Source organism: Apium graveolens, chromosome 2, assembly GCF_009905375.1.
Source record: "Apium graveolens cultivar Ventura chromosome 2, ASM990537v1, whole genome shotgun sequence".
NCBI classification, from domain to species: Eukaryota; Viridiplantae; Streptophyta; class Magnoliopsida; order Apiales; family Apiaceae; genus Apium; species Apium graveolens.
In genome coordinates, this window is record NC_133648.1 from 56,988,515 (window position 1) to 57,132,693 (window position 144,179).

The 144,179-nt window shown below is 35.5% G+C and overlaps 6 protein-coding genes and 1 long non-coding RNA gene across 8 annotated transcripts; 6 read left to right on the forward strand and 1 right to left on the reverse strand.

Moving 5' to 3' along the window:
- The first annotated feature begins 19,881 nt into the window (after nt 1–19,881).
- LOC141689866 (uncharacterized) lies at nt 19,882–21,773 on the forward strand. Its single transcript, XM_074494364.1, has 6 exons — nt 19,882–20,227; nt 20,393–20,571; nt 21,075–21,359; nt 21,447–21,458; nt 21,503–21,540; nt 21,620–21,773. Exons 1-6 carry the CDS (start codon nt 19,882–19,884, stop codon nt 21,771–21,773), a joined length of 1,014 nt encoding a protein of 337 aa, XP_074350465.1.
- Nucleotides 21,774–27,021: 5,248 nt separating this feature from the next.
- LOC141705947 (uncharacterized) lies at nt 27,022–28,687 on the forward strand. The gene is made up of 6 exons (XM_074508805.1): nt 27,022–27,145; nt 27,376–27,441; nt 27,951–28,049; nt 28,163–28,270; nt 28,372–28,473; nt 28,588–28,687. Exons 1-6 carry the CDS (start codon nt 27,086–27,088, stop codon nt 28,642–28,644), a joined length of 492 nt encoding a protein of 163 aa, XP_074364906.1. The 5' UTR covers nt 27,022–27,085; the 3' UTR covers nt 28,645–28,687.
- Nucleotides 28,688–32,290: 3,603 nt separating this feature from the next.
- LOC141689871 (uncharacterized) lies at nt 32,291–37,432 on the forward strand. Its single transcript, XM_074494375.1, has 8 exons — nt 32,291–32,537; nt 32,703–33,047; nt 33,379–33,668; nt 33,756–33,767; nt 34,984–35,055; nt 36,946–37,056; nt 37,165–37,246; nt 37,317–37,432. The coding sequence occupies exons 1-8, from the start codon at nt 32,291–32,293 to the stop codon at nt 37,430–37,432; spliced, it is 1,275 nt and encodes a 424-aa protein (XP_074350476.1).
- Nucleotides 37,433–39,353: 1,921 nt separating this feature from the next.
- Nucleotides 39,354–53,430, forward strand: LOC141705949 (uncharacterized). 2 transcript variants are annotated; one of them, XM_074508807.1, is made up of 7 exons: nt 39,354–39,452; nt 39,684–39,749; nt 40,256–40,294; nt 52,650–52,720; nt 52,834–52,941; nt 53,043–53,144; nt 53,259–53,427. In XM_074508807.1, the coding sequence occupies exons 1-7, from the start codon at nt 39,393–39,395 to the stop codon at nt 53,299–53,301; spliced, it is 489 nt and encodes a 162-aa protein (XP_074364908.1). In that variant the 5' UTR covers nt 39,354–39,392; the 3' UTR covers nt 53,302–53,427. The 2 variants fall into 2 exon arrangements, with proteins under 2 accessions (XP_074364908.1, XP_074364907.1); XM_074508806.1 differs by lacking the exons at nt 39,354–39,452; nt 39,684–39,749; nt 40,256–40,294 and adding exons at nt 51,743–51,866; nt 52,043–52,108 and having other exon boundaries at nt 52,622–52,720; nt 53,259–53,430.
- Nucleotides 40,387–41,112, forward strand: LOC141705948 (uncharacterized). Its single transcript, XR_012568543.1, has 3 exons — nt 40,387–40,574; nt 40,676–40,777; nt 40,892–41,112. It is a non-coding gene; the product is annotated as an uncharacterized LOC141705948 (long non-coding RNA).
- Nucleotides 53,431–55,722: 2,292 nt separating the features above from the next.
- LOC141705950 (uncharacterized) lies at nt 55,723–58,941 on the forward strand. The gene is made up of 8 exons (XM_074508808.1): nt 55,723–56,096; nt 56,196–56,327; nt 56,986–57,093; nt 57,406–57,516; nt 57,608–57,853; nt 58,042–58,149; nt 58,382–58,492; nt 58,612–58,941. Exons 1-8 carry the CDS (start codon nt 55,926–55,928, stop codon nt 58,732–58,734), a joined length of 1,110 nt encoding a protein of 369 aa, XP_074364909.1. The 5' UTR covers nt 55,723–55,925; the 3' UTR covers nt 58,735–58,941.
- A 2,072-nt stretch (nt 58,942–61,013) lies between these two features.
- Nucleotides 61,014–63,099, reverse strand: LOC141689887 (uncharacterized). The gene is made up of 2 exons (XM_074494391.1): nt 62,854–63,099; nt 61,014–61,811 (listed from the first exon to the last, which is right to left on the reverse strand). Exons 1-2 carry the CDS (start codon nt 63,097–63,099, stop codon nt 61,014–61,016), a joined length of 1,044 nt encoding a protein of 347 aa, XP_074350492.1.
- Between the last annotated feature and the right edge of the window lie 81,080 nt (nt 63,100–144,179).

Below are 144,179 nucleotides of genomic sequence, written 5' to 3' on the forward strand. Positions count from 1 at the left end.
GGAGCAAACACTGATTTTGGCAGTCCTCTCACAAGATCTTTCTTGATCAGTTCATTTATCTTGTTGAAGTTTAAATGAGAGAGTTTCTTGTGCCAATTCCAGCTTTCTTCAATTGAGGCTCTACTCACTAAACAGATTGCAGAACCATCAGAACTTGTTGAAAGCTTAGCTTCATAAATGTTACCACGCCTGAATCCTTTCAGAACAACTTTTCCTTTAGATTTACTAACTATTTCACAATGTTCTGCAAAGAAATCAACATGATAACCTCTGTCACAGATTTGACTTATACTCAGTAAGTTGTGTTTAAGTCCTGAGACCAGAGCTACATTTTTAATGATGACATTCCCAAGATTGATATTGCCATATCCCAAAGTTTTTCCAATGTTGCCATCTCCATAAGAAATACTTGGGCCAGCTTTCTCCACAAAGTCTGATAGCAGGGCCTTATTTCCAGTCATATGTCCTGAACATCCACTGTCCAGAACTAAAATATTTTCCTGTTGCCCTGCAATCAAAAGACCAATAATTATTAGTTTTAAGGACCCAGACTTGCTTGGATCCTTTGGCCTTTTTAGGTTTGTTAACATTTGCAGCGGATTTAGCATCAGATTTTATGTTAACAGTTTTCTTATCAGAACTTATACTACCAGACTTTGAATCAGAACTTACACTAGAAGGAACAACAGAAACTTTCTTTAAAGAAGGTTTTATTTGATAATAATCATAGTACAAACTATGATATTCCTTACAAGTATAAATGGAATGCCATAAACTACCACAATGAAAACAAGGATTTTGTGGTTTGTATCTAACAGACTGACTCTTAACTCCTGATTTTGAAGATAAGGAGTTAATATTCTTTATCTTCCTGCAAAAAGAAGCCAGATGGTTAGAACTTCCACAGTTATGACATGCTTTCCTAGGAGCATCAGGAACAGATTTATAGTTATTGCTTTTATTCACACCTTCCTTTCCATTCCTGTTTTTCCTAGGTGATTTTACCTTGTTTGCATTCTTAACATCTTTCAGCTTATGCTTAAGCTGCTTCTTTGTCATTAAGCCTATGTTAACTTCAGCTGTCTTTTCCTGTTTTAGTTTGTCAGAAGCTAATTCCTTTTTAACTTCTGATTTCTTATTTTCAGATTTTTCAGTTACAAACTTAACAGGTTTTAACTTCGGCTTTTGCTTATCAACAGGCTTAATTTCTACAGTTCCTTTTTCATTTTTATTTTCTCCATAACCTAAGCCCTCTTTCCAGTTTCCACTGCTTAGCAAATTTTGAGTTGTTTTGCCAGAGTTAGTCCAAGTCCTAATAATCTCTCTCTCCTTTTCTAACTCAGTTTTTAGAGATTCATTCATTTTTAGCACTTCATCCCTAACATAAAAAGCATCATCTCTAGTCTTCTGAGTTTGATGGAACATGACTAACTCTTTTTCTAAGAAATCATTTCTTTTCCTAAAAGCAAGATTTTCAGAAGTTAATCTTTCACATGTTAAAGTTTGATCTCTATAACTAACAAACATGGTTTTAAGATATCTTCTCAACTCATTAATATCATCAGTATGAAAAGCATAAGTAGTCTGAGGTACCTTTGTTTCAGCAGCTTCAGAACTGCTTTCAGAACTTGATTTATCAGCATTTACCATCAATGCATAGTTCTCCTCACTTTCAGAGTCTGAGGTGTCTGTCCAGCTTTTCTGCTTTGTGACAAGAGCTTTGCCTTTGTCACTCTTGGTCTTCTTGCAATCAGGAGATATGTGGCCTTTCTCACCATAATTATAACATTTAATATTGGCGTAATCTCCTCTGTCAGACTTTCCTCCTCTTCCTTCAGATCTTCTGAAATTCTTCTTATCAGAACTTATGCCTTTCCTGGAAAACTTCTTTCCCTTCCTGAACTTCCTGTATGCAATCTTTGTGATTCCTTTCACCATAAGAGCACACAGCTTCATCATCTCCTCATCAGCATCAGTCTCAGGCAAGCTTTCAGAATCTGAGTCATCATCACTCTCAGAACTTGATGACTCAGTATCAGACTTTATGAAAAGAGCTTTACCCTTATCTTTCTTTGAGGAAGGTGCTTTGGGGGATTCCTCTTCAGCCTTGAGAGCAACTGTCCTTGACTTTCCTCCTTTCCTCTTGCTTCTTTGTTCCATCTCAAGTTCATGAGTCTTGAGCATTCCATAGATTTCATCAAGAGTTGTTTCATCAAGATTGTAGTTGTCTCTTATTGTTGTTGCCTTCAAATCCCAGCATTCAGGAAGAGCTAACAGGAATTTTAGGTTGGTATCTTCAAGATCATACTCTTTATCAACCAATGACAAATCATTCAAAAGTTTGACAAATCTATCATATAAATCATTCAATGACTCATTAGATTTTGAGTCAAAATGTTCATACTCTTGAGTGAGTATTGTCTTCCTGTTCTTCTTAACTGTTTCAGTTCCTTGACACCTTGTCTCCAGTGCATCCCATATCTCCTTGGCAGTCTTGCAGTTGATTACCCTGTTTGACATTACGTTATCAATGGCACTATGCAGTAAGTGTCGTACCTTGGCATCCTTAGCAATAGATGCTATATCTTCAGCAGTGTAATCACTCTTTTCCTTTGGTACAGTCTGTGCTGCTTCACCTGCAACTACAACAGCGAGCTTGGTAGGTTTGTGAGGCCCTTCCTTGATTCTATCAAGGTATTCTGGATCTGTTGCTTCCAGAAACATGGTCATCCTTACCTTCCATATGGGATATTCAGATGGTCTCAATATGGGAACTCTGATAGTCTCATATCGACTCTGAATTGATGTCTTTGATGATTCCTCAGTTTTGGTAGGCTTAGTTGGAGTTTCTGTGTCAGACATGATTATGTTTGGATCTTTAACTGTATGTGTGTTAACAGAAGGCTCTGATACCACTTGTTAGGTCACACTTTCACTGTAGAGGGGGTGAATACAGTGTTTATTACAATCAAATCAAACTTCAAGTACTTATGTAACAGAAAACAAACTTTATTGAAACAATAAACTCTGTTACAATCTTGAACTGTTATCTCTCAGTGATGAACAAAATATCACGAGAGCTGCTAGGGTTACAGTAAATAATATTCTTGATAATGATAACACTTATAGTTTAAACCCTATGTCTGTGTTTATATATTACACAGTTACAAGATAATCGCTAATTGATATGGAATATAATTCTGCTTCCTAATATATATCAATCAGATATCTTTTCTTCCAAGTATTCCATTCTTTACGGAATTCCTTCTTCATGCATATCTCTTCTTATGTTTATCTCGATCTTCTTAACTTTAATCAGCTACTGTCCTTATCTGATCGTCCTTCAGCACTTAAGTTCTGATATCTATCTCCTGATGCTTATCTCCTGATAACATAAGTACTGATATCCCTTAAGTACTGACGTCCAGTATAAGTACTGATCAGTTAAGTACTGATTTGTCCTGTTCAAATAAGATCTGAAATCTAAACATAAAACATATTAGCCATGACATTATCAAATATATCTAACACTATATGATTGATCAAACTTTGGGAAATAGAAACAGCTGAAAAAGGAGTAATAAAGTTGTGGTAGTATTCGGAATGGAAACACATTCGTGATACTAAGGTTGACGTGGTTATTAAAAGGTTATAGAACGCTAACGAGCAAAAGTATAACTAGTATAATATTAGGAACGGAAGATAGTAGCGACTATGAACTGGGAAAAAGGATGGGTAGTGAGAAGCAAAAGCTCTAATGCTAAAAGCTATAATGAGAGTCTGTGCAATAGACTTGAAAGAAATTGGAATGATCACTTAACACGGGTTGAGTTTTCTTACGACAATTGATCATATGTCAGTATTGAGGTATCGCCTTATGAGATCCTTGAGGGAAGACAATATCGATCTCCCTTATGTTAGGATGAAGTTGTAGAGCGCAAGATGCTCGGACCCGCAGTAGTCCAAAGGACCAAGGATATGATAGATCTAATCAGAGGACGGCTGGTAGTAGCCCAAGATGGACATGATAAGTATGTTGATTTGACACGAAAGGAAAAAGAGTATGAAATAGGGGACCTAGTGTTGTTATAGGTATTTCCTTGGAAAGGAAGGATGAGGTTCGGAAAGAAATGAAAGCTAAGTCCACGAATTGTTGGACCCTTGGATATATTAAGACATATTGGGAGGATATCATAGGAGCTAGCCCTAACCCCGAACATGTAGCAGGTCGTAACGTGTCTCACGTATCAGTGTTAAGGAAGTGTAATTCAGATACCAGATAAATAGGGGCATATGAGCGCATAGATATGCAACCCGACATAACCTATATGGAGCAACCAGGAAGGGTTGTAGAGTGAAAAGGGAACAAGTGCTTAGGAGAAGGGTTATCAAACTATTCAGAGTTTGATGGAAGAACCACAATGTGGGAAAATTTATTTTAGAGTTAGAAAGTGTAATGCTAAGAAAATATCCCAATTCATTTTCTATCTGATTCCGGGACGGAATCCTTTTAAGGAGGGGAGACTGTAATAACCCCAATTTTTGGGAAATTTTGAAACCCTTATGAATAGTGTTTTTGCTGAATGAGAAAACTTTTCATGCCACACTATATAGGGGTTCTGATATGGATATTCTGAGATTTTATTAGTACTTTATATGGGATATAAGTGTATGTAAAGATCGTCAGAATCCAAATCCGAACACTTTGATTTTTCCCGGAAATCCAATAGATACGGAAAGAATTGAGTATAAGGTAACAGGATAAAAGGATTTAAATTAAAGGATTATAATAGAGGATCATAAAAAGGAATATAATATATTGAGAAAGGTTAAGGGAACCTAAGTAATAAGATCCCGGGTATGATTCCTCAAACGATAAACGAAAACGAAAGTTAAGCGAACAGTATAACAGATCAGTGGTCATTAGGCAAACAATTAGGAAGTTAATCAAAGGGATTAGAGAGGATGATGTCACCCAACCAATGAGAAGAGGACAAGGAGGGGATGATGACATCATGAGGATGACACAAGCATGACAAGGGAAGGAAGGAGACGTGGTGGCTTTTTAACCACACAAAGTCAAGGGCAACTAGGTAATTTACTAAAACAAACACAAAAATCAAACCAACCAAGCCAAGCAAATCATTTTTCATCAAAATCAAAAAGAAACCAAGGCATTGTTCTTCATGCTCTCGGCCAAAACAGAACCAGCACACTAAAACTGCTGTATCTCCTTCATTTCTCACTCAAATATTGTGTTCTATAGCTCATTGGAAAGGTATTGAGATGACCTACAACTCTTGTTCACAAGTCTCGTCCAAATAATCATGGTAAGACCCTCATTTTTACAGTTCTTTAAATCGGACTTTTAGAAACTTCAAAGCCTAACTTTGTGTTCTTGATTTCTTTGGAAAGATCAAGCTTGTAGGAGGCTCCCTAAGGCTTCCTAGCAACTTAACACCTCCCAAGGAAGGTATAAACTTCAAACCCTAGCCTTTACTTTATTTGTTAGTAAGTTTAATGGTTGGTTTTGTGAAATGAGAAGCATGGATTGTGATTATTAGTAGTTTGGTTTGATTTGGAAGTGTTTTGGTAATTGAAGCTTGATTATAGTTCATAGGTCTTGATTGTGGTTGTTTGAGTTGAAAACCTTGGAGATTATGGACTGATGTGGTATGGTTTCGGTGAAGTTTTGTTGTATTGATGGTTATGAGTTGGTTGGTGGTTAATTGGAGTAGTTTAAACATTGGTAATCGCGTAAACATAGTCGTCGTAATGTCCGATTTACTTTAGACTGCTTTTGTTTATAACATTTGGACCCGAGAACTCCCTGATAGATTATGACCATTGCCATATTTAGATAGTTCATGTTACGAGCTTCGTTTTGATATGTAGTTCGTTTGATTCCAATGTACGGTTTAGGAGAAACGACCGTTTCAAGTAACGGCGTTTCGCGAACGAATCATTTTCCTTCGCCTTACTTTGAAACATAGGTTAAAGACCAAAAAGGGTTAATTAATGTATGAAACAATTATGGTAAGAGTGTTAGGCAGTTGGTAAGACACTCGCGAAGGAATCGCTTTAAAACTCATAATGGTTAATTTATTAAAAATGGTGGAGCCGAGGGTACTCGAGTGACTTAAGAGAATCAATAAGCGTAAAACAAGCGTTAGAGTCTAAGTTAGTTAAAGTATAGATTTACAAGTGACTTTGGTTTAATTCCAACTTACTTATTGTTTATAGGTTACCAGACTCGTCCCGAGCCTTTTATCACCCCAAGTCGCTCAGGCAAGTTTTCTACCCGTTATAACTGTTGTTGTGATGAATATATGTATTTGCATTATCTTGCGATAGATGCATGTTGGTTAATTAGCAAATGATGCAATATATTGAAGCATGCTTCTATGGTATATATATATGCATGCCTGTTTCGCATTCTTTCCATATATATCTGTTGATTCAGTTGATAATACCTATGCTAGAGGATAGCAGTAATTTGCATATACCCTTAGTACAGGGACCCAAAGGTGAAAATATTTTCTAAAACCGGGAGTCGAGGATCCCGAGTAGATTTTGTATATATGGATATAAATATATATATATATATATACTTATATATATATGGTCATAGTTTTCAAAACTATTAATCGAATAAGGTTTATTCGATAACTTTAACTTTATTTTATTATTAAATATTATTTCGAATATTATTCGAAGGCGTATGACTCCTTTATATTAAATGAATATTATTTTGAATATTCATTCGAGGACTTATGACTCCTTTTATTTTATTAATGAATATTATTTTGAATATTCATTCGGGGACTTATGACTCCTTTTATTTATTTATCTGAATATTATTTGAATATTCATTCGAGGGCTTATGACTCTTTTATATTATTTATTGAATATTATTTTGAATATTCATTCGGGGACTTATGACTCCTTTTATTTATTTATCTGAATATTATTTGAATATTCATTCGAGGGCTTATGACCCTTTTATTTATTTATCTGAATATTATTTGAATATTCATTCGAGGGCTTATGACTCTTTTATATTATTTATTGAATATTATTTGAATATTCATTCGAGGGCTTATGACTCAGTTTATATTATTTAATGAATGTTATTTGAATATTCATTTGAGGATCTATGACTCCGATTATTTGCTGAGGTATATTCTTTATTTTATTAAAGAATAAGGTGTCAATAATCAAACTTATTTTCGATTATTCAAATAAAGATAGTACTTTCATATAAGTATATCTTTGGTTATTTAATACTCGTTTCAAGTATAAGTTTTAATACTTCTACTTCAATTATTTTTATAAAAATTATTCTTTATGGGAATATTATTTAAATAATAATATTCAGTCATTTTCTAAATATTCTGGGGACTGATTTACTTCATTAAATCAGCTTTACTCCAAACACTCTATAAAGTGTTTTCGAGTCTTCAAAATGATTTTTAAAAGTTAGAGCGGATCCCAAAACTCATTTTTATATTTAAGATCTTCCTTTTTAAGGGGATTTAAATACTCGCTCAAAATCTGAGGGATCCGGCTCTATGGTGTATTTTATATTCGCAACAAGGTTGCAGTTTTGGTAAATGAATTGATTACTTACCCAATGTTCGGGAAGTAAGTCCATCTATTGAGTCGGCATAAGCAACATGGGCTCAGTGGGCGTCCATGATAGTGTAAGTGGCTCGGTGGGAGTCCATCAAATGCATAAGTGGCTGAGTGGCAGTCCAGCATAAGGTCCTATTGCGACCAGGGTGATGACCAGTGGGGAATTCATCCATCTACTAGTAGAAAAGGTTACTTATGGGTATCTTTGCCTGATCAGCAAGATATCTGGTTTATGCCAAATTCTTTTCCTTTCCAAATTTATTGGATATTGCAATTCTGTTCATACTTTACATGACAGAGGTTTTCAGGAAATGTATAAAGAAGATGTATATGTGGATATATATATATATATATATCAGAACTAAATGAAGTATATCATAACTTCATTTCCTTTAATAATATTTCAAAGATTTAATCTATTCAAATCTTGTCTGGTAGTCTCATCTATGTGATGAACTGTTGAAAGCTCATTATACTTTGAACAGTGGTAGTTCAAGTAGCTTTATAAATGATATAAGTATAGTGAAGTATTTGGTAACTTCATCCCTTGTTTTTACTTATATCTAGTAAGTAATTATCTTACACTTGATAAAAGATTTTAGTAAGTATCCATTTAGATACTTATATTATTGTTATCACTATATATTATCTTGCGAGCTGTAAGGCTCACTCTTGCTTTATTTCTTCATCACACAACAACAGTTAGGAAAAATGGCCAGACTCCAGCAGACCCAGCGCAAGCGCGTGGGAAGCGTCCCGCGTCTTCCCGATGATGTTGTAGCTGCTATAGCTGCAGAGGTAGATCTATTGTAGATCAGACCATCTACTTTTGAGAATCAATTATGTATAATTATAACTTGTGGCAGATAATGGCAATTAACTGTAAATTTATCAAGTAATCGTTTTGGGTTGTAATAACTTTTAAATTGTGGACTCAAAGACTTGTACTTATTTCAATTTCATCTCTGAGACTATAACGGGTTGTGGTGTGTGTTAGTGTGGGGTCACAGCATAAGGTTATTATTATTAATTAAGTGAAGTGATATTGTGGAAAGAAAGACCGTGACAACCCGGATCCCCGACCCCGGATCTGGGGGTGTTACAAGGGGTGAGAAGGAGAGTCGGGATAGAGGATTTTGGAAGAAATTGTGGAGCTTAAACCTACCAGGAAATATAGTAAATTTTCTATGGAGAGTCTTTCAAAATGTGTTGCCTATAGTTAGTGAGTTGATTAAAAAGGGTGTGCAGGTTCAACAGATGTATTCGTGGTGTCATCTGCAGGTTGAAGATACGATACATATGATGTTGTCTTGTTGTTTTGCTCGTGACTTATAGAGTATGGTGGGATTGAAGGAGGTGGTGAGAGTCGAGGAGGGTATGAAGGGGTTGCAGGTGCTCAAACATGCATTTCAATATTATAACAGGGAATAATATATTATGTTGGGTGTCATTAGTTAGAGCTTGTGGGTTAGACGGAATGAATGGGTATGGAATAAAAAGAACATGTCAGTTTTTGGTGTTCGGTCTATGGCTTTGAACCTGATGCGGGAATGGAAAAACGTTAATGAAGGTGGGGTTGGAGGTATGAAGCTGAAGCAACCATCATCGAAGAAATGGGGTCGACCACTGAGGGTTGGATAAAATCAATGTAGATGTTGCAAGTCAGGGTAATAAGGAGAATATAGGAGTGGCTTGTGTAGCTCGTGATGACAGTGGAAGATTCTTGGGTGCTAGAAGTTCTAATTGTCGGGGGTACACACAGGTTTGAGAGGCAGAAGCAGGGGGACTTCGTGATGCATTAGTATGGATGCAAAAAAATGGAGAACTATAAACTGCAAATTTGAATTGGACGTGAAACTGGTGGTGGAGGCCGTCTATAATAACAAGGGAAGATCGAACTTTCATAGTATAATAGATGATTGTGTGAGTTTACTTCAACAGTTTGAGAATGTGTTAGTTGTGTATGAACATCAATCTGCGAATTATGTAGCTCATATGTTAGCTCGAGTTGCATTTTCTATGAGAGGTCATATGGAATGGCTTCATATTATTCCAGAGTTAATTCGTTGTAATCTGATTTCGGAAGAATATTAATATATATAAGTACGATTATTTCAAAAAAAATACTTTTTATCTATATGTTTACAATCATGAAACATTAGATTCTTTTCCAAACAGACTTATTATCGACATGTATGGTTGTTGCTTCTCTCTAAGGAAAATGAATTATCTTCAATAGTCTCATCAACCCCGGTGCATGACAAGCAATAAATATAGCAAATATGTACTCAGTTTCACAGGTTGAGAGGGTTACTTTTTGATGTTTCCAAAAAAGTGTCTTCCATGAAAAATATGAACCCACCGGTACTTTTACGATCATCAATATCTCCTTCCCAATCACTATCTCTATAACCATAAATTTTAAATCTTGTAGACGGAAAATAGGCAAGACCGTAGTTAAGGGTACCTTTGTTGCAGGGGAGAATCCTTTTTGGCACTTTTATATGTGTCACAATAGGTTCTTCCATATACCTACTAATGAGGCTAATACCATAACACGTAAATTTCTCACACTTTCAAGAAGGATTCTATAAATTAACGGATTAAATTTCATAGTTGCATAAAACTTTGTTAGTTTAGTTCCACAAACAACTGGTGTACTTATGGGCTTGCAATTTTCAACCTAAGACTTTTAAAAAATTTCTCTACAGAACCTTTTTGAGAAAAAAAAATATGATTTTCACTTTGCTTCAACCAAAATATTAGAACATAAGACTAACATCAGTCATCTCAAACTCCAGTGGCATTGCCTCCTTGAATTCTTCCATCAATGGTGCATTATTTCTCACGAATATTAAATCATCAACATATATATACAAACAAATATATCTTGAGGTTGTTCTATATAAAATTCTTCTTCTAAAATATATAATTAAGCTTATTTGACATCCACTTGAAAAATATTCTAATTATCCAGAGCTGCCACGAAAAATATTAAGCGAATGGTTTCTAAACGTGCAACAAGGACAAATATACCTCTTTATAGTCACAAAAGATTTTCAGTTTGCAGAATATATTTTTAACTTGCAGAACATGCATGTTTTTCTTGTCAAACATAAATAATTTTTGACATATCTGATAAAAGAGTTATATTTATAAAACATAATTCACAAAAATAATAAGTTCTTTAATGTTTTAAATGCTAAAATATATAATCTCCAAGATCTCAAAAAAATAGTGGTTTTTCATGGAATTTAACTCTCTTTATATTGATATTAATTTATAATATCAAATAGAGGTACTGACATTCATATAATTAAGAAATAGTGAAGAAAAAGTATAAGTGAATGATACTGAAGAAATAGTTGGAAGAGAGAAAATAAGTAAATGGAAGTAGGTAGGATGGGAAAGATCCAAAATAAGCAAATGGGTAATTAATAAAGGGCGAAGGGAGATAGATAGTAAGTGAAATGGGGAAATAGAGGTAGAAAATACATAAATGACCTCAATTATAATTAATATTAACTATGGTTAAATTTAACTCGGGGGCATAGTTAGTCATTTGAATATTCAAGGGTTACTTTGAAATTATAGATTGATATGTGTAGAAACACCTATTTTCATGAGTAATAATTTTGTCCAATTGATTCATCAAATATCCTAGTGAAATTTTAACAACTTTTCAACATCAATGGCTTCTAATATTTCAACTGATGCTGCCTGTGCTGGAAGTACTTTGGTTCCATCTAAGGTACTCAATCTAACTATATAGTGTAGTAGCAATTTATCTTTCAATTTTTCTCATTTTTAAGCTGTTCAATCTTCTTAAATTCCTGATCTGTTGAGTGGCCATGCTTTTGGTTTTGTCTCAGCATTTATTTGTGTTCTTTCATTTTCAATATTACTAGATTGCTCAATTAATTAGTTTTTCTGATTATTATTTGTGACAATTAATACTTTGACATCAATTTTCCAAAATATACCATCTGGTTCTAGCAGCAGGAGAGAGATGATTAATGCTCCCACCATCAATTCAGTGCAGGTATGTAAGACTAGATCTATCTGAAATTTAGGCACTGAGTGTAGGTAATACTATGATCTGACTGACTCTGATGTCTTCCACTCCAAATCACAAATTAATAGTTAAATCTTAAATTTTTATTTTAATAAAGACATGAATCATAAGATCTTAAGACAACTTGTAAACATAATAAATCTAATAATTCTACAAATATATAATTTAATCAAAATTGATAATTAGATGGGTAAATTTTTATTTAGATAAAAGATTGAAACATAAGATCTTAAAGGCAACTTGTAAATATAATATTTTTTTGTAATCTAAAATTTATTTTGCTTCATCAAAAAAATTACTATGAAACTAATGTGTGCTAATTAATTATGTTTTTTAATGTGTTGACCTCAAATTTATGGATATAATTGTTACTTATAAATTTATTTTAAAATAAAACAATGTATGATATAGTTCTCCTTTTGGACAAAGTTGTTATATTTTACATATTTTTTGAGATATATATATATCGCAGAGACAACCAAAGGTGCTGCCACAACTAGAGGTGGCCAACCGTGCGGGTCGTACGGTCCGGGCCGGGTTGGAAGCGGGTTGGAACCGGAAAAATTGAACACTTAACCGACACTGGGAGGCGAGCGAATCGGGCCGGGCTGTGTTGAGATGACAGACGGTAACCCGGATTCGGCTCGTTTCGCGGGCGGTTCGCGGGCTGATGGGTTGAACACGCGGGCTGGCGAGTTGAGCAGCCTGTCCTATTCCATGTGTTGTGTTTGTCAATTTGTGGATAGAATTGTCACATCTGTCAAGAACTAGTTATTTTATTGTTTTTATGCATCATAGCTATATTCATTTGAAAAAACTACCAAGTTCTTTGTAAATCAATTAATTTTATTATTTTAAATTTTTGGTTAAAAAGAGGACGGTACCTCTTATAAATTTTATTAATTTAAAAAAATTACAAATGATGTGAGAGGACTCCTCTCTAAAAAAACGGAACAAACCGCATCAAATATTAAAAAATTACAAATCAAATAATATTAAAACTTTTAAAAAAATTACATTAAATATTTGTTCTAAAGTTGTTCGCTAGTTGAGGTTCCCGATTCGGATGAAGTATCCATTGTCATCCATGGCTCGCCGTCATCGTCGGAGTCTTCTTTTCTTCCTTGTTGTCTTTTATCGGCTTGATCCCAATCTTTTTTGCAAACTAAAATCTTTACAACGTCTGGAGCAAGACTGGATCGCTTCTCATCTAACACTCTTCTGCCTGCACTAAAAGCGGACTCGGACGCAATTGTAGAAGTCGGTACAACTAAAATGTCCTTTGCAATTTTTGCTAAAACCGGAAATTGTAACTCATGATTCTTCCACCATGTTAGTATATCAAAATCATCATTTAACTCATAACTATATGAAAAAAATTCGCGAACCATACTAGTGGCAGAAGAAGGTACGGTAGATGACTCGGAAATTCTACATTTTTGTTTTTTGGTTAGTATAGATGAAATGGTACTACTAAACCTACTAGAAGTATTACTGCTCTTCGGTGGTATAGTACTTTGAGTTTTTGGAGCATACATATCTATAAGACGAAACAACAAATTTAAACAATTAGTTACATATAAAACATGATTATATGAAACTCCTAACACTGCATAATAATGTTCTAACATATTTTCTAAACCTTCCTTCCTAACACCGGGATCAAGAAGACATGCAATACCATAAATATACGGAAATTCGGTAAAGTATTCGATCCATTTAATTTTCATATCTTTAATAATATCACTAAAATTATCATTTTCTTCGTATTCCTTTAAAGTAGTAACAATGCTAACACATTCAATGATACAATGGTGTAGGACAATCGATACCCCATTTTTTCGGCCTTAGTCCATTTTCTTTACACAATTTCTTGTACCTAGACCTATGTTTACCCGCCAAACGTAGATACTTAATTACCTTCCTAATAGGTTCTAATAAATTAGTTATTTGTTGAATTCCTACTTGAGCCGTTAAGTTAACTATGTGAGCACAACATCTAATGTGTAAAAATACTCCATCTAAAATTAAAGGAATTTCGGTCCTAATATAATTAATACATTTGTTGTTATTAGCAGTATTATCTAAGGAAATTGTGAATACCTTGTTAAACAAATTAAATTCCTTAATTGTATCTAAAATTCTAGACATAATATTATAGCCGGTGTGTGATTCGTCCATAACATCAAATGCAATAATTCGTTTTTGTAACATGTAATCGACACCAATCCAATGAACGGTAACACATATATAAGGCTCACCTTGACTCGAACTCCAACAATCACTAGTTAACGAAACCATACCATCAAATTCTCGAAAAAATTCAATTAATTGTACTCTAGCGCAATGATATTGTGTTATTATGTGCTGTTTTAGTGTGTTTCTAGGAATTTTTCTAAATGCCGGATTTATCGTAGTTTTCATCATATATTCTAAATTATCACTCTCACCGTGAGAAAATGGTAACTCGTCTAGTGTAACAAAAGTAGCAAAATTTTCTATCATTTTATCTCTACTATAGGAAAAAGGCATACCTCCACCTCCCGTTGATGTCATAAAACCACCGAGTTGCGATTGTTGTGGACCTCTTCGTGCTTCTCCGCTTTCGTGACTCGCCTTCGTAATAGAGTGAATATTCTCCAAATGTCGGTTTAGTGTTCCCGTGCCGGTACCTCGAGCGTAACTAAATGGTTGATGTGGTCTACCATTTTGTACATACTTTAAATCTATTCGGATTATCCGGCACAGCTTCTTTCGAAAAATATGTCCACACGTGCAATGATTGTCTCGAACTCGTAGCACCTACAGAAATTTACAAAACGAATAAAATTAGTTAACGAATTTACAATCATCAATTAATATTTAAAGTCAAATTATAAATCGAATAAAATTTGTAAACTGAAATTTACAAAAATGAATTTACAAAAATCGAATAAAAACAATCAACAATATATATAAACAATATACTATAATAAACTATACCGAATAAACCTAGAACAATACACAATTTAAACTATCCCCTTCTTCCCTTCTTCCCTACTTCCATTTCTCGAAAACAGTGAGTCAATCAATTTACAATTTATAATTTACAAACCCAGAACAGAAACCCTATTATTAATATACCTTCAAAAACCAAAAACACACAAAAATAAACAGGAAAATGAAATACCTTCTTCGGTATTAAACGTGGATCCGGGTCGAGGTGGTAGCATCGAAGTCGCCGGAGTTGAACCTTGAGAAGAAATGTTCCCTCTACCTTGTTCCATTTTTCTGAGTTAGTTGATTTGTGAATTGAATTGCTGTTAACCCGCCCAACTCGCAACTTGCCGTGAATCTGTCATAAAAGCCTGTTTTGTTGATTGTTGTGCTAGTGTGCTGTGTATTCTAAATTCTGTTGGAGAAGAAATAATGAAATAATGATTCAGGAAAATAAAAGGATTTAAATTGTTGTTGAAGCTCTGAAGTCGGAGAAGAAATGAAGAAATAAAGATTGGATTGAGACTTGAGATGAGAGAGACAGAGATTGAGATGGTGAATTTTGATTGTTGTTGTATGTACATATTTATAAGCTGAGATTTTAGGACCGTTGAGGACTGGAGTGCAGAGTGTAACGTTGGCGGAGGAGGTTACCGTTGGCGTTGCAGACTGTTGAGGCTTGCAGTTGCGGACTGCAACACTGCAGAGAACAGATGGAAACGGCGCGTGACGCACACCCGTGCGGGCTGTGCGGGCTGCATAGTTTGTGCGGCTCGTGTGGGCTTCGCCTGTGCGGGCTCGTGCGGGTTAGTGCCGGTCCCGGTTTTTAAAATTAAATTCGTATTCGGTTCGCTTCTTTTGGCGGGTTGTGCGGGTTTGAACCGGCCCGAATCGGGCCGAATATTTTACGGTTTCTGTACGAGCCGGTCCCGAATGTGCGGTTCAAACCCGCACGTTTGGCCACCTCTAGCCACAACCAACCACCTTATCTGAGCATTATTGGTTTGACTATGAGCTCCCTGGAGATTATGTTCCGTTTATGGATGACCAGGTACTTACAAGCTTATAAGTTATGAGCATCATCTAGTTTTGAATGAACGCTGCTATTAATTTACTGCATTGGTTTACTGATATTAATAATGACAATTTTGTACTAATTTACAGGTTACCAAGCTTGCCTCTCTGGGTCATGAGCACTGGCTTCCATTTGCTGAAAGACTCACAGGATGGAGAAAACAAGTGCGCACTCGTGTCAGTGGCGTTTGCGATCATGTAATTTTTTCACAAACTTTTGACCATTGTTGATCTGAAATCTTTAATTATTAACATTATCTTCTCATATGTGATGTTATATTTTCTTTTTATATACACAGTTCTATTACCATGGTGATAAAAGGTTCAGAACCTTTAAAGATGTCAAAAGGTACATCTATCTGGGCTATCCTCCTGTTGAGAACAACGGAGACAAACCGCTGGTAAGTATTATCAGTGCATACTTGTCAAACACTCTCTTATTACTGTACAACTAGACAGTACACATGTCTAGGTAATTTCATCTATTTACATTTACATGAACTAATTATTTTCAGGAAATGTTGGCCCTGCGGCAACCGGATCCGGAGGAGCGGTTAATAGCTATGGCTTGAGCTATCCAGGACTTGTCTGTGTGGTACCTTGTTCAAAATATTTTAAACATTTTTCTGTTAGTTACTATAAACTAGTGCAGCTGAATAAGTACTTTCCCTGGATGCTGTAACATATTATGGTTGCTTGAATTAATGGTTGTTTGTTAGAATAATTCATAATATATAAAACTGTGATTGAGGATTTACAATTGTTGGTATTAATGTTGGTTTTTTTATAACCTAGGTTTTTCTGATAATGAGTATAAGATTGTATGATGCCCTGAGGATAATAACTGTGCAATCCATTTCCGAATATTAGTTGCCTTTACGATATGAGTTTATTCTATATTTGGGTTTATAGAATAATATTAAAAAGAGTTTAATATTAGATCAAATTGTTCCAACTAATTTTTTGAGAATATGGAAGTTTTTATACCTTAACAGCTTTTCTAAATAAAATATTAAAACTTTATTCAACTCAACAAGTATAACCACATTTTTTAACACTAGACCATGATTGTAATTTTAAGATATCAAGCTTGAAAATTAAATTTTTGATTATTCTTTTGGAGGAAATCTGGTTAAGATTAGGGGTAAATTTTTTATGGGATTGGATTATGATTACAAGTTTTTAAAAATAAGGACGACCATGCAATATAAATCAAGAGGTTCTTTCCCTTTTTTCTATTAAATACAATGATCAAAACCTTATTTAACTCCTTCAAATAACAAGATAAAATGTTTTCCTTCATATAAAAAAGATACATTGTTTTAAAATGGACGAAGAGAAGACACAATAGATATACAAGAAGTACCACATAATATGCACCCTACCATGTGCGCACTCGAAGGTAGCGGCTACCGGTTCTCTACCATAAAAAAATAAATAAATAATTCAAAAAATTTGATTAAGAAAAAAAGATAACAAATGTGGTGCCATGAAATAAACAACTAACTCGTAACACCTATCCACTACCACTACAACCCACTCTAGTTGTATCATTAGAGCCTAGTTATATCGGTAAATGAACCGGAATAAAATTGTTTGTGAATCGAACTCGGCTCGTCCGAGATAAAATTTACATATATTATAAATAAAAAAATATTATGAATCACTTAAATATTTGTATGAATGAAAAAATATTATAAATCACTTATATCACTTAAATTTTCCTACTTGTCTGGCAGCCTTGATAGCCCTATGCAAGAGTGCCCCAGTAGGATATCAGTGCGGGGGCATGTCATCCAAGGTTGGAGTGCCGCAGTTAAAACCCCTCTCAACATAGGCTTTCCAACAACGCTTAAGTAGGGATGGCAATCGGGTCGGATTGGGTATTGCAGAATCCATATCCAAACCCGAAAATATTATCCATACCCAAACCCGACCCGAACCCGAAAATACCCGAACCCGATCCATCGGATTTCGGATCAGATTCGGGTATACCCGAAATCCGAAGTTTTTTGAATTGGATATTCATATCCGAACCCGAAACCCAAACCCGAAACCCGAACCCGAAATCTGAAAATTTGTATAATTATTAATATTGCTAGTGCTTGGGATCGAATACGCGACTTGTAGAGAAAGAGTTTTAATGTGTCATCTTCAACCACTCCACCACATCATTAATTGTGTTATTATATGTTTTATAGGTAATATTTAAAAAATCAACTACATTGATACCCAGTTTTAGATTTATTACTAAAATATATTTTGTTAACCTTATAAACCTTATCACACATTTAAATAATTGAATAATTATATTTCATTAAACTTTATAATTAGTTAATTTTTAACATAAATATAAAAATATATGTTCTAAAAATTATATAATAATATGTATAAGGTAAATTATAGAATATATATATATTATACAATATTATAATGTATAATATATAAAATTCTAATATTTTTTATAATTTATATTTATTTATTTATTTATTTAATAACTCAGATTTTTTTCGGATTTCGGGTTCGGATCGGGTTCGGATAGCATTTCGGATTTCAGATCGGGTTTTGGATCGGTATACCTAATATCCAAATCCAAATCCAAAATTTTTTTGGTTTAAAAATGAAATCGATATCCAAATCTAAATCCAAAAAATCGGGTTCGGTATATCCAAAATTTCAGGTTTCGGATCGGATATCCGTCAGATCGGATTATTTTTCCATCATTACGCTTAAGGCACATTAAGTCGACTTGTCAGGTAAATATTTATGCACACAACTAGCATTACAAGTAACACACACATCATTCTCTTCTCCGCAGCCATCATAAAATGATTTTATTGTTAAGTGAAATGGATCTTTTGCATTTAATTCCGTGAAAAATTCCATGCCAAAAAGATTCCATTTAATTTTCTCAAAACCTATATATTGAACAACCTTTTTATCCTTGTTATCACATTCTTCCTCATGATTATCATTATCTTTTACTTTATCATCTTTCAAACAAGTTAACATGTATCTACAAATGAAAGTTATATATGTCCTCGATTACTAACTTATTATAGCAGGAAACAAATTAATAAGGAAATAAATGGCAAAAAAGAGAAGAAAAGAGCGGACTAACCAATCTAAACTTTGAAAATCGAAAAATTTGAAACATAACATTACATCAAATAAAGAAGAACAGTTACATGAAATTGTAAATCATACCATTGGAGGTAATGCTTGTTGAGGAGTTTATATATCAAACATGATTATAATACAACTCTGGTCGCGATCTTTAAGTTTTGATAAGGAGGAGTTTAAGCTCTAAGTATCAACAGAAATTTAAGCTAGATATATTTCAAACTTTGAGCAATTGCATGATTTTAAAAATTATTAGAAGTTCCACACGAAAAAATGACTGCAATTTCAAAATCTAGTAATATATATTACTAAGTACCGTATAATCCGTGTGATGCACGAGCTTTTATTAATATATTTTTTTTCATTTTTTTCCATTACTTCGATGTTACTTATCCTTTAAATATTATTCGTTTTTATTTTTTATACTCCTTCCCCCCTCTTTTCATCCTTTATTACTATGATTTTTTATCCAAAAATTGTGTCTATCAAAGTAAATTATTAGTTTGTAATTTATATCATTAAAACATATTCAAATTTAAAGGTTTTTTTGTTTTTTTATTTTTTGATAATTTAAAGGTTTTTTAAGTTGATATAAGAATTTTAAATAATTACGTTAGTTAATCTAATTGTGTATCTATATAATTTAATCTTAAAAAAATTGAAAATCCTATCTTATTTTAACGAAGGATGTGTACTCAAACATATTAATTTACTTAATTGCTCTTGACAAATTATTTGTTGTATTTAATTTTTTGGAAGGTTGTAATAACTATTTTGGAAGGTGTTAAAGAACCTATCAAGCGAAATCATATTTTGCTGAAAATACTATAGTATTAACTTATAACTCGTGCGATGCGATAGGTGGTGTTTGGAAGTTAACTTTCTGGCATCAAATTAAGAAGATTTTAGGGTCTGTTATATCTGACAGGAAAAGTGCATTTATCGAAGGCAGATTATTAACAAACAATGCGTTGATAGCACTCGAAATTAATCATTATATGCAACGTAAGAGACAAGGGCGGACTGGAGTTGCAAGACTTAAATTGGATATTTCGAAGGCATATGATAGGCTAGAATGGAGCTTTGTGCGAAATATGATGGCGAAGTTTGGGTTTATTGGTGTATGGATTAATAGGATCATGCAGTTTATTAGTTCAGTGTCGTATAGTTTCTTGCATAATGGTGAAGAATCTAGCTGTGTTTTTCCTGAAAGAGGACTTCGTCTAGGAGACCCAATTTTGCCATATATTTACATTATGTGTGTGGAAGGGCTTAGTGCTATAATCAGGAGGGATGAGGAAGCAGAGCTGATACATGGGTGTCAAATTGCGAGAGGAGCACCGAGTATATCACACTTATTATTTGCATATGATTGTTACTTATTTTTTAAGGCAACCAAGACTGAAGCACGCAATTTGAAAGGAATTTTACAATGATATGCTTAGATATCTAGACAGGTGATTAACTATAATAAGTCAAGCATTATTTTTTCCTCGAACACATGTCCAGAGGATCGTCAGGAGGTACAGGAACAACTTCAGGTGCGCGAGAATGAGAACCCAAGAAATTATTTGGGTTTACCTATGAGAGTTGGTCAAAATAAAAAAGCAGTGTTCGGGTTCCTGGTAGAGCGGGTTAGTTCTAAGTTACAAGCATGGGGAATGGGGAATATTTCTAAAGCTGGTAAGGTAACACTGCTTAAATCAACAGCACAAACTATACCAACATTTTGGATGAATCTGCTACTAATTTCCTCGGATGTATGTGATAGAATTGAAAAGAAGATGAATTCGTACTGGTGGGGGGTCGATGGGAACATGGTGAAATTTGATGGATTAGCTGGGAACGGTTATGGTAAGTGAAGGAATTGGGTGGGTTAGTATTTCAGAAATTGAAGGAGTTTAATGTGGTAATGTTAGCCAAGAAAGGTTGGAGATTAATAAATAACTCCAATCCACTAGTGGCTGCAATCATAAAGGCAAGGTACTTCGCGAATACCGATTTTTTAAATGCAGAATTGGGATCGAATCCTAGTTTTATGTGGAGGAGTATCATTGAATCACAAGAGATAATAAAATGAGGGTGTAGGAGAAAAATAGGAGATGGTCGAGATACTAATATGTGGATGAGTCTGTGGTTACCATGTATAGAGAATGGTTTTCTTACGAGTAATGCTTATGTTAGTCTTTAGGATGCAACTGTCAATGGACTGATGATGGAGGGGCAAAAGAAATGGGATATAGAGGTGCTGCATGATATTTGTAATGAATGTGATAGGAACTTGATACATCAAATTCATGTCCCTAGTAGAAATATTATGGATTTTTGGTACTGGTTGCTAGATGATAAGGGGGAACTCTCGGTTAAGAGTTGCTATAGACAGCTGAGGGGTGAGAGGGAGAGTCATGATAGAGGATTTTGGAATATATTGTGGAGCTTAAACCGACCAGGAAAGATAGTAAACTTTCTATGGAGGGTCTGTTGAAATGTGTTGCCTACAGCTATTGAGTTGATTAAAAAAGGTGTGTAGATTCAACAGATGTGTTTGTGGTGTCATTTGCAGGTTGAAGATACGGTACATACGTTGTTCTCTTGTTATTTTGCTCGTGACTTGTGTAGTACGGTAGGATTGAAGGAGGTGGTGAGAGTCGAGGAGGGTATGAAGGGGTTTTAGGTGCTCAGACATGTATTTCAATATAGTAACAGGGAACAATGTATTATGTTGGGTGTCATTAGTTGGAGCTTGTGGGTTAGACGGAATGAATGGGTGTGGAATAAAAAGAACATGTCAGTTTTTGGTGTTCGGTATATGGCTTTGAACCTGATGTGGGAGTGGAGAAATGTTAATGAAGGTGGGGTTGGAGGTATGAAGCTGAGCAACCATCGATGAAGAAATGGGGTCGACCACTTGAGGGTTGGATAAAAATCAATGTAGATGATATAGGTCAGGGTAATACAGAGAATATAGGAGTGGCTTGTGTAGCTCGTGATGACATTGGAAGATTCTTGGGTGCTAAAATTTCTAATTGTCGGGGGTACACACAGATTAGAGAGGCAGAAGCAGTGGGACTTCGTGATGCATTAGTATGGATAGAAAAATGGAGAACTATGAACTGCATTTTTGAATTGAACACGAAACTGGTGGTGGAGGCCGTCTATAATAACAAGGAAAGATCGAACTTTCATAGTATTATAGATGATTGTGTAAGTTTACTTCAATATTTTGAGAATGTGTTAGTTGTGCATGATTTCATACCGCCCAAAATAAGGAGATGGGTGATTAATGAAGGGCGAAGAGAGATAATAAGTGAAATGGAAAAATAAAGGTAAAAAGACATAAATAACCTTCATTATAATTAATATTAACTATGGTTAGATTTAACTCAGTGACATAGTTGGTCATTTGAATATTCATGTGTTATTTTGAAAGTGTAGAAACACATATATTCATTAGCAATAAGTTTCTCCAATTGATTCATCAAATATCCTAGTGAAATTTCAACAAAATGTCAACATGAATGGCTTCTAACATTTCAATTCATAATTCAACTGATGTTGCATGTGCTAAGAGTACTTTAATTTCATCTAAGGTACTCAATCTATCTATATAGTATAGTAGTAATTTATCTTTCAATTTTTCTCATTTCTAAGTTGTTCAATCTTCTCAAATTCCTGATCTGTTGAGTGGCCATGCTTTTGGTTTTGTCTCAGCATTTATATTAATAGATAGCTCAATTTGTTTTGTTTTTTTATTATTATTTGTGACAATTAATACTTTGACGTCAATTTTCCAGAATATACCATCTGGTTCCAGCAGCAGGAGCAGGAGAGAGATGATTAATGTTCCAATCATCAATTCAGTGCAGGTATGTAAGACTAGATATGTCTGAAATTAAGGCACCGAGTGCACAGGTATGTAAAACTAGATCTATCTGAAATTTAGGCATTGAGTGCAGGTAATACTATGATCTGACACACGTGTATATTTTCCTTATGTTCTGTCCACTCCAAATCATAAATTAATAGTTAAATTCTAAATTTTTATTTTGATAAAGACATACTAATAAGATCTTAAGACAACTGGTAAACATGATAAATCTAATAATTCTACAAATATATAATTTAATAAAAATTTATAATTAGATCGGTAGATTTTTATTTAGATAAAAGATCGAAATATAAGATCTTAAGGCAACTTGTAAATATAATAATTTTTAGTAAATCTAAAATTTATTTTGCTTCGCCATAAAATTACTATGAAACTAATTTGTGCTAATTAATTTTGCTTTTTAATGTGTTGACCTCAAATTTATGGATTTAATTGTTACTTATAAATTTATTTTAAAATAAAACAATGTATGGTATAGTTCTCCTTTTGGACAAAGTTGTTATATTTTACATATTTCTTGAAATATATATATATATATATATATATATATTTACATTATGTGTATGGAGGGGTTTAGTGCTATAATCATGAGGAATGAGGAAGCAGGGCTGATACATGGGTGTCGAATTGCGAGAGGAGCACCGAGTATATCACACTTATAATTTTCAGATGATTGGTACTTATTTTTTAAGGCAACCAAGGCTGAAGTACGCAATTTAAAAAGGATTTTACAACGATATGCTCATATATCTGGACAGGTGATTAACTATAATAAGTCAAGCATTACTTTTTCCTCGAACACATATTCGGGGGATCGTCAAGAGGTACAGGAACAACTTCAGGTGCGCGAGAATGAGAACCCAGGTAATTATTTGGGTTTACCTATGAGAGTTGGTCAAAATAAAAAGATAGTGTTTGAGTTCCAAGTAGAACGGGTTAGTTATAAGTTACAAGCATGGGGAATGGGGAATATTTCTAAAGCTGGTAAGGTAACACTGCTTAAATCAGCAGCACAAACTACACCAATATTTTGGATGAATCTGTTACTAATTTCCTCATATGTATTTGATAGAATTAAAAAGAAGATGAATTCGTACTGGTGGGGGGGTCAATGGGAATATGATGGAATTCGATGGATGAGCTGGGACCGGTTATGTGAATTGAAGGAAGTGGGCGGGTTAGGATTTCGGAAATTGAAGGAGTTTAATGTGGTAATGTTAGCCAAGCAAGGTTGGAGATTAATAAATAACTCCAATCCACTGGTGGCTGCAATCATGAAGGCAGGGTACTTCGTGAATACTGATTTTTTAAATGCAGAATTGGGATCGAATCCTAGTTTTATGTGGAGGAGTATCATGGAATCACATGAGATAATAAAATGAGGGTGTAGGCCAAAAATAAGAGATGGTCGAGATACTAATATGTGGACGAGTCTGTGGTTACCATTTATAGAGAATGGTTTTCTTACGAGTAATGTTTATGTTGGTCTTCAGGATGCAACTGTCAGTTGACTTATGATGGAGGGGCAAAAGAAATGGGATATGGAGGTGTTGAATGATATTTATAATGAACATGATAGGAACTTGATACATCAGATTCATGTCCCTAGTAGAAATATTATGAATTCTTGGTACTGGTTGCTAAATGATAAAGGGGAATTCTCGGTTACGAGTTGCTATAGACAGCTGAGGGGTGAGAAGGAGAGTCAGGATAGAGGATTTTGGAAGAAATTGTAGAGCTTAAACCTACCAAGAAATATAGTAATTTTTCTGTAGAGAGTCTTTCAAAATGTGTTGCCTATAGCTAGTGAGTTGATTAAAAAGGGTGTGCAGGTTCAACAGATGTATTCGTGGTGTCATCTGCAGGTTGAAGATACGATACATATGATGTTCTCTTGTTGTTTTGCTCGTGACTTGTGGAGTATGGTGGGATTGAAGGAGGTGGTGAGAGTCGAGGAGGGTATGAAGGGGTTGCAGGTGCTCAAACATGTATTTCAATATTATAACAGGGAACAATATATTATGTTGGGTGTCATTAGTTAGAGCTTGTGGGTTAGACGGAATGAATGGGTATGGAATAAAAAGAACATGTCAGTTTTTGGTGTTCGGTCTATGGCTTTGAACCTGATGCGGGAATGGAAAAACATTAATGAAGGTGGGGTTGGAGGTATGAAGCTGAAGCAACCATCAACGAAAAAATGGGGTCGACCACTGAGGGTTGGATAAAATCAATGTAGATGTTGCAAGTCAGGGTAATACGGAGAATATAGGAGTGGCTTGTGTAGCTCGTGATGACAGTGGAAGATTCTTGGGTGCTAGAAGTTCTAATTGTCGGGGGTACACACAGGTTTGAGAGGCAGAAGCAGGGGGACTTCGTGATGCATTAGTATGGATGCAAAAAAATGGAGAACTATGAACTGCATATTTGAATTGGACGCGAAACTGGTGGTGGAGGCCGTCTATAATAACAAGGGAAGATCAAACTATCATAGTATTATAGATGATTGTGTGAGTTTACTTCAACAGTTTGAGAATGTGTTAGTTGTGTATGAACATCAATCTGCGAATTATGTAGCTCATATGTTAGCTCGAGTTGCATTTTCTATGAGAGGTCATATGGAATGGTTTCATACTGTTCCAGAGTTGATTCATTGTAATCTGATTTCGGAAGAATATTTATATATATAAGTACGATTATTTCAAAAAAAATACTTTTTATCTATATGTTTACAATCATGAAATATTAGATTCGTTTCCAAACAGACTTATTATCAACATGTATGGTTGTTGCTTCTCTCTAAGGAAAATGAATTATCTTTAATAGTCTCGTCAACCCCGGTGCATGACAAGCAATAAATATAGCAAATATGTACTCAGTTTCACAGGTTAAGAGGGTTACTTTTTGATGTTTCCAAAAAAGTGTCTTCCATGAAAAATTTGAACCCACCGGTACTTTTACGATCATCAATATCTCCTTCCCAATCACTATCTCTATAACCATAAATTTTAAATCTTGTAGACGGAAAATAGGCAAGACCGTAGTTAAGGGTACCTTTGTTGTAGGGGAGAATCCTTTTTGGCACTTTTATATGTGTCACAATAGGTTCTTCCATATACCTACTAACGAGGCTAATACCATAACACGTAAATTTCTCACACTTTCAAGAAGGATTCTATAAATTGACGGATTAAATTTCATAGTTGCATAAAACTTTGTTAGTTTAGTTCCACAAACAACTGGTGTACTTATGGGCTTGCAATTTTTAACCTAAGACTTTTAAAAATTTTCTCTATAGAACCTTTTTGAGAAACAAAAATATGATTTTCACTTTGATTCAACCAAAATATTAGAACATAAGACTAACATCAGTCATCATTGCCTCCTTGAATTCTTCCATCAATGGTGCATTATTTCTCGCGAATATTAAATCATCAACATATATATACAAACAAATATATCTTGAGGTTGTTCTATATAAAATTCTTCTTCTAAAATATATAATTAGGCTTATTTGACATCCACTTGAAAAATATTCTAATTATCCAGAGCTGCCACGAAAAATATTAAGCGAATGGTTTCTAAACGTGCAACAAGGACAAATATACCTCTTTATAGTCACAAAAGATTTTCAGTTTGCAGAACATATTTTTAACTTGCAGAACATGCATGTTTTTCTTGTCAAACATAAATAATTTTTGACATATCTGATAAAAGAGTTATATTTATAAAACATAATTTGCAAAAATAATAAGTTCTTTAATGTTTTAAATGTTAAAATATATAATTTCCAAGATCTCCAAAAAAATAGTGGTTTTTCATGGAATTTAACTCTCTTTATATTGATATTAATTTATAATATCAAATAAAAAATGAGAAATGCGAAAGGTTAAAACTTGGGGGAAGATGATAAAAAAATAGAGGTATTGGCATTCATATAATTAAGAAATAGTGAAGAAAAAGTATAAGTGAATGATACTGAAGAAATAGTTGGAAGAGAGAAAATAAGTAAATGGAAGTAGGTAGGATGGGAAAGATCCAAAATAAGCAAATGGGTAATTAATAAAGGGCGAACGGAGATAGATAGTAAGTGAAATGGGGAAATAGAGGTAGAAAAGACATAAATGACCTCAATTATAATTAATATTAACTATGGTTAAATTTAACTCAGGGGCATAGTTGGTCATTTGAATATTCAAGGGTTACTTTGAAATTATAGATTGATATGTGTAGAATCACCTATTTTCATGAGTAATAATTTTGTCCAATTGATTCATCAAACATCCTAGTGAAATTTCAACAACTTTTCAACATCAATGGCTTCTAATATTTCAATTGATGCTGCCTGTGCTCGAAGTACTTTGGTTCCATCTAAGGTACTCAATCTAACTATATAGTGTAGTACTAATTTATCTTTCAATTTTTCTCATTTCTAAGCTGTTCAATCTTCTTAAATTCCTGATCTATTGAGTGGCCATGCTTTTGGTTTTGTCTCAGCATTTATTTGTGTTCTTTCTTTTTCAATATTACTAGATTGCTCAATTAATTAAATTAGTTTTTCTGATTATTATTTGTGACAATTAATACTTTGACATCAAATTTCCAGAATATACCATCTGGTTCTAGCAGCAGGAGAGAGATGATTAATGCTCCAACCATCAATTCAGTGCAGGTATATAAGACTAGATCTGTCTGAAATTTAGGCACTGAGTGTAGGTAATACTATGATCTGACTGACTGTGATGTCTTCCACTCCAAATCACAAATTAATAGTTAAATCTTAAATTTTTATTTTGATAAAGACATGAATCATAAGATTTTAAGACAACTTGTAAACATAATAAATCTAATAATTCTACAAATATATAATTTAATCAAAATTGATAATTAGATGGGTAAATTTTTATTTAGATAAAAGATCGAAACATAAGATCTTAAAGGCAACTTGTAAATATAATAATTTTTTGTAATCTAAAATTTATTTTGCTTCATCAAAAAAATTACTATGAAACTAATTTGTGCTAATTAATTATGTTTTTTAATGTGTTGACCTCAAATTTATGGATATAATTGTTACTTATAAATTTATTTTAAAATAAAATAATGTATGGTATAATTCTCCTTTTGGACAAAGTTGTTATATTTTACATATTTCTTGAGATATATATATATATATGGCAGAGACAACCAAAGGTGCCGCCACAACCAACCACCTTATCTGAGCATTATTGGTTTGACTATGAGCTCCCTGGAGATTATGTTCCGTTTATGGATGACCAGGTACTTACAAGCTTATAAGTTATGAGCATCATCTAGTTTTGAATGAACGCTGCTATTAATTTACTGCATTGGTTTACTGATATTAATAATGACAATTTTGTACTAATTTACAGGTTACCAAGCTTGCCTCTCTGGGTCATGAGCACTGGCTTCCATTTGCTGAAAGACTCACAGGATGGAGAAAACAAGTGCGCACTCGTGTCAGTGGCGTTCGCGATCATGTAATTTTTTCGCAAACTTTTGACCATTGTTGATCTGAAATCTTTAATTGTTAACATTATCTTCTCATATGTGATGTTATATTTTCTTTTTATATACACAGTTCTATTACCATGGTGATAAAAGGTTCAGAACCTTTAAAGATGTCAAAAGGTACATCTATCTGGGCTATCCTCCTGTTGAGAACAACGGAGACAAACCGCTGGTAAGTATTATCATTGCATACTTGTCAAACACTCTCTTATTACTGTACAACTAGACAGTACACATGTCTAGGTAATTTCATCTATTTACATTTACATGAACTAATTGTTTTCAGGAAATGTTGGCCCTGCGGCAACCGGATCCGGAGGAGCGGTTAATAGCTATGGCTTGAGCTAGCCATGACTTGTCTGTGTGGTACCTGGTTCAAAATCTTTAAACATTTTTCTGTTAGTTGCTATAAACTGGTGCAGCTGAATAAGTACTTTCCCTGGATGGTGTAACATATTATGGTTGCTTGAATTAATGGTTGTTTGTTAGAATAATTCATAATATATAAAACTGTGATTGAGGATTTACAATTGTTGGTATTAATGTTGGTTTTTTTATAACCTAGGTTTTTCTGATAATGAGTATAAGATTGTATGATGCCCTGAGGATAATAACTGTGCAATCCATTTCCGAATATTAGTTGCCTTTACGATATGAGTTTATTCTATATTTGGGTTTATAGAATAATATATTAAAAAGAGTTTAATATTAGATCAAATTGTTCCAACTAATTTTTTGAGAATATGGAAGTTTTTATACCTTAACAGCTTTTCTAAATAAAATATTAAAACTTTATTCAACTCAACAAGTATAACCACATTTTTTAACACTAGACCATGATTGTAATTTTAAGATATCAAGCTTGAAAATTAAATTTTTGATTATTCTTTTGGAGGAAATCTGGTTAAGATTAGGGGTAAATTTTTTATGGGATTGGATTATGATTACAAGTTTTTAAAAATAAGGACGACCATGCAATATAAATCAAGAGGTTCTTTCCCTTTTTTCTATTAAATACAATGATCAAAACCTTATTTAACTCCTTCAAATAACAAGATAAAATGTTTTCCTTCATATAAAAAAGATACATTGTTTTAAAATGGACGAAGAGAAGACACAATAGATATACAAGAAGTACCACATAATATGCACCCTACCATGTGCGCACTCGAAGGTAGCGGCTACCGGTTCTCTACCATAAAAAAATAAATAAATAATTCAAAAAATTTGATTAAGAAAAAAGATAACAAATGTGGTGCCATGAAATAAACAACTAACTCGTAACACCTATCCACTACCACTACAACCCACTCTAGTTGTATCATTAGAGCCTAGTTATATCGGTAAATGAACCGGAATAAAATTGTTTGTGAATCGAACTCGGCTCGTCCGAGATAAAATTTACATATATTATAAATAAAAAAATATTATGAATCACTTAAATATTTGTATGAATGAAAAAATATTATGAATCACTTATATCACTTAAATTTTCCTACTTGTCTGGCAGCCTTGATAGCCCTATGCAAGAGTGCCCCAGTAGGATATCAGTGCGGGGGCATGTCATCCAAGATTGGAGTGCCGCAGTTAAAACCCCTCTCAACATAGGCTTTCCAACAACGCTTAAGTAGGGATGGCAATCGGGTCGGATTGGGTATTGCAGAATCCATATCCAAACCCGAAAATATTATCCATACCCAAACCCGACCCGAACCCGAAAATACCCGAACCCGATCCATCGGATTTCGGATCAGATTCAGGTATACCCGAAATCCGAAGTTTTTTGAATTGGATATTCATATCCGAACCCGAAACCCAAACCCGAAACCCGAACCCGAAATCTGAAAATTTGTATAATTATTAATATTGCTAGTGCTTGGGATCGAATACGCGACTTGTAGAGAAAGAGTTTTAATGTGTCATCTTCAACCACTCCACCACATCATTAATTGTGTTATTATATGTTTTATAGGTAATATTTAAAAAATCAACTACATTGAAACCCAGTTTTAGATTTATTACTAAAATATATTTTGTTAACCTTATAAACCTTATCACACATTTAAATAATTGAATAATTATATTTCATTAAACTTTATAATTAGTTAATTTTTAACATAAATATAAAAATATATGTTCTAAAAATTATATAATAATATGTATAAGGTAAATTATAGAATATATATATATTATACAATATTATAATGTATAATATATAAAATTCTAATATTTTTTATAATTTATATTTATTAATTTATTTATTTAATAACTCAGATTTTTTTCGGATTTCGGGTTCGGATCGGGTTCGGATAGCATTTCGGATTTCAGATCGGGTTTTGGATCGGTATACCTAATATCCAAATCCAAATCCAAAATTTTTTTGGTTTAAAAATGAAATCGATATCCAAATCTAAATCCAAAAAATCGGGTTCGGTATATCCAAAATTTCAGGTTTCGGATCGGATATCCGTCAGATCGGATTATTTTGCCATCACTACGCTTAAGGCACATTAAGTCGACTTGTCAGGTAAATATTTATGCACACAACTAGCATTACAAGTAACACACACATCATTCTCTTCTCCGCAGCCATCATAAAATGATTTTATTGTTAAGTGAAATGGATCTTTTGCATTTAATTCCGTGAAAAATTCCATGCCAAAAAGATTCCATTTAATTTTCTCAAAACCTATATATTGAACAACCTTTTTATCCTTGTTATCACATTCTTCCTCGTGATTATCATTATCTTTTACTTTATCATCTTTCAAACAAGTTAACATGTATCTACAAATGAAAGTTATATATGTCCTCGATTACTAACTTATTATAGCAGGAAACAAATTAATAAGGAAATAAATGGCAAAAAAGAGAAGAAAAGAGCGGACTAACCAATCTAAACTTTGAAAATCGAAAAATTTGAAACATAACATTACATCAAATAAAGAAGAACAGTTACATGAAATTGTAAATCATACCATTGGAGGTAATGCTTGTTGAGGAGTTTATATATCAAACATGATTATAATACAACTCTGGTCGCGATCTTTAAGTTTTGATAAGGAGGAGTTTAAGCTCTAAGTATCAACAGAAATTTAACCTAGATATATTTCAAACTTTGAGCAATTGCATGATTTTAAAAATTATTAGAAGTTCCACACGAAAAAATGACTGCAATTTCAAAATCTAGTAATATATATTACTAAGTACCGTATAATCCGTGTGATGCACGAGCTTTTATTAATATATTTTTTTTCATTTTTTTCCATTACTTCGATGTTACTTATCCTTTAAATATTATTCGTTTTTATTTTTTATACTCCTTCCCCCCTCTTTCATCCTTATTACTATGATTTTTTATCCAAAAATTGTGTCTATCAAAGTAAATTATTAGTTTGTAATTTATATCATTAAAACATATTCAAATTTAAAGGTTTTTTTTGTTTTTTTATTTTTTGATAATTTTAAAGGTTTTTTAAGTTGATATAAGAATTTTAAATAATTACGTTAGTTAATCTAATTGTGTATCTATATAATTTAATCTTAAAAAAATTGAAAATCCTATCTTATTTTAACGAAGGATGTGTACTCAAACATATTAATTTACTTAATTGCTCTTGACAAATTATTTGTTGTATTTAATTTTTTGGAAGGTTGTAATAACTATTTGGAAGGTGTTAAAGAACCTATCAAGCGAAATCATATTTTGCTGAAAATACTATAGTATTAACTTATAACTCGTGCGATGCGATTAGGTGGTGTTTGGAAGTTAACTGTCTGGCATCAAATTAAGAAGATTTTAGGGTCTGTTATATCTGACAGGAAAAGTGCATTTATCGAAGGCAGATTATTAACAAACAATGCGTTGATAGCACTCGAAATTAATCATTATATGCAACGTAAGAGACAAGGGCGGACTGGAGTTGCAAGACTTAAATTGGATATTTCGAAGGCATATGATAGGCTAGAATGGAGCTTGTGCGAATATGATGGCGAAGTTTGGGTTTATTGGTGTATGGATTGATAGGATCATGCAGTTTATTAGTTCAGTGTCGTATAGTTTCTTGCATAATGGTGAAGAATCTAGCTGTGTTTTTCCTGAAAGAGGACTTCGTCTAGGAGACCCAATTTTGCCATATATTTACATTATGTGTGTGGAAGGGCTTAGTGCTATAATCAGGAGGGATGAGGAAGCAGAGCTGATACATGGGTGTCAAATTACGAGAGGAGCACCGAGTATATCACACTTATTATTTGCATATGATTGTTACTTATTTTTTAAGGCAACCAAGACTGAAGCACGCAATTTGAAAGGAATTTTACAATGATATGCTTAGATATCTAGACAGGTGATTAACTATAATAAGTCAAGCATTATTTTTTCCTCGAACACATGTCCAGAGGATCGTCAGGAGGTACAGGAACAACTTCAGGTCCGCGAGAATGAGAACCCAAGAAATTATTTGGGTTTACCTATGAGAGTTGGTCAAAATAAAAAAGCAGTGTTCGGGTTCCTGGTAGAGCGGGTTAGTTCTAAGTTACAAGCATGGGGAATGGGGAATATTTCTAAAGCTGGTAAGGTAACACTGCTTAAATCAACAGCACAAACTATACCAACATTTTGGATGAATCTGCTACTAATTTCCTCGGATGTATGTGATAGAATTGAAAAGAAGATGAATTCGTACTGGTGGGGGGGTCGATGGGAACATGTGAAATTCGATGGATTAGCTGGGAACGGTTATGGTAAGTGAAGGAATTGGGTGGGTTAGTATTTCAGAAATTGAAGGAGTTTAATGTGGTAATGTTAGCCAAGAAAGGTTGGAGATTAATAAATAACTCCAATCCACTAGTGGCTGCAATCATAAAGGCAAGGTACTTCGCGAATACCGATTTTTTAAATGCAGAATTGGGATCGAAATCCTAGTTTTATGTGGAGGAGTATCATTGAATCACAAGAGATAATAAAATGAGGGTGTAGGAAGAAAATAGGAGATGGTCGAGATACTAATATGTGGATGAGTCTGTGGTTACCATGTATAGAGAATGGTTTTCTTACGAGTAATGCTTATGTTAGTCTTTAGGTGCAACTGTCAATGGACTGATGATGGAGGGGCAAAAGAAATGGATATAGAGGTGCTGCATGATATTTGTAATGAATGTGATAGGAACTTGATACATCAAATTCATGTCCCTAGTAGAAATATTATGGATTTTTGGTACTGGTTGCTAGATGATAAGGGGGAACTCTCGGTTAAGAGTTGCTATAGACAGCTGAGGGGTGAGAGGGAGAGTCATGATAGAGGATTTTGGAATATATTGTGGAGCTTAAACCGACCAGGAAAGATAGTAAACTTTCTATGGAGGGTCTGTTGAAATGTGTTGCCTACAGCTATTGAGTTGATTAAAAAAGGTGTGTAGATTCAACAGATGTGTTTGTGGTGTTATTTGCAGGTTGAAGATACGGTACATACGTTGTTCTCCTTGTTATTTTGCTCGTGACTTGGTGTAGTACGGTAGGATTGAAGGAGGTGGTGAGGTCGAGGAGGGTATGAAGGGGTTTAGGTGCTCAGACATGTTTGCCATATAGTAACAGGGAACAATGTATTATGTTGGGTGTCATTAGTTGGAGCTTGTGGGTTAGACGGAATGAATGGGTGTGAATAAAAGAACTGTCAGTTTTTGGTGTTCGGTATATGGCTTTGAACCTGATGTGGGAGTGGAGAAATGTTAATGAAGGTGGGGTTGGAGGTATGAAGCTGAGAAACCATCGATGAAGAAATGGGGTCGACCACTTGAGGGTTGGATAAAAATCAATGTAGATGATATAGGTCAGGGTAATACAGAGAATTTAAGGAGTGGCTTGTGTAGCTCGTGATGACATTGGAAGATCTTGGGTGCTAAAATTCTAATTGTCGGGGGTACACACAGATTAGAGAGGCAGAAGCAGTGGAGACTTCGTGATGCATTATGTATGGGATAGAAAATGGAGACTATGAACTGCATTTTGAATTGAACACGAAACTGTGTGTGGAGGCCGTCTATAATAACAAGGAAAGATCGAACTTTCATAGTATTATAGATGATTGTGTACGTTTACTTCAATATTTTGAGAATGTGTTAGTTGTGCATGATTTCATACCGCCCAAAATAAGGAGATGGGTGATTATGAAGGCGGAAGAGAGATAATACAGTGAAATGCAGAAAAATAAAGGTAAAAAGACATAAATAACCTCATTATAATTAATATTAACTATGGTTAGATTTAACTCAGTGACATAGTTGGTCATTTGAATATTCATGTGTTATTTTGAAAGTGTAGAAACACATATATTCATTAGTAATAAGTTTTCATCCAATTGATTCTCAAATATCCTAGTGAATTTCAACAAAATGTCAACATTCAATTGGCTTCTAACATTTCAATTCATAATTCAACTGATGCTGCATGTGCTAAGAGTACTTTAATTTCATCTAAGGTACTCAATCTATCTATATAGTATGTAGTAATTTATCTTTCAATTTTCTCATTTCTAAGTTGTTCAATCTTCTCAAATTCCTGATCTGTTGAGTGGCCATGCTTTTGGTTTTGTCTCAGCATTTATATTAATAGATAGCTCAATTTGTTTTGTTTTTTTATTATTATTTTGTGACAATTAATACTTTGACGTCAATTTTCCAGAATATACCATCTGGTTCCAGCAGCAGGAGCAGGAGAGAGATGATTAATGTTCCAATCATCAATTCAGTGCAGGTATGTAGACTAGAATATGTCTGAAATTAAGGCACCGAGTGCACAGGTATGTAAAACTAGATCTATCTGAAATTTAGGCACTGAGTGCAGGTAATACTATGATCTGACACACGTGTATATTTTCCTTATGTTCTGTCCACTCCAAATCATAAATTAATAGTTAAATTCTAAATTTTTATTTTGATAAAGACATACTAATAAGATCTTAAGACAACTGGTTAAACATAATAAATCTAATAATTCTACAAATATATAATTTAATAAAAATTTATAATTAGATCGGTAGATTTTTATTTAGATAAAAAGATCGAAATATAAGATCTTAAGGCAACTTGTAAATATACTAATTTTTTAGTAAATCTAAAATTTATTTTGCTTGCGCCAGAAAATTACTATGAAACTAATTTGTGCTAATTAATTGTTGCTTTTTAATGTTGGTGACCTCAAATTTATGGATTTAATTGTTACTTATAAATTTATTTTAAAATAAAACAATGTATGGTATAGTTCTCCTTTTGGACAAAGTTGTTATATTTTACATATTTCTTGAAATATATATTATATAGTATATATTTACATTATGTGTATGGAGGGGTGTTAGTGCTATAATCATGAGGAATGAGGAAGCAGGGCTGATACATGGGTGTCGAATTGCGAGAGGAGCACCGAGTATATCACACTTATAATTTTCAGATGATTGGTGACTTATTTTTTAAGGCAACCAAGGCTGAAGTACGCAATTTAAAAAGGATTTTACAAACGATATGCTCATATATCTGGACAGGTGATTAACTATAATAAGTCAAGCATTACTTTTTCCTCGAACACATATTCGGGGATCGTCAAGAGGTACAGGAACAACTTCAGGTGCGCGAGAATGAGAACCCAGGTAATTATTTGGGTTTACCTATGAGAGTTGGTCAAAATAAAAAGATAGTGTTTGAGTTCCAAGTAGAACGGGTTAGTTATAAGTTACAAGCATGGGAATGGGGAATATTTCTAAAGCTGGTAAGGTAACACTGCTTAAATCAGCAGCACAAACTACACCAATATTTTGGATGAATCTGTTACTAATTTCCTCATATGTATTTGATAGAATTAAAAAGAAGATGAATTCGTACTGGTGGGGGGGGTCAATGGGAATATGATGGAATTCGATGGATGAGCTGGGACCGGTTATGTGAATTGAAGGAAGTGGGCGGGTTAGGATTTCGAAATTGAAGGAGTTTAATGTGGTAATGTTAGCCAAGCAAGGTTGGAGATTAATAAATAACTCCAATCCACTGGTGGCTGCAATCATGAAGGCAGGGTACTTCGTGAATACTGATTTTTTAAATGCAGAATTGGGATCGAATCCTAGTTTTATGTGGAGGAGTATCATGGAATCACATGAGATAATAAAATGAGGGTGTAGGCCAAAAATAAGAGATGGTCGAGATACTAATATGTGGACGAGTCTGTGGTTACCATTTATAGAGAATGGTTTTCTTACGAGTAATGTTTATGTTGGTCTTCAGGATGCAAACTGTCAGTTGACTTATGATGGAGGGGCAAAAGAAATGGGATATGGAGGTGTTGAATGATATTTATAATGAACATGATAGGAACTTGATACATCAGATTCATGTCCCTAGTAGAAATATTATGAATTCTTGGTACTGGTTGCTAAATGATAAAGGGGAATTCTCGGTTACGAGTTGCTATAGACAGCTGAGGGGTGAGAAGGAGAGTCAGGATAGAGGATTTTGGAAGAAATTGTAGAGCTTAAACCTACCAAGAAATATAGTAATTTTTCTGTGGAGAGTCTTTCAAAATGTGTTGCCTATAGCTAGTGAGTTGATTAAAAAGGGTGTGCAGGTTCAACAGATGTATTCGTGGTGTCATCTGCAGGTTGAAGATACGATACATATGATGTTCTCTTGTTGTTTTGCTCGTGACTTGTGGAGTATGGTGGGATTGAAGGAGGTGGTGAGAGTCGAGGAGGGTATGAAGGGGTTGCAGGTGCTCAAACATGTATTTCAATATTATAACAGGGAACAATATATTATGTTGGGTGTCATTAGTTAGAGCTTGTGGGTTAGACGGAATGAATGGGTATGGAATAAAAAGAACATGTCAGTTTTTGGTGTTCGGTCTATGGCTTTGAACCTGATGCGGGAATGGAAAAACATTAATGAAGGTGGGGTTGGAGGTATGAAGCTGAAGCAACCATCAACGAAAAAATGGGGTCGACCACTGAGGGTTGGATAAAATCAATGTAGATGTTGCAAGTCAGGGTAATACGGAGAATATAGGAGTGGCTTGTGTAGCTCGTGATGACAGTGGAAGATTCTTGGGTGCTAGAAGTTCTAATTGTCGGGGGTACACACAGGTTTGAGAGGCAGAAGCAGGGGACTTCGTGATGCATTAGTATGGATGCAAAAAAATGGAGAACTATGAACTGCATATTTGAATTGGACGCGAAACTGGTGGTGGAGGCCGTCTATAATAACAAGGGAAGATCAAACTATCATAGTATTATAGATGATTGTGTGAGTTTACTTCAACAGTTTGAGAATGTGTTAGTTGTGTATGAACATCAATCTGCGAATTATGTAGCTCATATGTTAGCTCGAGTTGCATTTTCTATGAGAGGTCATATGGAATGGTTTCATACTGTTCCAGAGTTGATTCATTGTAATCTGATTTCGGAAGAATATTTATATATATAAGTACGATTATTTCAAAAAAAATACTTTTTATCTATATGTTTACAATCATGAAATATTAGATTCGTTTCCAAACAGACTTATTATCAACATGTATGGTTGTTGCTTCTCTCTAAGGAAAATGAATTATCTTTAATAGTTCTCGTCAACCCCGGTGCATGACAAGCAATAAATATAGCAAATATGTACTCAGTTTCACAGGTTAAGAGGGTTACTTTTTGATGTTTCCAAAAAGTGTCTTCCATGAAAATTGAACCCACCGGTACTTTTACGATCATCAATATCTCCTTCCCAATCACTATCTCTATAACCATAAATTTTAAATCTTGTAGACGGAAAATAGGCAAGACCGTAGTTAAGGGTACCTTTGTTGTAGGGGAGAATCCTTTTTGGCACTTTTATATGTGTCACAATAGGTTCTTCCATATACCTACTAACGAGGCTAATACCATAACACGTAAATTTCTCACACTTTCAAGAAGGATTCTATAAATTGACGGAATTAAATTTCATAGTTGCATAAAACTTTGTTAGTTTAGTTCCACAAACAACTGGTGTACTTATGGGCTTGCAATTTTTAACCTAAGACTTTTAAAAATTTTCTCTATAGAACCTTTTTGAGAAACAAAAATATGATTTTCACTTTGATTCAACCAAAATATTAGAACATAAGACTAACATCAGTCATCATTGCCTCCTTGAATTCTTCCATCAATGGTGCATTATTTCTCGCGAATATTAAATCATCAACATATATATACAAACAAATATATCTTGAGGTTGTTCTATATAAAATTCTTCTTCTAAAATATATAATTAGGCTTATTTGACATCCACTTGAAAAATATTCTAATTATCCAGAGCTGCCACGAAAAATATTAAGCGAATGGTTTCTAAACGTGCAACAAGGACAAATATACCTCTTTATAGTCACAAAAGATTTTCAGTTTGGCAGAACATATTTTTAACTTGCAGAACATGCATGTTTTTCTTGTCAAACATAAATAATTTTTGACATATCTGATAAAAGAGTTATATTTATAAAACATAATTTGCAAAAATAATAAGTTCTTTAATGTTTTAAATGTTAAAATATATAATTTCCAAGATCTCCAAAAAAATAGTGGTTTTTCATGGAATTTAACTCTCTTTATATTGATATTAATTTATAATATCAAATAAAAAATGAGAAATGCGAAAGGTTTAAAACTTGGGGGAAGATGATAAAAAAATAGAGGTATTGGCATTCATATAATTAAGAAATAGTGAAGAAAAAGTATAAGTGAATGATACTGAAGAAATAGTTGGAAGAGAGAAAATAAGTAAATGGAAGTAGGTAGGATGGGAAAGATCCAAAATAAGCAAATGGGTAATTAATAAAGGGCGAACGGAGATAGATAGTAAGTGAAATGGGGAAATAGAGGTAGAAAAGACATAAATGACCTCAATTATAATTAATATTAACTATGGTTAAATTTAACTCAGGGGCATAGTTGGTCATTTGAATATTCAAGGGTTACTTTGAAATTATAGATTGATATGTGTAGAATCACCTATTTTCATGAGTAATAATTTTGTCCAATTGATTCACAAACATCCTAGTGAAATTTCAACAACTTTTCAACATCAATGGCTTCTAATATTTCAATTGATGCTGCCTGTGCTCGAAGTACTTTGGTTCCATCTAAGGTACTCAATCTAACTATATAGTGTAGTACTAATTTATCTTTCAATTTTTCTCATTTCTAAGCTGTTCAATCTTCTTAAATTCCTGATCTATTGAGTGGCCATGCTTTTGGTTTTGTCTCAGCATTTATTTGTGTTCTTTCTTTTTCAATATTACTAGATTGCTCAATTAATTAAATTAGTTTTTTCTGATTATTATTTGTGACAATTAATACTTTGACATCAAATTTCCAGAATATACCATCTGGTTCTAGCAGCAGGAGAGAGATGATTAATGCTCCAACCATCAATTCAGTGCAGGTATATAAGACTAGATCTGTCTGAAATTTAGGCACTGAGTGTAGGTAATACTATGATCTGACTGACTGTGATGTCTTCCACTCCAAATCACAAATTAATAGTTAAATCTTAAATTTTATTTTGATAAAGACATGAATCATAAGATTTTAAGACAACTTGTAAACATAATAAATCTAATAATTCTACAAATATATAATTTAATCAAAATTGATAATTAGATGGGTAAATTTTTATTTAGATAAAAGATCGAAACATAAGATCTTAAAGGCAACTTGTAAATATAATAATTTTTGTAATCTAAAATTTATTTTGCTTCATCAAAAAATTACTATGAAACTAATTTGTGCTAATTAATTATGTTTTTTAATGTGTTGACCTCAAATTTATGGATATAATTGTTACTTATAAATTTATTTTAAAATAAAATAATGTATGGTATAATTCTCCTTTTGGACAAAGTTGTTATATTTTACATATTTCTTGAGATATATATATATATATGGCAGAGACAACCAAAGGTGCCGCCACAACCAACCACCTTATCTGAGCATTATTGGTTTGACTATGAGCTCCCTGGAGATTATGTTCCGTTATGGATGACCAGGTACTTACAAGCTTATAAGTTATGAGCATCATCTAGTTTTGAATGAACGCTGCTATTAATTTACTGCATTGGTTTACTGATATTAATAATGACAATTTTGTACTAATTTACAGGTTACCAAGCTTGCCTCTCTGGGTCATGAGCACTGGCTTCCATTTGCTGAAAGACTCACAGGATGGAGAAAACAAGTGCGCACTCGTGTCAGTGGCGTTCGCGATCATGTAATTTTTTCGCAAACTTTTGACCATTGTTGATCTGAAATCTTTAATTGTTAACATTATCTTCTCATATGTGATGTTATATTTTCTTTTTATATACACAGTTCTATTACCATGGTGATAAAAGGTTCAGAACCTTTAAAGATGTCAAAAGGTACATCTATCTGGGCTATCCTCCTGTTGAGAACAACGGAGACAAACCGCTGGTAAGTATTATCATTGCATACTTGTCAAACACTCTCTTATTACTGTACAACTAGACAGTACACATGTCTAGGTAATTTCATCTATTTACATTTACATGAACTAATTGTTTTCAGGAAATGTTGGCCCTGCGGCAACCGGATCCGGAGGAGCGGTTAATAGCTATGGCTTGAGCTAGCCATGACTTGTCTGTGTGGTACCTGGTTCAAAATCTTTTAAACATTTTTCTGTTAGTTGCTATAAACTGGTGCAGCTGAATAAGTACTTTCCCTGGATGGTGTAACATATTATGGTTGCTTGAATTAATGGTTGTTTGTTAGAATAATTCATAATATATAAAACTGTGATTGAGGATTTACAATTGTTGGTATTAATGTTGGTTTTTTTATAACCTAGGTTTTTCTGATAATGAGTATAAGATTGTATGATGCCCTGAGGATAATAACTGTGCAATCCATTTCCGAATATTAGTTGCCTTTACGATATGAGTTTATTCTATATTTGGGTTTATAGAATAATATTAAAAAGAGTTTAATATTAGATCAAATTGTTCCAACTAATTTTTTGAGAATATGGAAGTTTTTATACCTTACCAACTTTTCTAAATAAAATATTAAAACTTTATTCAACTCAACAAGCTGTATAACCACATTTTTTAACACTAGACCATGATTGTAATTTTAAGATATCAAGCTTGAAAATTAAATTTTTTGATTATTCTTTTGGAGGAAATATGGTTAAGATTAGGGGTAATTTTTTTATGGGATTGGATTATGATTACAATTTTTTAAAAATAAGGACGACCATGCAATATTAATCAAGATGTTCTTTCCCTTTTTTCTATTAAATACAATGATCAAAACCTTATTTAACTCCTTCAAATAACAAGATACAATGTTTTCCTTCATATAAAAAAGATACATTGTTTTAAAATGGACGAAGAGAAGACACAATAGATATACAAGAAGTACCACATAATATGCACCCTACCCTGAGCGCACTCAAAGGTAGCGGCTACCGGTTCTCTACCATAAAAAAATAAATAAATAATTCAAAAAATTTGATTAAAAAAAAAAGATAACAAATGTGGTGCCATGAAATAAACAACTAACTCGTAACACCTATCCACTACCACTACAACCCACTCTAGTTGTATCATTAGAGCCTAGTTATATCGGTAAATGAACTGAAATAAATTGTTTGTTAATCGAACTCGGCTCGTCCGAGATAAAATTTATATATATTATAAATAAAAAAATATTATGAATCACTTAAATATTTGTATGAATGAAAAAATATTATGAATAACTTATATCACTTAAATTTTCCTACTAGTCTGGCAGCCTTGATAGCCCTATGCAAGAGTGCCCCAGTAGGATATCAGTGCGGGGGCATGTCGTCCATGGTTAGAGTGTCGCAGTTAAAACCCCTCTCAACACAGGCTTTCCAACAACGCTTAAGTAGGGATGGCAATCGGGTCGGATCGGGTATTGCAAAATCCATATCCAAACCCGAAAATATTATCCATACCCAAACCCGACCTGAACCCGAAAATACCCGAAAATGAATACCCGAACCCGATCCATCGGATTTTGGATCAGATTCGGGTATACCCGAAATCCGAAGTTTTTTGAATTGGATATTCATATCCGAACCCGAAATTCGAACCCGAAACCCGAACGCGAAAACCGAACCCGAAATCTGAAAATTTGTATAATTATTAATATTGCTAGTGCTTGGGATCGAACTACGCGACTTGTAGAGAATGAGTTTTAATGTGTCATCTTCAACCACTCCACCACATCATTAATTGTGTTATTATATGTTTTATAGGTAATATTTAAAAAATCAACTACATTGATACCCAGTTTTAGATTTATTACTAAAATATATTTGGTTAACCTTATAAACCTTATCACACATTTAAATGATTGAATAATTATATTTCATTAAACTTATAATTAGTTAATTTTTAACATAAATATAAAAATATATGTTCTAAAAATTATATAATAATATGTATAAGGTAAATTATAGAATATATATATTATACAATATTATAATGTATAATATATAAAATTCTAATATTTTTTATAATATATATATTTATTTATTTATTTATTTAATAACTCGGATTTTTTTCGGATTTCGGGTTCGGATCGGGTTCGGATAGCATTTCGGATTTCAGATCGGGTTTTGGATCGGTATACCTAATATCCAAATCCAAATCCAAATTTTTTGGGTTTAAAAATGAAATTCATATCCAAATCTAAATCCAAAAAATCGGGTTCGGTATATCCAAAATTTCAGGTTTCGGATCGGATATCGGTCACATCGGATTATTTTGCCATCACTACGCTTAAGGCACATTAAGTCGACTTTACCAATTAATTAGAGGACTACTACATGGGCTGAAACATTCCCTGCAACAAGTATTCCATGGCTTGTCCTCTGCAACTGTCTGGTAAATATTTATGCACACAACTAGCATTATGAGTAACACACACATCATTCTCTTCTCCGCAGCCATCATAAAACGATTTTATTGTTAAGTGAAATGGATATTTTGCATTTAATTCTGTGAAAAATTCCATGCCAAAAAGATTCCATTTAATTTTCTCAAAACCTATATATTGAACAACCTTTTTATCCTTGTTATCACATTCTTCCTCATGATTATCATTATCTTTTACTTTATCATCTTTCAAACAAGTTAACATGTATCTACAAATGAAAGTTATATATGTCCTCGATTACTAACTTATTATAGCAGGAAACAAATTAATAAGGAAATAAATGGCAAAAAAGAGAAGAAAAGAGCGGACTAACCAATCTAAACTTTGAAAATCAAAAAATTTGAAACATAACATTACATCAAATAAAGAAGAACAGTTACATGAAATTGTAAATCATACCATTGGAGGTAATGCTTGTTGAGGAGTTTATATATCAAACTTGATTATAATACAACTCTGGTCGCGATCTTTAAGTTTTGATAAGGAGGAGTTTAAGCTCTAAGTATCAACGGAAATTTAACCTAGATATATTTCAAACTTTGAGCAATTGCATGATTTTAAAAATTATTAAAAGTTCCACACGAAAAAATGACTGTAATTTCAAAATCTAGTAATATATATTACTAAGTACCGTATAATCCGTGTGATGCACGAGCTTTTATTAATATTTTTTTTTTCATTTTTTTCCATTACTTCGATGTTATTTATCCTTTAAATATTATTCGTTTTTATTTTTTATACTCCTTCCCCCCTCTTTTCATCCTTTATTACTATGATTTTTTATCCAAAAATTGTGTATATCAAAGTAAATTATTAGTTTGTAATTTATATTATTAAAACATATTCAAATTTAAAGGTTTTTTTGTTTTTTTATTTTTTAATAATTTAAAGGTTTTTTAAGTTGATATAAGAATTTTAAATAATTACGTTAGTTAATCTAATTGTGTATCTATATAATTTAATCTTAAAAAAATTGAAAATCCTATCTTATTTTAACGAAGGATGTGTACTCAAACATATTAATTTACTTAATTGCTCTTGACAAATTATTTGTTGTATTTAATTTTTTGGAAGGTTGTAATAACTATTTTGGAAGGTGTTAAAGAACCTATCAAGCGAAATCATATTTTGCTGAAAATACTATAGTATTAACTTATAAATCGTGCGATGCGATAGGTGGTGTTTGGAAGTCAACTTTCTGGCATCAAATTAAGAAGATTTTAAGGTCTGTTATATCTGACAGGAAAAGTGCATTTATCGAAGGCAGATTATTAACAAATAATGCGTTGATAGCACTCGAAATTAATCATTATATGCAACGTAAGAGACAAGGGCGGACTGGAGTTGCAGGACTTAAATTGGATATTTCGAAGGCATATGATAGGCTAGAATGGAGCTTTGTGCGGAATATGATGGCGAAGTTTGGGTTTATTGGTGTATGGATTGATAGGATCATGCAGTTTATTAGTTCAGTGTCGTATAGTTTCTTGCATAATGGTGAAGAATCTGGCTGTGTTTTTCTTGAAAGAGGACTTCGTCTAGGAGACCCAATTTCGCCATATATTTACATTATGTGTGTGGAAGGGCTTAGTGCTATAATCAGGAGGGATGAGGAAGCAGAGCTGATACATGGGTGTCAAATTGCGAGAGGAGCACCGAGTATATCACACTTATTATTTGCATATGATTGTTACTTATTTTTTAAGGCAACCAAGACTGAAGCACGCAATTTGAAAGGAATTTTACAATGATATGCTTAGATATCTAGACAGGTGATTAACTATAATAAGTCAAGCATTACTTTTTCCTCGAACACATGTCCAGAGGATCGTCAGGAGGTACAGGAACAACTTCGGGTGCGCGAGAATGAGAACCCAGGAAATTATTTGGGTTTACCTATGAGAGTTGGTCAAAATAAAAAAGCAGTGTTCGGGTTCCTGGTAGAGCGGGTTAGTTCTAAGTTACAAGCATGGGGAATGGGGAATATTTCTAAAGCTGGTAAGGTAACACTGCTTAAATCAACAGCACAAACTATACCAATATTTTGGATGAATCTGCTACTAATTTCCTCGGATGTATGTGATAGAATTGAAAAGAAGATGAATTCGTACTGGTGGGGGGTCGACGGGAACATGGTGAAATTCGATGGATTAGCTGGGAACGGTTATGGTAAGTGAAGGAAGTGGGTGGGTTAGTATTTCATAAATTGAAGGAGTTTAATGTGGTAATGTTAGCCAAGAAAGGTTGTAGATTAATAAATAACTCCAATCCACTAGTGGCTGCAATCATAAAGGCAAGGTACTTCGCGAATACTGATTTTTTAAATGCAGAATTGGGATCGAATCCTAGTTTTATGTGGAGGAGTATCATTGAATCACAAGAGATAATAAAATGAGGGTGTAGGAGAAAAATAGGAGATGGTCGAGATACTAATATATGGATGAGTCTGTGGTTACCATGTATAGAGAATGGTTTTCTTATGAGTAATGCTTATGTTAGTCTTCAGGATGCAACTTTCAATGGACTGATGATGGAGGGGCAAAAGAAATGGGATATAGAGGTGCTGCATGATATTTGTAATGAATGTGATAGGAACTTGATACATCAGATTCATGTCCCTAGTAGAAATATTATGGATTTTTGGTACTGGTTGCTAGATGATAAGGGGGAACTCTCGGTTAAGAGTTGCTATAGACAGCTGAGGGGTGAGAGGGAGAGTCATGATAGAGGATTTTGGAATAAATTGTGGAGCTTAAACCGACCAGGAAATATAGTAAACTTTCTATGGAGGGTCTGTTGAAATGTGTTGCCTACAGCTATTGAGTTGATTAAAAAAGGTGTGTAGGTTTAACAGATGTGTTCGTGGTGTCATTTGCAGGTTGAAGATACGGTACATACGTTGTTCTCTTGTTATTTTGCTCGTGACTTGTGTAGTACGGTAGGATTGAAGGAGGTGGTGAGAGTCGAGGAGGGTATGAAGGGGTTGTAGGTGCTCAGACATGTATTTCAATATAGTAACAGGGAACAATGTATTATGTTGGGTGTCATTAGTTGGAGCTTGTGGGTTAGACGGAATGAATGGGTATGGAATAAAAAGAACATGTCAGTTTTTGGTGTTCGGTATATGGCATTGAACCTGATGTGGGAGTGGAGAAATGTTAATGAAGGTGGGGTTGGAGGTATGAAGCTGAAGCAACCATCGATGAAGAAATGGGGTCGACCACTTGAGGGTTGGATAAAAATCAATGTAGATGATATAGGTCAGGGTAATACAGAGAATATAGGAGTGGTTTGTGTAGCTCGTGATGACATTGGAAGATTCTTGGGTGCTAAAATTTCTAATTGTCGGGGGTACACACAGATTAGAGAGGCAGAAGCAGTGGGACTTCGTGATGCATTAGTATGGATAGAAAAATGGAGAACTACGAACTGCATTTTTGAATTGAACGCGAAACTGGTGGTGGAGGCCGTCTATAATAACAAGGAAAGATCGAACTTTCATAGTATTATAGATGATTGTGTAAGTTTACTTCAATATTTTGAGAATGTGTTAGTTGTGCATGATTTCATACCGCCCAAAATAAGGAGATGGGTGATTAATGAAGGGCGAAGAGAGATAATAAGTGAAATGGAAAAATAAAGGTAAAAAGACATAAATGACCTTCATTATAATTAATATTAACTATGGTTAGATTTAACTCAGTGGCATAGTTGGTCATTTGAATATTCATGTGTTATTTTGAAAGTGTAGAAACACATATATTCATTAGTAATAAGTTTCTCCAATTGATTCATCAAATATCCTAGTGAAATTTCAACAAAATGTCAACATCAATGGCTTCTAACATTTCAATTCATAATTCAACTGATGCTGCCTGTGCTAAGAGTACTTTGATTTCATCTAAGGTACTCAATCTATCTATATAGTATAGTAGTAATTTATCTTTCAATTTTTCTCAATTCTAAGTTGTTCAATCTTCTCAAATTCCTGATCTGTTGAGTGGCCATGCTTTTGGTTTTGTCTCAGCATTTATATTAATAGATAGCTCAATTAGTTTTGTTTTTTTATTATTATTTGTGACAATTAATACTTTGACATCAATTTTCCAGAATATACCATCTGGTTCCAGCAGCAGGAGCAGGAGAGAGATGATTAATGCTCCAACCATCAATTCAGTGCAGGTATGTAAGACTAGATATGTCTGAAATTAAGGCACCGAGTGCACAGGTATGTAAAACTAGATCTATCTGAAATTTAGGCATTGAGTGCAGGTAATACTATGATCTGACACACGTGTATATTTTCCTTATGTTCTGTCCACTCCAAATCACAAATTAATAGTTAAATTCTAAATTTTTATTTTGATAAAGACATACTAATAAGATCTTAAGATAACTGGTAAACATAATAAATCTAATAATTCTACAAATATATAATTTAACAAAAATTTATAATTAGATCGGTAGATTTTTATTTAGATAAAAGATCGAAATATAAGATCTTAAGGCAACTTGTAAATATAATATTTTTTAGTAAATCTAAAATTTATTTTGCTTCGCCATAAAATTACTATGAAACTAATTTGTGCTAATTAATTATGCTTTTTAATGTGTTGACCTCAAATTTATGGATTTAATTGTTACTTATAAATTTATTTTAAAATAAAACAATGTATGGTATAGTTCTCCTTTTGGACAAAGTTGTTATATTTTACATATTTCTTGAAATATATATATATATATATATATATATATTTATATTATGTGTATGGAGGGGTTTAGTGCTATAATCATGAGGAATGAGGAAGCAGGGCTGATACATGGGTGTCGAATTGCGAGAGGAGCACCGAGTATATCACACTTATAATTTTCAGATGATTGGTACTTATTTTTTAAGGCAACCAAGGCTGAAGTACGCAATTTAAAAAGGATTTTACAACGATATGCTCATATATCTGGACAGGTGATTAACTATAATAAGTCAAGCATTACTTTTTCCTCGAACACATATTCGGGGGATCGTCAAGAGGTACAGGAACAACTTCAGGTGCGCGAGAATGAGAACCCATGGAATTATTTGGGTTTACCTATGAGAGTTGGTCAAAATAAAAAGGTAGTATTTGAGTTCCAAGTAGAACGGGTTAGTTATAAGTTACAAGCATAGGGAATGGGGAATATTTCTAAAGCTGGTAAGGTAACACTGCTTAAATCAGCAGCACAATCTACACCAACATTTTGGATGAATCTGTTACTAATTTCCTCATATGTATTTGATAGAATTAAAAAGAAGATGAATTCGTACTGGTGGGGGGGTCAATGGGAATATGGTGGAATTCGATGGATGAGCTGGGACCGGTTATGTGAATTGAAGGAAGTGGGCGGGTTAGGATTTCGGAAATTGAAGGAGTTTAATGTGGTAATGTTAGCCAAGCAAGGTTGGAGATTAATAAATAACTCCAATCCACTGGTGGTTGCAATCATGAAGGCAGGGTACTTCGTGAATACTGATTTTTTAAATGCAGAATTGGGATCGAATCCTAGTTTTATGTGGAGGAGTATCATGGAATCACATGAGATAATAAAATGAGGGTGTAGGCCAAAAATAAGAGATGGTTGAGATACTAATATGTGGACGAGTCTGTGATTACCATTTATAAAGAATGGTTTTCTTACGAGTAATGTTTATGTTGGTCTTCAGGATGCAACTGTCAGTTGACTGATGATGGAGGGGCAAAAGAAATGGGATATGGAGGTGTTGAATGATATTTGTAATGAACGTGATAAGAACTTGATACATCAGATTCATGTCCCTAGTAGAAATATTATGAATTCTTGGTACTGGTTGCTAAATGATAAAGGGGAATTCTCGGTTACGAGTTGCTATAGACAGCTGAGGGGTGAGAAGGAGAGTCGGGATAGAGGATTTTGGAAGAAATTGTGGAGCTTAAACCTACCAGGAAATATAGTAAATTTTCTATGGATAGTCTTTCAAAATGTGTTGCCTATAGTTAGTGAGTTGATTAAAAAGGGTGTGCAGATTCAACAGATGTATTCGTGGTGTCATCTGCAGGTTGAAGATACGATACATATGATGTTGTCTTGTTGTTTTGCTCGTGACTTGTAGAGTATGGTGGGATTGAAGGAGGTGGTGAGAGTCGAGGAGGGTATGAAGGGGTTGCAGGTGCTCAAACATGCATTTCAATATTATAACAGGGAACAATATATTATGTTGGGTGTCATTAGTTAGAGCTTGTGGGTTAGACGGAATGAATGGGTATGGAATAAAAAGAACATATCAGTTTTTGGTGTTCGGTCTATGGCTTTGAACCTGATGCGGGAATGGAAAAACGTTAATGAAGGTGGGGTTGGAGGTATGAAGCTGAAGCAACCATCATCGAAGAAATGGGGTCGACCACTGAGGGTTGGATAAAATCAATGTAGATGTTGCAAGTCAGGGTAATAAGGAGAATATAGGAGTGGCTTGTGTAGCTCGTGATGACAGTGGAAGATTCTTGGGTGCTAGAAGTTCTAATTGTCGGGGGTACACACAGGTTTGAGAGGCAGAAGCAGGGGGACTTCGTGATGCATTAGTATGGATGCAAAAAAATGGAGAACTATAAACTGCAAATTTGAATTGGACGTGAAACTGGTGGAGGAGGCCGTCTATAATAAGGGAAGATCGAACTTTCATAGTATTATAGATGATTGTGTGAGTTTACTTCAACAGTTTGAGAATGTGTTAGTTGTGTATGAACATCAATCTGCGAATTATGTAGCTCATATATTAGCTCGAGTTGCATTTTCTATGAGAGGTCATATGGAATGGTTTCATACTGTTCCAGAGTTCATTCATTGTAATCTGATTTCGGAAGAATATTTATATATATAAGTACGATTATTTCAAAAAAAATACTTTTTATCTATATATTTACAATCATGAAATATTAGATTCGTTTCCAAACAGACTTATTATCGACATATATGGTTGTTGCTTCTCTCTAAGGAAAATGAATTATCTTTAATAGTCTCGTCAACCCCGGTGCATGACAAGCAATAAATATAGCAAATATGTACTCAGTTTCACAGGTTAAGAGGGTTACTTTTTGATGTTTCCAAAAAAGTGTCTTCCATGAAAAATTTGAACCCACCGGTACTTTTACGATCATCAATATCTCCTTCCCAATCACTATCTCTATAACCATAAATTTGAAATCTTGTAGACGGAAAATAGGCAAGACCGTAGTTAAGGGTACCTTTGTTGTAGGGGAGAATCCTTTTTGGCACTTTTATATGTGTCACAATAGGTTCTTCCATATACCTACTAACGAGGCTAATACCATAACACGTAAATTTCTCACACTTTCAAGAAGGATTCTATAAATTGACGGATTAAATTTCATAGTTGCATAAAACTTTGTTAGTTTAGTTCCACAAACAACTGGTGTACTTATGGGCTTGCAATTTTTAACCTGAGACTTTTAAAAAAATTCTCTATAGAACCTTTTTGAGAAACAAAAATATGATTTTCACTTTGATTCAACCAAAATATTAGAACATAAGACTAACATCAGTCATCATTGCCTCCTTGAATTCTTCCATCAATGGTGCATTATTTCTCGCGAATATTAAATCATCAACATATATATACAAACAAATATATCTTGAGGTTGTTCTATATAAAATTCTTCTTCTAAAATATATAATTAGGCTTATTTGACATCCACTTGAAAAATATTCTAATTATCCAGAGCTGCCACGAAAAATATTAAGCGAATGGTTTCTACACGTGCAACAAGGACAAATATACCTCTTTATAGTCACAAAAGATTTTCAGTTTGCAGAACATATTTTTAACTTGCAGAACATGCATGTTTTTCTTGTCAAACATAAATAATTTTCGACATATCTGATAAAAGAGTTATATTTATAAAATATAATTCGCAAAAATAATAAGTTCTTTAATATTTTAAATGTTAAAATATATAATCTCCAAGATCTCCAAAAAAATAGTGGTTTTTCATGGAATTTAACTCTCTTTATATTGATATTAATTTATAATATCAAATAAAAAATGAGAAATGCCAAAGGTTAAAACTTGGGGGAAGATGATAAAAAAATAGAGGTACTGGCATTCATATAATTAAGAAATAGTGAAGAAAAAGTATAAGTGAATGATACTGAAGAAATAGTTGGAAGAGAGAAAATAAGTAAATGGAAGTAGGTAGGATGGGAAAGATCCAAAATAAGCAAATGGGTAATTAATAAAGGGCGAAGGGAGATAGATAGTGAGTGAAATGGGGAAATAGAGGTAGAAAAGACATAAATGACCTCAATTATAATTAATATTAACTATGATTAAATTTAACTCAGGGGCATAGTTGGTCATTTGAATATTCAAGGGTTACTTTGAAATTATAGATTGATATGTGTAGAAACACCTATTTTCATGAGTAATAATTTTGTCCAATTGATTCATCAAATATCCTAGTGAAATTTCAACAACTTTTCAACATCAATGGCTTCTAATATTTCAATTGATGCTGCCTGTGCTGGAAGTACTTTGGTTCCATCTAAGGTACTCAATCTAACTATATAGTGTAGTACTAATTTATCTTTCAATTTTTCTCATTTCTAAGCTGTTCAATCTTCTTAAATTCCTGATCTATTGAGTGGCCATTACTAGATTGCTCAATTAATTAGTTTTTCTGATTATTATTTGTGACAATTAATACTTTGACATCAAATTTCCAGAATATACCATCTGGTTCTAGCAGCAGGAGAGACATGATTAATGCTCCAACCATCAATTCAGTGCAGGTATATAAGATTAGATCTGTCTGAAATTTAGGCACTGAATGTAGGTAATACTATGATCTGACTGACTGTGATGTCTTCCACTCCAAATCACAAATTAATAGTTAAATCTTAAATTTTTATTTTGATAAAGACATGAATCATAAGATTTTAAGACAACTTGTAAACATAATAAATCTAATAATTCTACAAATATATAATTTAATCAAAATTGATAATTAGATGGGTAAATTTTTATTTAGATAAAAGATCGAAACATAAGATCTTAAAGGCAACTTGTAAATATAATAATTTTTTGTAATCTAAAATTTATTTTGCTTCATCAAAAAAATTACTATGAAACTAATTTGTGCTAATTAATTATGTTTTTTAATGTGTTGACCTCAAATTTATGGATATAATTGTTACTTATAAATTTATTTTAAAATAAAATAATGTATGGTATAGTTCTCCTTTTGGACAAAGTTGTTATATTTTACATATTTCTTGAGATATATATATATATATATATCGCAGATACAACCAAAGGTGCCGCCACAACCAACCACCTTATCTGAGCATTATTGGTTTGACTATGAGCTCCCTGGAGATTATGTTCCGTTTATGGATGACCAGGTACTTACAAGCTTATAAGTTATGAGCATCATCTAGTTTTGAATGAACGCTGCTATTAATTTACTGCATAGGTTTACTGATATTAACAATGACAATTTTGTACTAATTTACAGGTTACCAAGCTTGCCTCTCTGGGTCATGAGCACTGGCTTCCATTTGCTGAAAGACTCACAGGATGGAGAAAACAAGTGCGCACTCGTGTCAGTGGCGTTCGCGATCATGTAATTTTTTCGCAAACTTTTGACCATTGTTGATCTGAAATCTTTAATTATTAACATTATCTTCTCATATGTGATGTTATATTTTCTTTTTATATACACAGTTCTATTACCATGGTGATAAAAGGTTCAGAACCTTTAAAGATGTCAAAAGGTACATCTATCTGGGCTATCCTCCTGTTGAGAACAATGGAGACAAACCGCTGGTAAGTATTATCATTGCATACTTGTCAAACACTCTCTTATTACTGTACAACTAGACAGTACACATGTCTAGGTAATTTCATCTATTTACATTTACATGAACTAATTGTTTTCAGGAAATGTTGGCCCTGCGGCAACCGGATCCGGAGGAGCGGTTAATAGCTATGGCTTGAGCTAGCCATGACTTGTCTGTGTGGTACCTGGTTCAAAATCTTTTAAACATTTTTCTGTTAGTTGCTATAAACTGGTGCAGCTGAATAAGTACTTTCCCTAGATGGTGTAACATATTATGGTTGCTTGAATTAATGGTTGTTTGTTAGAATAATTCATAATATATAAAACTGTGATTGAGGATTTACAGTTGATGGTATTAATGTTGGTTTTTTTGATAATAAGTATATATAAGATTAGGGCTTTCCTCTACCACAAGTGCCACCGTCTCTGTTTCCAGTCCTCTCACCCCCAATTATTTAATTTAAATATTTGGTGTTGGTGTGGTATTGTTATTGGTTGCATTTGTTGTTGTCAATTGTAATTTGTTGTTGTCAATCGTATCTTGAGGAAAAGTGTTAATTTGATTAGCTAGCAGCTGAAATTTCTTTTTTGCTCTTGTATGGAGAAGTTTGGTTCTGAACAATATTATAATACCCACTTTTTTACATTGTTATTTCTTTGAAGCAACTCTTGGCTCTGGATGCCAAGTACACAGTTAATTTCATGCAAGTAAAATATAGTGTCAATTTTTGCATGTCTTAATTGGATATTTTTAAATTAGAACTCTTTCTTGGTCTAAAATTAAAGTTTCTGAAAAAATCAACCTCTACAAGCATAAAATCACCCTTGCTTGTTTTTTGTGAGAGTGGATATATATATACTCTCCTAGTTAGTACTTCATGATCACCTTATTACATACAAAGGTTAAATATGAAGTATTGTGTAAATTATCACTTGTTATTTATCATAAATACAATTATGAAGTATATCTATGTATAAATTATAGTAAGTTGCTTGCACCAAATCCTAACAAATAATCATAAATAAAATAGTATTAGTTCTGCATGCACTATGAACTTCCTCAAAGTCTTATTGTTCTACCTTACATTTAACAAATATTACTTTGTCAAAAAAAAACAAATATTACTTACATGCAAAGTTATTTTCCCCTCACTATCTGTCATGTTTCATTACCTGATTATTCATTATCAGATGATAGGCTCTATTAATCTGATTGATTCTATATTAACAGTTTTTATGGTATTGTTGTTAACTTGTGCACCTTGTGATGTTTACCTGATGAGATGATTTTAATATGAACATGATTAATACCAAAAAAACTACAAATGAATGTCATCTGAGACAAACTGCAGAAAAATGTTTCATATAAATGCAAAATTTGTTGCAAAAAATTGCAAAATGTTGCTGAAGAAAAATGTACTGCAGGTGACTAAGGAGTTTAGTGCTGAACTCTGCAGAAAAATGAACAATTTTGCAGCAAAAAAAACACCAAAAACTAAAGCAGAAAAATGGAAAAACAATGTAAAATTTAGTGCAAAAATATGCAGAAATAACTGTATCTATAGTTGTTTTCAGCTTTTCTGGAAATGTTACGGTGTTTAAACCACCATAAAAAACATCATGCACAATGTATTAGAAATTATATTATAAAACTTTGGCAGCAAAATCTTTTTTACCCAAGTAGAACTAACTAAACGCTAAGTTTGAATGTTTGTTATAAACTGGTGAGGTTTAACTTCAAGAATTTATACCGAGCATGTCAAAATTACTAGCCAAGATTTAACCTCAAGAAGCCAAAAATTGTAAGAAATTTTAATAAAACTTATACTAGATGGTTTAATTTTTAATTTTTGTTTAGCTGAGTAACATTGTATTTTTTGTATGACCTCAATAGAATAATATTATTATAGGAATTTGAATAATTTTATTTTGAAAATTAATACTAGTACAATTAAAAATTGGCATGGGGTCGTTCAAAGGTTTTTGCAGAACATTTAGCAACACTTGCTATTTGTAAAAAGAATAATAGGGGCTATTGTTCATTCACCTTAGGTGCTTTTTCAAGAAGGCCGCATTAAATGAAAATGGAAACATGTCAATAGTTTTTTATTTCTATTTTCACCATTATATTTCAGATTTTTTATTTATTATATTTTTACATAAATAAATTTCCATTAGTCCATTTATATCTTCATATTTTATAAAAAAAAGTATTGTGTGTGTCATGATTAAATTATTCTACCTTTTTATGATGATGATAATTTATCGGTAAATATGAATTTATTTTGGATTTTATTTATATTTTATGTTTATAAAAGTAGTACTACTCTTTTAAAATTATCTTTATTTATGATATTATTGAATGTATTTTATCAAGTTTGTAAATTTATTTTAGATTATATTTACATATATATTTTTATGATTATTCCTTTGACGACCATCCATTGTCAAGATTGTCCATTCTGGGTAAATTAATAAAAAAATAAAAAAAATTAACTGTCATGAAATTTCTAGAATTAATTAATTATGGGATTTATACTTAGGACTAGAATTCGAACAGAAACAGGATACATGAATAAACTATTCTTATAATTGTTGTGCATGCATTTAACTCTTTACAGCATCCTCTAGTCATCCGCTTTAGCACGCACTCCCAAGCATATCATCACTTTGTGCTGCGTGTGTAAATTAAGATGAATATGAACCAATATAGCTAGATCCTAAAATTTAGTGCAGGTCTGATCAGTACTAAAACAAGAACCCACACAATGTATTCTTCCTCTTCTAGTGAAAGCACTCCCTCGAGGGGCGACAGGCCATGTGTGCCAGGAAAGCTGGTAGAAATTCCTGTGTTATATGAGAGATCGTATGATCATCAGCTCGAAAATCTTTTCGACGTGCCCGTGCTTTATCAATTTGACAGTGATTCTGAATTTGAGGTAAGTTATCGGATAGTTTTTGAAAATATATGAAAGTGCTCTCGAAGATCGATGTTCTTAATGGTTGGACTTTTGTAACCTTTTGTGTTGTTGCTGCAGCCTGGGGCTGTATCAGAAGTAGATTTGGAATCCGACGAAAGGCATCGACAACAGAAAAGCGAGAGAGTGGAACTATCAGAATCATTCAACTTTGTGCTTCCAAAAGATTTTGTTCCTCTTGTTGATGATGAGGTAAATTTCGTATGGTTTCTGAATCTAAAATAGTTTAATGGCGTGTGGTTAGTTTTATCACTTAAACTGACCGATTCTTTATAAAACCGAGCATTTAGTAGGGTCGGTTTATGACCTGTTTTCCTGTAGTGGTTAATTCTCTTGCCGGATTACAATTTAAAACTTGGTAAGAAATTTGGTATTTTTCTTTGTGGAAATAAGGGTTGCAGTAAAAAGTTCATGAGAGAGGCCATTGTTAATCACTACCCTATTTCTCGCATAAGCATGATAAACTGTCGGTAGAGCCGGTCCTAAGATTCGAGGGGCCCTAATATACATATATCGTGAAAATTCATATATATTTACTTAAAAAAATTGGAAATTTTTGGGCTCTTATGTGTCGGGTTCCCTAGGCGCAAGTTTTACTCGCCTATAGCCAGGGACACCCCTGATTGTCGGTTCAAGAATCAAATTCTGAGCCCTGATTTTGATTATTAATTTAAACATTCACCGGTCTTATTTATCTATATGCACTCAAAATTGATCTTTCCTAATGCTTGTCTGCATGAAATCACTCAAACTGCTCAACCAACTGCAAATATTTTTACTAAATCAAGCGTTTTGAAGTGAGTTGTAATTAGCTCATTTCATTAAAATGACTGTCACTATATATGTGCAGAATATACAGATACTATCAGTTGAAGATAGGACAAGGCTTCCCATGGCTCAAAGACTTAAAGGCTGGGTACGGGAAATACGCCGTCGCTCTAGTGGAAGGCTTGATATCGTAAGTTCATCTCCACCATCTACAGTTAAACCTCTTTAAAGTAATATGATTGGGACCAAGAAAAAATATTAATTTAGCGAGTTTATTACTTTATCGGCAGTAAAAATAAACTGTGTTCATTATGTTGGAACTGGAAAAAAATATTATTTTAAGGAGATTATTACTTTATCGATTATTACTAAAGAGTAAGTGTGTTTGTAAACTTGATATAGAACAAGTAATCGTGGAAAGAAATGTCACTGAAAGAATGTATGTGCGTATTAAGATGATACATTGAATTTGTACATAACTTGCGTACATGGGAACTTGCAGTTCTATTATCACGAAAAATCTGGAGACAAGCAATACAGATCATTTAGAGATGTAAAACGCTTTATCTACTTAGGCTTCTTTCCATCAGCTGAAAACAAGAACAAATATTTGGTGAGCTTTTTCTTTTTGATGCAAATGAGCACCGACATTATAAATTTTTGATTCACTAGAATTATTTAGATGTGTTTTGATAAATTTGCAGGAGCAGTGGGTTTTGGATCAACCTAATCCACGGGAAGAGGGAGCCCCTTCCGGTGTAGCTGCTCCAACCAATAATTTGCAACTGCAAACTTCCTTTTCAGCGGTTCCAGACACTAATTTGGAAGTGCAAGAGGAAGGCAAGCATCAGGAAAAGCGTCCACGACTAAAAACGGAGATAGTAGAACTTTCTGAACCATTCAACTTCCTGCTTCCAACAGATTATGTTTCTCTAGTGGATGATGATGAGGTATTCAGTTAGAAAGTATATTTTAGGTCTAAGAAAGTGAATATTATTCGAGACTGGATTAGGTATTCATATATAAAATTAATTTCTTTAATTAAAGAAGACAAACTCAAATATATGGATATCATAATTTGACCTGATTCAGTTTGAGCAGCAGATCTAACTGTCAATGTTAACACACACACCCACAGGAGATTCAGAAATTATCGAATGGGGATGTGACGTGGCTTCCCTTGGCTCAAAGGCTTAAAGGCTGGGTACGTGAGACACGCTGCCGTGCCAGTGGGAGGCTTGATTTCGTAAGTTGATCTCTCCTGAACCTTAATATATATGTGAACCTTAATAGATCTCTGCCTCTAAATTTGCATGCTCCGGTTTAAAATTCAAAAATTTATAAACATTCCACGAGCTGGAATGCTAGAGGCATGAATATCACGATGCACGGATACTGACACTACAAGAAAAACGGACATTTTTTTCTTAAGGTATGCTGTATGCATTAGGGTTCTGACAATATTTGTTTGGGCACAGTTCTATTATCACAAGGGATCTGGAGAGAAGCAGTATCGGTCATTTAGGGATGTGAAACGCTACATCTACTTGGGTTTCTTTCCATCTGCTGAAAATGGGAATAAATATTTGGTACACAATCTTCATATATAGCTCAAATCAATATCTGTAGTTTATATTCAAGTAAAGTTTTAGGTGCTGGCCTTTATGTAAAAAGTATTTAATCGGTTCGGTTTTGATCGAATTTGCAGGATCAGTGGGTTTTTGATCAACCTAATCCAAGGGAAGAAGGAGCCCCTGCAGCTTCAGCTGCTTCAAACAGTACTAATACTCAAATACAAGAGGACTTGTGCCGTTTCAAAGAAGAAACATGATTACTTATCATTGCAGAACTAGATTTACTATATATATGTGAGTGAAAGCTAATGAACTCTATATATTAGTGTTTGCATTGGGATATATCATTGCAGTACTAGGTTCCTTTACTATTGTGAGTGAAAGCTAATGGAACTCTATCCATTAATTAGTGTTTGCATTGTGATATATTAAACGTCGTTTTTTTATAAATTTAGCTAATGATTTTTGGCCCAAGTAGTTCTATAAATTTCATGATTTGTTTCTATTAGAGTTCAGTTTCTTTTTTTTCTTTTTTCTTTTTTTGCTAATTAAAATATTTTTATACTAAAAGGAACGGAACTATATTGTTAAGAGAGTCATTTCTCAATCTGGAAACAATAAAAGCCGGCATTAAAATCATACTAACCTGAGACTGCACTAAGGCCCACTACTAGCAACCTAAAACAATAAGAACATAGCTCAACAAAAGTCCTGATAGTTTTACAGAAAGCAAGGTGAAGAAGCAAGATAAATGCAGAACAAAATAATTTCTTGAATAACTCTAATAATTTGTTTTGTATCGGCCCTTATTTATCACTACTCAAGGACATTAGCTGTCACTAACAGACCATCACATAAGCTGACAAATAACCACCTAATGCAGAAGGTTGACAAAAGATAGGATAATACTATACTACCCTTAACACTTCTTATAATTATGAAATGATTAAAATGATTTTTCTTGAGAGCTCCACTTTATTCTTCATTACTCCCCGTCAAGCTTGGTAGGAAGTCGAGACTGGACACCAAGTTTGGACAAGAGATAAAAGTGTTGTTTTGCGGAGAGACCTTTGGTCAAAACATCTGCTAGTTGAGAGTGTGTTGGAGTATGAGTAGTGGTGATAGTTCCTGAGTTGATTTTATCATGAATATAGTGACATTCAACTTCAATATGTTTCGTTCGTTCATGTAGAACCGGGTTGGCAGCAATAGCAATGGCTGATTTGTTATCACAGTGTAGCATTGCAGGAGGTAGATTGTGAAGTCCCAAATCTTTCAGCAAGGCTTGTAACCATGTAACTTCACAAGAGGTAAGTGCCATGGCACGATACTCTGCCTCTGCAGATGAACGAGCTATGACTGCCTGTTTTTTGGTTTTCCAGGAGATTGGACCAGAACCAAATAGTATAGAGAATCCAGTCGTTGATCGTTGAGTCATGGGACATGTTGCCCAATCACTGTCACTGTATGCATGCAGTTGGGCAGTTGACGTGGATGCCAATAAGATGCCCTGGGTAGATGTTCCAACTAGGTAATTGAGTAAATGCAGTGTTGCCTGCATATGAGCATCACTAGGTTGTTACATAAACTGGGTCAAAATATGAACTGTGAACACAATATCAGGCCGGGTAACGGTTAGATATATCAATTTTCCAAGAAGACGCTGATATGGGTGAGGATCTCGCAATGAATTACCTTTTTCTTTAGTGAGTCTGAGATGCACATCTTTGCGAATCTTCATTGGAGTTGCAGCTTGCATGTTAAATTCTTTAAGGATGTCAACTAGGTACTTGTGTTGAGAGACGAAAAACCCTGCATCATTTCTATCCACTTCAAGTCCTAAAAAATACCGAAGCTCACTAAGATCCTTCATGTGAAATTTGGCAGACAACATTCTTTTAAGATCATCAATTTCAGACCCTGAGTTCCCAGCTATCAGCAAGTCGTCTACATAGGCAAGAACTAAGGTAATGGAGCTATCATTAGTAAGCGTGAATAAGCTATAATCAGACTTTGATTGTACAAAGCCTAGACCAATAAGGGTAATAGACAGCTTTGAAAACCAATTCCTTGGCGCCTGCTTCAAACCGTAGAGGGATTTTTTGAGACTACACACAGTCAAAGGCGTAGTTTTGGTTGTAGAGTCTTTTTTCTCTTTATAAATTTTGCATCATACGTGTGTGTATCCTACTGGCATTTTCATGTACACAATCTCCTCTAATTCACCGTGCAAAAAAGCATTTGTAACGTCCATTTGTACCACCATCCAGTCATTAACAGCAGCTACAGCCAAGAGAGCCCTGATAGTAGTCATTTTAGCCATAGGAGCGAATGTGTTTTCATAATCCACCACATAAACTTGTTTATAACCTAAAATGACCAACCGTGCTTTAAATCTTTCGATGCTTCCATCTGACTTGAACTTCATTTTATACAACCATTTACACCCAATGGCCTTTTTATTAAAAGGCAAAGTGGTCACATCCCAAGTGTCATTTGCTTCAAGTGCTTCCAATTCTACATTAATGGCATTTATCTAATGTTGTTGTTCAATAGCTTGGTAGAATGTCTTAGGGTCTTCTGTTTTAACAATTGATGTAACAAAGCACTGAAATGTAGGCTGCACTTCTTGAGTGGCTACAGTTGCACACAAAGCTGTAGATGATGAGGACGGCTTGGTAATGTAAGCATCCATCCATACAGGTGGTTTAGTCTGTCTTAGAGATCTTCTCAACAGTATTGGTGCAGAACTTGTGTTTTGATCTTGGTCAGTTGGTTCATCTGATGGTTCTGTATTATTCACCAGGGACTGTGTTTCTTGAGAGCTCTTTTGATGTTCGTCATTCAGCAGTTGGGTGAACTCATCAAATTCAAATGTGGGGGTGTTTGGTAGAGTTTCTGAAGGAACAGGATTCAAGAATGTTGAGGGTATTGAATTGTGGAGAGGAAAAATGTGTTCATAGAATTTCACGTCTCTTGACACAAATGGAGTCATTGAGTTTAGTACGAGGAGCTTGAATCCCTTTTTTCCGGCAGGATATCCAACAAATATGCACATAACAGCTCTAGGTTGGAACTTATCAGAAACAACTCCTGGAGGTGATGCTATTGCCAGACACCCAAATGCTATTAGTCCATCATAATCAGGTGGCTCTTTGTATAAAACTTCATAAGGACTGACATGATTCAACATTGATGATGGAGTCCTGTTTATGATGTGTGCAGCTGTTAGAACACAATCTCCCCAGTAAGATGGGGGTAAATTTGATTGAAATTTTAGGGAACGAGCAACTTTCAACACATGTTTGTGTTTTCGTTCTACTCGTGCATTTTGCTGAGGCCGGTGCACATATGACGTTTGATGAATAATACCATTGTCAGCCAAAAATTATTTGCAGTTATAGTCACTAAATTCAGGGGCATTTCACTCCTGATGACTTTGATTGGGCTTTCAAACTGAGTTGCAACATGGTGATGAAAGGTTTGTATAGTTTGGTAGTAATCAGATTTGTATTGCAAGAGGTATAGCCAAGTTATTCAAGAATGATCATCGACTATTGTCAAAAAATATTTATATTTGAGTTTGGTACAAACTTTGTACGGCCCCCATGTGTCTATGTGTACTAAGTCGAAAGGTTTTGTGGCATGTGAAGAACTTAGAGAATAGGGCTGTTTTGTGAATTTCGATGAAGGGCATATCAAGCAGATTTTTGGTTGTTGTGGGATCAAAGGTTTGACACAGGCAACATATCTCAAGGTTGAATCAGAAGAATGTCCAAAACGATTATGCCAAGTAGTATACATGTCACTAGTAGCAGCAGAGGAACTAGTAGCAACAAGTGAACTAGGCTTAGAAGTGGGAGTATATATCTTATTATCATTAAAAGGTAGAATCACATCATTCAGGTAGTACAGACCTTTTCTAAGTTGTCCAACACACAATGTCTTTCTTGACGCAGAATTCACTACCATACATTTTTTTCCCCAAATAAAACATCACATTTATTGTCTTTGCTGAGCTTGGTAACGGATAAGAGGTTGTGTGTGAAGTGTGGTACAAACAAGACATTCAATAAAATTAATCCACAGCTGAGTTTAGCATCACCAATGTATGTTATGTGAGTAGTAGTACCAGTAGGAAGCTTAATAGTGAGATGGGATGGTGTAGGTTCAATGTTATGCAACAAATTTAATGAACATGACATGTGATCAGATGTTCCAGAATCTACAATCCACTCTTGTACTAAAGACTCAACAGCATTGCTAGTAATCATACCTGAGAATGGTGTGTCCATATCTTCTTCAGTGGTTTGAGTATTTATATTTCAAGGAATCATCTTCAAGAGTTGTTCAAATTGTTGATGTGTAATGACTACGTTAGGGGACTCCCGTTTGTCACTTCCAACACAGTTCACGCTGTTAGTGCATGGAGCATTTCCAGATCTGCCTTCACCTCTGTCATTCCATCTAGCAGCACTATTACCTCTATCTGCAGGTTTATTATACCATTTTGGGTAGCCTACAATGGTCCAACACTTATCAGCTGAGTGTCCCTTGCGTTTGCACATAGTGCACACCACATATTTTTCTGAATTCACACCTGCTAAGCCCTTGCTAAACATAGCTGAGATATCCTCTTCACCACTATTCTAAAGAGTATCTCGCTGAGATTCTTCTTGTTGTATTACTGAACATGCCATCTCCACACTTGGCAGTGGTGAGAACATTAATAGTTGGCTCCGCTGTGGGCCAAAATGTTCATCCAATCCATTAAGAAATTAAAATAGTCGATGTTAGGTCACACTTTCACTGTAGAGGAGGTGAATACAGTGTTTATTACAATCAAATCAAACTTCAAGAACTTATGTAACAGAAAACAAACTTTATTGAAACAATAAACTCTGTTACAATCTGGAACTGTTATCTCTCAGTGATGAACAAAATATCACGAGAGCTGCTAGGGTTACAGTAAATAATATTCTCGATAATGATAACACTTATAGTGTAAACCCTATGTCTGTGTTTATATACTACACAGTTACAAGATAATCGCTAATTGATATTGAATATAATTCTGCTTCCTAATATATATCAATCAGATATCTTCTATTCCAAGTATTCCATTCTTCACGGAATTCCTTCTTCATGCATATCTCTTCTTATGTTTATCTTGATCTTCTTAACTTTAATCAGCTACCGTCCTTATCTGATCATCCTTCAGTACTTAAGTTCTGATATCTATCTCCTGATGCTTATCTCCTGATAACATAAGTACCGATATCCCTTAAGTTCTGTCGTCCAGTATAATTACTGATCAACAGTTAAGTACTGATTTATCCTGTTCAAATAAGATCTGAAATCTAAACATAAAACATATTAGCCATGACATTATCAAATATATCTAACAATCTCCCCCAACTTGTAAATTAGCAAAATATACAAGTTTAACAGATATTTGATGATGTCAAAAATATTAAGTACAAATGCATGAGAAATAGACAAGATAACTACAACTTACAGTCCTTAAAGCTTTTACCAATTCAACTTCTGATAACAACTTTGGTCTGTATACACATCAGAATTTAAGTAGTTGTAGATCTTTGACTTGGCTTCATCATTTTCTGATCTCTCTGATGTCAGGAGTTGTTCTGAGATAATTCTTCAACAAACATTTCTCAGCATATCTGAGTTCATCAATCATTCTCCGTTTGACATCTTTAAGCTCTGCAGTATCTTCACCAGTTTGAAATATTGCAGCTCTGAGATCATTAATCTTTGCTTTTCTCAACTCCCGATCTAGTCTTATGACATAAGCTTTGTTAGACTCTAGATTGAATTCAAGCCCCTTAATACCAAGATATGTTCTGATCTGTGCAGTATTAGGCTTCATATCAACAATATCACCATTGTGATTTCTGTACTTTGGAACATATCTGCTGTCAGACTTAACAGAATAAAGCCTTTTCTGTCTCTGAATCTGTTCTTTTAAGTAGTTTGCAGCAGTCTCTGTTATTCTGTCATCCACTTGAAGTAAGAAAAGTACATGCTCCAATTCTTCAAAATACTTCAAAGGAATGGCATTTTGTCTTATATGATAAACCCTACCATCTGTCATGAAATACAACATGATGTATTCTTTCAAGTAGGTATGGTAAACCATCTGTACAGATTCTAGTTGATTCAATCTCTCAGGAGTTGCTCCAATACCTGGTTCACTCAAGGAAGTTGGATCATCGGTAGTGTTGTGTACTCTTCTTTCATCAGCACTTCCCAATCCAGTTTTATCTCTAGCTTCCTTTCCAGTAACTACTCTTGCTTCAAAACCACTCGGAGTAGTCTTCAAAGATTGAGTTTGTTTTGCTTTAGTGAATCCTGGTAGGAGTGTTTTAGATTTATTTTCTGATATCAAGTTAACTTGAGCACTGTCAGAAGTTACTTGCTTCTTCTGAATATCAGAACTTACAATTTCTTGACTCTGAACAACTTGAGCCATGTCAGAGGTTGTTTTAAGAACTTTTCTTGAAGTCAGAGCAGGATCATCTTTTCCATCAGTAATTTCTTCTTCCTCAGGAGGTACATAAGGCTTGATAGGTTCACCAACCTTTTCTTTACCCTTGGATCTTGGATCTATCTGTGGTTGTGATCTAGCCAAAGTTTCTTCAGTATGTATCCTTTCTTTGATCACAATGCCTTTAGGTTTTGGAAGTAACTTTTTACCAGAAGCTTCAGATTTAGATGTGACTTTCTCTGATTTAAGTCTGGCTTCTTCTTCCTTTAAACTTTCCAAGTCCATCCCTGGATTTTCTTGAAGAAATAACTGTCTTGACATTTCCTCATCAAGATCTAGAAGTTCATCAGAACTTATCCTTTTACCAGCAGCAGAACTTATTCTTTTCCCAGTATCAGAACTTGTTCTGTGACTAGCTTGTCTTGATGTAAACCTTCTACCTTGACTATGACCACTACCCATTCCAGAGTTTCCTTGGTCATCTTTTCCATCATCCTTTCCTTGCAGTGACTTGTTGGTTTTGCATTTGGACTTAATTACCTTCTCCCCCTTTTTGGCATCAGCAGGTAATAAAAGAGAGATAAGTAGTTCCACTGAGGTCTGGATTTCAGTAAGTTGCGATTGCTGAGAAGCTTGATTTGTCAGAATTTGATCAATCTGAGCTTGTTGCTTCTCTTGAGTTTGCTCAATATAAGCAACCCTGTCAATGGTAGGTTGGAAGAACTTTTTCTTATCAATTTTCCAAACTTGTTCCTGTTTGATAAAGTTCTCCTGAATCTTGTGTAGCTCTGCATGAGTGTTGGAATGAAGACCTTGTAGATGTTTAGTACTCAATGCAGTGACTCTAAGCTGGGTTTTAAAATCATCAGAATGTAACATTTCATCAGCTTTAGTCAAGTGCTCAGCAAGATGTAAAGCATTTGGAACACATGAAACTGAGTTCCATTCCTTAGTCCACTCCTGACCTGCAGGAGTTTCACTCCAAGGTACTGGTGCATCCCTGATAACAAACTCCTTTACTAGTTCAGACTTAGGAAGAGTCAGTGGAGGAGTATGTCCTGAAGGACCTGCTTCATCAGCATCTACAGTTGTAGCAGCCTCACCAGTATCTCCAACATTTGCAGCATCAGAACTTAGAGAATCAGTATCTTCTGATAAGACAACTGTGTGAGTAGCAATGGAGGCTTCAACATCCTCTAATTGCTGATCTGATACTAAGTTCTGATCAACAGCCATATCCTGATGCTCACCTAAAATCTGATCATCAGCATCTTGATGCAGAGAAGGTGTTAGTGATAACTCAGGAGTTTGAACAGCATCAGTAACAGGTGTTGTGGAAGGATTATTTGCTGTTGGAGCTTCTAAGAAAAGTATTTCAGGCACAACCAGGTTCTGAATATCAATTTCAGCACTTGTGCCTGGATCAACAAGAGACATAGAAGGTGAATTAGCCTTATCAGATACAGGTTCCTGAGATGGAGTTGATGGAGAAGAAGTGACTGGAGCAAATTCCTTGTCTTGTGAGATCAGAGATTCCTGATCCCCTTCCTTAGCTGCTTCCTCCTCATCATCTGAAACTGGCCTTTGTGCCCTCTGTTTCTTGTACTTCCTTGTTGATTTGGATTCCTTGGGAGTTTCAGGAACCGTCATACGTCTAAGCCTCTTGAGAAGCCTAGAACCCCCAATTGCAGAATCCGTCTGAGAAGTTGCCTTCTCAGCTTCATTTACCACAGGTTCTGAAGAAGGAATCGGTTCCTCAGAATCTGAGTCATCTCTCAAGGTGATCCTCCTCTTCTTCTGAGATGTGTGAGAAACAGTCTTTGTTCTCTTTGGTTTAGAGGATGTAGGCTTCACAGTAGGTGCTGAAGAAGAAGGTTGAGCAGTCTGTGAAGTGGAGAGATAGGATTTGAGATAAGTTCTGAGGGTAGGTTGAGTAGAATGAGAGGTAGGTACTGAGGTTGATGGATTTTGGTTATGGTGAGTTGGTTGAACATTTGAGTAAACAGATTTGTAAGTAGCAGGATCAGCATTTACCAGAATCTGTTTCACAGACTGAGGAATCTGTAATGGTCTCACCATTGATTTCTTTGTGTCAGCATTTATCAGGTCGTTAAAGTACCTTTTTGCAACCTTAAAAGGTGGGGTTTGAGTGCTGACTAACTGGGATTCAACAGTACAATACGTATAAATAAGTTGACAGAATCTAGCAAAATAAACAACATCTCGATCCTCTGTCATCCTATCCCCAATAAAACCAATTATTCCAGTTGCAAAATCAAAATGAGTTTGATGGATAATAGCATACCCGATGTGCTGACTCAGAATTGGGATGGCATCAAAATTTGAACACTTGTTGCCAAAAGCCTTGGTGATGCAATCGAAGAAGAAACTCCATTCTCTTCTGATATTAGCCCGTTTCAACTGTCCAAGTTTCGTCAGACTCTTTTCATATCCCAAATCAGTCATTAACCCCCGAAGTTCTGATTCCGCTGGTATAGAGAAGGTACAATCTTCTGGAAGATGTAATGCTCTTCGTACTGTACCAGGAGTGACTACATAGGATGAATCACCCACTTGGAAGATAATACTGGGAGTTCCTCGTTTACCACCATCATCAAAAACTCCAGTCCTCCAGAACCGCAGAACTTGTTGACTTGAAAATAATTCAGGCTGAGTTAAGGCATACCCAACCTCACTATGTGCAAGAAGATCTTGCACAAAATGCAATTCAGATGGAGCTTCAGCATGATCAAGAATTACAGCATAGTTATTTGGAACAAACTTTGCTCCATCAATGATTAAATCCTTTGGTGCCATGTGAAAAAATATTGAAATTCAAGTATGCCTGTTAGGTGTTTGAGATAATGTCTGTATGAAAAACCAACGTGAGAAAGAATGAGAAAGAGAGTAAAAGTAAGAGGAGAGATAAAGTATAAAGAAAATAAAAGATTAAAGACATCTTCTCTCTGTTGTTCTTATACTCTGAAAAAAATGTTACCGTTGGACACCTGTCAGACATGCAGTAATAACGGATAGTTACTGGGCTCGAGAAAACAGGAATGATTACTTACCCAGTTGCCTTGTTTCAAGGAAAAACCATTTCATTTATCAAGAGACACGGTTTTAATTCAAAATTTAAACCGTTAGCACTGATTGAATTATTTTTCACTGCAACATTAATATTCTGAAAATGAATCATGTTAAAAATGACCGAGATAATTTCGATGAATAAGTGCTGACAAAGAATCAGAACTTAAATAAAGACAAAATTTAAATGGTCATCAGAATATCAAGCAGGATTTAACAACACAAGATAAAATAACTCAGAGACAAAATCTTGAAGTAAAAACAGTTTTCATTAATATATCAAGTCAATACATATATGAAATAGAAATTACATCAATACAAGATTTTCCCTAAGCTTCTAATCCTAACGTCAACAGCTTTAGTCCTAGCTAAGAAGCCTGACAACGCTGAGGATGAAGAAGAACAGGAAGAAGACGAGATTAAGTCATCTTCCTCTTCCTATCTTCGACAAACAAGATAGCGAGTCGAATGATTCGCTCTTGCTGACGGATAGCTTCCCGCCTTTCCTCCTCCAGGCGCTCCAGATGGCGATGGTAATCCATCTCGAAGAATAGAAGGTGAGCCAGCACCTCCTGTGGGACAGAGTCCCAGATTTCCTCAGGAATGGCTGTTATATGCCACTCCTGCTGCCACTCGGCACAACTGAGCTCCATTGTGAAGGTTTGTGTGTTCAAAAACATGTTGTATCGAACCATTGTGTTTTTGACAGAAGAAGGAGTTACGATTGTGAGAAAAATTGATGAAAGGGCTAAAGTGAAGTGGCTGATTATATAGGTAAGAGAATGCCAGGAGACGCGAAGATATTTAATGCTGACAGGTAGAATTAATTCTACCTCGTCTCCCTAGACTTTGAAAAAGAATAACAGTCATTGGAAAAGGAATGTGCACATGTAACAAGAGTGAACTGTTCAAGGACGAGTGCTATTATGTTTTAACCATAGACTATTAATCTTCCACTTCAACATTTCGAAATTAATCTGAGACTGTTACCAAATTTTACTCACAGATAAGTCAAGTACAGGGTTAGACTGAAAAATCAGAACTTAGATGTAATAACCCCAATTTTTGGGAAATTTTTGAAACCCTTATGAATAGTGTTTTTGCTGAATGAGAAAACTTTTCATGCCACACTATGTAGGGGTTCTGATATGGATATTCTGAGATTTTATTAGTACTTTATATGGGATATAAGTGTATGTAAAGATCGTCAGAATCCAAATCCGAACACTTTGATTTTTCCCGGAAATCCACTATATACGGAGAGAATTGAGTATAAGGTAACAGGATAAAAAGGATTTAAATTAAAGGATTATAGGAGAGGATCATAAAAGGAATATAATATATTGAGAAAGGTTAAGGGAACCTAAGTAATAAGATCCCGGGTATGATCCCTCAAACGATAAACGAAAACGAAAGTTAAGCGAACCGTATAACAGATCAGCGGTCATTAGGCAAACGATTAGGAAGTTAATCAAAGGGATTAGGGGCAAAGATGTCATCCAACCAATAGAAAGAGGACAAGGAAGGGAGGATGACATCATGAGGATGACATAAGCATGACATGGGAAGGAAGGAGGTGTGGTGGCTTTGTAACCACACAAATCCAAGGGCAAGAAGGTAATTGACTAAAGCAAGCACAAAAACCAATCAACCAAGCCAAGTAAAATCATTTTCATCAAAAATCAAAAGCAACCAAGGCTTTGTTCTTCATTGCCCACGGCTTTTCACTATTCAAAAGGCAAGAGAAATTCAAAATCCAAGATCCAAGCTTCCTAAATTGGTAAGATAATTCCCTAATCATCTTCATGCTTAGTTAGGACTATATCATGAGTTTAAGCCATTAATTCCTTCTCAATCTTCTTCATTTAATCAAAGAAGAAGACAATGAATAGTGTTTTCAAGTTTTTAACTTGAACTTTTCTTGGTTTTCTTGAAGATCCAAGCATTCTTAAGACTTCTCCAAGCTTCTTAAGGCTTCCTAGCTCCACCCACCACTTCAAGGAAGGTATACCATCTCCAAACCCTAGATTCCTATATATTATAAGATGATTTTGATTAGTGGGTTGATATTGTAGCTTGTTGTTATGATTTAGAGTTGGGATTTGGAATGGTAGTGAAATGGAATGGTAATTGTTGTGGTTTTGATTTAAAGGAACTTAAGTATGATTAAAGTTAAGTTTAAGCATAAGTATGAATGATTAAATTGAATTGGTTGGGGTTGTTATGATGTGATAAGGATGGATGTTGGTTGTATGTTGGATTTGAGGTTGGTTTGTGGTTGGTTTTGTATGGTTTAAAATTTGGAAATCGCGTAAACATAGCCGTCGTAACGTCCAATTTTCTTTGGACTGTTTTTGTGCATAACATTAGGACCCTAGAACCCCCTTCTAGATTGTGACCACTGCCATGTTTAGATAGCTCATGTTACGAGCTTCGTTTTGATATGTAGTTCGTTCGATTCCGATGCACGGTTTAGGAGAAACGACCGTTTTAAGTAACAGCGTTTCGCGAACGAAACTTTTCCCCTCGCCTTACTTTGAAACATAGGTTAAAGACCATAAAGGGTTAATTAATGTATGAAACATTTATGGTAAGTGTGTTAGGCAGTTGGGAAGACACTCGCGAAGGAATCGCCTTAAAACTCGTAAAGGTTAAATTATTAAAAATGGTGGAGCCGAGGGTACCCGAGTGACTTAAGCGAATCAGTGAGCGCAAAACGAGCGTTAGAGTCTAAGTTAGTTAAAGTATAGATTTACAAGTGACTTTGGTTTAATTCCAACTTACTTGTTGCTTATAGGTTACCAGACTCGTCCCGAGCCATTCGTAACCCCCAGTCGCTCAGGCAAGTATTCTATCCGTTATACTGTTGTTGTGATGAATATATGTATTTGCATTATCTTGCGATAGATGCATGTTGGTTAATTAGCAAAATCTTGCGATATATTGTAGCATGTGATATGGTATATATATGCATGCCTGTTTCATATTCTTGAAATATATATCTGTTGGTTCAGTTGATAATACCTATGCTAGAGGATAGCGGTATCTTGCATATACCCTTAGTATAGGGACCCAAAGGTGAAAATATTTTCTAAAACCGGGAGTCGAGGATCCCGAGTAGATTTTGTATATATATGGATATGGATATATATTTATATATATTTATATATATATATATATATACATATATATGGTCATAGTTTTCAAAACTATTAATCGAATAAGGTTTATTCGATAACTTTAACTTTATTTTATTATTGAATATTATTTTGAATATTATTCGAAGGCGTATGACTCCTTTATATTATTTATTGAATATTACTTGGATATTCATTTGAGGATGTATGACTCCTTTATTTTATTTAATGAATATTATTTATAATATTCATTTGAGGGCTTATGACTCAGCTTATTTATTTATTGAATATTATTTCGAATATTCATTCGAGGGCTTATGACTCAGCTTATTTTATTTATTGAATATTATTTGAATATTCATTCGAGGGCTTATGACTCAGTTTATATTATTTAATGAATATTATTCGAATATTCATTTGAGGATCTATGACTCCGATTATTTGCTGAGATATATTCTTTATTTTATTAAAGAATAAGGTGTTAATAATCAAACTTATTTTCGATTATTCAAATAAAGATAATACTTTCATATAAGTATATCTTTGGTTATTTAATACTCGTTTCAAGTATAAATTTTAATACTTCTACTTCAATTATTTTTATAAAGATTATTCTTTATGGGAATATTATTTAATTAATAATATTCAGTCATTTTCTAAATATTCTGGGGACTGATTTACTTCATTAAATCAGCTTTACTCCAAACACTCTATAAAGTGTTTTCGAGTCTTCAAAATGATTTTTAAAAGATAGAGCGGATCCCAAAACTCATTTTTATATTTAAGATCTTCCTTTTAAAGGGGATTTAAATACTCGTTCAAAACTTGAGGGATCCGGCTCAGTGGTGTATTTTACATTCGCAACGAGGTTGTTGTTTTGAGAAAACATCTTGATTACTTGCCCATCGTTCGGGAAGTAAGTCCATCTATTGAGTCGGCATAAGCAACATGGGCTCAGTGGGCGTCCATGATAGTGTAAGTGGCTCAGTGGGAGTCCATCAAATGCATAAGTGGCTGAGTGGCAGTCCAGCATAAGGTCCTAATTATGACCAGGGTGATGACCAGTGGGGAATTCGTCCATCTACTAGTAGAAAAGGTTACTTATGGGTATCTTTGCCTGATCAGCAAGATATCTGGTTTATGCCAAAGGTTTTCTTTTCCTTCCAAATTCATTGGATATTGCAACTCTGTTCATACTTTATATAACAGAGGTTCCAGGAAATGTTTTAGAGATATATATATGTGGATATATATATCGGGACTAAATAAAGTATCTCATAACTTTTTCATTCAATAATATTTCAAAGATTGAATCTATTCAAGTCTTATCTTGTGGTCTCATCAGTGGGATGAACTTTTGAAACTGGTTATAACTTGAACGGTGGTAGTTCAAGTAGTATTGGGAAAGATATAAGTATATTGGGGTATTTGGTAACCTCATCTTTTAAACTTATATCTAATTAATAATTGTCTTATGAATGACAAAGATTTTCAGAAAAACGTTGAGACAAGGTTTGATATATGAGATCACCTTGCAACGATATTTTTTTATATATACAGTTATACACTGGGATTTTGTGTATATTATGCATGGAAGAGGACTTCCAAGATTTTGAAAAGTATATATGTATATATGTATATATACTGAATATTTTGCGACTTCATCGCATTAAGATATCAAACTTGGTTCATTTCTTTTGACCAAGACTTTCATGAGTATTATGAGTAGGCTCATATATTGTAAATCATTATACATATTATTTTGGTGGGCTTGCTGCTCACCCTTGCTTTATTTCTTCATCACACAACAACAGTTAGGAAAGATGGCCAGACTCCAGCAGACCCAGCGCAAGCGCGTGGGAAGCGTCCCGCGTCTTCCCGTTGATGTTGTAGCTGCTATAGCTGCAGAGGTAGATCTATTGTAGATCAGACCATCTACTTTTGAGAATCAATTATGTATAATTATAACTTGTGGCAGATAATGGCAATTAACTGTAAATTTATCAAGTAATCATTTTGGGTTGTAATAACTTTTAAATTGTGGATTCAAAGACTTGTACTTATTTAAATTTCATCTCTGAGACTATAACGGGTTGTGGTGTGTGTTAGTGTGGGGTCACAGCATAAGGTTAGTATTATTTATTAAGTGAAGTGATATTGTGGAAAGAAAGACCGTGACGACCCGGATCCTCGACCCCGGATCTGGGGGTGTTACAGAAATGGTATCAGAGCTAAGCGTTATAAACCTCAGAGATGATGGGACGTTAAGATAATAAGATTCACTAAGATAATAAGAACTCTTGCCAAGTTCATAGTCGGGCTACCTAACGTAGTACTGACGGTTAAAACCCTTATGGGAACCCTTATAAATATCGTGATAGGAGCGTAGTTCGTTATCGTATATGGTAGCGGGACTCCGAACCCTGAGGTTGAGGAGCAACAGTGCGATGATATTTTATTACTAATTGGAGATCGGATTGTGGATCCGATAGAGTGTCCTAACGCAGGACCGGATGATGTTGATATTGAGGATGTAACGGTTGAGGATGTTATCCTAGAAGGGATTGTTGCTGAGGAGGATTCCGTGAAGGATCCTGGCAAGAATGAATAAAGGACCACTGAGGAATTGATGACCATGGTTAGGGCAACTCCCAGAGGTAGGATTGGCCGGCTACTATCGTAGATTGGTACAGGACTTTGCGAAGATCGCAGCCCCTTTGACGCGGCTTACTCATAAGAATGAGAAGTTTGAATAGACAGAGAAATGCGAGAACAGCCGTTAAGAACTGAAGCAAAGGTTGGTGACGGCCCCTATGTTGGCGTTGCCGGATGGAAAAAGGAGATTTTGTGATTTGGAAGAGACGCTTCGCATAAGGAATTAGGGTGCTTCTTATACAGCACAACAAGATAATCGCGTACATGTCAAGACAATTAAGGTAATATGAAGTTCGATATCCCCGCCCATGAGCTTAGGCTCGTGGCAATAGTTTTACCCTAAAGATTGGAGGCACTACTTATATGGAGAGAAGTGCGAGAATTACCTAAGCCATAAGTGCTCTAGTACATTTTCACGTAGAAAGAGCTCAACATATGCCAGAGGAGGCAGTTAGAGCTAATCAAGAATAATGATTGGGAGATTCTTTATCATTCGGGGAAAGCCAATGTGGTGGCTGATGCGCTTAGTAAAAAGGAGAGACTCAAGATGATAATGTCTTTGGGAGAGTTTATAAGAGATTTTGGAAATAGTAGTGAAGGTAACCGGAGCCGGTACCGAAAAGCTGTTTGAGATAGCAATACAGCCCGAAGTATTGGAAAAGAACATATTGTGCCAGTAAAAGTGATGAATGAAGGCAGAGAGCCAACAAATAGGTATGAGATTAATACCGAGAGTGATGATAAGGAAATAATGAGGTATTCCCATAGAATTTGGGTTCCAAAGGTTTAAGAGCTTAAAGATGAAAGCTAGTTTGAGGAATAAGAGTTAGAGCAAACCCTGAACGTGATAGTCAGGGAGGTTGCCACCAAGACAAAAGGAACCCATAACATGATGAAGTGGAAAATGAGGATTTAAATTATGTAAAATGACCCCGATTATGGGAGAAGGTTGAAACATTTCATACCAAGGAAACAGAAAGTCGAGTAAGGAAAGGAGACCCGAGACGGTACTCCTATACGGCAATTCATGGACCTGTCTAAAAAGAACTTAGACTATTATCCCCAACCACCACCCTGGGGAGACAGTGCGATGGGAAATTCTTTCATGACCTTTAAGTCGCTAAGCTCTCAGAGTTCCAAGGAACAAGCTGACCCAGTCGAGGCAAGAGCCTGGCTAAAGGAAATAGATGAATCACTTGAGATTCTAAATGATTGACGAACCACAAAAGACTGTTTTGTCACTTACCCTCCCAAGAGAGAGACCACCCGCTGGTGAAAGGCCAAGGAAGGCACGGAGCAAGAGATTATTATAAACTGATTAAAGTTCAGCCAATTGTTTTCGGGAAAGTAATTCCCAAGGTTATGGAATAGTGTAAAAGCTTTAGAGCCAGAACAAAGGCAGACGAGTATGATGAATTATGAATCTAAGTTGTAAAAGTTATCAAGATTCGTTCTGAGGACACGAATCCAGAATGACGGGATGTTTGAAATCAATGCTTATGTTGTGTTGGTTCATGAAATAATGATAAGAGAAAGGAAAATAAAAAGAAATTGAAGTGGAAAGGAATATAACGGCAATAGAGCTTGAGGAATGATAAGGGAGTTGGGTATGAGGAAACCCTAAAGACTCATAGCAATAGAAATAGAAAAGTATGTAATCGTTAGGATGATGATGATCCACCATGAGTTAAAATTGATGGTTGAAGGCATAAGAGATACATATATTGTACCCCCTTTAAGTTGGGAGGATTCGAGGAAACCTTGAGATAGTTCGAAGGATAAATATCGAGACACGGATAGACTGAGGAGACAAGAAAGTAAGAAATCAGGAAAAATTGGATGAAGGAAGTGACCTTCAATAATGTGAAATGTAAGACCGGTGGCCCGATACCCAGAAAGGGAGACGCCAGGTATGAGAGATATCCCAACATTGAGGTGACTGTTGAGATAAACAACAGAAGTAAATAAGGAATTATTAAGAAGAAGTTCACGTTGAACACGACCAATATCTTCCAGAACATCCATGTTATCGTTACCAGATTAGGCAAGAAAAGCGGATAACCGTTGTTATCTTTTGGAGGCCATTTTGATTAACCTCATTTTGTATACAGATGTTATTGTGAAATTAGGCATTTACTATCGAGGCGGGAATGATTGAATAAGATACCCATATCAGGGATATATGACTTTATTTATCCATGGAAGGATGCTTGTACCTTTTTAAAGGTGGAATTAAGGATAGAACATCGGTAACTTAAAACGAATCCTAGGGGAATGCATAAAGGTTGGCATTTCACCCTTGATAGGGATAGTATGAGTTTTGACAGTATGAATTGGAAAGCATTAAGGTAATAATAACCTTTAAGGATCAGTGGAGAAATTTTTCAGAAGTATATAGACAATGGTTCTAGTAATAGTGAATGGTATTTTGATATGCCCTGTATCTAGGGAATACAGGAGGAACGATTCAAGGATAACCTTAGAGGTTTTGCAATGAAAAAGGTAATATTCGAAATTCTCAAGAATAAAAATGTTGATAAAGGGAATATGACGTAATTATATTGATGCCAAGTGAGGCACGTGTTAAACCACGAGAAAGTATGGATCGAACCAGTAATGGTCGAAATTGTTCAGGGCAATTAGGACTTAAGATAAAAGATGTTCTAATTATGATTGAGAGTCAGTCATGACAGTGATTAACCTCTAAAGACTGAGGGGATAACTTATGGAAAAATGGAAATTTTTTTTTTTTTTTCTCATCAGATTTTAAGGAAAACATCTTCACATAAGCTGTGATTGAAATAAGGTAGAAAATTTATTTGGAGATGGTTAAAGTGACATTGACTGTAAGAAAATTTTACTATCAGGAAAGGCCAAAGAGGTGGCCGACACTTTAAAGGTAAGAGGATAATTATAGGCGCTTGTGCCAAAAGAATACAGTGATGATGGTTAAAACTGTGAAGGTTGTATTATGGTTTGGAAGATTGACATTCCTCCTGATGACTGTGCAATACCCAACCGTAATAGTAGTTGGTAAATGTTTAATTCGTGTAATTGCCATGAACGGGCTATCTATCTTATAAGGTCCTATCTTGAGATAAGCCAGGACCATGTTTCAAAAAAAAAAGACTAAACAAACCTTTGAGTTAAGTCTTCTATTGAAGGCAAATGATTACGAATGGTATTAACCTGCTATCGTTGCTTTGATTGAAACTCTTCTGCACTTTTATCTGCTTCATGTCATGAAGGTACGTCAGAGTTTGGAGTGTTCTTCATGAATTGTGATTGGTGGTTATGTTAACTCCTTAGAAGGATTTGATATGACATGTATGGACTCCGTATGGTTAGCTATTAAGACTTCATGGAAAATGAATGACGACAGTAGGTCAGTGGTGGACCATAGTAAGGCAGCAATGATTCTGCGAGTATTGAGCTGATTACAACCGTGAGAGTTGTATTGGAATGGGTGTTGAGATTGAGTACCACTAATCGGGTCGTGGTAGTGTATAAGTTATCATTGATAGACTAATTAAGTAGAGTATCTACCTAGTGAATTATTATTCTTTCTTATCAATAGAGAGTCGTATTATTATACGAGGAAGGTTGCGGTGCAAGCATAGAATTCTAGTAACGATGATGTCTAGAATGAGATCCCAGGTTCGATTTTCGAAATCGAGGGAGTTTCAAAGGTAATTGTGTATAAGCTCGAGGAAGGGCATGGGTCCATAGAATGATGGACGGGATAGCGAAAATATTTAGGCACGTGAAATACGATGCTATAATACTTGATGTTGATATAAATACATATATGTTTTGTTCTCCTATGACAAACCTCTATAGTTCAGAGGTAGATTCCAAGCCAGATATTTTGTGGCAGTATATTTTTTTTCATATATACAATTCTCTTCAGTTCGTTCTTTTCTCTTCTTTTCATTTCATGTAAGCTGAGAAGAACAACCCTTCCAGAAAGGGGAGGTATTGCCGAATGACTATCTATCTGTGTGATAGAAGCCTAGTAGGATACCAGCTATTGTTTAATTGCTTGTCAAGTACTAAAGGCTGGCCACCTTCTGTACTAACTATGCGATATAACAAGTGTTCATGATCTTAGTGATCTCTCAACAAATTCCTTTACTTCTATTTGATTGATCAAATTTTGGAAAATAGAAGCAACTGAAAAAGAGTAATAAAGTGGTGGTAGTATGCGGAATGGGAACACATTCGTGATACTAAGGTTGACGTGGTTATTAAAAGGTTATAGAACGCTAACGAGCAAAAGTATAACCAGTATAATATTAGGAACGGAAGGTAGTAGCGATTACGAACTGGAAAAGAATGGGTATTGAGAAGCAGAAGCTCTAATGTTAAAAGCAATAATGAGAGTCTGTGCAATAGACTTGAAAGAATTTGGAATGATCACTTAATTTGGATTGAGTTATCTTACGACAATAGATCATATGTCATTATCGAGATGTCGCCTTATGAGATCATTGAGGGAAGACAATGTCGATCTCCCTTATGTTAGGATGAAGTTGTAGAGCGCAAGATGCTCGGACCCGCAGTAGTCCAAAGGACCAAGGATATGATAGATCTAATCAGAGGACGGCTGGTAGTAGCCCAAGATGGACATGATAAGTATGTTGATTTGACACGAAAGGATAAAGAGTATGAAATAGGGGACCTAGTAATGATATAGGTATCCCTTGGAAAGGATTGATGAGGTTCGGAAAGAAAGGAAAGCTAAGTCTATAATTAGTTGGACCCTTGGATATATTAAGACGTTTGGGAAGTTAGCATATGAGCTAGCCCTAACCCCGAACATGTAGCAAGTTCATAACGTGTTCCACGTATCAATATTAAGGAAGTGTAATTCAGATGCCAGATAAATAGAGGCATATGAGCGCATAGATATGCAACCCGACGTAACCTATATGGAGCAACCAGGAAGGGTTATAGAGTGAAAAGGAACAAGTGCTTAGGAGAAGGATTATCAAACTAGGCAGAGTTTGGTGGTAGAACCACAATGTGGAAAATTGACTCGAGAGTTAGAAAGTGTAATGCTAAGAAAGTATCCCCATTTGTTTTCTATCTGATTCCGGGACGGAATCCTTTTAAGGAGGGGAGACTGTAATAACCCCAATTTTTGGGAAATTTTTGAAACCCTTATGAATAGTGTTTTTGCTGAATGAGAAAACTTTTCATGCCACACTATGTAGGGGTTCTGATATGGATATTCTGAGATTTTATTAGTACTTTATATGGGATATAAGTGTATGTAAAGATCGTCAGAATCCAAATCCGAACACTTTGATTTTTCCCGGAAATCCACTAGATACGGAGAGAATTGAGTATAAGGTAACAGGATAAAAAGGATTTAAATTAAAGGATTATAGGAGAGGATCATAAAAGGAATATAATATATTGAGAAAGGTTAAGGGAACCTAAGTAATAAGATCCCGGGTATGATCCCTCAAACGATAAACGAAAACGAAAGTTAAGCGAACCGTATAACAGATCAGCGGTCATTAGGCAAACGATTAGGAAGTTAATCAAAGGGATTAGGGGCAAAGATGTCATCCAACCAATAGAAAGAGGACAAGGAAGGGAGGATGACATCATGAGGATGACATAAGCATGACATGGGAAGGAAGGAGGTGTGGTGGCTTTGTAACCACACAAATCCAAGGGCAAGAAGGTAATTGACTAAAGCAAGCACAAAAACCAATCAACCAAGCCAAGTAAAATCATTTTCATCAAAAATCAAAAGCAACCAAGGCTTTGTTCTTCATTGCCCACGGCTTTTCACTATTCAAAAGGCAAGAGAAATTCAAAATCCAAGATCCAAGCTTCCTAAATTGGTAAGATAATTCCCTAATCATCTTCATGCTTAGTTAGGACTATATCATGAGTTTAAGCCATTAATTCCTTCTCAATCTTCTTCATTTAATCAAAGAAGAAGACAATGAATAGTGTTTTCAAGTTTTTAACTTGAACTTTTCTTGGTTTTCTTGAAGATCCAAGCATTCTTAAGACTTCTCCAAGCTTCTTAAGGCTTCCTAGCTCCACCCACCACTTCAAGGAAGGTATACCATCTCCAAACCCTAGATTCCTATATATTATAAGATGATTTTGATTAGTGGGTTGATATTGTAGCTTGTTGTTATGATTTAGAGTTGGGATTTGGAATGGTAGTGAAATGGAATGGTAATTGTTGTGGTTTTGATTTAAAGGAACTTAAGTATGATTAAAGTTAAGTTTAAGCATAAGTATGAATGATTAAATTGAATTGGTTGGGGTTGTTATGATGTGATAAGGATGGATGTTGGTTGTATGTTGGATTTGAGGTTGGTTTGTGGTTGGTTTTGTATGGTTTAAAATTTGGAAATCGCGTAAACATAGCCGTCGTAACGTCCGATTTTCTTTGGACTGTTTTTGTGCATAACATTAGGACCCTAGAACCCCCTTCTAGATTGTGACCACTGCCATGTTTAGATAGCTCATGTTACGAGCTTCGTTTTGATATGTAGTTCGTTCGATTCCGATGCACGGTTTAGGAGAAACGACCGTTTTAAGTAACGGCGTTTCGCGAACGAAACTTTTCCCCTCGCCTTACTTTGAAACATAGGTTAAAGACCATAAAGGGTTAATTAATGTATGAAACATTTATGGTAAGTGTGTTAGGCAGTTGGGAAGACACTCGCGAAGGAATCGCCTTAAAACTCGTAAAGGTTAAATTATTAAAAATGGTGGAGCCGAGGGTACCCGAGTGACTTAAGCGAATCAGTGAGCGCAAAACGAGCGTTAGAGTCTAAGTTAGTTAAAGTATAGATTTACAAGTGACTTTGGTTTAATTCCAACTTACTTGTTGCTTATAGGTTACCAGACTCGTCCCGAGCCATTCGTAACCCCCAGTCGCTCAGGCAAGTATTCTATCCGTTATACTGTTGTTGTGATGAATATATGTATTTGCATTATCTTGCGATAGATGCATGTTGGTTAATTAGCAAAATCTTGCGATATATTGTAGCATGTGATATGGTATATATATGCATGCCTGTTTCATATTCTTGAAATATATATCTGTTGGTTCAGTTGATAATACCTATGCTAGAGGATAGCGGTATCTTGCATATACCCTTAGTATAGGGACCCAAAGGTGAAAATATTTTCTAAAACCGGGAGTCGAGGATCCCGAGTAGATTTTGTATATATATGGATATGGATATATATTTATATATATTTATATATATATACATATATATGGTCATAGTTTTCAAAACTATTAATCGAATAAGGTTTATTCGATAACTTTAACTTTATTTTATTATTGAATATTATTTCGAATATTATTCGAAGGCGTATGACTCCTTTATATTATTTATTGAATATTACTTGGATATTCATTTGAGGATGTATGACTCCTTTATTTTATTTAATGAATATTATTTATAATATTCATTCGAGGGCTTATGACTCAGCTTATTTATTTATTGAATATTATTTCGAATATTCATTCGAGGGCTTATGACTCAGCTTATTTTATTTATTGAATATTATTTGAATATTCATTCGAGGGCTTATGACTCAGTTTATATTATTTAATGAATATTATTCGAATATTCATTTGAGGATCTATGACTCCGATTATTTGCTGAGATATATTCTTTATTTTATTAAAGAATAAGGTGTTAATAATCAAACTTATTTTCGATTATTCAAATAAAGATAATACTTTCATATAAGTATATCTTTGGTTATTTAATACTCGTTTCAAGTATAAATTTTAATACTTCTACTTCAATTATTTTTATAAAGATTATTCTTTATGGGAATATTATTTAATTAATAATATTCAGTCATTTTCTAAATATTCTGGGGACTGATTTACTTCATTAAATCAGCTTTACTCCAAACACTCTATAAAGTGTTTTCGAGTCTTCAAAATGATTTTTAAAAGATAGAGCGGATCCCAAAACTCATTTTTATATTTAAGATCTTCCTTTTAAAGGGGATTTAAATACTCGTTCAAAACTTGAGGGATCCGGCTCAGTGGTGTATTTTACATTCGCAACGAGGTTGCTGTTTTGAGAAAACATCTTGATTACTTGCCCATCGTTCGGGAAGTAAGTCCATCTATTGAGTCGGCATAAGCAACATGGGCTCAGTGGGCGTCCATGATAGTGTAAGTGGCTCAGTGGGAGTCCATCAAATGCATAAGTGGCTGAGTGGCAGTCCAGCATAAGGTCCTAATTATGACCAGGGTGATGACCAGTGGGTAATTCGTCCATCTACTAGTAGAAAAGGTTACTTATGGGTATCTTTGCCTGATCAGCAAGATATCTGGTTTATGCCAAAGGTTTTCTTTTCCTTCCAAATTCATTGGATATTGCAACTTTGTTCATACTTTACATAACAGAGGTTCCAGGAAATGTTTTAGAGATATATATATGTGGATATATATCGGGACTAAATAAAGTATCTCATAACTTTTTCATTCAATAATATTTCAAAGATTGAATCTATTCAAGTCTTATCTTGTGGTCTCATCAGTGGGATGAACTTTTGAAACTGGTTATAACTTGAACGGTGGTAGTTCAAGTAGTATTGGGAAAGATATAAGTATATTGGGGTATTTGGTAACCTCATCTTTTAAACTTATATCTAATTAATAATTGTCTTATGAATGACAAAGATTTTCAGAAAAACGTTGAGACAAGGTTAGATATATGAGATCACCTTGCAACGATATTTTTTTATATATACAGTTATACACTGGGATTTTGTGTATATTATGCATGGAAGAGGACTTCCAAGATTTTGAAAAGTATATATGTATATATGTATATATACTGAATATTTTGCGACTTCATCGCATTAAGATATCAAACTTGGTTCATTTCTTTTGACCAAGACTTTCATGAGTATTATGAGTAGGCTCATATATTGTAAATCATTATACATATTATTTTGGTGGGCTTGCTGCTCACCCTTGCTTTATTTCTTCATCACACAACAACAGTTAGGAAAGATGGCCAGACTCCAGCAGACCCAGCGCAAGCGCGTGGGAAGCGTCCCGCGTCTTCCCGTTGATGTTGTAGCTGCTATAGCTGCAGAGGTAGATCTATTGTAGATCAGACCATCTACTTTTGAGAATCAATTATGTATAATTATAACTTGTGGCAGATAATGGCAATTAGCTGTAAATTTATCAAGTAATCATTTTGGGTTGTAATAACTTTTAAATTGTGGATTCAAAGACTTGTACTTATTTAAATTTCATCTCTGAGACTATAACGGGTTGTGGTGTGTGTTAGTGTGGGGTCACAGCATAAGGTTAGTATTATTTATTAAGTGAAGTGATATTGTGGAAAGAAAGACCGTGACGACCCGGATCCTCGACCCCGGATCTGGGGGTGTTACATTAGACCTATACCAGAACTTAACAGTCATCAGAACATAATGTCTTAACTCGAACAAGGAATATCTATCTTAGTAAATACTCATACAAGTTCTTAGTTATGAACGTCAGAACTTAATCATCAGAACGTGTAACTAGAACTTGTCCTCAGAATTTGTGCAAAAATGACACAATGACTGTTTATCTAAAATAACATAGACCGCCACAGAAATTTCATCATTCATATGGAGTGATGTGTGTGTGCATTAAGCTAAATAAATAATAAAGAGTAAAGTCTGATCTACTTCAGTACATCTTAGAAATAAGTCATAATTAAAATTTTGCTAAAGAGCTGTCATTATCCTGAAACCTACTGATAAATGAGTTCATGCATGAGTCCACCTCAACTGTTTTTGTGCTAATTTTATGCATCTTTTGAAATTCTATTTTACAGTGGCTTCTCAGTGTAAGTGAGTCACGACTGTTTATTAGAATTTATGCTATTATCAGAGTATTTCTCCAGTAATCATAGAGTGTGAAAAGTCACCAAGAAAATATTTTGCTTTTCTAATGCATATTTACTTAATACCAGCAATGCACTTGGGTCGTCCCATTCACATTTTTACTCTAGATCTCAAAGGAGTACCTGATATTATTCTTTGATCTTTTTGCTTTTTCTTTTGATAAGAGAGGTCTATCAGCACTTAGTGCATTCAGCAGTTTTACTAGTATCAGAACTTAACAGATGAGTAGCATTATTCTAATTTGTGACTTAGTAATAAGATATACAAAGTGAACTTAACTAAGCTCAATTATCAGAATTTGCTAGTGTCATAAGATTTCCACTGAAATAATTACTTCTTCCATGGAATCATTTGTTTATTGAAGACTACTAGGTCAGTATCTAGCACAGTTATCCTCATAGGATTGAATAGTTACTGAAACAGACATATCACTTATCAGAGTTTAGAAACATATATCAGACAACAGTCAGTACTAAAAGACATTTATCAATTAATGCACAGAATATACAAAGAGATTAATTCTGTGAATACTGATCATGAAGTCTGATAACATAGAACAAGTTTAAGCAGATTTAGAGAAAGAACCTGAAATCATTCCAAGTTCATTTACCAATCTTGTAAAAGTAGCTTCACACAGTGGTTTTGTGAAGATATCTGCTACTTGTTGATCTGTTGGAACAAAGTGCAATTCCACTGTACCTTCATCCACATGTTCCCTTATGAAGTGGTACCTAATGCTGATATGCTTTGTCATTGAGTGTTGAACTGGATTACCTGTCATAGCAATAGCACTTTGATTATCACAGTAAATAGGGATTTTGAAATATGTTAACCCATAATCCAGTAACTGATTCTTCATCCAGAGAATCTGTGCACAGCAGCTTCCTGCAGCAATATACTCTGCTTCTGCAGTTGATGTGGAAATTGACTTTTGTTTCTTGCTATACCAAGAAACCAACCTGCCTCCAAGAAATTGGCAGCTTCCACTTGTGCTTTTCCTGCCAATTTTGCAACCTGCAAAATCTGCATCTGAGTAACCTATTAATTTAAAATCTGATTCTCTAGGATACCATAATCCTAGATCAGCTGTTCCTTTAAGATACTTAAAGATTCTTTTTACAGCTGTTAAGTGAGGTTCTCTTGGATCTGCTTGAAATCTTGCACAAAGACAGGTAGCAAACATGATATCTGGTCTACTAGCAGTTAGATAGAGAAGTGAGCCAATCATACCTCTGTAATCAGTAATATCTACTGAATTACCAGTATCCTTATCCAGTTTTGTTGCAGTGGCCATGGGAGTGGATGCACTTGAACAGTCTTGCATTCCAAATTTCTTCAGCAAGTTTCTGGTGTACTTAGATTGACAAATAAAAGTTCCTTCTTCACTCTGTTTGACTTGAAGGCCCAGAAAATAACTGAGTTCTCCCATCATACTCATCTGATATCTTGACTGCATTAGTTTGGCAAACTTTTTGCAAAGTTTGTCATTTGGAGACCCAAAAATAATATCATCAACATAAATCTGGATCAAAAGTAAGTCCTTGCCATGGTTGAGATAGAACAGTGTTTTGTCAATAGTTCCTCTGTTGAATCTATTTTCCAGAAGAAACTGAGCTAAAGTCTCATACCATGCTCTAGGAGCTTGCTTAAGTCCATAAAGTGCTTTATCAAGCCTGTAGACATAATCTGGATGTTTGGAATCTACAAAGCCTGGAGGTTGTTCAACATATACTTCCTCTTCTAATTCTCCATTGAGAAAAGCACTTTTCACATCCATTTGAAAGACAGTAAACTTTTTGTGAGCAGCATAAGCCATGAATATCCTTATGGCTTCTAACCTAGCAACTGGAGCAAATGTTTCATCATAGTCAATTCCCTCATGTTGAGAATATCCTTTTGCAACCAGCCTTGCCTTGTTCCTTACAATTATGCCATCACTGTCAGTTTTGTTTCTGAATACCCACTTTGTACCAACAACCGATCTATTCTTGGGTCTTGGCACTAAGGTCCAGACTTTGTTTCTTTCAAATTCATTCAACTCTTCCTGCATTGCTTGCACCCAATCAGCATCTTGAAGAGCTTCTTCCACTTTCTTTGGCTCAGACTGAGAGAGAAAAGAATTGTAAAGACATTCATTCGAAGTACCTGTTCTAGTTCTGACACCTGCCTCAGGATTTCCAATTATCAAATCAGGTGTATGTGATTTTGTCCACTTCCTTGCAGATGGAAGATTTTCTCTAGAACTGGATGCTCCCCCATGATTCATGCTGTCTTCGGTTTCATTTTCTGATGCTCCCCCTGAAACTATGCTCTCTGAGTTGGATCCTTCAGCATTTAGATTTTCAGTACTGTCAGTACTTGGCTTATCAGAACTTGACGAATCAGAATTTGAAGAGCCAGATGTATGTTCTGATGCTTCTTGAGATGTGATAATATCTTGAGTATGCTCCCCCTGCATTGGTGCATCTTCCTTTGACGTAGTCACCACAGTTTCAATAACATCAGAGTTTAATCCATCAGAATTTACAGTATCAGGACTTAGACTGTCAGGACTTGAGGTATCAGAATATGAATCTTCATTTTCAAATCTCAGCTGATCATGATCAATGCAATCTTCAAGTCCAGTGATCTTCTTGTCATCAAAAGAGATATTGATAGATTCCATGACCACTTTTGTTCTCAAATTATAGACTCTGAAGGCTTTTGTAGAAAGTGGATATCCAACAAAGATTCCCTCATCAGCTTTTAGATCAAACTTGGATAGCTGTTCAGGATGAGTCTTGAGAACAAAACACTTACATCCAAATACATGAAAGTATTTGAGATTTGGCTTCTTGTTCTTCACCATCTCATATGGTGTTTTTCCATGCTTGTTAATGAGTGTTGCATTTTGAGTAAAACAAGCAGTCTGCACAGCTTCAGCCCAGAAATAGGTTCGAAGCTTTGCTTCTTCAAGCATTGTTCGTGCAGCTTCAATGAGAGTTCTATTCTTCCTTTCAACAACTCCATTTTGCTGTGGAGTTCCAGGAGCAGAAAATTCCTGCTTTATTTCATGATTTTTGCAGAACTCTTCCATTATCAGATTCTTGAATTCAGTGCCATTATCACTCCTCAAAATTTTCACAGAATCTTTGATCAATTTATCCAGATGTTTGACATGATCAATCAGGATAGATGCAGTTTCACTTTTTGTGTGCAAGAAATACACCCATGTGTATCTGGTGAACTCATCCACTATGACCAACGCATATTTCTTCTTTGCAATAGACATGACATTCACTGGACCAAATAGATCAACATGAAGTAGATAATAAGGCTCAAGAATTGATGATTCAGTCTTGCTCTTGAACGAAGATTTTCTTTGTTTAGCCTTCTGACATGAGTCACAAAGACCATCAGGAACAAACACTGATTTTGGCAGTCCTCTCACAAGATCTTTCTTGATCAGTTCATTTATCTTGTTAAAGTTTAAATGAGAGAGTTTCTTGTGCCAATTCCAGCTTTCTTCAGTTGAGGCTCTACTCACTAAACAGATTGCAGAACCATCAGAACTTGTTGAAAGCTTAGCTTCATAAATGTTACCACGCCTGAATCCCTTCAGAATAATTTTTTCTTTAGATTTACTAACTATTTCACAATGTTCTACAAAGAAATCAACATGATAACCTCTGTCACAGATTTGACTTATACTCAGTAAGTTGTGTTTAAGTCCTGAGACCAGAGCTACATCTTTAATGATGACATTCCCAAGATTGATATTGCCATATCCCAAAGTTTTTCCAATGTTGCCATCTCCATAAGAAACACTTGGGCCAGCTTTCTCCACAAAGTCTGATAGCAGGGCCTTATTTCCAGTCATATGTCCTGAACATCCACTGTCCAGAACTAAAATATTTTTCATGTTGCCCTGCAATCAAAAAGACCACTAATTATTAGTTTTAAGGACCCAGACTTGCTTGGATCCTTTGGCCTTTTTAGGTTTGTTAACATTTGTAGCGGATTTAGCATCAGATTTTATGTTAACAGTTTTCTTATCAGAACTTATACTACCAGACTTTGAATTAGAACTTACACTAGAAGGAACAACAGAAACTTTCTTTAAAGAAGGTTTTATTTGATAATAATCATAGTACAAACTATGATATTCCTTACAAGTATAAATGGAATGCCATAAACTACCACAATGAAAACAAGGATTTTGTGGTTTGTATCTAACAGACTGACTCTTAACTCCTGATTTTGTAGATAAGGAGTTAATATTCTTATTCTTCCTGCAAAAAGAAGCCAGATGGTTAGAACTTCCACAGTTATGACACGCTTTCCTAGGAGCATCAGGAACAGATTTATAGTTATTGCTTTTATTTACACCTTCCTTTCCATTCCTGTTTTTCCTAGGTGATTTTGCCTTGTTTGCATTCTTAACATCTTTCAGCTTATGCTTAAGCTGCTTCTTTGTCATTAAGCCTATGTTAACTTCAGCTGTCTTTTCCTGTTTTAGTTTGTCAGAAGCTAATTCCTTTTTAACTTCTGATTTCTCATTTTCAGATTTTTCAGTTACAAACTTAACAGGTTTTAACTTCGGCTTTTGCTTATCAACAGGCTTAATTTCTACAGTTCCTTTTTCATTTTTATTTTCTCCATAACCTAAGCCCTCTTTCCAGTTTCCACTACTTAGCAAATTTTGAGTTGTTTTGCCAGAGTTAGTCCAAGTTCTGATAATCTCTCTCTCCTTTTCTAACTCAGTTTTTAGAGATTCATTCATTTTTAGCACTTCATCCCTAACATAAAAAGCATCATCTCTATCCTGCTGAGTTTGATGGAACATGACTAACTCTTTTTCTAAGAAATCATTTCTTTTCCTAAAAGCAAGATTTTCAGAAGTTAATCTTTCACATGTTAAAGTTTGATCTCTATAACTAACAAACATGGTTTTAAGATATCTTCTCAACTCATTAATATCATCAGTATGAAAAGCATAAGTAGTCTGAGGTACCTTTGTTTCAGCAGCTTCAGAACTGCTCTCAGAACTTGATTTATCAGCATTTGCCATCAATGCATAGTTCTCCTCACTTTCAGAGTCTGAGGTGTCTGTCCAGCTTTTCTGCTTTGTGACAAGAGCTTTGCCTTTGTCACTCTTGGTCTTCTTGCAATCAGGAGATATGTGGCCTTTCTCACCACAATTATAACATTTAACATTAGCGTAATCTCCTCTGTCAGACTTTCCTCCTCTTCCTTCAGATCTTCTGAAATTCTTCTTATCAGAACTTATGCCTTTTCTGGAAAACTTCTTTCCCTTTCTGAACTTCCTGTATGCAATCTTTGTGATTCCTTTCACCATAAGAGCACACAGCTTCATCATCTCCTCATCAGCATCAGTTTCAGGCAAGCTTTCAGAATCTGAGTCATCATCACTCTCAGAACTTGATGACTCAGTATCAGACTTTATGATAAGAGCTTTACCCTTGTCTTTCTTTGAGGAAGGTGGTTTGGGGGATTCCTCTTCAGCCTTGAGAGCAACTGTTGTAACACCCCCAGATCCGGGGTCGGGGATCCGGGTCGTCACGGTCTTTCTTTCCACAATATCACTTCACTTAATTAATAATAAATAACCTTATGTTGTGACCCCACACTAACACACACCACAACCCGTTATAGTCTCAGAGATGAAATTTAAATAAGTACAAGTCTTTGAATCCACAATTTAAAAGTTATTACAACCCAAAATGATTACTTGATAAATTTACAGTTAATTGCCATTATCTGCCACAAGTTATAATTATACATAATTGATTCTCAAAAGTAGATGGTCTGATCTACAATAGATCTACCTCTGCAGCTATAGCAGCTACAACATCAACGGGAAGACGCGGGACGCTTCCCACGCGCTTGCGCTGGGTCTGCTGGAGTCTGGCCATCTTTCCTAACTGTTGTTGTCTGATGAAGAAATAAAGCAAGGGTGAGCAGCAAGCCCACCAAAATAATATGTATAATGATTTACAATATATGAGCCTACTCATAATACTCATGAAAGTCTTGGTCAAAAGAAATGAACCAAGTTTGATATCTTAATGCGATGAAGTCGCAAAATATTCAGTATATATACATATATACTTTTCAAAATATTGGAAGTCCTCTTCCATGCATAATATACACAAAGTCCCAGTGTATAACTGTATAAAAAAATATCGTTGCAAGGTGATCTCATATATCTAACCTTGTCTCAACGTTTTTCTGAAAATCTTTGTCATTCATAAGACAATTATTAATTAGATATAAGTTTAAAAGATGAGGTTACCAAATACCCCAATATACTTATATCTTTCCCAATACTACTTGAACTACCACCGTTCAAGTTATAATCAGTTTCAAAAGTTCATCACATAGATGAGACTACAAGACAAGATTTGAATAGATTCAATCTTTGAAATATTATTGAATGAAATAAAGTTACGAGATACTTTATTTAGTCCCGATATATATATATCCACATATATATATCTCTTAAACATTTCCTGGAACCTCTGTTATGTAAAGTATGAACAGAGTTTGAAACATCCAATGAATTTTGGAAAGGAAAAGAATTTTGGCATAAACCCGATATCTCGCTGATCAGGCAAAGATACCAATAAGTAACATTTTCTACTGTAGATGGATGAATTCCTCACCGGTCATCACCCTGGCCGCATTAGGACCTCGCGCTAGACCGTACCCCGGCCCCTCACGCGTTGATGGACTGCCACCCAGCCACTTACACAATAATAGACCGTACCCCGGCCTGTCGCTTATGCCGACTCAATGAGATGGGCTTACTTCCCGAACGTTGGGCAAGTAATCAATTCATTTACCAAATCTGCAACCTCGTTGCGAATATAAAATACACCACAGAGCCGGATTCCCCAGGTTTTTGAGCGAGTATTTAAATCCCCTTAAAAGGAAGATCTTAAATATAAAAAAAAAAGTTTTGGGATCCGCTCTGACTTTTAAAAATCATTTTGAAGACTCGAAAACACTTTAAAGAGTGTTTGGGGTAAAGCTGATTTAATGAAGTAAATCAGTCCCTAGAATATTTAGAAAATGACTGAATATTATTATTTAAATAATATTCCCATAAAGAATAATCTTTATTAAAATAATTGAAGTAGAAGTATTAAAACTTATACTTGAAACGAGTATTAAATAACCCAAGATATACTTATATAAAAGTATTATCTTTAATTGAATAATCGAAAATAAGTTTGATTATTTACACCTTATTCTTTAATAAAATAAAGAATATATTTCAGCAAATAATCGGAGTCATAGATCCTCAAATGAATATTCAAATAATATTCAATAAATAATATAAACTGAGTCATAAACCCTCGAATGAATATTCAAATAATATTCAATAAATAATATAAAAGGAGTCATAAGCCCTCGAATTAATATTCAAATAATATTCAAATAATAAAATAAACTGAGTCATAAGCACTCGAATGAATATTCAAATAATATTCAAATAATAAAATAAACTGAGTCATAAGCCCTCGAATGAATATTCAAATAATATTCAAATAATAGAATAAAGGTATCGAATAAACCTTATTCGATCCATAGTTTTAAAAACTATATCCATATATATATATATAAATATATATATATAATATACTCGGGAACATCGACTCCCGGTTTAGAAATATGTTCACCTTTTATCCCCTATACTAAGGGTATACGCAACTACTTGCTTATTTCTAGCATAGGTATTATGCAACTATAAGCATTGAAATCAACAGATAGATAACCAGATTATGAAACAGACATGCATATATACCATATTAGCATGCTCCAATATATCACAAAATTTGCTAATAACAATCATGCAATATCACAAGATAATGCATATACATATATTTACATCACAACAACAGTATAACGGGTAGAAAACTTGCCTGAGCGACTGGGGGTTACGAATGGCTCGGGACGAGTCTGGTAACCTATAAGCAACAAGTAAGTTGGAATTAAACCAAAGTCACTTGTAAATCTATACTTTAACTAACTTAGACTCTAACGCTCGTTTTGCGCTCACTGATTCGCTTAAGTCACTCGGGTACCCTCGGCTCCACCATTTTTAATAATTTAACCTTTACGAGTTTTAAGGCGATTCCTTCGCGAGTGTCTTACCAACTGCCTAACACACTTACCAAAAATGTTTCATACTTCAATTAGTCCTTTTTGGTCTTTAACCTATGTTTCAAAGTAAGGCGAGGGAAAAAGTTTCGTTCGCGAAACGCCGTTACTTGAAACGGTCGTTTCTCCTAAACCGTGCATCGGAATCGAACGAACTACATATCAAAACGAAGCTCGTAACATGAGCTATCTAAACATGGCAGTGGTCATAATCTAGCAGGGGGTTCTCGGGTCCTAATGCTATGCACAAAACAGTCCAAAGAAAATCGGACGTTACGACGGCTATGTTTACGCGATTACCAATATTTATACCACTCCAATTCTTTACCAATTCACTACAAACCACCCAACCATCATCAATACCTCAAACACAACTTATATCAAGGCAAAGTCAGTCCATAATCTCAAGGTTTTCCAACTTATTCAACCACAAACATGATCTACTAACCATAACTTAAGATTCATTAACCATTAACCAAGATTCATATCCAAAATCACCACAAATCCAACCAAACTATCTAACATACATGGATCTTGCTATACATACATGGATATTTCTATATATACATTAATCCATCCATGAACTCATCAAAACTCAAAGTTCAAACTATAAGTTAAAGGTGAAAGTTGTTTATACCTCCTTGAAGCTTCCTAACACAACCCAAGAGCTTTGAATGCCTAAAAGAACCTTGATCCTTGCTTGTATAACCTTAATCTTTCATAAAAATTCAAGAAAACTAAAGTTATTTCTTGAAGGTTACTATTCACCATCTTCTTCCTTGATTTATAGAAAAAGATTGGCTTGGAATTAGAAGCTTAAACTTATAGGAAGTATGTAACTATCCATGGGGAAGCTTAGATAATTACCTTGCTAAATAGTAAGTGGTGGAGCTTGGATCTTCAAATTTTAAGAAAACCACCCGAGAGCTTCATGAACAAAGCCTTGGTTGCTTTTGATTTTTGATGAAAATGATTTTTGCTTGGCTTGGTTGCTTGGTTTTTGTGCTTGCTTTAGTCAATTACCTTCTTGCCCTTGAATTTGTGTGGTTCTCATTCAACCACACCTCCTTCCTTCCCATGTCATGCTTATATCATCCTCATGATGTCATTCTCCCTTCCTTGTCCTCTTTCTATTGGTTGGATGACATCATTCCCACTAATCCCTTTGATTAACTTCCTAATCGTTTGCCTAATGACCGCTGATCTGTTATACGGTTCGCTTAACTTTCGTTCTCGTTTATCGTTTGAAGGATCATACCCGGGATCTTATTACTTAGGTTCCCTTAACCTTTCTCAATACATTATATTCCTTTTTATGATACTCTATTATAATCCTTTAATTTAAATCCTTTTTATCCTGTTACCTTATACTCGATTCTCTCCGTATCTTGTGGATTTCCGGGAAAAACCATAGTGTTCGGAATTGGATTCTGACGATCTTTACATACACTTATATACTTCATAGAGTACTAATAATATCCCATAAGATCAATAACAGAACCCCTACATAGCGTGGCATGAAAAGTTTTCTCGTTCAGCAAAAACACTATTCATAAGGGTTTCAAAATTTCTCAAAAATTGGGGTTATTACAGTCTCCCCTCCTTAAAAGGATTCCGTCCCGGAATCAGATAGAAAACAAATGGGTATACTTTCTTAGCATTGTGCCTTCTAACTCTCTAGTCAATTTTCCCACATTGTGGTTCTACCATCAAACTCTGACTAGTTTGATAACCCTTCTCCTAAGCACTTGTCCCTTTTCGATCTATAACCCTTTCTAGTTGCTCCATATAGGTTACGTCGGGTTGCATATCTATGCGCTCATATGCCTCTATTTATCTGGCATCTGAATTACACTTCCTTAACATTGATACATGAAACACGTTACGACCTGCTACATGTTCGGGGTTAGGGCTAGCTCATATGCTAACTTCCCAAACGTCTTAATATATCCAAGGGTCCAACAAATTGTAGACTTAGCTTTCCTTTCTTTCCGAACCTCATCAATCCTTTCCAAGGGATACCTATATCATTACTAGGTCCCCTATTTCATACTCTTTATCCTTTCGTGTCAAATCAACATACTTATCATGTCCATCTTGGGCTACTACCAGCCGTCCTCTGATTAGATCTATCATATCCTTGGTCCTTTGGACTACTGCGGGTCCGAGCATCTTATGCTCTACAACTTCATCCTAACATAAGGGAGATCGACATTATCTTCCCTCAAGAATCTCATAAGGCGACATCTCGATAATGACATATGATCTATTGTCATAAGATAACTCAATCCGAATTAAGTGATCATTCCAAATTCTTTCAAGTCTATTGCACAGACTCTCATTATAGCTTTTATCATTAGAGCTTCTGCTTCTCAATACCCATTCTTTTCCAGTTCGTAATCGCTACTACCTTCCGTTCCTAATATTATACTGGTTATACTTTTGCTCGTTAGCGTTCTATAACCTTTTAATAACCACGTCAACCTTAGTATCACGAATGTGTTCCCATTCCGCATACTACCACCACTTTATTACTCCTTTTTCAGTTGTTTCTATTTTCCAAAATTTGATCAATCAAATAGAAGTAAAGGAATTTGTTGAGAGATCACTATGATCATGAACACTTGTTATATCGCATAGTTAGTACAGAAGGTGGCCAGCCTTTAGTACTTGACAAGCAATTAAACAACATGTGGTATCCTACTAGGCTTCTATCACAAAGATAGATAGTCATTCGGCAATACCTCCCCTTCTGGAAGGGTTGTTCTTCTCAGCTTACATGAAATGAAAAGAAGAGAAAAGAACGAACTGAAGAGAATTGTATATATGAAAAAAAAATATATACTGCCACAAAATATCTGGCTTGGAATCTACCTCTGAACTATAGAGGTTTGTCATAGGAGAACAAAACATATACGTATTTATATCAGCATCGAGCATTATAGCCTCGCATTTTGCATGCTTAAATATTTTCGCTATCCCGTCCATCATTCTATGGACCCACACTCTTCCTCGAGCTTATACATAATCACCTTTGAAACTCCCTCGACATCGAAAATCGAATCTGGGATCTCATTCTATACATCATCGTTACTAGAATTCTATGCTTGCACCGCATCCTTCCTCGTATAATAATACGACTCTCTATTGATAAGAAAGAATAATTATTCACTAGGTAGATACTCTACTTAATTAGTCTATCAATGATAACTTATACACTACCATGACCCGATTAGTGGTACTCAATCTCAACACCCATTCCAATACAACTCTCACGGTTGTAATCAGCTCATTACTCGCAGAATCATTGCTGCCTTACTATGGTCCACCACTGACCCACTGTAGTCATTCATTTTCCATGAAGTCTTAATAGCTAACCATACGGAGTCTATCCATGTCGTATCAAATCCTTCTAAGGAGGTAACATAATCACCATTCCTGATTCATGAAGAACACTCCTGATCCTGACATACATACATGACATGAAGCATATAAAATTGCAGAAGAGTTTCAATCAAAGCACCGATAGCAGGTTAATACCATTCTTAATCATATGCCTTCAATAGAAGACTTAACTCAAAGGTTTGTTTGGTCCTTTTTGAAACATGGTCCTGGCTTATCTCAAGATAGGACCTTCTAAGATAGATAGCCCGTTCATGGCGATTACACAATTTAAACCTTTACCAACTACTATTACGGTTGGGTATTGCACAGTCATCAGAAGGAATGTCAATCTTTCAAACCATAATTCAACCTTCACATTTTTAACCATCATCACTGTATTCTTTTGGCACACGCGCCTATAATTTTTCCTTTTACCGTTAAAGTGTCGGCCACCTCTTTGGCCTTTCCTGATAGTAATAGTTCCTTACAGTCAATGTCATTTTAACCACCTCCAAATAAATTTTCTACCTTATTTCAATCACAGCTTATGTGAAAATACTTTTCTTTAATATCTGATGAGTAAAAAAAAATTTCCATTTTTCCATAAGTTATCCCCTCAGTCTTTAGAGGTTAATCACTGTCATGACTGACTCTCAATCATAATTAGAACATCTTTTATCTTAAGTCCTAATTGCCCTGAACAATTTCGACCATTACTGGTTCGATCCATACTTTCTCGTGGTTTAACACGTGCCCCATTTGGCATCATTATAATTACGTCATATTTCCTTTATCCACATTTCTATTCTTGAGAATTTTGAATATTACCTTTTTCCTTATAAAACCTCTAAGGTTATCCTTCAATCGTTCCTCCTGTATTCCCTAGATACAGGGCATATCACAATACCATTTACTAATAGTAGAACCATTGTCTATATACTTCTGCAAAATTTCTCCACTGATTCTTAAAGGTTGTTGTTACCTTAACCCTTTCCCAATCATACTGTCAAAACTCATACTATCCCTATCAAGGGTGAAATGCCAACCTTTATGCATTCCCCTAGGATTCGTTTTAAGTTACCGATGTTCTATCCTTAATTCCACCTTTAAAAAGGTACAAGCATCCTTCCATGGATAAATAAAGTCATATATCCCTGATATGGGTATCTTATTCAATCATTCCCACCTCGATAGTAAATGCCTAATTTCACAATAACATCTGTATACAAAATGAGGTTAATCAAAATGGCCTCCAAAAGATAACAACGGTTATCCGCTTTTCTTGCCTAATCTGGTAACGATAACATGGATGTTCTGGAAGATATTGGTCGTGTTCAACGTGAACTTCTTCTTAATAATTCCTTATTTACTTTTGTTGTTTATCTCAACAGTCACCTCAATGTTGGGATATCTTTCATATCTGGCGTCTCCCTTTCTGGGTATCATGCCACCGGTCTTACACTTCACCTTCTTGAAGGTCACTTCCTTCATCCAATTTTCTTAATTTCTTACTTTCTTATCCCCTTAGTCTATCCGCGTCTCATTATTTATCCTTCGAATTATCTCAAGGTTTCCTCGAATCCTCCCAACTTACAGGGGATAAACTATATGCATCTCTTATGCCTTCAACCGTCAACTTTAACTCATGGTGAATCACCCTCATCCTGACGATCATATACTTTTCTATTTCTATTAATAGGAGTCTTTAGGGTTTCCTCATACCCAACTCCCTTATCATTCCTCAAACTCTGTTGCCTTTTTATTCCTTTCCACTTCAATTCCTTTTTATTTTCCTTTCTCTTATCATTATTTCATGAACCAACACAACATAAGCATTGATTTCAAATATCCCGTCATTCTGGATTCGCGTCTTCAGAACGAATCTTAACAACTTTTACAGCTTAGATTCATAATTCATCATACTCGTCTGCCTTTGTTCTGGCTCTAAAGCTTTTACACTATTCCATAACCTTGGGAATTACGATCCCGAAAACAATTGGCTGAACTTTAATCAGTTTATTATAATCTCTTGCTCCGTGCCTTCCTTGGCCTTTCACCAGCGGGTGGTCTCTCTCTTGGGAGGGTAAGTGACAAAACTAGTCTTTTGTGGTTCGTCAATCATTTAGAATCTCAAATGATTCATCTATTTCCTTTAGCCAGGCTCTTGCCTCGACTGGGTCAGCTTGTTCCTTGGAACTCTGAGAGCTTAGCGACTTAAAGGTCATGAAAGAATTTCCCACCGCACTGTCTCCTCAGAGTGGTGGTTGGGGATAATAGTCTAAGTTCTGTCTAGACAGGTCCATGAATTGCCGTATAGGAGTACCGTCTCGGGTCTCCTTTCCTTACTCGACTTTCTGTTTCCTTATTATGAAATGTTTCATCCTACTCCCCATAATTGGGGTCATCTTTTAATTTAAAATCCTCATTTTCCACTCCATTATGTCATGGGTTCCTTCTATCTTGATGGCGACCTCCCTGACTATCGCGTTCAGGGTTTGCTCTAAATCTTATTCCTCAACTATGGCTCTCATCTAAGTTCTCATCCTTACACTCTTGAACTTTGGGAACCCAAATTCTATAGGAATACCTCATTATTCCCTTATTATCTTTCTCGATATTAATCTTTTATCTAATTGTTGGCTCTCTGCCTTCATTCATAACTTTTTCTGGCACAATATGATCTTTTCCAATAATTCGGGCTGTATTGCAATCTCAAACAGCTTTTCGGTACCGGCTCCGGTTACCTTCACTTCTATTTCCATTTTCTCAAAATCTCTTATAAACTCTCCAAAAGGCATTATCATCTTGAGTCTCTCCTTTTTACTAAGGGCATCAGCCACCATATTGGCTTTCCCCGAATGATAAAGAATCTCCCAATCATTATTCTTGGTTAGCTCTAACTGCCTCTTCTGGCATATGTTGAGCTCTTTCTACGTGAAAATGTACTAGAGCACTTATGGCTTAGGTAATTCTCGCACTTCTCTCCATACAAGTAGTGCCTCCAATCTTTAGGGTAAAACTATTGCAACGAGCCTAAGCTCATGGGCGGGGATATCGAATTTCATATTACCTTAATTGTCTTGACGCAGACGCGATTATCTTGCTGCGCTAAGAAGCACCCTAATTCCTTATGCGAAGCGTCACTTACAAATCACAAAATCTCCTTTTTCCATCCGGCAACGCCAATATAGGGGCCGTCACCAACCTTTGCTTCAGTTCTTAAAAGCTGTTCTCGCATTTCTCTGTCTATTCGAACTTCTCAGTCTTATGAGTAAGCCGCGTTAAAGGGGGCTACTATCTTTACAAATTTGAACGAACCTCCGGTAGTGATCGACCAATCCTACCTCTGGTAGTTGACCTAACCATGGTCATCAATTCATCAGTGGTCCTTTATCCATTCTTGTCAGGATCCTCCATGGGATCCTCCTCAGCAACTATCCCTTCTAGGACAACATCCTTAATATCAACATCATCCGGTCCTGCATTAGGACACTCTATCGGATCCACAATCCGATCTCCAATTAGTAATAAAATATCATCGCGCTGTTGCTCCTCAACCTCAGGGTTCGGAGTCTCGCTACTCTATACGATAACGAACTACGCTTCTATCGCTACATTTATAAGGGTTCCCATAAGGGTTTTAACTGTCAGTACTACGTTAGGTAGTCCGACTATGAACTTGGCAAGAGTTCTTATTATCTTAGTGAACTTATTATCTTAACGTCCCATCATCTCTGAGGTTTATAACGCTTAGCTCTGATACCATTTCTGTAACACCCCCAGATCCGGGGTCGGGGATCCGGGTCGTCACGGTCTTTCTTTCCACAATATCACTTCACTTAATTAATAATAAATAACCTTATGCTGTGACCCCACACTAACACACACCACAACCCGTTATAGTCTCAGAGATGAAATTTAAATAAGTACAAGTCTTTGAATCAACAATTTAAAAGTTATTACAACCCAAAATGATTACTTGATAAATTTACAGTTAATTGCCATTATCTGCCACAAGTTATAATTATACATAATTGATTCTCAAAAGTAGATGGTCTGATCTACAATAGATCTACCTCTGCAGCTATAGCAGCTACAACATCAACGGGAAGACGCGGGACGCTTCCCACGCGCTTGCGCTGGGTCTGCTGGAGTCTGGCCATCTTTCCTAACTGTTGTTGTGTGATGAAGAAATAAAGCAAGGGTGAGCAGCAAGCCCACCAAAATAATATGTATAATGATTTACAATATATGAGCCTACTCATAATACTCATGAAAGTCTTGGTCAAAAGAAATGAACCAAGTTTGATATCTTAATGCGATGAAGTCGCAAAATATTCAGTATATATACATATATACTTTTCAAAATATTGGAAGTCCTCTTCCATGCATAATATACGCAAAGTCCCAGTGTATAACTGTATAAAAAAATATCATTGCAAGGTGATCTCATATATCTAACCTTGTCTCAACGTTTTTCTGAAAATCTTTGTCATTCATAAGACAATTATTAATTAGATATAAGTTTAAAAGATGAGGTTACCAAATACCCCAATATACTTATATCTTTCCCAATACTACTTGAACTACCACCGTTCAAGTTATAATCAGTTTCAAAAGTTCATCACATAGATGAGACTACAAGACAAGATTTGAATAGATTCAATCTTTGAAATATTATTGAATGAAATAAAGTTACGAGATACTTTATTTAGTCCCGATATATATATATCCACATATATATATCTCTTAAACATTTCCTGGAACCTCTGTTATGTAAAGTATGAACAGAGTTTGAAATATCCAATGAATTTTGGAAAGGAAAAGAATTTTGGCATAAACCCGATATCTCGCTGATCAGGCAAAGATACCAATAAGTAACCTTTTCTACTGTAGATGGATGAATTTCTCACCGGTCATCACCCTGGCCGCATTAGGACCTCGCGCTAGACCGTACCCCGGCCCCTCACGCGTTGATGGACTGCCACCCAGCCACTTACACAATAATAGACCGTACCCCGGCCTGTCGCTTATGCCGACTCAATGAGATGGACTTACTTCCCGAACATTGGGCAAGTAATCAAATTGTTTTCTCAAACAGCAACCTCGTTGCGAATATAAAATACACCACAGAGCCGGATTCCCCAGGTTTTGAGCGAGTATTTAAATCCCCTTTAAAAAGGAAGATCTTAAATATAAAAATGAGTTTTGGGATCCGCTCTGACTTTTAAAAATCATTTTGAAGACTCGAAAACACTTTAAAGAGTGTTTGGAGTAAGGCTGATTTAATGAAGTAAATCAGTCCCCAGAATATTAGAAAATATCTGAATATTATTATTTAAATAATATTCCCATAAAGAATAATCTTTATTAAAATAATTGAAGTAGAAGTATTAAAACTTATACTTTAAACGAGTATTAAATAACCCAAGATACACTTATATAAAAGTATTATCTTTAATTGAATAATCGAAAATAAGTTTGATTATTTACACCTTATTCTTTAATAAAATAAAGAATATATTTCAGCAAATAATCGGAGTCATAGATCCTCAAATGAATATTCAAATAATATTCAATAAATAATATAAACTGAGTCATAAACCCTCGAATGAATATTCAAATAATATTCAATAAATAATATAAAAGGAGTCATAAGCCCTCGAATGAATATTCAAATAATATTCAAATAATAAAATAAACTGAGTCATAAGCCCTCGAATGAATATTCAAATAATATTCAAATAATAAAATAAACTGAGTCATAAGCCCTCGAATGAATATTCAAATAATATTCAAATAATAAAATAAACTGAGTCATAAGCCCTCGAATGAATATTCAAATAATATTCAAATAATAGAATAAAGGTATCGAATAAACCTTATTCGATCCATAGTTTTAAAAACTATATCCATATATATATATATATAAATATATATATATAATATACTCGGGAACATCCACTCCCGGTTTAGAAATATGTTCACCTTTTATCCCCTATACTAAGGGTATACGCAACTACTTGCTTATTTCTAGCATAGGTATTATGCAACTATAAGCATTGAAATCAACAGATAGATAACCAGATTACGAAACAGACATGCATATATACCATATTAGCATGCTCCAATATATCGCAAAATTTGCTAATAACAATCATGCAATATCACAAGATAATGCATATACATATATTTACATCACAACAACAGTATAACGGGTAGAAAACTTGCCTGAGCGACTGGGGGTTACGAATGGCTCGGGACGAGTCTGGTAACCTATAAGCAACAAGTAAGTTGGAATTAAACCAAAGTCACTTGTAAATCTATACTTTAACTAACTTAGACTCTAACGCTCGTTTTGCGCTCACTGATTCGCTTAAGTCACTCGGGTACCCTCGGCTCCACCATTTTTAATAATTTAACCTTTACGAGTTTTAAGGCGATTCCTTCGCGAGTGTCTTACCAACTGCCTAACACACTTACCAAAAATGTTTCATACTTCAATTAGTCCTTTTTGGTCTTTAACCTATGTTTGAAAGTAAGGCGAGGGAAAAAGTTTCGTTCGCGAAACGCCGTTACTTGAAACGGTCGTTTCTCCTAAACCGTGCATCGGAATCGAACGAACTACATATCAAAACGAAGCTCGTAACATGAGCTATCTAAACATGGCAGTGGTTATAATCTAGCAGGGGGTTCTCGGGTCCTAATGCTATGCACAAAAACAGTCCAAAGAAAATCGGACGTTACGACGGCTATGTTTACGCGATTACCAATATTTATACCACTCCAATTCTTTACCAATTCACTACAAACCACCCAACCATCATCAATACCTCAAACACAACTTATATCAAGGCAAAGTCAGTCCATAATCTCAAGGTTTTCCAACTTATTCAACCACAAACATGATCTACTAACCATAACTTAAGATTCATTAACCATTAACCAAGATTCATATCCAAAATCACCACAAATCCAACCAAACTATCTAACATACATGGATCTTGCTATACATACATGGATATTTCTATATATACATTAATCCATCCATGAACTCATCAAAACTCAAAGTTCAAACTATAAGTTAAAGGTGAAAGTTGTTTATACCTCCTTGAAGCTTCCTAACACAACCCAAGAGCTTTGAATGCCTAAAAGAACCTTGATCCTTGCTTGTATAACCTTAATCTTTCATAAAAATTCAAGAAAACTAAAGTTATTTCTTGAAGGTTACTATTCACCATCTTCTTCCTTGATTTATAGAAAAAGATTGGCTTGGAATTAGAAGCTTAAACTTATAGGAAGTATGTAACTATCCATGGGGAAGCTTAGATAATTACCTTGCTAAATAGTAAGTGGTGGAGCTTGGATCTTCAAATTTTAAGAAAACCACCCGAGAGCTTCATGAACAAAGCCTTGGTTGCTTTTGATTTTTGATGAAAATGATTTTTGCTTGGCTTGGTTGCTTGGTTTTTGTGCTTGCTTTAGTCAATTACCTTCTTGCCCTTGAATTTGTGTGGTTCTCATTCAACCACACCTCCTTCCTTCCCATGTCATGCTTATATCATCCTCATGATGTCATTCTCCCTTCCTTGTCCTCTTTCTATTGGTTGGATGACATCATTCCCACTAATCCCTTTGATTAACTTCCTAATCGTTTGCCTAATGACCGCTGATCTGTTATACGGTTCGCTTAACTTTCGTTCTCGTTTATCGTTTGAAGGATCATACCCGGGATCTTATTACTTAGGTTCCCTTAACCTTTCTCAATACATTATATTCCTTTTTATGATCCTCTATTATAATCCTTTAATTTAAATCCTTTTTATCCTGTTACCTTATACTCAATTCTCTCCGTATCTTGTGGATTTCCGGGAAAAACCATAGTGTTCGGAATTGGATTCTGACGATCTTTACATACACTTATATACTTCATAGAGTACTAATAATATCCCATAAGATCAATAACAGAACCCCTACATAGCGTGGCATGAAAAGTTTTCTCGTTCAGCAAAAACACTATTCATAAGGGTTTCAAAATTTCTCAAAAATTGGGGTTATTACAAGGTTGCTCTACATATACCTCTTCATCCAGCTTTCCATTCAGAAAGGCGCTCTTGACATCCATTTGATAAACTTTAAAGTTTGAAAATGCTGTGAATGCCAGAAATATCCTGATGGCCTCAAGTCTAGCCACTGGAGCATAGGTTTCATCATAATCAATGCCTTCAGCTTGAGAATACCCTTTAGCTACCAGTCTTGCCTTGTTTCTTGTAACCACACCATCTTCATCTAGTTTATTCCTGAATACCCACCTAGTACCAACAGCTTTCTTGTGTACAGGCCTAGGTACCAGTTTCCAGACTTGTTGACTTTCAAACTGATTGAGTTCATCTTGCATAGCAATCACCCAATCTGGATCAGTCAGTGCTTCTTCAATTTTCTTAGGTTCCATCTCAGAAAGAAATCCTGAGAATAGACACTCATTTTGAGTAGCACGTCTAGTTACTTTGTGTTGATCAATGATATACACTCTGTATGATCTTCTTCCATATCCAACAAAAATACCCTCATATGCCTTTGCCTCGAACTTACCACGACGATCATCTCCATCCTTGAGCACGAAGCATCTGGCACCAAATACATGAAAGTATTTGATAGAAGGTTTCTGTTCATTCAAAATCTCATAAGGAGTTTTAATGAAGTCTTTGTTGTTTAGAGTTCGATTCTGAGTATAACATGCAGTATTGACAGCTTCAGCCCAAAAGTACATTGGAAGACCTGATTCACTTAACATCGTTCTTGCAGCTTCAATCAATGTACGATTCTTCCTTTCTACCACTCCATTTTGCTGAGGGGTTCTAGGAGCTGAAAATTGTCTGGTAATCCCTTTGTCTGTACAGAATCCATTGAGAAGTGCATTCTTGAATTCTGTCCCATTATCTGACCTTATTGCTCTAACAGGGATGTTAGAATCTAACTCAATCATCTTGATATGATCAATCACAACTTGTGGTGTTTCATCCTTAGAGTGAAGAAATAAAACCCACGTATACTTGGAATAGTCATCAACTATCACAAGACAGTAACACTTCTTTGACATAGAAAGGATATTAACTGGACCAAATAAATCCATGTGCAATAATTGCAGAACACCAGTTATGGAAGATGTGTCAGTGCCTTTGTGACTTGCTTTCTTTGATTTTCCTTTCTGGCAAGCCTCACATAGTCCTTCTGGAGAGAATTCCAGCTGAGGCAGACCTCTTACCAATTCTCTTTTGACAAGAGAATTCATTGTTTTGAAATTGAGATGAGAAAGTCTCTTGTGCCATAGCCAACTCTCATCTGACGATGCCTTTGCATAGAAACAATTGACTTCAAGATTGCTTCCAGAGTTCATGTCAGCTACAAACAGATTTCCTTTCCGGATTCCCATTAAGGAGGGTTTTTCACTTTTCTTGTGCAGAATCTGACACTTCAGCTTGTCGAATAAAACATTGTAGCCGTTGTCACAGAACTGACTAATGCTAAGCAGATTGTGTTCAAGTCCTTGCACAACATATACATTTTCAATGATAACATTTCCAGCTAGCAAACAGCCATATCCCTCCGTTAAACCTTTGTTGTTATCTCCAAAGGTAACCACTGGGCCAGCTTTCTCAACCATATTTGATAGCAGGGCTCTATCTCCGGTCATATGTCTTGACGATCCGCTGTCAAGAATCCACACTACCGGTTGAACCTGTTTAATGCCCTGCAATATAAATGGATTAGACCTTCTTCGGAACCCAAGCTTGGCTGGGTCCGGCATACTTGTAAAATTGGCCTTTATCAGGCAAAACAACATTCTTAATTTCAATATTCTCAACGTTCTCAATGACTGAACATTTGACCTTGTGAACAACCTTGACAAATTTCTGTTTAGGCTTAGGCACAAATGTCTCCTTTCTAGCTTTAGGAGGACTAGCAGTCTTAGACCTATCATGCTTTCTATTATTCACATGCTGACGAGGAGTAGTCTTATCATTAGAAACATGCTTACCATTAAAATAAGCAAACAATAGATTAAAAGCACAAGACATACAATCAGGAACACCACATGCTTTATGAGAAGGATTAACAATAGGCAACTTATGCATGGTAGACATGGCATTTGTGTTATCCAACTCATGTGTGTCTGAGTTAGTCTCAGTTGCTTTCACAACCTTGTCTGGAACTTTTGACACACTTGACTTGGAGACAGCTTTCCCATTAGCATTATCTTCAGCACAGATTTCTTCTTGAATAATAAAAGAGGTCTCATCAAATGGTTCAGCAATTGATTCTTTATAGAGGGGTTCATCAACACCCTTAAGCACATGTGGTACTTCCCTGCCTTTAGCACATACATGAGGAGGGGAGTTTATGCCTAATTTTCCAATAGCAGCATTGTAATCATAACCTATTCCATGTGTTTGATTAACAGCTTGCTTATTGTAAAACTCTTTGGACTTCGAACAAGAATTAAAGTAAGCTTTAACCTTAGCCTCAAGACCGGTGATCTTGTCTTTGAGAATAGTTTCGAGTTGTCTATAACAGTCAACTCTATTCTCTAGAAAAGATACTTGTTCTTTTAGTTTATCTTGATTAATGTGCACAAGTCTTAATTCATTGACCTCTTCCTCAAGGTCTTTGATTTGTTGATTTAACAATTCATTATCACGACGAGCACAATCTAAGGAACCTCCTAGATGATAAACTAATTCAGCATCAGTAAATTTTACCTCTTTTCTTGACGATGAGGTGCTTGCATTACTAGCCATGAGAGCAAGATTCCCAACTTCTTCATCTTCACTGTCAGTATCATCCCAACTTCTTCCCTTTGCCAGGTACGCCCTTTCAGATTTACTCTTCTGATTAGAATCGTAAGAGTTCTTCCTAGCTTGTTTTGGCTTCCTGCATTCTGTGGCAAAGTGTCCCAACTCATTACAGTTGAAGCATCGAATGGTGCTTCGATCAACCATCCCTGTTTTATACCCACCACTGCTGGTGTTAGAGGATGAAGATCCACATTTCAGGAATCTGTTGTAGTTGGACTTGTACTTGAATTTGGGATTCCTTTTGAATCTGACATTTGAGAATCTCTTGACAATCAGGGCCATTGACTCATCCTCCAATTGCTCCAGTTCTTCCAAGGAATAATAATCATCTCCTGATTGATTTGTAGTAGGAGAATCAAATTCTGCTACTATCACATTATCTTCAACCTTGGAAGACTGTACCATTCTTTCTGACTGTTGAGATTGTTGTTGATATTGTGGTTGTTGTTGTTCATCAGCTACTAGAGCAGTAGACGTGCTGACCACTCTTCCTTTCCCGTAAACTTCCTTCTGCTGAATCTGCTCCAACTCATAAGTCTTTAACACACCATAGAGCCTTTCCAAAGAAATCTCACTCAGATCTCTTGCTTCTCTTATGGCAGTGATTCTATGTTCGAGATGAGTTGGCAGTGTTAAAAGGAACTTTTTATTGACCTCCCTGATGGAATAGTATTTACCATTAATGTTCAGGTTGTTGATCAATGCATTGTACCTCTCAAATACTTCAGTGATTCCTTCTCCTGGATTGGATTTAAAGTATTCATACTCAGAGGTTAGGATTTCTAGTTTGTTCTCCCTAACTTCCTCTGTGCCTTCATTAATAATCTCAATAGTTTCCCAGATATGTTTGGAATCTTTACAATTCATCACATGTCTATTCATCAGGGGATTAAGGAAATCTACTAAGATTAATTGAAGGCTAGCATCCAGGGAAGCTTCTTCTATTTCAGCAGGAGAGAAGTCCTCAGGATCCTTCACATAAGTTCTCGCTTTGGTGATCACCACATCATTTTCTATTACCTCTGGTTCCATAACCATAGGAATTTTTGGACCCTTCTTCAACACTTGCAAATATTTGGGATTAGCAACCTGTAAAAACAGTAGCATCTTCTTCTTCCACATAACATAATTTTCTTTATCGAAAAGTGGAATTTTAACGGTTCCAACTTTTTGTGTAGTCATTATGAATTTTTTTAAGTGAATAAAAAATTCAAGAAGTGAAAGAAACACAAAAGTCTAGGATCTAGATTTGTACGTTAATCAGAAGGCTCTGATACCAATTGTTAGGTCCCAATTTGTTTGTAGAAGGGGGGGTTGAATGCAAACAATACCGTTTAATCGAATAAAATGCGGAATAAAATTGTGAAACAAAATTCAAGTTAAATAAAACTTTTATTAAACTTGAAAGGTGTTACAACTACGGTATCGGTTACAAGGGATTAATCTCAAATCAATTATTACAAATCTAGAATAAATTCGACATGAACTTTTTCTATTTTTGTAATTAAAAGATCAAATGCTAAATGCGATTTGAGATTAAGTTCTAGGGATTTTAATCCGCTAGATTGATACACAAGAACAAGATAAGTATTTCTAGTTGATTGGATTTAACTTTACAATCTAGAAATTGATCTTGAAGTTGCAGATGAGATGAAATATTTTTCTGCTCCTTTTTCTTTTGTTCTTGAGTTTTTGTTCTGTTTGATTGATTTTGTAATAACAGACTTCTGCTCCTTTTTATCAAACAGCCGAATGTAAAAATGTACTGGCATGACAATCTTCTTTGGCCAGCAAGACTTTCGGTATGACAAAATTTACTACTAGCAAGACAATTAAAATGAGCTAGCAAGACTTTCGGTATGACTATTGATTGTCATACCGATTGTCATATTAGTTCAAATAAATTGTCTTGCTGAATTAATAACAGATTTTAATCTAAACAGAAATTCTAATAAGACAATTAAATGTATTGGCATGACTTTCGGTATGACTATCAATTGTCATACCGATTGTCATACTAGTTCAAATGAATTGTCTTGCTGAATTTAAGCAGATTTTAAACCAATTAAAATCTTGTAAATCCTTAATATTAATTCTAAATTAATTAATCAATTTAATTCAATTAATCAATAAATTAATCTTTGAAGATATAATTTATTTTCTTAATTAAATTATATGACTTAATTAATTAATAGAGAATTAATACTAACGCTGAGCAGCATCCATTCTTCTGACAATCTTCTGAAAGTCACTGAGACTTATGAATCAATTCCGCCACTTCAATGCTGACACTCGATGTACTGTCTGGTTCATGAGTGACTAACTTCCGTGACGTTTCTTCATGTCTTGACTTTGATATTCTGATTGAATCCTTGTAATAAATGATACCTTGACGAGATCTCTGTCACTTGATTAAATCCACGATCTTGATTTATATCACTGAGGCATGATCAAATTCTTGAACTTCTTCCAGTGAATCTTCAAGTCTGCAGATGAACAATGTTTCTTTATTCTTTGACAGATGTTACATTGTGAGATCTCTCTGATGATTGATCCACTATTTACTTATTACATTCTTATTTGAGTTGAGTTAAATACTCGAATAAACGAGTAGGCTATGACATATGCCTTTCACATGTTTTTATCTTTCTCGGATGATTTTATAAAAATGCGCGAAGGTTAATTAAACCTTTATTTAAATCATGTAATTCCTTCAAAATTCACAAAATTGACACAGAACACATAGTCATGCATACAGTCAAGCAATCACACATATACAGTCACAGAGCGACTCAGGTCTGATCATAGAACTTATCCCTCTTTAATCTTTATCCTCTTTTACGCGTACTAGGTCACGTTCAGCCTGACGGCCCGACGCTCAGCGTTTCTATTACGCTTCTCATTATCTTTACCAATCAACACGTCACTTAGGACGAAATAGTTTATTTATTCATTCACTTCATTCAATCACACATAATTCACATTTTATATTCTTTAATTCCATATTAGGACGGGTTCCGTTCTACCTGACAGCCCGACACCACAGCTTAACTTCTAAGCTGACTCTTTAAATTGGAACGTTTTTATCCACGCTCCCAAACTCTAGTATACAGATAAGACAAATAATCATCACTTAGTCACATAATTATAATCACATCACATAACACATACTTTATTCTCTTAATTATGTCGCAAAATTCTCAGTCGTCACAATCTACCCTCCTTAAAAGGATTCTGTCCCTAGAATCTAATCTAAGCAAATAGATGGGGATACTTTTCTCTTATTTCGCTTTCTAATTCCCAAGTCGATTCTTCGACTAACGGATTTCTCCACAACACTCTAACTAGAGGTACAACTTTATTTCTAAGCGTCCTTTCTTTTCGATCCAAAATTCGCACTGGTTGTTCCACATAGGACAAATCTGGTTGGATTTCCACTGGTTCCAACTCGATCACATGGCTTGCATCAGCATTATACTTCTTCAGGAGGGATACATGAAACACATTGTGCAGATGTTACATCTGCGGCGGTAGCGCCAATTCATACGCCACTTTCCCAACTTGACGCAATACTTCAAATGGTCCAATGTACCTTGGACTCAACTTTCCTTTCTTTCCAAATCGAGTTAAACCTTTCCAAGGAGTTATCTTCAACAAGACTTTGTCTCCAGTTTTGAATTGCACATCTTTCCGTTCTTGATTTGCGTACTTTGCCTGTCGGTCATGAGCAGTAATTAATCTCTTTCGTATCATTTCAACCTTTTCTTTCGTTTGCTGAACTAGCTCTGGGCCAATTAACTTGCGCTCACCAACTTCGTCCCAATAAGTAGGGGATCTACACTTTCTTCCATACAACGCTTCATAAGGCGGCATGCCAATACTCGCGTGATAACTATTGTTGTAGGAAAACTCAATTAAGGGCAAATGATCATCCCAGTTTCCTTCAAAATCTATTGCACAGGTTCGTAACATGTCTTCAATCGTCTGAATTGTCCTTTCACTTTGTCTGTCTGTCTGCGGATGGTATGTCGTACTCATTTTCAATTTCGTTCCCAAATGATCATGGAATTGTCGCCAAAATCTCGAATTAAACCTTGGATCTCTATCAGACACGATATATACAGGAACTCCATGACGCATCACGATCTCATCCAGATACAATTTGACCAACTTCTCTAATGAAAACCTTTCGTTTATCGGCAAGAAATGTGCTGACTTTGTCAACCGATCGATTACCACCCAAATCGCATCGTGATTTGACTTGGTTTTAGGTAATCCTACCACGAAATCCATTGCTATATGTTCCCATTTCCATTCGGGTATGTCTAGTGGCTGAAGCAATCCGCTTGGCCTTTGATGTTCCACTTTAACTCTTTGGCACGTGAAACATTTACTTATCCATTTCGCAATTTCCTTTTTCATGTTTGGCCACCAATAGTTTTTTTTCAAATCCTGGTACATCTTCGTACTCCCATGGTGAATTGAAAATCTTGAGTTATGCGCTTCTTGCAAAATCTCGTGCTTTAGTTCCACGACATTAGGTATCCAAATACGTGAGTTAACACGGTATATCCCTTTTCCATCCTTTTGAGCTTTAATTTCTTCTCCCGTCAACTTATCCTTTTCGCGATTCATCACTTGCTCTTGACAGCATCGAATCTTTTCCAAAATTTCAGGTTGAAACAGCATTGCATACATAGCCTCACCTCCATATTCTGGAGTCTGCACCTCTATTTCCATCTTGTCAAAGTCCTTGATTAATTTTTCCGATGACGTTAACATATTCAACCTTTCCTTTCGACTTAAAGCATCAGCTACCACATTTGCCTTTCCAGGATGATAGTTTATCGCACAATCATAATCTTTGATCAATTCCAACCACCTTCTTTGTCGCATATTCAATTCTTTCTGAGTAAAGATATACTTTAAGCTCTTATGGTCCGTATAAATATCGCACTTTTCCCCGTACAAATAATGCCTCCAAATCTTAAAGGCAAACACAATTGCTGCCAATTCCAAATCGTGCGTTGGATACTTTTGCTCGTGCGGCTTGAGTTTCCTTGACGCGTATGCTATTACCTTCCCATGTTGCATTAACACGCATCCAAGTCCTTTATATGAAGCATCACTGAATATCACAAATTCCCCTTTATCATCTGGTAATACCAACACTGGGACGGTTACCAATCTCTTCTTGAACTCTTGAAAACTTTCCTCGCACTTTTCTGTCCAAACAAACTTCTCGTTCTTTCTCGTCAACTTTGTCAATGGAACAGCAATCTTTGAGAAATCTTGCACAAATCTTCTATAGTATCCGGCTAATCCCAGAAAACTTCTAACTTCCGTCGGAGTCTTGGGTCTTTCCCAATTCATTACAGCTTCTATCTTGGTTGGGTCCACTTTAATTCCTTCTTTATTAACTACATGACAAAGAAATTGCACTTCCTTTAGCCAAAATTCACACTTTGAAAACTTCGCATACAGCTTCTCTTTTCGCAGAATTTTCAACTAAATCCTCAAATGCTCCTTATGACCTTCTTCCGTTTTTGAGTAAATCAGTATATCATCGATAAACACAATAACGAACTTATCCAAATACTGCTTGAATACTCTATTCATAAGATCCATAAATGCAGCTGGCGCATTCGTCAAGCCAAATGCCATCACAAAAAACTCATAATGTTCGTATCTCGTTCGGAACGCTGTCTTGGGTATATCTTCCGCTTTGATCTTTAACTGATGATATCCAGATCTTAAATCAATCTTTGAGAAACACGAAGCTCCTTTCAACTGGTCAAACTAGTCGTCAATTCGCGGTAGAGGGTACTTATTCTTGATCGTCAACTTATTCAGCTCACGGTAATCGATGCACAATCGCATACTTCCATCCTTTTTCTTTACAAACAACACCGGTGCACCCCACGGGGATACACTCGGTCGGATCACTCCTTTGTCCAACAACTCTTGCAACTGAGTTGCCAATTCCTTCATTTCGATCGGCGCCATGCAATAGGGAGCTTTCGACACTGGTTCCGTACCAGGAGCCAAGTCAATCGTAAACTCGATCTCTCTGTCTGGAGGTAGTCCAGGTAATTCATCAGGAAATACATCCGGAAAATCTATTACTACCGGAATATCCTCGATCTTTACAGATTCTTTCTCCACGTTCATGACATGAGCCAAATAAACTTCGCATCCTTGACATATTAATCTTCTTGCCTCAATAGCCGTTAGAAATTTCTTTTCTTGCCTCTTTCCTTTAAATATCACTTCTTCACCATCCTTGGTTCTTAACTTCACTTTCTTACTTTTACATTCTATTTGCGCCTCATGGTTTGACAACCAATCCATTCCTAGTATAACCTCAAATTCTCCTAACTTAAAAGGAATTAAGTCAGCAGAAAAGTGCCGACCTTCTATAGACACATCACAATCAGGACAAATCTTATTAACAACAACTTTCTCTTGATTGCTACATCTATAATCCAATTAGGCTCTAGAGGGTACGCAACACAATTTAACTTATCAAGAATACTTTCAGAGATAAAAGATCTAGTTGCTCCAGAATCCATCAAAACTTTTACTTCTACTGAGTTTATAACAAGCATACCTGCCACCACGTCCACATCTTGCACCGCATCTTTCATTGTCATGTTAAAGGTTCTAGCTCTGGGTTGAGCTGATGGTGCTGGGAGAGACGGCGGTCCAGCAATTCTGAGAACATTAGCCTTCTGCACAGGCTCCTTGCAATTTCTAGCCATATGGCCCACTTTGCCACACTTGAAACAAGCTAAATCAGGCTTCCTTACTCCACTTGAACATTCTGAAGAATAATGCCCCTTCTGGTTGCACTTAAAACATGTTATGTCCAGCTTATTACACCTCCCCGGGTGTCTCTTTCCACAGTTCCTGCATTCTTGCATCTGAGGTCTGCTATCCTTTCTTGGTTGTCCAGCTTTCTGGAAATGGTTCTTCTGAGCTCCATTCCCGGGTCTAAACCTCTGGAACTTTTGGTTCTGACCTCCACCATTCTTCCCAAACTTCCCTCTGAACTTTAAGCTTCCTTGCTCTTACTCAGAGCTTTCAAACTTCCTCTTTCTTCCTTCATTTTCTCTTTGAGCAGCTTCCCGCTCACCTTCCACTATCATTGCTTTCTGAACCAAAGCAGCATAATTCTTAATCTCCAACATTGCTATCTGACTCCTAATCCACGACTTGAGTCCCTATTGGAACCTCTTAGCCTTCTTCGCTTCGGTATTCACGTACTCGGGTACGAACCTAGACAATTCCGAAAACTTCACCTCATATTCTGCTACCGACATTTCCTCATGTCTAAGATCGAGAAATTTCATCTCCAACTGATCTTGCATATAACTTGGCAAATACTTTTCCAGAAACATCTCGGTGAACTTCTCCCAAGATAAGTCTTTTCCTTCCAACAACACCTTAGAAGACTCCCACCAGAAACTTGCTTCATCTTTCAAATAATAACTTGCATACTGAGCTTTCTTATCATCCTTAACTTCTGCTAACTCAAAGGCTTTTTCCATCTCACTCAACCACGACTGCGCTTTAATTGGGTCTGGCAAACCTAAGAACTCTGGGGGATGAACAGATTGAAAGTGCTTGAAATTTCCAACTTTAGGGGCCACAGGTTGTTGCAAAAGCTGAGCAAGTCTGCTCATCATAGTGGTTTCTGGGTTTATTTCTGGGTCTTGGGTGGGAATTTCTTCTTCTTGGTGGTCTGGTGAGTTGGCCATTTCTTACAAACCTGATTGAGCAATTATTTAGCAATACGATGGCATGGCATATATATAACAACAGTTTCTATGAAATCTCTTTTGTTGGTTTTAAGTTTTACCCAATTTTGTACATGCAATCCTTATTACTACATAATTCCTCATATCAGTGTTGTTTTATCATGGCACGAAATAGGGTTTTATGATCTTTAAACATGGTTGTACGAAAATATGGCATTGAGAACAGTTTATAAGACAATCAAGGTACACAATGGAAATCAAGACAATAGAATTATTTAATCAAAGGTTACATATAGAATATTTTGGATATTAAGGTTCTGAAACAAGGTACAATAAATAGCAGGGTTAAACAGAGGAAAAACTGGAAAACATCCCCTATCTACCCCTAACTTCCAACAACTACTACTACTACTACACTGGTCTGAAATACAACAAGACAAATGAAAAAGGGATCCCGGCATCTGACCAAGTATCCTAAAGCCTACCGGTGCTGAAAAATAACGACAATCAACGGGCTAAACCAGCAGTCCCGTCTAATCATCTAGAATCTCTCTCAATACAACCCACATCCAGCGAATGATCTTATGCAGCCTCCGGGCCTCAGCATCAGCATCACTAGTGGATGGTCCCTCATCCAATCTCCTTCTGGAAACCTGCTCCACCAACTGAATCCTAGCTCTCCACTCTTCCATCACCACTGAAGTCCTCTGCCTAGAGTCTCGAATCAACCTATCTACCAAAGCTCCCAGCTCAGGAATGCGGGAGTACACAAAGTCTCGATCCTGAGCTAACTTGCCACCAACACTGACAGGAACAGTCTTAGGCATCTCCGACTCTGGCTCAGGGGCAGGGGTCTCTGTATCTGGCATCAGGGGTAAAATCTGCATGGGGATCTCACTACTCTCAGAAGGGTCCTCCTCTGTGTCTGAACTAACATACACAGGCTCCTCTGGAGAGGGTGGAACGGGGTCCACAGGGGTACCAGTCAAACTAATCTCTGAGTCTGAGTCACTACCACTACTAGAATCCTGAGAGAAAACTCAAAACAGCAACCAAGAAACAATGTTAGGGTTAAATAAAGCTTTCAGCTAACTCACACCCTAACTCTAGTTTCCGCTTTTACCAATCAACACTTTCCTTAGACTATACCTAATAGTCTAACTCAACTCTATATGAGTCGAACTCTCTCGCGATATAGATATATTCCCAAAATACCCTTTTTTAAATCCTAACTTATCTCAGGGACTAGATCCTATAGCTCTGATACCAACTTGTGACGCCCTCAATCTTGGGGTTAGGAAATGAGGACTCACACACCTCTAATCTATTAATTAAATATGCATAAACCCCGATTAACTACTAACATGATCAACAGGATAAAGTATGAGACAAGATCACAACTACCAATCAAAAAAATATTTTTTACAAACCCAAAATATAATTAAATAAACAATATCAATTCCGGCTGGGAACCGACAGATAACCCATTGTATCTTTATACACTTCTTTCTAGGCGCGAGCTCACTCATAAAAACCACTACCTGCTCTGGCAACCGGAAGCCTTCAACACGGTAGGGACCACCAGGTACGCTCTTACGAGCAGTGCGCCTAAGCCTGGCCATCTTCTTTCTTAACTGCCATAGTTAGATTAAGACAAATCAAATGAGTATAAAACTCAGCAAGTAACTATATAGCAGTTCTACAATATCAAATCACAATATGCTTTATCAAACTAGGGCATTCTACTTTAATTAATCTAGGTGGCAGATTTCCATCTTTTTGGGTTAAGGAAAGGTTTCTGAAGAATAGTATGGAGCTTTGAAGGAACAAGGCTCGACGCAGGACGAAAGCCGACATTCATCACAAATCATTATAAGATCAAAATAGATCTTTCGATAGAGGAAAGCAACAGTATTCCAAGATATAGAATCAATCATATGATCAACAATTTCAAGAATCAGGGTTCTCGAGCTTTAAGCTCCACAATGACATAATCAACTCTTTTCAAAGCAATATAAACCATTTTCATTTTCAAAAATCAATTTACTGAACAAAGTTTCAGTTCCCTTTTTAAATAATCACTTAGAACCCTTGATTGGATCACTTTATCTTTCCATTTCATTATATACGGGTGATCAGCCCGTATCGACCTCCATTCCGGTCTTTAAGGTACCAATCGGCATAATTTCAGCCTTAAGTTGGACTAGCCCCGCTAGCCTCTTACCATGATTGGACTAGTCCCACTAGCCTCTTACGTCCCAATCCAATCCATCAGGAATTCATTTGGAAAATCTTAAGTTGGGAAAACAAATAGGTTTTCTAAAATTCATTTTATCATTACCAAGCATTTGAAATCATTCGGACTTTTTCAAGTCGAAACTCATTCTTAAATCAGATTTTTAAGGAAACAAAGTTCGGGGAGTGATTCAAAGATACGCAAGGAACAATTCACAAGAATTCTGTATCAAGGATAACAAGGCACTAAATTAGAAGGATCAGCATTGATTTAGGGATCAATAGGGTGATCAAGAGAAACAGGGTATCACTGAACAGGGTTAACAAGAATAATCAAAAGGTTCAATATAATCCATGGCTTGATAGGTAACTTGAACAGAAAAGACAGATTATCAAAGGGTGAAATCAATAGGCTTATCAATAACAGAATATCAAGAACAAGGGTACTTCAAATCAATATCAGGGTTTCATAATAAAAGGGTTTCATACTTAAACAATTCAATACTCTACATGGTATGAACAACATTCTCTTTATAATCATTTACACAAGTAATCAGAGTTACTTGCCTGGATTTGCTTTCCTGAAGGTTGAACTACTGCCACCTAGTAAATCCTTTCCTTTCCTAGCCTGAATGCCCTCACGCTCCGAATCTACAATATAACCAAAATTCTTAATTAGATTCCCAACTCTCGTTCCCGGAACGATCACTCTATACGATAACTCGATTATATCTTTGACTCGAGTATACAAATATAGCTTATACATTAAGCACATAGCACATAACATATCCCTTTCTCGTAACTTTTATATCCTTATATACTTAACAATCAAAGCGTATTCGCTTAATCTTGACTATTTCTTAAATCGCACTAACATAACTCCTTTACGACCATTGCTATCACTTATAGCTCTTAATAGCAAATGATTTAATTTCCTTTTTCTTTTATTCCTTAAGTCGAACCATACATACAAAACACATCCACATATATTCAATTTCAATCTCACACATTCATGCACAACTTATGAAATTTATAAGATTCATTTATTCATTTTAACCTTATCCTTTTTAATCAAAAATCTGAATCATAAACACATTAAGGGCCAAAATCAACTTCTTTTAATCATCAGAAATTCGAACATAACACTACTTAATCTTTGTCATGCAACCAACTCTCACTTAACCATTAAATCACTTAAGTTCACCTTTTTACTCCTAAGAACCCCATTCGGGTTTTTCCATAAATCAACATACAAGAATGGATTTTTAACATGCAAGACAATACATCACATTTCCCACTTGTTTTAGTTCTTAACTAGATCATTCCATTCACTTAAACACCAAATCATGCAACACCTTACTCATTCAACCAACATGCATTCACTTAATCAACAATTAATCCCTTTTTATCTCATTTTTCGATCGGCAAGAGCATGATCTACAACCCAAGGACTAATCAATAGCATGCACATCTTGATCTTCTTTAAAACTAACATGCATTCACTTTTTAGGCCATATAAACTTAGTGTTCATCAAAATCAATTCACAAAAATCGAATTCCTCTTTTTAATTAACAAAAAGTCGAAGCAAAAATCCACATGCAAACCTCAATTTTTGATTTTCTAAGCAACAATCATTTGCACACATTCTTTTACTCCCTAACACAATCAATGGAATCATTTTATCAAGCACACACTCGATTTTCATCAAAGAAGCAAAACCCTTTTTCAAATCTTCAAGAAATCATAACATGCAAAGCAAAAATCAAATGATCACACCATGGAAAATCCACCGGCTCTCCTTTGGATCATGGTCGGTGGTGGTCAAACTTGAGAGAGCCCATAACGGATCTCTTCTCGAGTTTTTGACCTCCAAACATGCTTGAATTCACTCTCATGGTTATGCATCAAGAAATGGTTTTTTTGAACATCACCATAGTGATTATCCAACAAAACTTTTACAATTACTTACATGCAAGTAGGAATCGAAGTGTATACCGAAAATAACAACTAATGGTAGCAATATCTTGGTGTTTGAGTGTGTTTTGGTGGTTGCATGCAAGTGAGAGAGGTGAGAGATGAGAGAGCCGAGAGAGAGTGAGAGAGAGTGTTCGAGAGAGAGTGAGGAAAGAAAAAGAAGAGAGAAAAGAGTGAGTGCACGGGAAAGAAAAGAAAATTGGGGAGGAAGGGGTGATTTATACTCCACCAAAGCAAGGGCAAAATGGTAATCTAAAAATTCCTTTTTGACTCACACATTCTTTCTCTTTTTACTCAAATGCAACAAAATTCAAATATAAAATATATCTGAAAATGACAATTTTAACACGTAGGTCTCGAAATTAGCATTTTATCCTTGAGCGAACGGTTGATTTTATATGAATTTCGCAAACTTGCTTTAATAAATACATTTTCCACATAAAATCAATTTAAAAATGCAAAGATCAACAATCAAATTCACTCATCATTTTTAAAAAGTCTCTAGGACCATTACGAAGATAACAAAATAAATCCCATGTTTTTATCTTTCTCGGATGATTTTATAAAAATGAGCGAAGGTTAATTAAACCTTTATTTAAATCACGTAATTCCTTTAAAATTCACAAAATTGACACAGAACACATAGTCATGCATACAGTCAAGCAATCACACATATACAGTCACAGAGCGACTCAGGTCTGATCATAGAACTTATCCCTCTTTAATCTTTATCCTCTTTTACGTGTACCGGGTCACGTTCAGCCTGACGGCCCGACACTCAGCGTTTCGATTACGCTTCTCATTATCTTTACCAATCAACACGTCACTTAGGACAAAATAATTTATTTATTCATTCACTTCATTCAATCACACATAATTCACATTTTATATTCTTTAATTCCATATTAGGACGGGTTCCGTTCTACCTGACGACCCGACTCTACAGCTTAACTTCTAAGCTGACTCTTTAAATTGGAACGTTTTTATCCACGCTCCTAAACTCTAGTATACAGATAAGACAAATAATCATCACTTAGTCACATAATTATAATCACATCACATAACACATACTTTATTCTCTTAATTACGTCGCAAAATTCTCAGTCGTCACATCCTCGTACTCTTTTAGTGTCATTGATTGATTCTTCTTCCATCAGGTCATCAAGTATCTTAATGATAGGAACCAAAGCAACCTTATCCTCCTTACATGTGGATAGTTTGATATCCATCAAGGCTTACTGTATTGAGTCTGATTCACTTGTCCTGAAGTCTTTGATCCTGATCTTGCTCTTATAGATTTTGAAGGCTGGCTCCCCTTCACTGTCAATGCTGATTATGGGTTCATTGTCTTTGAGAAGATTAATTTCTAGTTCTCCATTAATAAACACCATATCATGATACGTTCTAATAACCTTCTTCATATCCTTCTCTGTATCTCTGATCATTTTATTATGGAGCCTATAAGCATATAGAACTTCAGCAGCTTTATAATCTGCTTCTGATCTTTTAACACCTGGAGCTTCCAGTTAATCATTCTCGCTACCGTAAAAGGACCATAGTTTGTTGACTATAACGTATTGTACGTCCCTACCGGAAACCTCTCTCGCCTTAAAAATACCATAACCAAGTCACCCTCAGATAAAATCTGATGACGCATATGTTTGTCCGCTGCATTCTTTTATTTCTGATTAATTTTCTCTAACTTCTTTCTGACCTCCTGGTTAACTTCCACAACCTGTTTTGCCATATTTAATGCTGCTACATTGCTAGACACCCCTTTTAGAAATTGGATTAAGTCCAAAATGTGCTGAGAAGACTTTGTGTAGACAATAGAGAATGGTGACCTTTTCGTGGCACTGTGAGCGACTTTATTAAAGGTGAACTCTGCTTGAGACAACGCCACATCCCACTGCTTTGGCTTGTCCCCATATATACAACGAATTAAATTTCTCAAAGTGCGGTTGACAACCTATGTCTGACCACCCGTTTTTGGATGGGCAGCTACTATATTGTAATAAAGAATCAAAAAACTTCCATAATATTCGCCAAAAATGTCCAAGAAAATTATTGTCTTTTTCAGATGTGATAGTTTTAGGCACACCATGAAGGCGAACCACTTCTTTAAAAAATAGTTTAGCCACTATCATTGCATCAGAAGTCTTTTTACAAGGTATAAAATGAGTCCAAAATAAAATATAGATAATTGTCATATCTTCCTATTTATTTTTATGTTGATTTATGATTTTATAGGAAATACATGGATTTTATAAATTCTTTTTCCGAAGTATTTATAAACTATTTTATACAATCGGGAACCAACCGACGTCACCCGTTTTTACGTTTTATAACCCGAAACTCTTCCGAGAACTCCTTCCTAACCTAATTGCAATATTTCGAGCATTTTCCATGTTTCGACTTTTTCGATCCGGCGTACGGTTTGTCCTGCGCGGGTCCCGGTGTAATATTTTCGATACATTATTCATTTCGGTAAATCAATAAAACTCGTATTTTCGATAAACGAGATCTTTTTATTAAACTATTACAATTATCACCTCATAATACGTGTAACCAGGCGCTGAGACCAAGACCGCAGTACAAATTGTACTGATTTGGATAATTATCCCGAAAACTGGTACCGTTTGCATCTGTTTTTATAAATAAACGTACTATTTTATATCCGGAATGATCCAACGGGATACTCATTTTCCGTAATTATAAATAGCCTTTACCGTATTTTATTTTGTACCAAAAATCATTTGCAAACAGTAATTATATAATTTTACAGAGAAAATTCATATATTCATAAAACCTACCGAGAATCAAACCTCAATTTCAAGGTGTTACCGGAATCCGTTGGTGAAGCTCGAGTACTCAAATCAAAACTCTTGAAATATACTATCAAAATATGTGCTTCATATCACTGCAGAATCAAAGGTTTATTTTCTATATTTTTATTTATTTTCGATTATTTTGATTAAAATTATGAATTTTTGTTCGGATGATTGTTTGAATGATTTGATGATTGCATGTTGTAGAGCTTGTTTTCCTGATGATTTTCATATGTCATATGACTGATTTGGAGTTCAATAACATGTTCAAAATTGAGTTTAATCTTCGAATTTTAAAATTAGGGTTTATAACCCGTATGAATGTTCTTAATTGAAATTTAGGCCTTTTTGTTCTAGGGGTTATTAGGTGTTGAAATATAGTGGGTTGTGTTCCCTATGAAATTTGCAATCGATTGGTGTATAGCTCGTTAACAGAGGATCTCTGAATCGAAGGGAGTTGTGTTTTTAAGTTTACGTCGAGCTCGCCGGAAACCGACGAACATCTCGGCCAATTTCCGGCCAATTTGCAATCGAAGGATAGGTTGTGTGTTTTGATGGCATGGTTGTGTTCCTGGTGTTGTGTAGATATGATCTGGAGGTGGTGGTGGCCTGAGCATCCCTGTATCATCTTCTCCGGCGAGACAGGGGTGTTTTCCGGCGAACCCCTGTCAAATTACAGTTTAATACCAAAACTTTTGGGGACGATGCAGTTTGGTCCCTGAAGTTTCCAGAATTTGCAAAAATAACCTTCCTGTTTATAAATTATTTAAAAATCATATTTTCTATTTATTTTAATTATAAAAATTCGTTTTTAAATTATGAAAATTCCAAAAAATTATTATTGTAATTCCAAAATTTATTTTTAATTCAAAAATAAATCTGAATTAATTAGTTAATTAATTTTAGTTAATGATTAATTGATTAATTGGTCAATTAATTCGAAAATTAATTCATTAATTGATTTAATTAATTATTAATTAATTTTAATTAATTATTTAATTAGATTTAATTATTTAAAAATAATTTAAAAATTCCAAAAAATAGTTTCGAGCTTTAAAATATTATTTTAAATTGTTTTCAAGGCTCGATTATTATTATAAAATTTTCTTGAAGCCAAATTTGGCCAACCGAACCTTGTTTATTACTTTAAAATTGATCCAACGACCCGTTTTAATTCCGAAAAATGTTTTAAAAATCATATGAAATACCCGAAAGCTTGTTTATGACCCGAGACTCCTTTATAAATGATATATCATTGATTGTTTGACGTGTTACATGTTATATGTGACATGTTATTTGACTGTCGGTCTATATGTTCGGTGTTTACTTGTTTATAGCGTAACTTTCAATACGTTAGTCCGATTTGGGTAAAACGAAGGGTAGATAGAAGTGTATACCGACTAGAATCGTATGAGCTGAGTATTGATAGATGCTTATGATATGTGAGCAGAAGAGGCAAGGATTAGGAAAGGAAAGCAGATAGTCGAGGAGTAAGACGGTTGTGATTGAAAGTTAGTGCAGTATAGCAAGCTAGTACCAGGCAAGTGTTCTGAACTTTCTCGAAATATATTGTAGATGATTGATAGTCCCATTCTATATTGCAAGTGCTTTGAAGCACTGAACCCTAAACCTCAATTTCAGTTGTTGATCTTTGAGCCGTAAACCTTATTCTTTCTGAACCATTGATTGTTGAATACCCGAGTACAAACCACAGATATACGATACTACTCCACAAATATATATAAACTAAATACCAACCACTGAATCAAATGACTTACATATTCAAACCATTGTACCCTATGCTTTGAAAAACCAAATCTTGTAACCTTGAAACGTTGATTCCTTTGTTATCCAATTCTTCCATTACCTAACAGCCATTCTCTGATATTGCCATATTGTTCCTTTGTGAAGATTGAAACCATCTCATTATTGAACATCCAATGTTGTTTATGATTTTGTTTATTACTTTACATTGATTATTCTGTTATTATGTTAGAATTGGATTGTTTTATAAAATTGTGGACCAGATTCGTGGTCAGACCAGATTGGTGGTCAAGTTAGGCCAATGTATGCCTCGGATCCAGTAATTAGAGCAGAGCTGTGTACCTTGCTCGGGGTTAGTGCGTGACTGATCAACAGCCTAACTTTGGTTTTTAAAATGAAAATATAATATCCAATTCTAAATCATTAATCATTGTTCACTTAACATCTTAACCCTTTTCAATTGATGATCATTATTCTCAGTCTTGTCATTGTGACTTGTTGAGCTAGTTAGCTCATTTGTGCGATGTTGTTTATGTTCTTTTCCAGTTAAGAAGGAACCAGTTAGTTGCGAGGATCCCCAATCCAGTGCGAGAGCTAGGGGTCCAGGTTGTTCAAGTTAAGCTAGCGGATAACTTTTGAGATAGTTTAAGTTTGTAAAAGTTTGTAATAATGTTTAATATTCAGTTCTGAGTTTGAATAGTTGGGATTTAGACGTTTGTAATATAAAGTGTGTGTGTGTGGCTTGTGTACATACTTTAACCTGTTGCGGTCCGTGGTAGTTGGTAAGTAGGGTCACTGCATATTATTATTATCTTTATTATTGTCATAAGCAGGTTATAGATAAGGTATGTGTGTTTGTGGACCCCAAACTTCTGACCCGGGTTTGGAAGGTGTCACAGTTTTGGTATCAGTGCTACAGGTTAAAAGTCACTGACACAAGCCTAGGTTGACGGGAATGGGTAGAGGGTTAGGATTAGAAGTAAGGAAATAGAAAGATAGAATGTCGAGAGGATGAGTGCGACGGTATATCAGGTATTAGTATAATTCGCGTCATGGTTCGAGATTCTTATATTGCGATATGATTTCAGATAGCAGCGAAGGCCGACTCTTTCATCTCCGTACCAGCTGATCACTCAGAGCCCTCAGTTGGAGGACCATCTTCAGATCCACGTCCTGTTGTTCCACCAGTGTTGGCTATTTTACCTCCACCTGTATTGTAACCCGTACCACTACAGGCTATTCCACCCCCAGGCATGAGGCCACCTATCAGAGGACCTCCACCAGTTGGTTCAAATTCCACTGGGCATTCAGTTGCGGGTGCTTCATTCCAGTCTACATTGCATCCTGTTCCTTATTACCGGTATGAGGCTCTTTTATTGGAATGTGATTCCTTGTTAGCACAGATCTGGGATCTGTAGCATATGATCAGGACTACAGATGTTGGTCGTGGTGTGAGGGAGCTTCGAGAGGAGATGCATGTGACATGTAGGATTCTTGAGGCTAGGCTACATGGAGCTACATTACCTGGTCGAGGCCCTGATGCACTTATGGGATGGGCTAGTGAGGTGATAGAGGACTTTGAGAAGCTGGGAGGACCAGAGTTTCCTTTGAGTTAGAGCCAGAGGCACATAGATGGAGATGTTGAGCATTGTTGTTGTGGTTGTTTAGTATGTACAGTAGTGTGTAGTATGTATCAGTAGACTTTTGGGTTATATTTATATACTAGATCTGCTGACTAATGAGTAGGTTTGTTGTACCCTTTTGCTTTTACTTCCGAACCGTTTTAACGCTTGTACTACCTAAAACTTTTGATCTATATATATCAGTACCTTTTCTTTTCCAGCATTGTCATTTACTTTACTGCACCTATTTTACTTTACTTTATCTATTGCACCAGTTACACCCCTGTGATACCATGTACCTTGTTCCCTTAAATGTTTATATTCTGTAAAGAAGCATGCAATTTACTTAGTTCAACTGTTACAACTGTTTTCAAAAAGAGATATTTCTGTTTTACAAAACTTTTATTTTATGCAAAGGATTTGATTTAAAAGCTAAATAAGTTGTTTGACTCTTTACAGAAAGTGCCTCCCAGAAGAAATACCTGCACCAACACCCAGAATGAAGAAACCAACAACAACAATAACTGTTAGGAATATATGTGCATTAGTTTGATGATATGTTTAACAAAACACTTAAGTAGAAATTTAGTGTATGTAGCCTCAACGGATAAGACCACTTTGGCTATCCGTTGATGGTGTAGCTTTACTTAGAAATAATTCTAGTATTGTAGCATATTTCAGTCTCTGTATTTAAAATTGTAATTCTTAGAAGTTGAGAGAAACTATGAGTCATGTTGACTACTAGATGATATGCAGATAGGAAGGCCAATTGTAAATATTTCATGCCTTGTAATTTTGTATAAATGAAGTGGTATCAACGGATGACTTAAAGACCTTCAACGGATGAGAAGCTAAGCTTCAACGGATGTCTCTAAAGCTTCAACGGATAACATCCTTCAACGGATGAGAGCATCAACGGATGAAAGCTTCAACGGATAACATCCTTCAACGGATGAAGTCATCAACGGATGAAAGCTTCAACGGATGTTCTGCTAATTAGCCGTTGATAAGTGGTAGTTGTACCTACAAACAGAGGCACATGGGTTGACAGAGAAAAGTGAGATGTGGTAGCCGAATTTCAGGATCAACAGAAAAAGCAGCCGTTCTTCTTTAGTACAAAGATGCAATAGTCAACAAAGTACTTGAGTGAACAGGAAAAGAAGCAAGTGAAGAACTTATTTTACTATTGTAATTTTATATTGTTTTTCACTTGTACACTTGGTAATATATAAACCAAGAAGAAGCTAGTAATTAGAGAGAGATTTTCCAGAGCTGTTAAGAAATATCTTGAGAGAAAATTCATCTAGTTTGTACTAGGATGCAGCTGTGATCAACATTGTTGAACACAGATTTTCTAATATACCATCTCTGGTGGAACAACAAATCCACCAGAAAAGTTTTTAAAGTTTGTTGTGTTCTTTACATTTTGTGTTTGAATATATATCTGTCTGCATTAGCTCAAAGCAATTCATACACTTGTTCATCTAGAACACACTGCTTTAATAAACTTCTCAAAACCTGAAAAAGTTTTGAGATTTACATTCAACCCCCTTCTGTAAATCTCATTGTTAGTCCTCTAGGAATAACAATTGGTATCAGAGCAAGCTCTTGACACACAAAGAGTTTAAAGATCTTGGAATCTAACAAAGATGAGTAAGAAGGATATTGGAGTAAAGATCCCAGTTCTTGACAAAGACAGTTATCACCACTGGAAAGTGAAAATGCACCTTCATCTACTCTCCCAAGATGAAGGTTATGTAAACTGCATTGAGAATGGTCCTCACATTCCCCACAAAGTAGCCACAGTTGCTACGGCCACAATTGCTGTTGGTCAATCCATTCCAAAACCTAGAACAGAATGGACAATGGAAGACACAGAAGAAGTCCACAAGGATAAGAAGGCTATGAACATTTTGTTTAATGGTCTTGACAAGGACATGTTTGATAATGTGATAAATTGTTCAACTGCCAAAGAGGTTTGGGACACAGTTCAGCTGCTGTGTGAAGGTACAGAACAAGTAAAAGAGAACAAAATGCAGCTTCTCATTCAACAGTATGAGTACTTTCATTTTGAAGAGAATGAATCTTTAAATGACACATTCAATAGATTCCAAAAGCTGTTGAATGGACTGAAGCTGTATGGTAAAGTGTACCAGGTGAAGGATTCAAATCTTAAATTTTTGAGATCCTTACCAAAGGAATGGAAACCCATGACTGTTTCCTTAAGAAACTCTCAGGATTATAAGGACTTTACTCTTGAAAGATTATATGGAATCTTGAAGACTTATGAACTAGAGTTGGAACAGGATGAGGTATTGGAGAGGGGGAGAAAGAAAGGAGGTTCAGTTGCATTGGTAGCTGAAAATGAGAAAGCATGCAGAAAAGAAACTGTGAGATCTACATCAAGCTCCAAAGATGGTGTAAGAAATCCAGAATCAGACAAGAGTAAAGAGCAAGTTGCTGAAAATGAAGACAACTCCAGTCAAGATGACTCTGATGGTATTGATGAGCATCTTGCATTTCTGTCCAGGAGATTTGCAAAGATGAAGTTCAGGAAAAACACTAGAGCCACTAAACCCTATAAGAACATGGTGGACAAATCCAAGTTCAAGTGTTTTAATTGTGATATAAGTGGACACTTTGCAAGTGAGTGCAGAAAGCCAACCTCTGAAAAGAAGAAATTTGAACAAGTAGATTACAAAAAGAAATATTTTGATCTGCTCAAACAGAAGGAAAGGGCGTTCATTACTCAAGAAAAGGACTGGGCAGCTGATGGAGATGAAGAGGATGAAGATGTGGATTATGTCAACCTTGCTCTCATGGCTGATTCTGAAGAAAACGAAGTCAGTTCATCAAGCAATCAGGTAATCACTACTGATTTAACACAGCTTACTAAAGAAGAATGCAATGATGCTTTCAATGACATGTCTACTGAATTGTATCATTTGCGTGTGTCTCTTAAATCTCTTGCTAAAGAAAATAGTAGGATCAAAGAGAACAATCTGTTTTTAAGCAATAGAAATACTGTGTTAGAAAATAAGTTGATTGACCTAGAGAAAACCAAATTGCATTGTATATCTGTTGAGAATGAACTAGCTGAATCTGTTAAGAAAGTAGAAATACTTTCCAATCAATTAGAGAAAGAGCAAGAGGTGATTAAAGCCTGGAAAACATCTAGGGATGTAAGTGCTCAAATTGCCAAAGTCCAAGGAATTAAATCATTCTGTGAAACTGCCTGGGATAAAAATAAAAAGAAACTGGAATTAATTGATGGACTGTCAACGGATGTGGAATCAACGGATGATGAAAGTTATCCGTTGAAGGAAGAAAAGGAACATCCGTTGAAGGTTCCTCAATTAAAACAGGCAGATGTTTCTAAAAGAGAAAATCTAAAGAAACTCAACAAAAAGTTTGGTTCAACTTCAAAGAACTTTGTCAAAGAAGAAGCAAGCACATCCAAAGATGTCAGAAAGGTGAATGTAGGACACATGACCTTAGAACAGTTAAACAATAGGCTCAAGATGGTTGAGGATAAAAAGGAATCCAAAAGGAAATCCAACAGAAATGGGAAGGTAGGAGTTAACAAACATAACAATTACACACCTGATAAGTATGCTCCTAGAAAAAGCTGTGTGCATTGTAGTAGTGTTAATCATCTATCTGCTAATTGTAAATCTATTAAGAAATCTCCCATAACTGTACCCTCTTCCATGCCTAACATGTCTGTATCACCTCTACATGCTATGCCTGTTATGTCTCAACAAAATCCTTATGCACATTTTGCAAACATGCCATATTTTAACAATCCTTATCTTGCTGCATTCAGTATGCCTCAATTGCCATACAATATGCCAATGTGGAATAACATGTATGCACAATCCATGCCTAATAATTCTATAAATGTGCTGGATAATGTTGTGACTAACCCTACACCTCAACCAACCACATCTAAGACCAAGGTTGACTCAAACTCACCTAAGTCTAAAGATGCAGGAGGAATGAAGTCTAGGAGAAAGGCTAACAAGAATGGACCCAAGGAAACTTGGGTACCAAAATCAAATTGATTGATTTTGTGGTGTGCAGGAAAATAGAAGAAATCTATGGTACTTGGACAGTGGCTGTTCAAGACACATGACTGGAGATTTCTCCCTGCTCACAGAGTTTAAAGAGAGAGCTGGCCCCAGCATAACCTTTGGAGATGACAGCAAAGGGTTTACTATGGGATATGGCTTGATTTCAACAAGGAATGTCATCATTGAAGAAGTTGCATTAGTTGATGGTCTCAAGCACAACTTACTGAGTATCAGTCAACTATGTGATAGAGGGAATACAGTTTCCTTCAATTCTGAAGCCTGTGTTGTCACTAGTAAGAAAGACAACAAAGTGGTTCTAACTGGAGTTAGAAAAGGAAATGTGTACTTAGCTGACTTCAACTCTACAGATGCAGAATCTATTACTTGTCTCTTCAGCAAAGCAAGTTCAGTTGAGAGTTGGCTATGGCACAAGAAGCTATCCCATTTGAATTTCAAGACAATGAATGATCTAGTCAAAAAGGACTTAGTAAGAGGAATACCTCTTGTTGAATTCTCAAGGGATGGTCTGTGTGATGCTTGTCAGAAAGGCAAACAAAGGAAAGCATCATTTTAGAAGAAGCTTGAAACAACAATTGATGAACCATTACAGCTGTTACATATGGATTTGTTTGGACCAGTCAATGTATTGTCAATAGCAAGAAAAAGATATTGCTTAGTGATTGTAGATGATTTCTCAAAGTTCTCATGGGTCTGTTTTCTTGGATCAAAGGATGAAGCAAGTGAAATCATTATCAATCACATCAGGCAAGTCAACAATCATCCTGACTTGAAGGTAAGAAACATCAGGAGTGACAATGGAACTGAGTTCAAGAATGTGACATTAAGGCTGTTCTGTGAAGAAAATGGAATCATGCATGAGTTCTCAGCTCCAAGAACACCTCAGCAAAATGGGGTAGTTGAAAGAAAGAACAGATCTTTAATTGAGGCTGCCAGAACAATGCTTGAAGAATCAAAGTTACCAACATATTTTTGGGCTGAAGCTGTTAATTGTGCCTGTTTCACTCAAAATATTTCTTTGATCAATCAAGCTAAAGGCATGACTCCTTATCAGTTGTTCAAGAAAAGAAAACCAACTCTAAACTTTCTTCATGTCTTTGGATGTAAATGTTTTATACTGATGAATCAATCTGACCATAAAGGGAAGTTTGATGCAAAGGCTGATGAAGGAATATTTGTTGGTTATTCAGCTGGAAAATCTTATAGGGTCTACAATCTAAGAACCAACATTGTTATGGAATCTGTGCATGTTGTGTTTGATGATAAAAAGATTGATGGACTAACAGATGAGGAACATTATGAGAGACTCAAATTTGACAATATTGAAATATATTGTGATGATAGTGAAGAAGAGATTGATGGAGACGACACTTCAAAAGGAATACAAAATTTGCTCCTGGATAATGCACAAAATTCAGCATCCGTTGAAAGACATTGTGCATCATCCGTTGAAGTACTTAATGAAGCATCCGTTGATCATGGCTCATCAACTGATAATCAATTTACATCATTAATTGATGGAACTCCAAGTTCCCTGCAAAGGACCAACAACTCAGGGGGAGTTTCAACTAATCAAAACTCTATCTCACATCATGACAATACTGAGATCACATCATCTAGAGCTCATCTTCCACCTCAAAGGAAATGGACCAAGAATCATCCCTTTGAATTGATCATTGGTGATGCATCATCTAAAGTGCAAACAAGAAGAGCTACTCAAGATGAATGTCTGTATAGTAGTTTTCTATCTCAGGAGGAACCTAAGAAAGTGGAAGAAGCCTTATTGGATCCAGATTGGATATTAGCTATGCAGGAAGAGCTAAACCAATTTGAGAGAAACCAAGTTTGGAAGCTGGTACCCAAACCAAAGAACAAGAGTCCTATTGATACAAAATGGGTATTCAGAAATAAGATGGATGAAAATGGCATTATCATAAGGAATAAAGCCAGATTGGTAGCTAAAGGCTATTCTCAGCAAGAGGGAATAGATTTTGATGAGACATATGCTCCTGTTGCAAGACTTGAAGCTATCAGAATCTTTCTAGCCTATACAGCCCATGCCAATTTCAAAGTCTATCAAATGGATGTCAAGAGTGCATTTCTAAATGGGAAATTAGAGGAAGAAGTCTATGTAAGTCAACCTCCAGGATTTGAAGATCCAAATTTTCCAGACTATGTGTATTATCTGTTGAAAGCACTCTATGGACTGAAGCAAGCACCTAGAGCCTGGTATGAAACATTATCAAAATTTCTTTTGGAGAATCACTTCACTAGAGGTACTGTTGATAAAACTCTCTTCTTTAGAAATGTTAATGGCTCTAGTATACTTGTTCAAATTTATGTAGATGACATAATATTTGGTTCTAAAGATAATAAACTTTGTAAAAAGTTTGCTAAGCTAATGCAAAGTAATTATGAAATGAGCCTAATGGGAGAACTAACCTATTTTCTTGGTTTACAAATTAAACAAGTTAGTAATGGAATTTTCATTAGTCAAACTAAATATATTCATGATCTTTTAAAGAAGTTTGACTTAATGGAATGTTCATCTGCAAAAACTCCCATGGCCACTGCCACCAAACTTGAATTAAATAAGACTGAAAGGTCTGTGGACATTACAAGTTATAGAGGCATGGTTGGTTCACTTTTATATTTAACTGCTAGCAGACCAGATATAATGTTTGCTACATGTCTGTGTGCTAGATTTCAAGCTGATCCTAGGGAGTCTCACTTAATTGCTATCAAGAGAATTTTCAGATATCTCAAGGGTACACCAAATTTAGGAATTTGGTATCCTAGAGAATCTGGCTTTGATCTAATTGGTTATTCAGATGCAGACTATGCAGGTTGCAAAATAGACAGGAAAAGTACAACAGGCTCCTGCCAATTCCTGGGAAACAAGCTTGTATCATGGTTTAGCAAAAAGCAAAATTCAGTCTCTACTTCTACAGCTGAGGCTGAATACATTGCTGCTGGAAGTTGTTGTTCTCAAATGTTATGGATGAGGAATCAACTCCTTGATTATGGACTTCATGTTGATAGAATACCTATCTTTTGTGACAACACAAGTGCCATAGCCATAACAGAGAATCCTGTGCAGCACTCAAGGACCAAGCACATTGATATTAAGTACCACTTCATCAGGGAGCATGTCATGAATGGTACAGTGGAACTACATTTTGTTCCAAGTGAACAACAAATTGCTGACATATTTACCAAGCCACTTGATGAATCAACATTCACAAGATTGGTAAGTGAGCTAGGTATGCTTAATTACTCTTAAAATTCATGTCTTCTTTGCAATTTGATGTGAAGCCTGAAATATATTAGTTGCTAGAACAAATTTGACTTTTAACAAAGTTTATTCCATCAACGGATGTTCCCTATCCGTTGAAAGTCAAAATTGCTCTATCAACGGATATTCATTATCCGTTGAAAGACAAGTATATCTCTGGAACTTTTATCCGTCAACGGATAAAGCTGAAGTACCTTTCAACGGATGACAATTTACATTATCCGTTGAAATGTCACATCAGACGTTTGAGGTGTTTCACAGCCGTTGATTCTATTTTCTTAACCGTTGATACCATACATACATCTGTATGTATTGGTTTTAAAGGTAGTTATTAGAATACTTACAGTTTATTCTTAAACGGCTGAAATTCACTAACACCTATTTATTGATTAATCCTTTATTTATTTCTTTTTCTTTGAAAGCATATAAGCCCTTCTGATTGATCATTATTACTTTACGCTTTCTTAGAATTTCAAGCATTTACCATTTTCTCTCTGCAAAACCTTCAAGTTATTCTCTGCAATTTCTACTCACAACAATGGCACCAGTCGTGAAGATTATGTCTCAATCTGGGTTCATCTACGAGAAGAACAATTTCATAGCTCTGGTAGAAAAGAATGAAGCCCACTCAGATTATCATAAAATGATGGACTTCATCAAAAACTGTAAACTTAGCTATGCAATGCTGGAAGCCCCAACGATTTTCTGTGAAGTAGTTGAGGAAATTTGGACAACTGCTGAGTTCAACTCCATGGATATGACTATCTCCTTCACTCTCAAAGGTAAAAATCAATGTATTAACTGTGATGACTTACAAGCATGTTTTAAATTACCTGAGAACAATGCCATGACACCACACACTGATAGTGATGTATCCAGCATGTTAGATTCCATAGGTTACTCTCTTAACTCTGCTAATTTAGGGGGTATTAGACGAAAAGGCCTTAGGAAAGAATGGAGTTTTCTTGGGGATGCCTTCATAAAGGTTTTCTCTGGGAAAATTAGTAATTTTGATGCCATAACTTCATCTCTTGTTAATATGTTCTATATGCTTGTTTCTGATAGGTACTTTAACTTTAGCAACTATGTGATGCTAGAATTAGGTACTAGATTAGGTAACAAAGCTAATAGACCTAATAACATCTATTATGCTAGATTCTTTATGTTATTGGCTAACCATGTTGCTGAAGGTTTAGTCATTATCAATGAGAATAATAAACTCAAGTGCTGGGCACAAGAGAAAAGAGTTCTTGCAGACTTATTGAGAATGGATCTCAACAGCAGTGTGCAATTGGTATATTTACCAATCATGAATGCACCCCAGGTAGGTGAGGTAATTGCTTCTATAACTCCTACTTCTTCCAACCCCTCTATTTCTTTATCTTCTAGTGTGGCCATGAAATCTGTGTCAATGCCCCAACAGATTTCTACCAAGGTCACCAAATCTAAACTTTCAAAATCCAAGACAAAGAAAACCACCTCTGTTGTTTCTCAGAAGACAACAGTTGTAACAACAACCATTAACCCTGAGGGAAGTGATCAGGGTGTGAGTGGTGAGGGGAGGGGTGAACATCAAAGAAACCCCCAGGATAAGGAAGGAGAGTTGAGTGCTTCCCAAGCTAGCCAAGCCCCAGTTTCTCAAAAAGCTGTGGTGGTTGAAAAGGTTTCTAGCACATCCCTAGTAGCATCCTCCCAAAAGGATGTTACTATTGAAAAGAGTTCCCAACCAGGAACACAGAACAAAAGAGGGAGGGACACTAAAGCCAAACACTCACCTACAAAAGCTTTTATTAGAAGAAAGAAGGCTAGAACCCAATCTTCTACACAGGGTGCACACACTGCACAGATACATCCATCTGTCTCTGTGCCTTCTCAAACTCAGTTTGATGTGACTCCAATAAATGTGGAGTCACAGCCCCATTCTCTCACAATAACTACACATCAATCACCAAATACTTCTTCACCATCTCTGGATGTGGATATGTTATTCCCATCAATTCCTGATTCTCCCTCTTTACAACTCAGGGAGGAGCCCCACTCAAATACAGGTGATCATCATCTTTTAGATGATTTGTTGGATCACCCGCAAATTCTTTCAGATATAATTGAAGGATCTGTATCAACACATATCAAATCAATCTATACAGATTCAACAGTTATATCACTTTCAATTTCATCTTCTTTTCCTTCTTCAACGGATATCACTCATCCGTTGACAAGTGGTTGCTCTTCAACGGATAAGCTTAACAGCAGTTATCCGTTGATAACAACAGTTTCAACTTCAACGGATATTCCACATCCGTTGATAGTCTCTACACAAATAACTGAAATGATTCCAAGTGTAGAAGACATGAATACTGTGCAATCACTTTTAGGATTGAGGGCAGGGAGTGAAAATTTGAGTGAGAGGCTGGGTTGCTCCCAGGCAAAAGGAGAGATTGAGAGCACAAAAATGCATGCTATTTCTTCCAGCATGGCAAAAGTCAGTGAGTGGAGTACCACCTTAGAAGGTGAAGGTGAGGGAGTGAGATGTGTGAGCCAGGGGGAGCCCCTGATGCAAGAACATAGAGAAAAAGAGAGAAAAGCAGGTACAGTTGATACAAGGGTGGAACCAGCCATTGCTCATGAGTCAATGATTGTGGATGATGCTGAAAAGGAAAGACAATTTCAGCAACATTACAAAGCTGTAATTGATAACATTTCCTTGGATGCTGACACTTTTACTCATCCTGTGACAGCCTTTCAAATGTTGGCTGCTCAGGGCAATGAGGAGGCAGAAAGGACACTACATCTAGTGCACTCAACAGAATCTCTTCAAAGGGATAAAGCTGCTATTAACAGGATGCCTTCTACAGCTGGTGAGCCATCTGAAGAATTTGGAGTAAATTCTGATGATGATGACTCTATTTCTTCTGATGGAAGCATGAACATAGGGGGAGATGTAGACCCTAGTTCCATTCCTAATCTACCTGAATGGGCCTTGACTAAGGAGCATATAACAGGTGAATTCAATGTCCACTTGGTCAAACAAATCATCACTATTCAAAAGGCCATTCAGAACACTTCAAATGCAAATATCAAGGCTATCCTCCAAGCTCACCTGGACTCACTGCATCTCATGAAGTTGCAGAAAGTAAAGCAAAATATGAGTCTAGATGATCTCAGGAAAGATATTGCTGACTTGAAATCCTTCACTTCAGAAAAATTGGATTCAGTCATGCCCTATGGTACTTTGCAGGACTTGGTTTCGAGATTGAAAAAGGAATCAGTTACTGAACAAAGGCTGGCCAAGTTGGAAGACAGAGTTCAAGGAATTGAAGATTCTGTGGCCACCCTTCTTCTCAACCAACAATCTCAAACCAATCTCCTAATGCAGCTGGCAAAAGCACAAGGCTTGACCCCTCTCCTTGATGATAACAAAAAGGGGGAGAATAAAAGGGAAGGGGAAGGAGAGCCCTCTACAAAGATTCAGATATCTAAAGTGCTAGTTCCTGCCATCACTACCTCTCCAATCATTCAAATCAAGGGAAAACCTGATGGAATTGATTTGATTCAGCTAGCAGCAGCTGAAATACAAATGAAAGAACAATGGAGGAGAATTGATGAAAGGTTGCAATTGGTGTTTGGTTCTACACAAAATAAATCAACATCTGTGAAATTTAGCACAAAGATTGAACCAATCAACATGGAGCTCAAGCCAGTAGGGAGAAATAAGGTTGGAGAGACTTCTTTCAAGAATTTAAAACCTATGGTTCTAAAGCCTAACACTAGATCCAGTATGGACTCCACAAAGAATCCCCTAGACTTTGCTCAGATGCAGGAAGTAGACTTTCCTCTTCCAAAACCTGATGGAGACAAAGTTCTAAGTGCAAGCATCATAAAGAAGAAGGAGACCAAGGACAAGGGTGAGAGAATGGACATGGCCTTTATCTATAGAGAGGGAAAGAGTATCTGTGTGATGCAAGGACATCCCAAATTTCTAAAGGCTAAAAGGGAAGAAACCAGAAGGTTGAAGAAAGAAGCTGTAAAACTCAAGGCTGACAAAAGAGCACAAGCAAAGCTTGAAAAACAGCTAAAGTCAAGCCAAGTTGAAGAAATGAAAGGAATTGAAGTCAGGGGTGAAGAAAAGATTGCTAACTTAGATGAGGTTCTTGGGAGCATATTTGGTGAAAATATGGAGGAAAGAGAGGAATGGCAGAAGGGAAACAGAAGAAAGGCCAAGGCACACAGAAGGAGTGAAGATAACCCTGAAGATACCAAATCTATATCTAAACCACTACCTTCCATACCTGAACCTTTTGTTGCTGATCCCTCTATAAATATCCATGGTGAACCAATCATTCCAAAAGAGGAACCTATTGATTGGGACAACATCACATTGCCTACCTTTTTAACCACTCTACCACTACCAAAGAAACAGAAAAGAAAATCTAAATCTACACCTCCCCTAACCTCTAAGAAATTCACTCAAAAACAAAAACCTAACCCTAAGCCACCCATTTCTAAAGATGATTATGTTCACATCTGTGACATAAAAGAAGCTTCAGACATTAATCTCTATCTGGATGAGCTGGAGGAAGTAAGGGGAATAGCTGCCTACAGACAGCTACCAGAGAGATTGGTGTTCAGATATAAGGGAGCTGGGGAAAGAACATGGCCTCTCTACAGGATTCTAAATGAAGGCTACTCTACCTTGATCAGAGTCTTTTCAGCCATCAAAAAGGATTCTGGCTTTACCAGAACAGCCAAGACTGAAATTCTCAACAAGATTGCCAACATAAGGAAGACTTGGAGGGAACCAAATGCTTTGCCCAGAACCTTACTCATACAAGAAAGGGGAACTAAAATTCACAAATCACCTCATTGGTTGATGGAATTTAGAGATGACAAAGGAGTCAGAAGATTTTTCAGACTTGAAGACCAACTCAAGATTGCCAGCAATGAAACTCTCAAGGAAATGCAATCTAAGTTGGATATCAGTGATGAAGATGAAGCTGAATTCTTCAGACAACTCCAACTCCAATTTGAGGAAAATGACAAAGGGCTAGGAAAGAAAACCAGGGAATAAAGAAGAAAATGATGATTTGCTCAGGCTAGAGGAGCACCCTTGGAAATACTGTAAATCTTCAATTACCTCCTAGTACATACACTTTTGCAGCACTTTTATATTTCTACTTAGTTTCAATTCAAATATTTGTTAAGTGTTTTGTTATCATCAAGTTAACCCTGAATTTATGCCTACAATTCTTATAGACATAAATAGGGGGAGATTGTTAGGAATATATGTGCATTAGTTTGATGATATGTTTAACAAAACACTTAAGTAGAAATTTAGTGTCTGTAGCCTCAACGGATAAGACCACTTTGGCTATCCGTTGATGGTGTAGCTTTACTTAGAAATAAGTCTAGTATTGTAGCATATTTCAGTCTCTGTATTTAAAATTGTAATTCTTAGAAGTTGAGAGAAACTATGAGTCATGTTGACTACTAGATGATATGCAGATAGGAAGGCCAATTGTAAATATTTCATGCCTTGTAATTTTGTATAAATGAAGTGGTATCAACGGATGACTTAAAGACCTTCAACGGATGAGAAGCTAAGCTTCAACGGATGTCTCTAAAGCTTCAACGGATAACATCCTTCAACGGATGAGAGCATCAACGGATGAAAGCTTCAACGGATAACATCCTTCAACGGATGAAGTCATCAACGGATGAAAGCTTCAACGGATGTTCTGCTAATTAGCCGTTGATAAGTGGTAGTTGTACCTACAAACAGAGGCACATGGGTTGACAGAGAAAAGTGAGATGTGGTAGCCGAATTTCAGGATCAACAGAAAAAGCAGCCGTTCTTCTTTAGTACAAAGATGCAATAGTCAACAAAGTACTTGAGTGAACAGGAAAAGAAGCAAGTGAAGAACTTATTTTACTATTGTAATTTTATATTGTTTTTCACTTGTACACTTGGTAATATATAAACCAAGAAGAAGCTAGTAATTAGAGAGAGATTTTCCAGAGCTGTTAAGAAATATCTTGAGAGAAAATTCATCTAGTTTGTACTAGGATGCAGCTGTGATCAACATTGTTGAACACAGATTTTCTAATATACCATCTCTGGTGGAACAACAAATCCACCAGAAAAGTTTTTAAAGTTTGTTGTGTTCTTTACATTTTGTGTTTGAATATATATCTGTCTGCATTAGCTCAAAGCAATTCATACACTTGTTCATCTAGAACACACTGCTTTAATAAACTTCTCAAAACCTGAAAAAGTTTTGAGATTTACATTCAACCCCCCTTCTGTAAATCTCATTGTTAGTCCTCTAGGAATAACAATAACAACCAAGATGATACTAACCAGAATGCAAACCCAGGACCCATAGACCCAGCAATAGCCCAGATTCTCCAAATCTTGGCCCAACAAACAGTTCACTTGACTCAATAAAAACAAAGGCAGACCAATCCCCAGGTAACTTTCAAAACTTTTCAGGTGGTAAACCCACCAGAATTCAAGGGTTCCCTAGATCCGATTGAAGCGAATGTTTGGTTAAAGGAAATAGAGAAGTCGTTTGCTTTAGTTAAAGTGAAGGAAGAACAGAAGGTTGAGTTTGCAAGTTATTATTTGAAGAATGAGGTCACCTATTGGTGGGAGACTGTGAAGACATTGGAAGGTACATATGATATTACTTGGGGAGGTTTAAGGAATTATTTTTAGAAAAATATTTTCCCCAGTTTGTTCAGGATCAGATGGAGCTGAAGTTTTTAGAGTTAAAGCAAGGAAATATGTCGGTAGCTAATTATGAAAGTAAGTTTGAAGAATTGTCAAGGTATGTGCCGTTATATGTAGATATTGATAGGAAGAAGGCCAAGAGATTCCATCAAGGTCTGAAGCCATGGATTAGAGGGAAGGTAGCCATATTTGAATTGGATACCTATGCAGGAGTTGTACAGAAGGCCATGATTGCAGAAACTGAGAGTGAGATGTCACAGAAAGAAAAGGAAAGTAAGAAGATAAAGTTTGAAGGAAATAAAGGTCAGTCACAACCAGGGAAGTTTCCAAATTTTAAGAAGGGCAAGTTTCAGCCAGGGAGAATTTTTAATTTCAAGAAGCAAAATGCAGGCGACGGAGGCCAGGGCAACCGTCCAGTCAATGTGAATCAGCCAAGTTAGTTTAGGCTAACTTTTCCAGATTGTCAGGTATGTGGGAAGAAACATAGAGGAGTCTGTAACAAGTTGAATGTGGTTTGTTTCAAGTGTAATCAGAAAGGGCACTATTCGAGGGAGTGCCGCAATCAGCCAGCGAGAGAGCCAGTAAACAAGGATCAGCCTATCCGGAATCCAGCGGTTAAGGTTTCAGCTATTGGATTTACATGCTTTAAGTGTGGGAAGCCAGGACATATAGACAGGGATTGCAAGACACTAGCCCCAGTCAGTAATGAATTAAGAATTATGGGATCTACCCCAGCAGTGAATGAGACTCCAAGGGCTGGAGTTTTTGATATGACTGTGAAGGACGCTATCCAGGATACTGATGTCGTGGCAGGTACGCTTAATGTGAATTATTTATATGCCAAAGTGTTAATAGATTCGGGAGCAACTCGATCGTTTATTTCATAAGATTTTGTTAGTAAGTTAAATTATCCAGTTGGGTATTTAAATGAAATAATGACTGTGGAATTAGCAAATCAAGAGCGTATACCTGTTAATGAAGTTTGTGGGAATTGTGAGATTGAGATTTCTTATAATAAGTTTTGTGTAGATTTGATACCATTTAAGCTAGGAGAGTTTGACGTTATCTTAGGAATGGATTGGTTATCTAAGCATGATGCCCAGATAGATTGTCGAAATAAGAAGGTAATGGTGAAGACGTCGGACGAAAAAATAGTAACGTTTATGGGTCGGAAACAAGCAAAGAAGTTTTTAACAATGATTCAAGCTAAAAATTTACTAAGACAAGGATGCGAGCATTTCGTTGCATATGTGATTGATAGAAGTCAGGAGCCAGCAAAACTTGAAGATATTCCAGTAGTCAATGAATTTCCAGACATGTTTCCCGATGAGTTACCAGGACTTCCTCCAGACAGAGAAATCGAGTTTGCGATCGACTTAGCACCTGGAACGGAACCGGTATCCAAGGCCCCGTACAGAATGGCGCCCGTTGATAGGAAGGAACTAGCAAAGCAATTGCAAGAGTTGTTAGAGAAAGGAGTAATCAGACCCAGTGTATCCCCGTGGGGTGCACCAGTACTATTTGTCAAGAAGAAGGATGGAAGCATGAGACTGTGCATCGACTATCGGGAGCTCAAGAAGCTTACAATCAAGAACAAGTATCCGTTACCCAGAATTGATGATTTTTTTGACCAATTGAAAGGAGCCAAGTACTTCTCCAAGATCGATTTGAGATCGGGATATCATCAACTAAAGATTAAGCCAGAGGATATACCAAAGACGGCTTTCAGAACAAGGTATGAACATTATGAATTTTTAGTGATGTCTTTTGGATTGACCAATGCCCCGGCAGCATTCATGGACCTGATGAACAGAATTTTCAAGGAATATTTGGACAAGTTTGTTATTGTGTTTATAGATAATATTTTGATTTATTCAAAGACAGAGAAGGATCATGCAGAACATTTGAGGACAACTTTGGAGATTTTAAGGAAGAAAAAGTTATATGCTAAATTCTCGAAGTGTGAGTTTTGGTTAAAGAAAGTCCAGTTCTTAGGACACATAGTCAGTAATGAAGGGATCAAAGTGGACCCAGCGAAGATTGAAGCAATTACAAATTGGGAAAGACCGAGAATACCAAGAGAGGTAAGAAGTTTCTTGGGATTAGCAGGATATTATCGCCGATTTGTTCAAAATTTCTCAGGGATTGCAACACCATTGACGAAGCTTACACGGAAGAATGAAGAATTATATGGAACGATAAATGTGAAGAAAGTTTTCAGGAATTGAAGCGAAGATTAATCACGACACCTGTTTTGTCGCTTCCAGATGACCAAGGGAATTTTGTAATCTATAGCGATGCTTCCCATAAAGGACTCGGATGTGTTCTGATGCAGCACGATAAGGTTATTGTGTATGCGTCAAGGCAATTGAAAATACACGAACAAAAGTATCCTACCCATGATTTGGAGCTAGCAGCTATAGTATTCGCTTTGAAGATTTGGAGACATTATCTATATGGAGAGAAATGCGAGATTTATACGGATCACAAAAGCTTGAAGTACATATTCACGCAGAAGGAGCTTAATATGAGACAGAGAAGGTGGTTAGAGTTGATTAAGGATTATGATTGCACGATTAACTATCATTCCGGTAAAGCAAACATTGTGGCGGATGCATTAAGTCGGAAAGAAAAGTTGAATGTGTTATCAGTACCGAAGAGATATACAAGGAATTTCATAAACTGGAATTGGAGATTAGAGTTTGCAAGCCTGAAGAAATAAAAGTGTATGGTATGACTTTCCAGCCAGAGTTGTTAGAAAAGATAAGAAAGTGTCAAGCAGAGATAATGGATCAGGACATTAATCGTTTGGTAGGAGAGGAACTGTGCACGCAAAAGGACGATTAAGGTATTCTTAGGTTTTCTTCTAGAATTTGGATTCCACCAGTGACGGAGTTGAAGAATGAAATTTTACAGGAAGCTCATGATTCAAGGTATTCAATCCATCCAGGGAGTTCCAAGATGTACAGAGATTTAAAGGAAAATTATTGGTGGCCCGATATGAAGAGGGAAATTGCAGAATGGGTTAGCAGATGTTATATATGTCAGAAAGTTAAAGCAGAGCATCAGAGACCAAGTGGATTGTTGCAGCCATTAGAGATTCCATAGTGGAAGTGGGAGCATATTGCCATGGATTTCATAGTCGGATTACCAAGAACGAAAGCTAATCATGATACCATTTGGGTTATAGTGGACAGACTTACCAAGTCAGCTCATTTTCTGCCTATAAATGAAAGATTTTCACTAGACAAGTTAGTCCATTTGTACCTGAAAGAATTCATAGTTCGTCATGGAGTCTCTGTGTCTATTGTATCCGATCAAGATCCGAGATTTAATTCGAGAATTTGGAAAAAATTTCAAGAATGTTTGGGAACGAGACTGAATATGAGTACGGCTTACCATCCACAGACGGACGACCAGAGCGAAAGAACAATCCAGACAATCGAAGATATGTTACGTGTTTGTGCTATTGATTTCAAAGAAAGTTGGGACGAGCATTTACCCTTGGTAGAATTTGCTTACAACAACAGTTATCACGCCAGTATTGGGATGCCACCCTATGAAGCTTTTTATGGACGCAAATGTCGATCTCCCGTATATTGGGACGAAGTAGGAGAATGCAAAATAATTGGACCTGAATTGGTGCAACAGACGAAGGAAGTTATTGAAGTTATCCAGAAGAGATTGATAGCAGCACAAGACCGTCAAAGGAAATATGCAGATCAATCAAGGAAAGATATGGAATTCGAAGAAGGAAATCTGGTATTACTGAAAGTATCACCGTGGAAAGGATTGACACGATTTGGAAAGAAAGGAAAACTGATCCCAAGATATGTCGGACCTTTTGTGATTTTAAAGTGCATTGGAAAAGTAGCTTACGAGTTGGCATTACCTCCGCACATGGAGCACATTCACAATGTTTTTCACGTATCGATGCTTAAGAAGTACAATCCAGACTCCAGGCATGTAATCGAATATGAGCCGATAGAGCTTCAAGCAGATTTGTCATATGTAGAAAGTCTGATAGAGATTCTAGAGGGAAGAGAGAAAGTGTTAAGAAATAAAGTGGTAAAGTTAGTAAGAGTATTGTGGAGAAACCCAAAGGTTGAAGAGTCAACCTGGGAGTTAGAAAGTGACATGAGAGAAAAGTACCCTCATTTGTTTTCTTAGGAGATTCTGAGGACATAATCCTTTTAAGGGGGGAAGGATGTAATATCTGGGATATATCGTGTAATTATTTTTGCTAATAAATAAATATTATGCATGTTTCGTGTTTATTCTGTGAAGTATTTGTTAAGTGATATATGTGTTTGGATGTTTAAAAATAATATAAATTGAGTATTTTAATTTTTATATGTCCAAAATAAAATATAGATAATTGTCATATCTTCCTATTTATTTTTATGTTGATTTATGATTTTATAGGACATATATGGATTTTATAAATTCTTTTTCTGAAGTATTTATAAACTATTCTATACAATCGGGAACCAACCGACGTCACCCGTTTTTACGTTTTTATAACCTGAAACTCTTCCGAGAACTCCTTCCTAACCTAATTGCAATATTCCGAGCATTTTTCATGTTTCGACTTTTTCGATCCGGCGTACGGTTTGTCCTGCGCGAGTCCCAACGCAATATTTTTGATATATTATTCATTTCGGTAAATCAATAAAACTCGTATTTTCGATAAACGGGATCTTTTTATTAAATTATTACAATTATCACCTCGTAATACGTGTAACCAGGCGCTGAGACCAAGACCGCAGTACAAATTGTACTAATTTGGATAATTATCCCGAAAACCGATATCGTTTGGATTTGTTTTTATAAATAAACGTACTATTTTATATCCGGAATGATCCAACGGGATACTAATTTTGCGTAATTATAAATAGCCTTTACCGTATTTTATTTTGTACCGAAAATCATTTGCAAACAGTAATTATATAATTTTACAGAGAAAATTCATATATTTATAAAACCTACCGAGAATCTAACCTCAATTTCAAGGTGTTACCGGAATCCGTTGGTGAAGCTCGAGTACTCAAATCAAAGCTCTTGAAATATACTATCAGAATTTGTGCTTCATATTACTGCAGAATCAAAGGTTTATTTTCTATATTTTTATTTATTTTCAAATTATTTTGATTAAAATTATGAATTTTTGTTCGGATGATTGTTTGAATGATTTGATGATTGCATGTTGTAGAGCTTGTTTTCCTGATGATTTTCATATGTTATATGACTGATTTGGAGTTCAATAACATGTTCAAAATTTAGTTTAATCTTCGAATTTTAAAATTAGGGTTTATAACCTATATGAATGTTCTTAATTGAAATTTAGGCCTTTTTGTTCTAGGGTTTATTAGGTGTTGAAATATAGTGGGTTGTGTTCCTTATGATATTTGCAATCGATTGGTGTATAGCTCGTTAACAGAGGATCCCTGAATCGAAGGGAGTTGTATTTTTAAGTTTACGTCGAGCTCGCCAGAAACCGGCAAACTTCTCGGCCAATTTTCGGCCAACTCAGGGATAAGTTGTGTGTTTTGATGGCATGGTTGTGTTCCTGGTGTTGTGTAGATATGATCTGGAGGTGGTGGTGGCATGAACATCCCTGGATCGTCTTCTCCGGCGAGACAGGGGTGTTTTCCGGCGAACCCCTGTCAAATTACAGTTTAATACATG

What these genes read in the sequence shown, in the direction of transcription:
- LOC141705949 (XM_074508806.1), top strand. Translation starts at nt 51,807, where the DNA reads ATGGCTTCTAATATTTCAATTGATGCTGCCTGTGCTGGAAGTACTTTG. An exon ending in TCAGTGGCGTTCGCGATCAT is followed by an intron (nt 52,942 to 53,042) that starts GTAATTTTTTCG and finishes TTATATACACAG; the next exon opens with TTCTATTACCATGGTGATAA. An exon ending in ACAATGGAGACAAACCGCTG is followed by an intron (nt 53,145 to 53,258) that starts GTAAGTATTATC and finishes AATTGTTTTCAG; the next exon opens with GAAATGTTGGCCCTGCGGCA.
- LOC141705947 (XM_074508805.1), top strand. Translation starts at nt 27,086, where the DNA reads ATGGCTTCTAATATTTCAATTGATGCTGCCTGTGCTCGAAGTACTTTG. An exon ending in TCAGTGGCGTTCGCGATCAT is followed by an intron (nt 28,271 to 28,371) that starts GTAATTTTTTCG and finishes TTATATACACAG; the next exon opens with TTCTATTACCATGGTGATAA. An exon ending in ACAACGGAGACAAACCGCTG is followed by an intron (nt 28,474 to 28,587) that starts GTAAGTATTATC and finishes AATTGTTTTCAG; the next exon opens with GAAATGTTGGCCCTGCGGCA.
- LOC141689887 (XM_074494391.1), bottom strand. Translation starts at nt 63,099, where the DNA reads ATGTTTAGCAAGGGCTTAGCAGGTGTGAATTCAGAAAAATATGTGGTG. An exon ending in ACAAACGGGAGTCCCCTAAC is followed by an intron (nt 61,812 to 62,853) that starts GTAGTCATTACA and finishes CACCGGCCTCAG; the next exon opens with CAAAATGCACGAGTAGAACG.
- LOC141705950 (XM_074508808.1), top strand. Translation starts at nt 55,926, where the DNA reads ATGTATTCTTCCTCTTCTAGTGAAAGCACTCCCTCGAGGGGCGACAGG. An exon ending in AAAACAAGAACAAATATTTG is followed by an intron (nt 57,517 to 57,607) that starts GTGAGCTTTTTC and finishes ATAAATTTGCAG; the next exon opens with GAGCAGTGGGTTTTGGATCA. An exon ending in CCAGTGGGAGGCTTGATTTC is followed by an intron (nt 58,150 to 58,381) that starts GTAAGTTGATCT and finishes GTTTGGGCACAG; the next exon opens with TTCTATTATCACAAGGGATC.
- LOC141689866 (XM_074494364.1), top strand. Translation starts at nt 19,882, where the DNA reads ATGCAACGTAAGAGACAAGGGCGGACTGGAGTTGCAAGACTTAAATTG. An exon ending in AATTGCGAGAGGAGCACCGA is followed by an intron (nt 20,228 to 20,392) that starts GTATATCACACT and finishes ACACATGTCCAG; the next exon opens with AGGATCGTCAGGAGGTACAG. An exon ending in GGTGGTGAGAGTCGAGGAGG is followed by an intron (nt 21,541 to 21,619) that starts GTATGAAGGGGT and finishes GGGTGTCATTAG; the next exon opens with TTGGAGCTTGTGGGTTAGAC.
- LOC141689871 (XM_074494375.1), top strand. Translation starts at nt 32,291, where the DNA reads ATGGCGAAGTTTGGGTTTATTGGTGTATGGATTGATAGGATCATGCAG. An exon ending in AATTACGAGAGGAGCACCGA is followed by an intron (nt 32,538 to 32,702) that starts GTATATCACACT and finishes ACACATGTCCAG; the next exon opens with AGGATCGTCAGGAGGTACAG. An exon ending in CAATCATCAATTCAGTGCAG is followed by an intron (nt 35,056 to 36,945) that starts GTATGTAGACTA and finishes TGTCATCTGCAG; the next exon opens with GTTGAAGATACGATACATAT.